The following is a 114,337-nucleotide window of genomic DNA, read 5'->3' on the forward strand; positions in this document are numbered from 1 at the left end:
CCACTCTGGGTATCTGGGGCCGGTACCCTACCCAACTGAGCCACAGGTGCCTCCTGAATCTTTTTTTTTTCAACCTTTTGGAAAAATTTCTCCCAAAGAATATTTCCAGAATAAAAAGTAAATCTCTTTACAAATTTCATTTGCTTTTTCCTTCAATAAACATGTTTTGATTTTCTAATATATTTAAGGCACTGTGTTAAGTCATGTATTAGATAGTCACAGCTCTCAAGGAGATTCCAGTTAGAGAAAATAAGAAGTATATGCAAATATCTTTCATAAAAGGTAAAAATGTATCACAAGAAATCTCTAAATCAAGAGTTAGGGGAAGAAAAATGCCCACAGGGCAATTCACCAAAATGCTAACAGTGTTGTCTCTGGGCAGTGGTATTTTTTTTTTTTTTTGAGACAGTTTTACTTTGTCACCTTAGTTAGAGTGCTGTGGTGTCACAGCTCACAGCAACCTCAAACTCTTGGGCTCAAGCAATTCTCTTGTCTCAGCCTCCCAAGTAGCTGGGACTATAGGTGCCCACCACAATGCCTGGCTATTTTTAGAGATGAGGTCTTGCTGTGGCTCAGTCTAGTCTTGAATTTCTGAGCTCAGGTGATTCACCCACCTAGGCCTCTCAGAGTGAGTAGCATTCTTTTTCTTTTTTAAGTAGAGTGCCATGGCATCACAGCTCATAGCAACCTCCAGCTCCTAGGCTTAGGCGATTCTCTTGGCTCAGCCTCCTCAGTCGCTGGGACTACAGGCACCTGACACAACGCCCAGCTATTTTTTTGTTGCAGTTTGGCCGGGGGCGGGGGCCAGGTTCGAACCCGCCACCCTTGGTATATGGGGCCTGTGCCCTACTCACTGAGCCACAGGCGCCACCACACAGAGTGAGTAGTATTTTTAATAATTGAAATATTTTGTTTTGCTTATTTTACTTTTTCTGAGACAGGGTCTTGCTTTGTTGCCCAGGCTACAGTGCAGTGATGTCAGCATAGCTCACTGCATCCTTGAACTCTGGGGTTCAAGTGATCCTCCTGCTTTAGTCTCGTGAGTAGCTGGGACTACAGGCATACACAACGGTGTGCAGCTGATTTTTTCTATTTTTTTGTAGAGTCTGGGTCTTGGTATGTTCAGACTGGTCTCAATCTCATGGCCTCAAGCGATTCTTTGGCCTCCCCTAAAGGGCTAAGATTATAGGTGTGAGCCATAACATCTAGACTGGTTTCTAAAATAAATATGTGTCACTTACGGAACAAAAAAGGGAAAAATATAATTGATTTTTAAAAGTGCTACAGGAGTTCAAAGGAGAAAAAAGTTACTTCCTATGAGAGTGTGGTGAAGGCATTTAAGCTGAGGTTGAAGGGGTGGTAGGTGGCATAGGGAAGGGATGTATTCCACATGGAGAGAACCACACTGAACTACGTATGAGATGAAGAAGATGCATAATAACCATGGGAAAGAAGACTCATTAGGCTTCAGCGGAGGCTTGTGTGTGGAAGCAAGGCTAGGAAATAAAGCTTGCTGGTTAGGGCCTGGAGCCCCTCACATGCCAACTGATGAGGCCAGCATTTAAGAATTGAGGCGTCACTGGCAGTAGACTAGAATAAACATATCCTGTGGTCTGGGAAGACTTATGGGGCAGTAATTTTCTTTTTCTTTTTTTTTTTGAATTTTTTTTTTATTGTTGGGGATTCATTGAGGGTACAATAAGCCAGGTTACACTGGTTGCATTTGTTAGGTAAAGTCCCTCTTGCAATCATGTCTTGCCCCCAGAAGGTGTGGCACACACCAAGGCCCACCCCCATCCCTCCTTCCCTCTCTCTGCTTTTCCTCCCCCCCCATGACCTTAATTGTCATTAATTGTCCTCATATCAAAATTGAGTACATAGGATTCATGCTTCTCCATTCTTGTGATGCTTTACTAAGAATAATGTCTTCCACTTCCATTCAGGTTAATATGAAGCATGTAAAGTCTCCATTTTTTTTTTAATAGCTGAATAGTATTCCATGGTATACATATACCACAGCTTGTTAATCCATTCCTGGGTTGGTGGGCATTTAGGCTGTTTCCACATTTTGGCGATTGTAAATAACAGTCTAGTACAAGTGTCCTTATGATAAAAGGATTTTTTTCCTTCTGGGTAGATGCCCAGTAATGGGATTGCAGGATCAAATGGGAGGTCTAGCTTGAGTGCTTTGAGGTTTCTCCATACTTCCTTCCAGAAAGGTTGTACTAGTTGGCAGTCCCACCAGCAGTGTAAAAGTGTTCCCTTCTCTCCACATCCATGCCAGCATCTGCAGCTTTGAGATTTTGTGATGTGGGCCATTCTCACTGGGGTTAGATGATATCTCAGGGATGTTTTGATTTGCATTTCTCTAATATGTAGGGACGATGAACATTTTTTCATATATTTGTTAGCCATTCGTCTGTCTTCTTTAGAGAAGGTTCTATTCATGTCTCTTGCCCATTCATATATGGGATTGTTGGCTTTTTTCATGTGGATTAATTTGAGTTCTCTATAGATCCTAGTTATCAAGCTTTTGTCTGATTCAAAATATGCAAATATCCTTTCCCATTGTGCAGGTTGTCTCTTTGCTTTGGTTGTTGTCTCCTTGGCTGTACAGAAACTTTTCAGTTTAATGAAATCCTATTTGTTTATTTTTGTTGTTGTTGCAATTGCCATGGCAGTCTTCTTCATGAAGTCGTTCCCCAGGCCAGTATCTTCCAGTGTTTTTCCTATGCTTTCTTTGAGGATTTTTATTGTTTCATGCCTTAAATTTAAGTCCTTTATCCATCTCGAATCAATTTTTGTGAGTGGGGAAAGTTGTGGGTCAGTTTCAGTCTTTTACATGTGGATATCCAGTTCTCCCAACACCATTTATTGAATAGGGAGTCTTTCCCCCAAGGTATGTTCTTGTTTGGTTTATCAAAGATTAGGTGGTTGTAAGATGTTAGTTTCATTTCTTGGTTTTCTATTTGATTCCAAGTGTCTATGTCTCTATTTTTGTGCCAGTACCATGCTGTCTTGACCACTATGGCTTTGTAGTACAGCCTAAAATCTGGTATGCTGATGCCCCCAGCTTTATTTTTATTACTAAGAACTGCCTTAGCTATACGGGTTTTTTTCTGGTTCCATACAAAACGCAGAATCATTTTTTCCAAATCTTGAAAGTACGATGTTGGTATTTTGATAGGAATGGCATTGAATAGGTAGATTGCTTTGGGAAGTATAGACTTTTTTTTTTTTTTGTGGTTTTTGGACACAGGGCTAGGTTTGAACCCACCACCTCTGGCATATGGGACCGGCACCCTACTCCTTGAGCCACAGGCGCCGCCCGGGAAGTATAGACATTTTAACAATGTTGATTCTGCCCATCCATGAGCATGGTATGTTCTTCCATTTGTTAAAATCCTCTGCTATTTCCTTTCTGAGGATTTCATAATTTTCTTTATAGAGGTCCTTCACCTCCTTCGTTAGGTATATTCCTAGGTATTTCATTTTCTTTGAAACTATGGTGAAGGGAGTTGTGTCCTTCATTAGCTTCTCATCTTGACTGTTATTGGCGTTTACAAAGGCTACTGACTTGTGGACATTGATTTTATATCCTGAAACATGACTATATTTTTTGATGACTTCTAGGAGTCTTGTGGTTGAGTCTTTGGGATTCTCTAAGTATAAGATCATGTCGTCAGCAAAGAGGGAGAGTTTGACCTCCTCTGCTCCCATTTGAATTCCCTTTATTTCCTTATCTTGCCTAATTGTATTGGCTAGAACTTCCAGTACAATGTTGAATAGTAAAAGTGACAGAGGACAACCTTGTCTCGTTCCAATTCTAAGAGGAAAAGCTTTCAGTTTTACTCCATTTAGTAAAATATTAGCTGTGGGTTTGTCATAGATAGCTTCAATCAGTTTTAGAAATGTGCCACCTATGCCTATACTCTTCAGTGTTCTATTTAGAAAAGGATGCTGGATTTTATCAAATGCTTTTTCTGCATCTATTGAGAGGATCATATGATCTTTATTTTTGCCTCTGTTAATATGGTGGATAACGTTTATAGACTTGTGTATGTTAAACCAGCCTTGCATCCCTGGGATGAAACCTACTTGATCATGATGAATGACTTTTTTGATGATAAGCTGTAATCTATTGTCTAGGATTTTGTTGAGAATTTTTCCATCTATATTCATGAGTGAGATTGGTCTGAACTTCTCCTTTTTGTTTGGGTCTTTTCCTGGTTTTGGTATCAGGGTGATGTTTTATTCATAGAATGTGTTGGGGAAGATTCCTTCTTCCTCAATTTTTTGGAATAATTTCTGCAATACAGGAATAAGCTCTTCCTTGAAGGTTTGATAGAATTCTGGTGTGAAGCCATCTGGACCAGGGCATTTTTTTTGTTGGAAGATTTTTTATTGTTTCTTTAATCTCAGTGCTTGAAATCCGTCTATTCAGGAGCTCTATTTCTTCCTGGCTAAGTCTAGGGAGAGGGTGTGATTCCAAATATTGATCCATTTCTTTCACATTGTCAAATTTCTGGGCATAGAGTTTCTGGTATTATTCAGAGATGATCTCTTGTATCTCCGTGGGGTCAGTTGTTATTTCCCCTTTATCATTTCTGATTGAGGTTACTAGAGATTTTACTTTTCTATTTCTCGTTAGTCTGGCCAATGGTTTATCTATTTTATTTATTTTTTCAAAAAACCAACTCCTTGTTTCATTAATTTTCTGAATGATTCTTTTGTTTTCAATTTCATTGATCTCTGATTTGATTTTGAAGATTTCTTTTCTTCTACTGACATTAGGCTTAGATTGTTCTTCTTTTTACAACTTCATAAGATGGCTTGTGAGTTTGTTGATGTGCTCTCTTTCTGTTTTTCGAATGCAGGCATCTAAAGCAATAGATTTTCCTCTCAAAACTGCTTTTGCAGTATCCTACAGGTTTTGGTAGCTTGTGTCTTCATTGTTGTTATGCTGAAGGAAGTTAGTTAATGATTTCCTGTTTTATTTCTTCCTGCACCCATCTGTTATTCAACAGAAGATTGTTTAATTTCCATGTCTTTGTGTGGGGCCCAACGTTTTGGTTAGAGTTGAGTTCCACCCTTAGTGCCTTATGGTCTGAGAAGATGCAAGGTAAAATTTCAATTCTTTTGATTCTGTTGATATTTGTTTTGTGTCCCAGGATATGATCAATTTTGGAGAATGTTCCATGGGGTTAAGAGAAGAATGTGTATTCTTTATCTTTGGGATGGAGTGTTCTATATGCGTCTATCAAGCACAGTTGCTCTAAGGTCTCATTTAAATCTCTTATATCTTTGTTTAATTTCTGTTTAGAGGATCTGTCCAGCTCTGTAAGAGGAGTGTTAAAGTCCCCTGTTATTATGGTATTATCGGATAGCATATTGCTCAGGCTGAGTAAGGTCTGTTTCAAGAATCTGGGAGCATTTAAATTGGGTGCATAAATATTTAGAATTGAAATGTCTTCTTGTTGTAGTTCTCCCTTGACCAATATAAAGTGACCATCTTTGTCTTTTTTGACTTTAGTTGCTTTAAATCCACATGTATCTGAAAATAAGATCGCAACTCCTCTTTTCTTCTGAATTCCATTTGCCTGAAAAGTTGTCTTCCAACCCTTGACTTCGAGCTTTAATTTGTCTTTTGAAGCCAGGTGTGTTTCTTGCAGACAGCAAATGGATGGCTTGTGTTTTTTAATCTAGTCAGCCAATCTATGTCTCTTCAGTGGGGAATTCAAGCCATTAACATTTATTGAGATAATTGATAAGTGTGGTAGTGTTCTATTCATCTTATTTTGTGAGAGTCCATTGCTTAGTTTTATCTTTTGCATCAGTGTGGAGGTTAGGTTCTGTCCTTTAATTTCTGAGTTTTTACTTTGCTGCTGATCCATTGTGATAGTCAGTGTGTAGAACAGGTTGAAGTATTTCCTGTAGAGCTGGTCTTGTTGTGGCGAATTTCCTCAATGTTTGTATATCCATAAATGATTTGATTTCTCTGTCAATTTTAAAGCTTAGCTTAGCAGGATACAAAATTCTGGGCTTGAAATTGTTCTGTTTAAGTAGATTAAAGGTAGATGACCATTGTCTTCTTGCTTGGAAAGTTTCATTAGAGAAGTCTGCGGTCACTCTGATGGATTTGCCCCTGTAGGTCAACTGGCACTTACTCCTGGCAGCTTGCAGAATCTTTTCCTTTGTCCTGACTTTGGACAGGTTCATCACAATGTGTCTTGGAGAAGCTCGGTTAGAGTTGAGGCGACCTGGGGTCTGATATCCCTCTGAAAGCAGTGTGTCAGAATCTTTGGCGGTGTGTCAGAATCTTTGGCGGTATTTGGGAAATTTTCTTTTATAATATTCTCTAGTATGGCTTCCATTCCTTTGGGGAAGTCTTCTTCCCCTTCTGGGATTCCTATAACTTGTATGTTGGAACGCTTCATAAAGTCCCATAATTCTGACAGTGAATGTTCTGCTTTCTCTCTCTTCTTTTCTGCCTCTTTTACTATCTGAGTTATCTCAAGGACTTTGTCTTCTACCTCTGAAATTCTTTCTTCTGCATGGTCTAACCGGTTGCTGATACTTTCCATTGCATCATTAAGTTCCCTAATTGACTGCTTCAGTTCCTTCAGCTCTGCTATATCCTTTCTATATTCTTCATATCATTCATCTCTTATTTGATTCTGTTTTTGGATTTCCTTTTGGTTATTTTCCACTTTATTAGCAGTTTCCTTCATTGTTTCCATCATTTTCTTCATTGTTTTCATCATGTTTATTCTAAATTCCCTTTCTGTCATTCCTAACATTTCTTTATTGGTGGAATCCTCTGCAGTAGCTACCTCATGGTCCCTTGGAGGGGTTGTTCTGGACTGGTTCTTCATGTTGCCTGGAGTTTTCTGCTGATTCTTCCTCATGAGTGATTTCTTTTATCTGTTTCCTTGCCTTAATTTTCCTTTCACTTCCTCTTGCTCTTTAAGTTCCCGTGCCAGTTTTCCACTGTTTTTGTACTCCTCATGGGGTCCAGAAGTCTCTCGCTGACTCCCTATATCCTCAAAGGGATGATTATAGGCAGATCCCACCAGCCAGAGATGCCTGGAGTCTTATCTCCCCAGACTCACAGTGCCCAGATGCAAGGAAGCTGTTACTCGGCTGCCATCTTGCTCTTCCTGCATAAATTCTTACAAGGACTAAATTAGATGGTATATTCATTAACTGGGACTGGTTGTTGACTGGGGGGGGGCAGTAATTTTCTAACAGGAGGACGCCTAAGACAAGATATCCAGGGAGAGCCGGGCGTTGTGGTGGGTGCCTGTAGTCCCAGCTACTTGGGAGGCTGAGTCAAGAGAATTGCCTAAGCCCAAGGATTTGGAGGTTGCTGTGAGCTGTGTGATGCCATGGCACTCTACCGAGGGTGATAAGGTGAGACTCTGTCTCTACAAAAAAAAAAAAAAGATATCCAGGGAGAGCAGAACATTGGCAGGCTGTGGGAGGCACTAGGCAATCAGTACTCAGCGTCAGTGAAGTCTAACTAATACTTTCCTCATGGAAGTCCCTCCAGGAAGACTATGGGTATGAACACAGGAAATAAGTAGTAGTAAACAGGCAAAGTCCAGAGACTACAGTGGCAAGTTTTACAATTAGTTGATGCACTAGCAGTGGGTCTGCCCTGCAAGAGCAGAGGCCATGGTTACAAAGACTAGAGAAAGCAAAGGCAGGAAGGATAAAAGAGCAAGAAATCAGGTACAGGGACTGAGCAATAGTGCACGGGAATAATGGCAAAGACAATTCTGTGTTAATAGCTTTTTTTTTGTTTGAGACAGGGGATTCACTTTTGCTCAGCTGGTCTTGAACTCCTGAATTCAAGCAATCCACTCGTGTTAGCCTCCCAGCGTGCTAGGATTATAGGCATGAGCCACTGGCCTCTGTGTTAATCTTTTGAGGCAGTAATTTGTTACAAGCTATAGAGGTTAAGTTCTGAAAGCATAAACAGAAGGTTAGAACCGTGAGCTGGGCAGCTGTACCTTTTCTAGAAAAATAAAGAAATAATAAATTAATAGTATAAATATATAAGCACAGTGCCTTCCACCTGGAATCCCAGCTACTCAAGAGGCTGAGGTGGAATGATTGCTTGAGGTCAGGAGTTCATGATAGCCTGGGCAATAAAGTGAGACACTACCTCATAAAAAGGAAAGGATAAACATATAAATATACCTATTTATTTTCTTCGCTTTGTGAATATTTGGACTAGATTCTTTACAGAGCAATTTTGAAAAAGGCATAAACCCTAAACTAGTATATGGTACTAGATTGGCATTTTCTTTCACTAACTTTCTGCTTTTATCAAATATTACTTCACAACTCTAGTTTTATCTTTTAGGCTTATCTGGGCCCCAATTTTATTATTTTTTTTCTAGAATCAGTGATATTCCTTCCAGGCCTCGACCCCTTCTGCTGACTTCAGTGGCAGATACGGCTTGATGGTTAGGACTCACTCCAGCAAAACTTTAGTTAGCTTTAGGGAATCTAAATGCTAAGTATTGGCTGAGCCTCCTAATTCTTGCCTTTGTGCAATAAGATGTCTTTTGGAGGTTTTCTTCTCTTTTTTTTCCCCTGCCCACATAGCCCTGTCTCTGCCACTAAGACTGGGACCTTCGGCAAATCTCTAATTTCTCTTAGCCTCAGACTCATCATCTGTATATTAAATGCAGGAATTGAAGTATGATTTAAAATATATGACTGCTGGGCTGCACCTGTGGCTCAAAGGAGTGGGGTGCCAGCCCCATATGCCAGAGGTGGTGGGTTCAAACCCAGCCCTGGCCAAAAACTGAAAAAAAAAAAAAAATATATGACTGATGACTGCCAGTGATGGTAGTTTTTGCCTGTAGTCCCAGCTATTGGTGAGGCTGACTGAGATGAGAGGATTGCTTGAGTCTAGGAGTTCAAGGTTACAAGGAGCTGTGATTGCACCACTGCACTCCAGCTTGGGTAACAGAGTGAGACACTATCTCTTAAAAAGTAACAGATAACAACAACAGAATATATCACAGTGGGCTGGTGGCTTATGCCTGTAATCCTAGCATTCTGGGAGGCTGGGGCAGGTGGATTGCCTGAGCTCACCGGTTTGAGAGCAGCCTGAGCAAGAGTGAGACCCAGTCTCTAAAAATAGCTGGGCGTTGTGGCAGGTGCCTTTAGTCCCAACTACTTGGGAGGCTGAGGCAAGAGAATCACTTGAGCCCAAGAGTTTGAGGTTGCTGTAAGCTACGATGTAACAGCATTTTACTGAGGGTGACAAAGTGAAACTCTGTCTCAAAAAAAAAAAAAAAAATCACAGCTCTAAGTCTATGATCCTAATCCAATAATAAATAAAATTCGTTAATTTTAAAGTTTCAGAATATGGGCTCATGGGGAAAATGTTTTTTATTGATAAAACTTTTGGAAACAATTGGGATAAGGAAGTTAAAATTTCTTTTAATTAAATTTTTTTTTGAGAGAGAGAGTCTCACTGTGTTGCCTTTAGTAGAGTGCTGTAGCGTCCCAGCTCACAGCAACCTCAACCTCTTGGGGTCAAGCGATTCTCTTGCCTTAGCCTCCCAAATAGCTGGGACTACAGGTACCTGCCAAAACGCCCGGCTATTTTTTGTTGTAGTTGTCATTGTTGTTTAGTAGGCCCGGGACAGGTTCAAACCCGCCAGCCTCAGTGTATGTGGCCAGCACCCTAACCACTGAGCTACGGGCATCAAGCTTAAATTAATATTTTAAAATAATATTTCACAAAAATATGGGGTACATGTGGTATTTTGATTCATGCATGAGATGAACAAATCAGGGCAATTGGGCTAATTCATCATCTCAAATAATTATAACTTCTTTGTATTTTAAAAAATTTCTTTGGAATTAAAAAATCTTCAGCCCCAACATTAAACATTTTTTTTTTTTTGAGACAGAGCCTCAAGCTGTAACCCTGGGTAGAGTGCTGTGGCATCACAACTCACAGCAACCTCCAACGCTTGGGCTTAAGCAATTCTCTTGCCTCAGCCTCCCAAGTAGCTGGGACTATAGGCACCTGCCACAGTGCCCAGCTATTTTTTTTTGGTTGCAGCTGTCATTGTTGTTTGGCAGGCCTGGGCTGGATTCGAACCTGCCAGCTCTGGTGTATGTGGCTGGCGTCTTAGCTGCTTGAGCTACAGGCGCCACCCAACTTTAAACATTTAAAAAATTATTTTGATATTTTTATTTTTTCTTTAGAGACAGGGTCTCACTCTGTCACCCATGTTGGAGTGCAGTGGTTCAATCACTGGCTAATTAAAAAATTTTTTTTTGTATAGCTGGGTGTTGTGGTGGGCGCCTATAGTCCCAAATACTTGGGAGGCTAAGGCAAGAAAATCACTTAAGCCCAAGAGTTTGAGGTTGTTGTGAGCTGTGACACTACGGCACTCTACCAAGGGCGATATACTGAGACTGTCTCAAAAATAAATTTTTTTTTTTGTTGTTTGTAGAGACAAGGTCTCACCATATTTCCCAGGCTGGTCTTGAACTCTTAGTCTGAAACAATCTTCCTACCTTGGGCCGCAAAGTGCTGAGAGATTACAGGTATGAGCCAAGATGCCTAGCCACCCCCAACATTGGTGTAGTGATATTACTCTTCAAATTAGGCTTTCTACATTAAAAACATCTTTTTTTTTTTTTTTTGAGACAGGGTCTCACTGTGTCATCCTGGGTAGAGTGCTGTGGCATCACAGCTGACAGCAACCTCCAACTCTTGGACTTAAGCAATTCTCTTACCTCAGCCTCCTAAGTAGCTGGGACTACAGGTGCCCATCATAACACCTGGCTATTTTTTGCTGCAGTCATCATTGTTTGGCAGACCCAGGCTGGATTCAAACCCTACAGCTCTGATGTATGTGGCTGGCGCCCTAGCTGCTGAGCCATAGGTGATGAGCCCTACATTAAAAACATCTTAACACGTGCCACACCTTTTAGGGGCAAGACACGATTGTAAGAGGGACTTTACCTAACAAATGCAATCAGTGTAACCTGGTTTCTTATACCCTCAACGTATCCCCAACAATAAAAAAAAAAAATCTTAACACTTTTAAAAGGCTTACACTAGGGCTTGAGTTAATCAAATTTATTTTGAAAGGAATAATCAAGATTATTCAATCAAGGCTATTCACTGGAGATTTTTGTGAGGCACTCAAGATATGGCTCTAAATTGATGACAAACTCGTGCAACACTGATCATTACTCACTTTGTGATTTGCAGTTAGCTTATTTTATAATTTTTTTTTTTTTTGAGACAGAATTTGACTATGTCACCCTTGGTAGAGTGCCATGGCATCACAGTTTACAGCAACCTTGAACTGTTGGGCTTCATTAAGCAGTTCTCTTGCCTCAGCCTCCCCAGTAGCTGGGACTATAAGTGCCTGCCACAACACCTGGCTATTTTTTGGTTGCGGTTGTCACTGTGGTTTAGCAGGACTGGGCTGGGCTAGAACCCAGCAGTAGCCTTGGTATATGTGGCACCACAGACACCAAGCCAATTTTTTTTTTTTTTTTGAGACAGAGTCTCACTTTGTTGCCCCCAGTAGAGTGTCAAGGCTTCATAGCTCACAGCAACCTCCAACTCTTGGCCTCAAGCGATTCTCTTGCTTCAGTCTCCCAAGTAGCTGGGACTATAGAAGCCTGCCACAACCCTCAGCTATTTTAAGAGACAAGATTGTGCTCTAGCTCGGGTTGGTCTCGAACTTGTGAGCTCAGGCGATCGGCCTGCCTCAGTCTCTCAAGTGCTGGGATTACAGGTGTGAGCCACCGTGCCCGGCCCACAGCTATCTTATTTTAGAATTGTTGGTACCTATTATCATAAGACATTCTGAAGTAGAGAAAGAATAATTCATAGAAGGTTAAAGTGACAATACTAAGAAGAGCTATCAGAGAAACTGAAGAGGAAGATGTATAAGAGAAGACTAGTAACTTCAGTAACAAAGCTTTAAAGGTGGTTGGGAAGTAAGAAGAGTATAAGACAAGTCTGAAGACTGTGAGACTGAAATATGATATTGCAACTGCTTGGATGACTAATTTTAATTACATCTCAAATACACAACATTTTGGTGATGGTGGGGCTGTGGGAATGTAAAAATGTAGCTTCTACATCTCTGTTTCTTGCTTTCCAGTTGGTCCAGGGTTTTCTACTTTATCTGCTGAACCAGCTCACCAGGTTCAAATTACTCTGCCATCATATCCTAGGTGTGCTTGAGGGATGAGCACATTGAGAATGGTAGGCTTGGCTCAGCCCCTGTAGCACAGTGGTTATGGAGCCAGCCACATACAGCGAAGTTGGCGGGTTCAAACTGGGCTGGGGCCAGCTAACCAACAATGACAATTGCAACAAAAAATAGCTGGGCATTGTGGCAGGCACCTGTAGTCCCAGCTACTTGGGAGGCTGAGGCAAGAGAATCACTTGAGCCCAAGAGTTTGAGGTTGCTGTGAGCTGTGATGCCACAGCACTCTACCGAGGGTGACATAGTGAGATTCTGTCTCAAAAAAAAAAAAAAAAAAGAATGGTAGGCCAACAGCAGGAATATTTCAATTATACAAAGGAGAAAAACGGAGGTATAAATAAGAATGATGGGGAGAGAAGGAGGAAAGGAGTAAGGAGAATGAAAAGAAAATGCAAGAGGCCAAGTGGTGATTTACTTCAGTAATTCTAGCTCTCTGGGAGGCTGAGGGAGGAGGATTGCCCCAAGTCAAGAATTTGAAATCAGCCTGAGCAAGATCTCTTCTCTACAAATAATAGAAAAATAAGCAGGATGTGGCAGCACATGCCTATAGCCCCACCTACTAGGTAAGCTGAGACAAGAGGATGGCTGGAGCCCAGGAATTTGAGATTGCAGGGTTGAAGGAGGGAGACCAGGTCTAGTGGGAGGGGGGGAAACAAGGGCGGCGCCTGTGGCTCAAAGGAGTAGGGTGCTGGCCCCATATGCCGGAGGTGGCGGGTTCAAACCCAGCCCCATCCATAAACTGCAAAAAAAGAAAAAAAATAAAAAAGCAAGACGAGGATGCGTTGGATGGGGAGTAGGCTCCACCACCTTTCAATTTTTTTTTTTTTTTTTTTTGCTGTTTTTGGCCGGAGTTGGATTTGAACCCACCACCTCCAGCACATGGGGCTGGCGCCCTATTCCTTTGAGCCACAGGCGCTAACCCCACCTTTCAATTTATTACCCGGTGTTAAGCTTTTGGTAACAGGGAAGGGTTGCCTCCTCTGTATGGCCTTTTAGCGCTTGCGGATTTAAAACATATGGCCAAGGCCTGGAGCAGGTTCTTTGAGCACAGCACTGAAGCTTCCATTTCACTGGGACGTCCTCCTTGCGCCGAGGTGTTCCTCAGTCTTCCTCTTCTAGCTCAGGAAGGCCTATTAATTACATCATTCCAACCAGAGCAGCGTGGCCAGTTTTTTCATTTCAAACTCTTGCTCTTCTGAACTTCGCCCTTGCTCCTTTAGTAAACCGGGATAGAGCTCTGTTTCCACTGTCACGGCTAGCCCAAGTGCGAGGGCGCTCCAGGAAGCGTCTCATTTTAGAAAAGTGGCTACTAAGGGACCCAGGGCGCTGCTTTTTCTCTAGTTTACGAGCTACACCTGTACGGAACACATGCCCACCCCCGCCCGTAGCTGCGCCCAGATCTTCAGCTCCACACACCGGACAAACGCTGCGCAGAGAAACCCCCAGCCCAGTCCGCAAGGCGACCCTAGGAAACAAACCAAAGTGGGGCGGCGATGTCCCCAGCCACTCCACCGTGCTGCGCCTGCGCAGTCACTGGGGCGCCCCTCCTGCGGGGCGTGCTCGTAGCGCTGTGAGCCCTATCAGGCGGCCACAGGGAGCGCGCCCGCGGCCTCGCCCTCTCTCGCCCCGCCCCTCTTGCCTCTCGGTAGGGCCTCAGACAGAGGCTTGGAGACCCGAGCGCTCCACTCTTCACCCCTGCGTGCCCCACGCCCTCTTGCGCGCGTGCGCAGAGGCGGACCGCAGGGTGAGGGCGGGAGGGAAGGGCGGGCATACGTCCTTGCGTGCGTCTCAGGCAGCGCGCACGCCGGCGTGAGAGGGCACGGGGAAAAGGTGGCTAAGGCTGGGGCGGCTCGGCTTCCTGGGGCTATGTAGCTGAGCTCGTTGGCTCCGGGGTCCTTCTTCATTGCCCTAGCCGTGTGCTAGCGCCGGAGTTTCTGTTCCGGAGAGATTCTGCTCTTACGCCCGTCGCGCTCCCTTGACGGCAGAGCTCGCTTGCTCGCCCGTGGGAGCGTCCCGGCCGAGCAGCCCTGAAGGGGGAGGGGAGGCCATTTTGTCCCGACCGACTCCCCGGAACCGGGCGGAGCGGCTGGGAGAGGCTGCGGAGCCGCGGTCGCCGCCCTTGGAGGCACCGGACGCCGCTCCCGTCGGGGCTTCCTCGACGAGGCTGTTCGTAGGTTCCCTGCGCCTTCTTGAGTATTCCTTTTCCCCCCACGCTTCCCTGGTCCTCCGGCCTGAGAACACCCGGGAGAGGAGTTGGCGGTAGTGAGAGGGACCGATCCCTTGGGGCCGCCGGCGGCGAGAGCCTGAGCCGCTCCTCCCAATGGCGAAGAAGACGTACGACCTGCTTTTCAAGCTGCTCCTGATCGGAGACTCGGGAGTGGGGAAGACCTGCGTCCTTTTTCGTTTTTCGGATGATGCTTTCAATACCACCTTCATTTCCACCATAGGTAAGACCTGTGGGAAGATGGTGAATGATCTTTGTAGCTGCAAACCGTTTCTTTTGCTCCAGACATCTTGCTTCCCATAATATATGCCTTTGTTTCAGTGATCCCGATTCCAAACGACAGACCTAAGTTTCTGTTTGAATCGGCATCGAGCTTACTGGGGCGGGGTCTTCCCATGCTTTCCATCCGGTCTTTTGCTTTCAAGTCTCCCACTCTTCTCAGTTCCTGCTGTTACAAAATATGCAGCATTTAACCACGTTCCAGAATTCTAATTCTTTAAGCGAGTGGACTGGGTTTTTCCACATTTGTGTGGAGTTGCTAGATGTGTGATATTTCAAGCGGCGTATTTCAGTGATTGCCATTGAAGCAGTACTACCTATTTGGGAAATGTCTGAATTTATACTTTTGAGGCAAAAAGAAGATTCCATATGGTCATAACTTAGAGTAAACTTGAGGGTTTGTGTGAAGAATAATTACAGCAAATTAGAGGGGAAAAGTGAGGTGCCAGCGTTGACTAATCCATTGATGTGTCAAACAATCGGAGGCTCTTAGCGTTTGGGGTGGGACTCTATGGCATATTTGCTCACAGTCCTTTTGGAGACTATGAGCAGTAATCTATAGAAGCAGTAATCTGAGGGAGTTGATCAGTTTCTGCCCTCAAACCGGACAGTAAGAAGTCAAGTTTTCCCTTCTATTTGACTCTAGAATTTATAGGGAAATATTTTGCCAGTCACATCCATAAAGACTTTTACTGTACTTTCACCACGTTTCAGAATTACTTAGTGTGGAAGAAAAATCTAAAGACTGACCGTTTTAATTGAGTTGCCTCATTAGGAAAAAAAAAAAGGAAGGCTCTAGGAAAGTCCCTTTTGACTCTGGTTAGAAAATTTAATCGCTCTGACACTAATTGTGCTAAATTAATTGTATAGGAAACCTATTCCTTCCCAGTAAATTTCTTATAAGGACACACAAGTGCCTTTGTCACTTGAAGTTGGCATTCACCATTGGGGCAGTGCAATGAAACCTGTTTATAATGTAATTAACTCTGGGAATTGTCAAAATTTAACTGATTTCGAACAATTTATAGCATTATTGAAATCATTGGTTTGGATTTTTTCTGAGAAATACTAGCTACTTCATTTTTATAAAATAAAGTATACCGAAGTTGCACAAGTGACTAAATAGATTTTAATTTCATTTACCTTTGGTGGGAGAATCTTCATTTCCCGCATGGTATTGTTCTCTTGGTGAGGCATAAATTTCTTGAAATTTACAACTTGTCTGCCTTGTGGGCTAGTACTAAGTTTGCTTTTTATATTCCACTTTTACCTGTAGCTGGGTGGGTCAGGTGGTTAGATCAGTCAGCAAATATTTATTGAGCATCTAATGTTAGGCACTGAAGATAAGTGGTGAACACAGTAGACTCCTTGAGGAGCATTCTACTGGGGATAATTATGTAGTATGGAGGGGTGACTTCTAAATTGTGTCAAGTCTGAGTAGGCTTGTATTGAGATGATATCTAAAATGAAGTCTGAAGGACAAATAGGAATTGGGGCAGAGGGGCCAGATAGGGCCTTTTTGGAATCTTTTTGCAAAGGATACATGTTCACAACTAAAATCCGAACTTGTAAGATAGGAGTGTCCAATCTGCCGCCCTTTGCTGATCTGTGGTGTCAGGTATCTTAAAAAGTATGCACAGACCTTTTTTTGCCAATCAGCTTTTGTTAGTGTCTGTGTATTTAATAATTGGCCTAACGCAACTCCTATTCTTTCAATGAAAAAAGAAAAAGATTAGATACCCCTGCGTGAGATAATGGCACAATCTTTTTTTCTAGTCCTTTTACTTGGAAAATGTGTGGTGGTTTGGATGAAGCCTACTGGGTAGGAATCCTGGTTCCACAGGTTACTAAGCTGTGCAACTTTGGCAAGTTACTTAATATCTCTCTGCATCAGATTCTTTTTAAAATAGTGTTAATGATAGTGTCTACCACACTTAGATCAATGACAATAATGTATTTAGCAGGATGCCAAGGCACTTTGTAGGAGCACAGCACATGTTAGCTATGTAGAGAATATGTAACTCTTTTGTTGCTGAAGTGTGGCAAAACTGTTACTTTACAGTAGTCACCCAAATATTTGTTGGTGATGTAAGATTTTGATATTTTCATACTTTAATATAAAAATGTTTGGCATTTTCTTTTTCTTTCTTTTTTTTTTTTTTAGACGGTCTCAAGCTGTCATCCTGGGTAGAGTGCTGGGGTGTCATAGCTCACAGCCACCTGGAACTCAGGTTTAAGTGATCCTCTTGCCTTAGTTTTTCTATTTTTAGTAGAGACGGGGATCTCGCTTTTGATCAGTCTGGTCTCGAACTTGTGAGCTCAAGCAATCCACCTGCCTTGCCCTCCCACAGTGCTAGGTTTACAGGCATGAGCTACTACGCCCGGCCACCTGATATTTTTATGTATAAGATATTGAATAGTGTAAGCTGAGAAAATGAATAAAATTCTGAGTATAGCTCAAACACATTTATGTATTAGTTCTTTTTTTTTTTTTTTTTTTCTTTTTTTGTGAGATAGTCTCACCCTTGGTAGAGTGTTGTGGCCTCACAGCTCACAGCAATCTCAAACTCTTGGGCTTAAGCGATTCTCTTGCCTCAGCCTCCCAAGTAGTTGGGACTAAAGGCACTCACACAATGCCCAGGTATTTTTTTGGTTGTAGTTGTCATTGTTGTTTACCAGGCCCGGGTTGGGTTCATACCCGCCAGCCCGGGTGCATGTGGCTGGCGCCCTAATCACTGAGCTATTGCTTTAAACCAGTACTGTCCAAAAGAAATAATTTCAGCCACATAATAATAATTTAATTTTTTAAAGCAGCACATTTAAAATAGGGAAAGAAAATTATAATATATTTTAGCCTATAGCTGAAATGTTATTTTATTGTGTAATCAAGATTTTAAAATTGTTGGTATATTTTACATTCTTTTTCTCTGGTGTATAAACTATATTTACCGCTTATTTCCTCTCAATTTAGATAAGGCATATTTCAAGTGCTCAGTAGCCACTGTGGGTAGTGGCTACTAGTAGAAATACTTTGTGTGTTTAAGTCTGGGAGTTACAGGTTTAAGTTGCCTTGAATATGGAACTTCTTACTGGAAATACTTGCAATGTATGCTCTTAGGATGTTTAAAAAAAAATTTTTTTTTTTTTTGTAACATACCTGAATTTGGAAAGATAGTTTAAATTTTATCAGGTGACTAGTGTTTTGTTTTTTTTAGTCTAGATCATTTACTTAAGTATAAATGATAGTGAAATTTGTGAGTTGTCACTTGACTGTTAAAACATCTTGGGGGGCGGGGAGTGGATTGTAAGAAGTAGTTATCTTACAGGTGTTTAGAAGGCCCAGCCTGCTAAAATAAGGCAGGCCCTCATATGGTGCTTATAATCTCACAAAAACTACCATATTTATGTTTCTATAAATTTTCAATTTTCACACATTCATATTAGAAACGAGTGATATTTATGGTCAGATTTATTGCAGACAGTTGCAAAAATAAATTACTGGTATGTTCCACTCAACCAATCTCAAGAGTGAAGCCAGGGGTACTAGAATACGAGATCTCTTGTCTTTTTTTTGTTTTTTTTGCTGATATGTGCTAAGCATATAGGAGAGTACCTGCGTTTAATGGGTGTATGATAAATAATAAAGGAAGGCAGGTAGGTAGACAGGTAGTATGATCAGGATCCTTCTCAGTATGGGATTGGGGTTAGTTTATTTTAAAATTTTCCTTTTTATCCACTTTCTGAGCATTATGGGAAGCAAGTTGGAAGCATATTTTACCGAGAGAATATTAGCTGTTTGGCTATTAGAGTAATTTTAGGGCAAGACTGGTCTTGGAAATTCAAAGATTGTTTGAAAAGTAGTTAAGAGTTACTGGTTTTGGATGAGTTGATTTCATTTTTTGTTTGTTTTTTTGCTTTTGGATGAGTAGATTTCAATGGTTAATTAGACCACAACCACCTTGGTAGAATGAGCTCAAGAAAGCATCACCCATTAATGTGATATGGTAGTTACATGGGCTTGTCCCCAAAGCAACTTAAATTTTTAGTCAACTGTTTCTAAGGCTGCATGTAAGAAATTTGGTTGGTATAGGCCTTTGTCTCTTGGAGCGGTATTCATTCATCCATTTTGTTGTTTGAGTGTTTTTGCTAAGCTTTGGAAGAGTAGAATGCTTCCACTAACCTGCATTTAAGAACCAATTGATTAAATTGAACTATGCCCAATTTATATGGAGTAGCTGCTTTTTAGAGAAATAAGCAGAAATGTTTGTCATCGTAAATGTGTCTAGGGTCTGCTGTGATATTCTGGCAGTAAGTAGCTCATGCTGCAAGAATGCCAGCGCACCTAAGGAATTTCTCTAATTTGAACTTGTACTTTTAGGATTGATTAAAAACTATCAAGACATTTCTCTAAAGTAAAGACAAAGCTAGTAAGCACATGGAAGAATACTCAACATCACCACTAATAATTAGGGAAATGCAAGTCAAAACTATAATGAAATGTTACTTTATCCTTTGTTTTATAATCAAAAAAACCACAAAAATAGTGTTCATGAGGATTTAGAGAAATTGGAACCCTGGTGCTTTGCTTGTGGAATGTGTAGTCACATTAGGAAACAATATAGTGATTGCTCAAAATACTAAAAATCGAATTACCACATGAACCAGTACTTCCACTTCAAAGTTATATACCGAACAGAATTTATTTTTTTTTTAATTCTTTTTATCTTTTTTTTGGAGATAGTCTTTCTGTGTTGCCCAGGCCAGAGTGCAGTGGTATGATCATAGCTCACTGCAGCCTCAAACTCCTAGGCTTAGGCGATCTGCTCTTTTCAGCTTCCTGAGCAGTTGGGGACTGTAGGCAAACACCACTATGCCCAGTTAATTAAAAATATTGTTTTTAGAGATGGCCTTGCAATGTTGTCCTTTGCGGGTCTCTTTTGACCTCAAGCAGTCTTCTGCTTCAGACTCCTCAATAGCTGGAATTTCAGGCCAAACCCACTGTACCTGGCCAAAAAGAATGTAAAGCAGGGATTTCATCAAATTTTTGTGTACCAGTTTTCATAGCAGCATTATTCGTGGTAGCCAAAAGGTAGAAACAACTTAAATGGCTATCAGTGGATGAATGGATAAACATGGTGTGGTAAATACACAATGGAATATTATTCAGCCTTAAAAAGGAATAAAATTCTGATACATGCTGCATCATGGATGAACCTTGGAAATGTTATACTAAGTAGATAAGCAAGATGCAAAAGGATAAAAGATGTGTGAGGTACCTGGAATAGACGAATTAATAGATAGAGTGGGTTAGTGGTTACCAAGGTTCCAGAGGCAGGGTAAAGGGGAGTTACTGCTTAATGAGCCCAAGGTTTGGGATGGATAATGGCGATGGTTGTATATGTTGTGAATTTATTTAATGCCACTGAATTATGCTTAATGGTTAAAATACACAAATAGACAAATATTGTATGATTCCACTTAGATGAGGTATCTAAAGTTGTCAAATTCATGGAAACAGTGGAATGGTGATTACCAGGGACTAAGGGAAAGGGAAATGAGGAGTTATGGGTATAAAACATTTCAGTTTTGCAAGATGAAAATGTACAATGTGACCTCTGAACTGTACACTTTAAAATGGTTATGACAGGAAATTTAATATAAATGTGTTTTATACCACAATTTTAAGAACTAGTTTAAATGCTAACTTTTGTTACATATATTTCACCCTCTCCCCCCAGACAAGCACCTGACCCAGCTCTCTAAAAGAGCATTTGATCACAGATGGTCTCTTCCTGTTCTAAGTGTTAACCATTAGTCAGTGAGTCAAGATTTGTTATGTACTTTCTTATGCTGTAAAATCACTGATCTGTACTTTTAAAAGGCTAAAGATTTATATGATCTGAAGAGAAACCAGAGTATTGATCTGTACTTGTATTTTATTTTTTTTGAGACAGAGCCTCAAGGTGCCGCCCTGGATAGAGTGCTGTAGCGTCACAGCTCACAGTAGCCTCCAACTCCTGGGCTTAAGTGATTCTCTTGTCTCAGCCTCCCAAGTAGCTGGGACTATAGGCGCCTGCCACAACACCTGGCATATTTTTTGGTTGTAGTTGTCATTGTTGTTTGGCAGGCCTGGGCTGGATTCAAACCCGCCAACTCTGGTGTATGTGGCTGTCGCCTTAGCCGCTTGAGCTACAGGCGCCAGTATCTAGATAGTGAAAGCAAGTTTGTCTGTTTTGTGTGTCCGCGTTAGACCTTTTTGGAATATTAGAATGTTAGTGTAGGAATAAACCTTAATAGTGAATTTTCTTTTTTTGAGACAGTCTCAAGCTGTGGCCCTTAGTAGAGTGCTATGGCATCATAAGCTCATAGAAACCTCCAACTGGGGCTCAAGCAATCCTCTTGCCTCAGTTTTTCTATTTTTAGTAGAGACAGGGTCTTGCTTTTGCTCAGACTGGTCTCAAACTTGTGAGCTCAAGCAATGCACCCACCTCGGCCTCCCAGAGTGCTAGGATTACAGGCATGAGCCACTGTTCCAGGCCTTAATGGTGAATTTTCATAGTGTAGAAACAGTAGTGATGTGAAGTAGCTTCTAAAACATCACATAGCTAATTAGTGAAGGAGTTTTGATTAGAATTCAGAGCCAGTTCTGTTTATGACCATGTTTTCTTATTCTGAGAATTTCATTGTTGTGTTTAGAAAAAAAAAAAAAAAATCGGGCGGTGCCTGTGGCTCAGTGAGTAGGGCCATATGCCGAGGGTGGCGGGTTCAAACCCAGCCCCGGCCAAACTGCAACAAAAAAATAGCCGGGCATTGTGGCGGGCGCCTGTAGTCCCAGCTGCTCAGGAGGCTGAGGCAAGAGAATCGCGTAAGCCCAAGAGTTAGAGGTTGCTGTGAGCCGTGTGACGCCACGGCACTCTACCCGAGGGCGATACAGTGAGACTCTGTCTCTATAGAAAAAAAAAAAAAAATGAATGCTAGGGCATTTTTCCTGCCTATCAATTTGACTTTGAAAAGTAGAGTTACTGTTTTTTTTTTCTTTTGCAAGAGTAGGGAAGTACAAGTCTCAGTACCAAATATCAAGAATTTTGTTCAGGTTACTTGTCCTTTGCAAACTTAGAGCATAATAGAGCAGAGATGATAATGTTAGAGATAATTATTTTCTTTTCAGGGATTATGGTGTATTGTGGCAAGATGTGATAAAGGAAATACCATTTTTATTTTTTTGTTGTTTGTTTTTTTTTTGGAAAAGGGAAAGAATGATAGAAATGTTGTTAGTCTGTTACGGCTTTTAACAGAAGGTTGCCCAGGCAGTGCAGTGGTTGCAGCTGTGATGAACAGAGAAGTGGTGACTTATTTACTATTGATTTACATATGAGAGACCATTATTTCACATGAAATGTAAATTATGTGATTAGCCGAAGAGATCTATATGGAGAAACTGCTTGTGGAGATGGTTAAATCATAAAAGAGGAGTTTAATTTTTATTATTTTTAGAGAGTGGGTCCCACCATGTTCCCAGACTGGACTTGAATTATTGGTCTCAAGTACACCTCAGCCTCCCAAGTCACTGGAATTATGTGTGCCACTATGTCTACCTTTTTAAATTTTTTTTTTTATTTATAGGAATTACAAAGCATGCTGAAGTTATTGTCTGAGCCCATAAGATTGATAGAAGTCTTATAAAGATTATGGAGTTGGTTTCTTCAAGTAGATGAATAATTGAGGGTTAATGGTATTAGTTTTGTAAATTTGGATCGTAAGAAAAGGGATTTAGGGCGGTGCCCATACCTCAGTGGGTAGGGCGCCGGCCACATATACCCAGGCTGGTAGGTTCGAACCCACCCTGGGCCAGCTAATCAACAATGACAACTGCAATAAAAAAGTAGCCGGGTGTTGTGGCAGGCGCCTGTAGTCTCAGCTACTTCGAAGGCTGAGGCAAGAGAATCGCTTGAGCCCAAGAGTTTGAGGTTGCTGTGAGCTGTGATGCCATGGCACTCTACTGAGGGCGACACAGTGAGACTGTCTCAAAAAAAAAAAAAAAAAGAATTTATAAAATTATATTGAAGAAAACTCAATCTGAAGGGAAATCTGAAATGAGAAAAATGTTTTCTTTGCAGACAATGCCATGTATATTGGGTTGCAAGCATAAGTGATTGCTTGATGTTTATTCTTCTTTCCAGAGATGAAAAATAATATGTTTTTGAGGAAAACAGCAACTGGTGATGGAATGCTACGTTTCCAATATGATCCAGTAACAGAGCATCCAAGGTTGTAAAACATTAGAAAATGGAAAAACCATTATTCTGGAGACCCCAAAAGTACAATATATCAAAATCAGAACAGAGGACAGTGTTAATTTGTTTCTTTAAATATCATTAGCAATGCTTATGCAGACTTTTTAAATTGAAATTTTTATTAAGATAATTGTAGATTTGAATGCCGTTGTAAAAGATAATACAGAGGGATCCCTTGTATACTTTGCCCAGTTTCTCTCAATAGTAAAGTTTTTGAGAAACTATAGTATAATATCACTATCAGGCTATTGACATCTGGTATATAATATACCAATCTTATTAAAACCTATCCAATTTTATTTGTATTCGTTTGTGTATATTAAATTCTGTACAGTTTTAGCATTCATGTTGGTTCAAGTATCTACCACCATAGGCAAAAAAGTTCCAAGAGACAAGGATCCTTTATGTTTTCTATAATCATGCTTCCTCACATCCTCCTTTTCTCCCCTGCAAACCTTGGTAACTATGAATCTGTCTTCCATTTCTAAAATTCTGTCATTTCACAGATGTGGAAATGGAATCATATAGGGTATAACCTTTTGGGATTGGCTTTTTTTCTTTACTCAGCATAATTTCCTGGAGATTCATCCGAGTTACATGAATCAGTTTATTTTTATTGTTGAGTAGTCCTTCATGGTAAGCATGTTCCACACTTTGTTTAATCATTTACTTGTTGGGGAACATCTAAGCTGATTTCGATTTTTGGCTATTAAAAATAGAGCAGCTGTGAATATTTGTATGCAGGTTTTTGTGTGATCATACATTTTCATTTCTCTGGAATAAATACCCAAGACTGCAATTGCTGGGTCACACATGCGTGTTTAATTTTATAAGAAACTACCAAACTGTTTTCAGAGTGGCTGTAGTATTTTATATTTCCCCTAGAAGTGTGTGAATGATCCAGTTTCTCTGCAGCCACACCAGCATTTGGTTTTGTTACTATTTTGTATTTTAGCCATTCTGGTAAGTGTTTAGTGATAATCTCATTGTGGTTTTTAATTTGCATTTCCTTAAACATTTGAAATTCCAGTCCTTTATTGGCTATGTGGTTTGCAAATATTTCGTCCCAGCCTGTGGCTTGTCTTCTCATCCTTTTCTTGTGGGCTTTCACAGACTGAAAATTTTAAATTTTGATTCAGTCCAATTTAATCATACTTTTGGATTTTCTTTTTCTTTTCTTTTCTTTTCTTTTTTTTTTTTTTGGAGAAAAAGCCTCAAGCTGTCGCCCTGGGTGGAATGTCACGGCATTACAGCTCACAGCAACTTCCAACTCCTGGGCTCAAGTGATTCTTCTGCCTCCGCCTCCCAAGTAGCTGGGACCACAGGCACCCACCACACCGCCTGGCTATTTTTTGGTTGCAGCCATCATTGTTGTTTGGTGGGCCCGGGCTGGATTTGAACCTGCCAGCTCAGATGTATGTGGCTGGCGCCTTAGCTGCTTGAGCCACAGGCGCCAAGCCTTTTTGTTGTTGTTGTTGTTGTTGTTATTCTTGTTGTAGTACTTGGCCAGGGCTGCATTTGAACCTGCCAGCTCCTGTGTATGTGGCTGGTGCCCTAGCTGCTGAGCTACAAGGGCCAAGCTGGAATTTCTTTAATTTATTTATTTTTGGAGGCAGTCTGACTCTGTCTGGGTTAGAATGCTGTGGCATTAGCCTAGCTCACAGCAGCCTCAGACTCCTGGGTTCAAGTGATCCTCCTGCTTCAGCCACCTGGGACTACTGGCATCTGCAATGACACCTGGCTAATTTTTCCTGTCTTAGTGGAAATAGGGTCTCTCGGTCAGGCTGGTCTGGAATTCCTGAGCTCAAGTGATGCTCCAGCCTTGGCCTCCCAGACTGCTGGGATTTATAATTTATTTATAGTAGCCTAGTTTGTCGCTGGAAGTTTTTAACTTTTTCAGTTCCTAGTAACAAAATTCATAATCATGTTCTGCACATCTTGAAGTTTTTTTCCATTTTTTTCTCCTATGATTTTTTCCCTTTCTTTTCTGTTTACTTTTTAATTGCATGTTAGACTTTCTGGATTGTCTTATTTACTATTTTATAACTTTGTTAATTTACTTTCTGGAAGATTTCTTTGACTTTATCTTTTAACCTTTCTATTGAAGATTTTTCTTTCACTATCATACTTTTAGTTTTTAGTAGCTTTTTAAATTGTTCCTTAAAATTTATTTTTTAAATTCTATTCTTGTTTTATGAGCATAGTATCTTTGGGGAATAGCTTGTTTGATGTTTTCTTCTGTTTCCTACTGTCTGGTCCATCGAGTTCTCTGTCTTCACCTCCACCCCTCTTGTTTTAATTTGTTTTAGAGTCCATCCTCATTTGATTGGTGATTTCAGTTTGTACATTCTTAATTAAGAATGAATCATGGACTGTGCCTGTGGCTCAGTGAATAGGGCGCTGGCCCCATATACTGAGGGTGGCGGGTTCAAACCTGGCCCCAGCCAAACTGCAACAAAAAAAATAGCTGGGTGTTGTGGTGGGTGCCTGTAGTCCCAGCTACTCGGGAGGCTGAGGCAAGAGAATTGCGTAAGCCCAAGAGCTGGAGGTTGCTGTGAGCTGTGACTCTACGGCCCTCAACCAGGGCAACAAAATGAGACTCTGTCTTTAAAAAAAAGAATGAATCACTAAAATGTATGCAAACTTTGTAAAAATGTATTGGGCTTTTCAGTGGTGGGCTCTGCTGCAGAATGATGTAACAGTGAGCCTATTTTTTTCACTGGGAGAACATCCAAGCACTAATGTCTGTAGGTCTTGTTTCTGGAGCCATTTAGTTTCTCTAGAGAAAGACCCACAGATAACCTGCATGGGGTCTGGGGAGGAGGATATAAATATGACTGCTTCCTTTTTTGAATTTGAGCAGCTGAAGGGACTTGGGAAGGTGGGTATGGTGTTTAGCTTAGTTTGATTATACACATTTATATTTAATCTAGTGGGGGATTCTGGAAAAAGTATGCCAAAATACTACTTTGTCAGCACCTGGAGTTAGACTTTTAATTTTTAGTACCTTTGCTGCTCTCCTAAGATATTCTCTGTTGTGGAATATAAATTTTATGCTTTTCTTTCTTTTTTTTTAAAAGAGACAGAGTCTCACTTTACTGCCCTTGGTAGAGTGCTGTGGTGCCATAACTCACAGCAACCTCCAACTGCTGGGCTTAAGCGATTCTCTTGCCTCAGCTTCCCGAGTAGCTGGGACTATAGACGCCTTCCACAATGCCCGGCTATTTTTATTTTTGTTGCAGTTTGGCCGTGGCTGGGTTTAAACCCGCAACCTTCCATGTATGGGGTTGGTGCCCTACCCACTGAGCCACAGGCACGCCCTCCCCTTTTTTTTTAAAGTGACAGGGTCTTGTTCAGGTGACCAGGCTAGAAGCAGTGGCATAATCCTTGCTGAAGCCTCATACTTCTAGGTTCAGTGATTCTCCTGCCATAGCCTCCTGAGTAGCTGGGATTACAAGTGCCTACTGCCACACCTGGCTAATTTTTAAATTTTTTATAGAGACAGTGTTCTACCATGTTGCCTAAGCTGGTTTTGTTTTTGAGACAGAGTCTCACTCTTGCCCTGGGTAGAGTGCCATGGCATCATAACTTATACCAACCTCTAACTCTTGGGCTTGATCAGTCTTCTTGCCTCAGCCTCTCCAGTAGGTGGGACTTACAGGCAGCTGCCACAATGCCCAGCTAGTTTTTCTATTTTTAGTAGAGATGAGGTCTCGCTCTTGGCTCAAGCTGCTCTTGAACTCCTGAGCTCAGGGGATCTACCTGCTTTGGCTTGCCAGAGTGCTTGGATTACAGGCATGAGCCATGGGGCCCATCCCCAAGTTGGTTTTGAACTCCAGCTGGTTTTGGCCTTAAGTGACCCTTTTGCTTCTGGCTCCCAAGGTGTTGGGATTACTGGCGTGAACCACCACACACAGCCACTTTATGCCTTTTAACTCACCTTATTTTTGTTTTGTTTTTTTCATAGTTATAGTTGTTGTACCTCCAGAAAGATGCAGAACCTTTTTTAAGATAAAGAATTTTAAACACCTGGCTTAGTAAACTTACATTTATCTAGAGATTAGTTTTTTATTAGTCTTTGACTACAATCCAGATTTAGAATAAATAGAATATGTATTCACATATCCTCTGAATTAAAGCCATATACAGTATTGGTGTTTTCTTAGTGCCTTACTGACTGTTAATTTTAACATTTTATTAAGCTCAAAACAATTGAGAAGCATCAGACTTGTTATGTGGGTAATATGTCAGTCCATATACACAGGGTGGAGACCTAAAATGAAGATTAAGATTGTATTTATAGTTAAAGATTTACAAATTGATGATCAATAAGGAAAAAAAATTTTTTTTTTTTTTTGAGACAGAGTTTTACTTTTTTCACCCTCACTAGAGTGCTGTGGCATCACAGCTCATAGCAACCTCAAACTCTTGGGCTTAAGTGATTTTCTTGCCTCAGCATCCTAAGTAGCTGGGACTAAGTAGGTGCCCTCCACAACGCCTGGCTGTTTTTTGTTGCAGTTGTCAGTGTTGATTTTAGCAGCCTAGGCTGGGTTCGAACCCACCAGCCTTGTGTATGTGGCCAACACCCTATCCATTGAGCTACTGGCGCTGCCAGAGAAAAAAATTTTTTTATCTTTAGTAGTCTCTGTAAGGGTAAGAAAGTTTGATACATTTTGGAGACATAATGAAAAATGACTAAGTGTTGGTGCTTTAAGTATAATGAGAGCTTAATTTGTGTGAAATAGTTTTTCTGATTTATTATAAGATAATAAAAATTTCTTACATTCATTCACAAAGATAAATAAAATATCCAAATACATCGGTGGAAAGTGAAGCCCTAAGGTAAATACAATACAAATAAATTTTGAACCTGGATATGGTGAACTTAATACTGTACAATTCTCAAGTGGTAGGATTGTTGAATGGTTATCCTTTGAGATGTTAGTGAACCAGTTTTAGAGATAAGAGGATTTTTCCATATCGAATGATACTTTTAAAGAAGCCATTTCCTTATATTCAGTGAACTAAAAAATGGTCTGCACAAATGTGTGAATGTCAGAGCCATAAATAGCATCTTAGTGAAACTGGCTTATACTTAACCTTTACGATGGACTTCTGGGAGGTCAGCCATGCATTTAATTTAATATGCCTCTCTCAAAAGAATAGTAGGCTTTTTGGACCATAAGTCAGACAGGGTTTGGCAGTTTGTGTTTCTCTGTACAATAAAATATTCTAATAAAAGTATTAAATAGTAATATGTTATATAACACAGGTAACTGTAAATTAAGCAACATGTGGACTATTTAATTTGTGGGGCTGTTTGTGGCAGAAAGTTAATGTATGCTTAGGGGAATGAAATATCTCAATGTCAACCTGATGAAATTCAGTGTAACTAACTTTTAGACTAATATCACGACATCCCCTCTTTAGTTTTTAAGTTTCTCTTCTGAAAAAAAATTTTTTTTCTTTTTTTTGGAGACTCAAAGCTATTGCCCCGTGTAGAGTGCAGTGCTGTCATAGCTCACAGCAACCTCCAACTCTTGGGCTCAAGCGATCATCTTTTCTTTCTTTTTTTTTTTTATCTCTCTGAACTTTTTCTTATGGACATTTTAATTCCCAGAGAGACATTCCGTACACTCACCACCCAGATCCAACAATTGTTACCACTTTGCCATATTCATTTCATTGCTCTGCAATTATTTATTTATGCATATTTTGTATTGTTGTCAAACCACTTAAAAATAAGTCACAGAAATCATAACATTTAACCCTTAAATACCTCAGCATGCATCTCTAAGAATAACGAGCTTTTCCTATACAATTTTATTTTATTTTATTTTATTTTATTTTTTGAGACAGAGTCTCACTCTGTTGCCCTTGGTAGAGTGCCATAGCGTCACAGCTCACAGCAACCTCAAACTCTTGGGCTTAAGCCGTTCTTTTGCCTCAGCCTCCCAAGTAGACTACAGGCGCCCACCACAATGCTTGGCTATTTTTTGTTGCAATTTGGCCAGGGCAGGGTTTGAACCCGCCACCCTCGGTATATGGGTCGGGCACCCTACTCACTGAGCCACAGGCGCCGCCCATTCCTATACAATTTTAATGCCATTAACTTATCGTATAAAGCTAACAGTTCAACAATGTCATCTACTATCTGGTTCTTTTTAAAATTTTTATTAAATCATAGCTGTGTACATTAATGCAATCATGGGGTACAATGTGCTGGTTTTATATATCATTTGAAATATTTTCATCAAACTGGTTAACATAGCCTTCACCACATTTTCTTAGTTATTGTGTTAAGACATTTATATTCTACACTTACTAAATTTAACGTGTACCCTTGTAAAATGCACCGTAGGTGTGGTTCCACCAATTACTCTCCCTCCACCCATCTTTCCCCCTTCTCACTCCTCCCCGCCCTCTCCTCTTTCCCCTTCTACTATCTGGCTCTTATTCAACTTACCCCAGTTGTTCATTGTCCAAAGAATGTGTCTCACATTTGCTATTTTTTTACCCTAACCAGCATGCAATAAAGTTTTATGTATTACTTTTGATTGTTCTATCTCTTTACATACTTTTTTTTATTAAATCATAGCTGCATACAATAATGCATTTATGGGGTGCAACGTGCTGGTTTTATACAAAATTTGAAATACAACAAACTGGTTAACATTGCCTTCACCACACTTTCTTGATTATTGTGTTAAGACATTTATACTCTACACTTAGTAGATTTGACATGTACTCTTGTAAAATGCACCATGGGTGTGGTCCTACCAATTACCTTCCCTCCACCTATCCTTCCCCCCACTCCTCCCCTCCCTTCCTCTTTCCCCTTCATCTTGGGCTGTAGTTGGGTTATAGCTTTCATATGGAAGTGTGGGTGATTATGTATTGGTTTCATAGTAGAGCTGAGTACATTGGATACTTTTGCTTCCATTCTTGGGATACTTTACTAAGAAGAATATGTTCCAGCTCCATCAAGTGATCCTCCTCCCTCAGTTTTTCTATTTTTAGTAGAGACAAGGTCTCTCTTTTGCTCAGGCTGGTCTTGAACTCATGAGCTCAAGTGATCTGCCTGCCTCCGCCTCCCAGAGTGCTAGGATTACAGACATGAGCCACCTCACCTGGAAGAATTTTCTTATTAAAATGTTTTTATGCATAGGTGCCAAAAATTATAGAATTTTCCCTCCACAAATGCTAGGCATCTTAAACTTTATTTTCTTTAGCCCCAAGCACAGACTTTATTGAACTGATTTTATTTTGACTTTATACTAGATAATGATTTTTAGCAGGCACTTTTTTTTTTTGAGACAGAATCTCACTATGTCGCCCTCGGTATAGCAACCTCAAACTCTCAGGCTTACACAGTTTTCTTGCCTCAGCCTCCCAAGTAGCTGGGACAATAGGCTCCTCCCACAATGCCCGACTGCAGGCACTGTCTTAAGTCTCTGGTAATCAGACGATATATGTATGTGTATGAACGTTCTTGCCCTTTGTCCTAGGTTGTGATCTTCCTATTTAGTTATGATTTCCAACTCCAGGAATAATTTTAATTAAGCACACTTTGCCCTTTCAACAAATCAGACTTATGTTCCACCCCTACTCTTGGAATTCTGTTTACACTTAGAATATTGCTTTTAAGCTTCATCAAAATATTCCAACTGAATGAATAAATTTTTTTTTTTTTATTAGAGGCTTAAGCCTCTTTTTTTTTTTTTTTTTTTTTTGTAGAGACAAAGTCTCACTGTACCACCCTCGGTAGAGTGCCGTGGCATCACACAGCTCACAGCAACCTCCAACTCCTGGGCTTACGCGATTCTCTTGCCTCAGCCTCCCGAGCAGCTGGGACTACAGGCGCCCGCCACAACGCCCGGCTATTTTTTTGTTGCCATTTGGCCGGGGCTGGGTCCGAACCCGCCACCCTCGGCATATGGGGCCGGCGCCCTACTCACTGAGCCACAGGCGCTGCCTGAATGAATAAATTTTTTGAATGTTTTGCCCTTTTTTCTCATGTTCTATTGAATTTCAGTAAATTTAGTGGGTTTAAAATTGTCCCGTTGAGGCTCGGTGCCTATAGCATGGTGGTTACAGTGGCAGTCACATACACGGAGGGTGGCAGGTTCGAACCTGACCCGGGCCAGCTAAGCAACAATGACAACTGCAACAACAACAAAAAACAGTGGGGCGTAGTGGTGGGCGCCTATAGTCCCAGCTACTTGGGAGGCTGAGGCAAGAGAATTTCTTGAGGCCAAGAGTTTGATGTTGCCGTGAGCTGTGATGCTACAGCACGCTACTGAGGGCAACATAGTGAGATTCTGTCTCAAAAACAAACAAACAAAAAAAACAGTTGTCCAGTTGAATGAGAATTTTCTTAGGGTACTGTGTTCTCAAATAAAGTTGACCATGTGTTAGTTGAATTTATTTGTTGGTTGATAGGAATGAGTGGCTAGAATGAAAGAATTGGTAAAAAAGAAATTTTGTTAATAGGCTTTGGAAGGCCTAAACGTTAATTTTTAAAAATTTGTTTTTAATTGAAAAATAGCTATGTACATTTGTGAGGTACAGTGTGATGTTTTTATGTATATATTGTAGAAGGAGTTGTTTGAGCTAATTTACATAGCCATCACTGCATCAATTTTTTTTGTGGTGAGAACTTAAAATCTATTCTTGTACCAGTTTTATTTTATTTTGTTTATTTTTATTTTTATTTTTTTGAGACAGAGCCTCAAGCTGTTGCTCTGGGTAGAGCGCTCTGGCATCACAGCTCACAGCAACCTCCAACTCCTAGGTTCAAGCGATTCTCCTGCCTCCACCTCCCAAGTAGCTGGGACTACAGGCGCCTGCCCTAACGCCTGGCTGTTTTTTGGTTGCAGCTGTCATTGTTGTTTGGCAGGCCCAGGCTGGATTTTTAACCTGCCAGTTCTGGTGTATGTGTCTGGTGCCTTAGCTGCTTGAGCCACAGGCACCAAGCCTCTTGTAACAGTTTTAAAATATGTAGTCCATTATTATTAACTGTTCACTATGTGTAGTGCAAATCTCTAAGAATTATTTCTCCCGTCTAACTAGAAGTTAGTACCTTGTGATTAACATCTTCCCTTTGTTTTTATTTTTTGAGACAGAGTCTCACTCTGTTGTCCCAGCCTAGAGTGCTGTGTCATCAGCCTAGCTCACAGCAACCTCACACTCCTGGTTTAAGTGATCCTCCTGATGTAGCTGAGACTATAGGTGCCTGCCATGACACCCAGTTAATTTCTCTATTTTTAGTAAAGAAGGGGATTCAAACTCCTGAGCTCAAGTGATCCTCCTGCCTCAGCCTCTCAGAGTGTTATTAGAGTTAGTGTTATCTCCCTAGTATTATAGGCATGAGCCACCATGCTAGGCCAGCATCTTCCTTTTTTATATCCCTCTTCCCCCATGAGCCTCTGGTATCTATCTTTCTGTTCTGTTTCTCTGAAATCTGTTTTCTTTTTTTTTTTGTAGAGACAGAGTCTCACTGTACCGCCCTTGGGTAGAGTGCCGTGGTGTCACACGGCTCATAGCAACCTCTAACTCTTGGGCTTACGCGATTCTCTTCCCTCAGCCTCCCGAGCAGCTGGGACTACAGGTGTGCGCCACAACGCCCGGCTATTTTTTTGTTGTTGTTGCAGTTTGGCCGGGGCTGGGTTTGAACCCGCCACCCTCGGCATATGGGGCCGGCGCCCTACTCACTGAGCCACAGGCGCCGCCCCTGAAATCTGTTTTCTTTTTAGATTCCCACATAAATGCGGCATTTGTCTTTCTGTGCTTGATTTATTTCACTTAGCATAGTATCTTTTGCTTCTACCCAATTTGTGGGCATGACGGAATTTTCTTCTTTTTTTTTTTTTTTTTTTTGTAGAGACAGAGTCTCACTTTATGGCCCTCGGTAGAGTGCCGTGGCGTCACACAGCTCACAGCAACCTCCAACTCCTGGGCTTAAGCGATTCTCTTGCCTCAGCCTCCCGAGTAGCTGGGACTACAGGCGCCCGCCACAACGCCCGGCTATTTTTTGGTTGCAGTTTGGCCGGGGCTGGGTTTGAACCCGCCACCCTCGGTATATGGGGCCGGCACCTTACCGACTGAGCCACAGGCGCCGCCCTTTTTTTTTTTTTTTTTAGTAGAGACAGAGTCTCACTGTACCGCCCTTGGGTAGAGTGCCGTGGCGTCACATGGCTCACAGCAACCTCTAACTCTTGGGCTTACGCAATTCTCTTGCCTCAGCCTCCCGAGCAGCTGGGACTACAGGTGCCCGCCACAACGCCCGGCTATTTTTTTTTTTTTTTTTGTTGCAGTTTGGCCCGGGCTGGGTTTGAACCCACCACCTTTGGCATATGGGACTGGCGCCCTACTCACTGAGCCATAGGCGCCACCTGGAATTTTCTTCTTTTTAAAGGCTGTATAATACTCCATCGTGTATTTAACCACATTTTCTTTTCTTTTTTTTTTTTTTTGAGACAGAGCCTCAAGCTGTTGCCCTGGGTAGAGTGCCGTGGCATCACAGTTCACAGCAACCTCAAACTCCTGGGCTCAAGCAAGTCTTCTATCTCCGCCTCCCAAGTAGCTGGGGCCACAGGTGCCCACCACAACGCCCGGCCATTTTTTGGTTGCAGCCGTCATTGTTGTTTGGCGGGCCCGGGTTGCACTCGAACCTGCCAGGTCAGGTGTATGTGGCTGGCGCTCTAGCCGCTTGAGCCACAGGTGCTGAGCCTAACCACATTTTCTTTATCCATTCATTTGTTGATGGATACTTAAGTTACTTCCATGTCTTGTCTATTGTGAATAATTCTGAAATGAACGTGAAAGTACAGATACCTCTTTGATGTACCGATTCCAGTTCCTTTGGATATATACCTGCAAGTGGAATTACTGAATCATAAACATTAATTTCTTTCTTTCTTTCTTTTTTTTTTTTTGGAGACAGAGTCTCACTATGTTGCCCTTGGTTGAGTGCTGTAGTGTCATAGCTCACAGCAACCTCAAACTCTTGGGCTTAAGTGATTCTCTTACCTCAGCCTCCCAGTAGCTAGGACTACAGGCACCTGCCACAATGCCCGGCTATTTTTTGGTTATAGTTGTCATTGTTGTTTAGTAGGCCCCGGGCTGGGCTCCAACCCACCAGCGTCGGTGTATATGGCTGGCACCCTACTCACTGAGCTGCGGGCGCCGAGCCAGTTAAACCTCAATTTCAAGGAAATTATTATAGCTAACTTAATTTCAAGAGGAAATCGGGCGGCGCCTGTGGCTCAGTCGGTAGGGCGCTGGCCCCATATACTGAGGGTGACGGGTTCAAACCCGGCCCCGGCCAAACTGCAACCAAAAAATAGCCGGGTGTTGTGGCGGGCGCCTGTAGTCCCAGCTACTTGGGAGGCTGAGGCAAGAGAATTGCTGAAGCCCAGGAGTTGGAGGTTGCTGTGAGCTGTGTGAGGCCACGGCACTCTACCGAGGGCCATAAAGTGAGACTCTGTCTCTACCAAAAAAAAAAAAAAATTTCAAGAGGAAATCATTTAATTTTTTTTTTTTTTATTTTGCAACTCTTCTATAAAACATCTTCCTGAAAACAGTGGTATGGAATGCTTGCTTGACATTTACATGATCATAGGTTGTTTTGTAGATTTTGAAATGGACTGTGGAATAGTATTAAAGCTTGGTTCATCTTCTTGTAGTTTGTCAGTTAAATTTCCTCATGTGACTGCCAAGATCTGTTGCAGTGGATGGTATGCTTTTAGGAAGTATTTGTCCTTCACCGTTGTGTAATTTGGGTCTATGATTCTTAGAGATGATAAAGAATGATCCATTTTTGAAATGTGGAGTGACTGTGAAGACAGTGGTTCCAAAATATGGAACCTTTACCAGCAGCACCTGGAAACTTGTTGGAAGTACAAATTCTTTGGTTTTAACTCTGATCTATTGAATCAAAAACTTTAGCCATATGTTTTGGCAGAGCCCTCCAGATGACTTAATACAAGCTTGAGAACCAAGGTAATATTTTTTTTTTTTGAGGCAGAGTTTTACTGTGTCGCCCTCAGTAGAGTGCTGCAGTGTCACAGCTCACAGCAACCTCCAACTCTTGGGCTTGAGCGATTCTCTTATCTCAGCCTCCCAAGTAGCTGGGACTGCAGGTGCCCACCAAAATGCCCGGCTGTTTTTTTGTTGTAGTTGTCATTGTTTGGCAGGCCCAGGCTGGGTTCGAGAACCTGCCAGGTGTATGTGCCTCGTGCCCTAGTCGCCGAGCTACAGGCACTGAGCCCCAAGGCCATACTATTAAATAAAATATATCACATAAATAGTAAGGAAAACTTGTTGTTGGGTATGTAGTTGTCTTGTAAAAAATAGTTACAAATAATACTGTAGTAAACATCACTACTTAATATTTTAAGCTTAGGTGTCCTGAAAATAAACTAAAAATTGCTTCTTCATCCTTGTTTTTCTTGATCTTTATCACACTTTTTTTTTTGTTTGGACGTGGTTTCTGAGATTTTGTTCTCCTGGAAATGTAAATAGTGCTCACTTCCTTTGGTGTGATTCTTTTTCCTCTGATTGGTCATTAAAAGCCTTTTATTGTCTTTGACTATGCAGTGATTTGATTCAAAATTCAAAAAAATTAAAAATCTCCCTCCCCAGAGGCAACAGAGTTGCTAATTTTTATGTTCTTCCAAAGATATCATATGCATATAAAAGCAAGTAAGCATATAATCATCTTCCTATTTTGTTACATAAATTGTACATATGTTCATATTATTCTATTTTTTGCGTTTTTTTTTATTTAATATGTCTTGGAGGTCCTTTCTTAATAGTATTAAATAGTTTTGTTATTTATATTTTTCTTTTTTTGAGACAGAGTCTCACTGTTTCGTACTTGGTAGAGTGCCATGGCACTACAGCTCACAGCAACCTCAAACTCTTAGGCTTAATAATGATTCTCTTGCCTCAGCTTCCTACAGGCTCCCACTACAACGCCAGGTTATTTTTAGAGAGGAGGTCTTGCTCTGGCCCAGGCTGGTCTTGGAACTTCTGAGTTCCAGTAATCCATCTGCCTTGGCCTTCCAGAGTGCTAGGATTACAGGTGTGAGTCACCGCCCCTGCTCCAGTTTCTTTTTTCCTTTTTTCTTTTCTTATTTTTTTTATTTGAGACAGAGCCTCAAGCTGTTGCCCTGGGTAGAGTGCCGTGGCATCACAACTCACAGCAACCTCAAACTCCTGGGGTCAAGTAATTCTCTTGCCTCAGCCTCCCAAGTAGCTGGGACCACAGGCACCTGCCACAACGACTGGCCATTTTTTGGTTGTACCTGTTGTTGTTTGGCAGGCCCGGGCTGGATTCGAACCTGCCAGCTCTGTGTATGTGGCTGGCGCCTTAGCCGCTTGAGCTACAGGCACCAAGCCACCTAGTCCAGTTTCTTTATTTTTTAAATTACTGTAATATGATAATGTATTCACCCAGTCCCCTGTTCATTGATATCTTAGGTCTGGAGCATCAGGTGTTTAGAAACTGGTGACATCTGTGAAGGCAATATGATCTGGCAATAAGCTTGTACTTCATTGTATAGATGGAATAGTGAGTGTCAGGATAAGATCTGTACCACCTATTTGGTACTTCCACTGACAGGGTCAGTTTTTTGCCATTAATCTGGGGAATATGTGAGCAGGAGCAGATCTTGGAGGCATGATAAAAGTTTTCTAGTTGTGTCACGTTCCTTAGGGAAAACTAGGTTAGCATATCTAGTAGACATTGGTATATTATATCTGGAAGGTAAAGCGTAGAATTTAATCCTGAGAAGTGGCATGAGAAGACTTCCAGAAATTGTAAGAAATACCAACAAGTACAGTGTAGACAGGATGGGAATCCAGCAAGGAAATTAAGAAACAGTGGCTAGAGTGGTAGGAGAGATGGTGTAGAGAAAAAGAATACTTTTTTTTCTTTGAGACAGTCTCACTATGTCACAGTCAGAAGAGCAACCTCAGACTCTTGGGCTTAAGCGATTCTCTTGCCTCAGCCTCCTGAGTAGCTGGGACTACAGGTGCCCAGTTATTATTATTATTATTATTTTCACAGTTTCTGGCCAGGGCTGAGTTTGAACCTGCCACCTCTGGCATATTGGGCTGGCGCTCTACTCCTTTGAGCCACAGGTGCTGTCCTGCCCAGCTATTTTTTAGAGACGGGGTCTTGCTCTGGCTCAGGCAGTACACCAGCCTCAGCCTCCTAAGTGCTGGGATTACAGATGTGAGCTACCAAACCTGACCCAAGAACATGTATTAATTGAAATGTGTTTTGCCACTTGTTTGACTTCGGGCAAATTTTAAAATCTTTCTGAACCTCTAATAACACCTACTTAGAAAATTGATTGGATTAAATGGAATGAAATGATAAGTAGTATAGGACCTGGATCATAGAACTCAGATTTTTTTTTTTTTTTAAGGAGACAAGATTTCACTTTGGTATCTATGCTAGAGTGAAATAGCTTGATCATATGTCACTACAACCTTGAACTCCTGGGCTCAAGTGATCCTCCTGCCTCAACCTCTGAGTAGCTAGGACTATGGGCATGAACCACCATTCCTAGCTAAATTTAAAAAAAATTTTTTTTAAAGATGGGGTTTTGTTGGTTCAGGGTGGCCCTGCGCTTCTGGCCTCAAGTGATTTTCCTGCCTGAGCCTCCCAATTGCTAGGATTATAGGTGTGAGCCACCGAGACCAGACTCTGAAAACATTTTTTAATGCCTTATTCCACCTGTTCTGGTAGTGTATTGCAGAAAGAAAATTGTTCACAACAGAAGAGAAAATAGTTGAGGTACATGTTTCTTAGTAATTCAAATTTTAGAGCTACCAGTTGAAATCTGAATTATGGTATGGCAAAAAATAGACTTTTTAGCCATTGGCACTAAGGAGTTTTGGTTTATTCTGTAAGCTCTTATTAGGCATATGTTGTGTATAAGAGACACAATAGTTTATACAGGGTTAAAAGGAAAAAATATGAAAGTTTCTCTTTTCAAAGAGCTCATAATTTAGTAATTTAGTCATTAAACAACTGTTAATTAAATGTGTGAATGATAGTATAATAAAGATATGTAAGGATGTTGTGTGAGAAGCACAAGAGTGAGACTGGTAGACTGACAGGAAGCATAGGCCTCATAGAAGAGGTTTTATTAAGCTGACTGAGCCTTGAATCGTGGTTAATAAGGTGCAATAGGGGCGGCGCCTGTGGCTCAAGGGGTAGGGCGCCGGTCCCATATGCTGGAGGTGGCGGGTTCAAACCTAGCCCCGGCCAAAAAAAAAAAATAAGGTGCAATAGGTTGGAGAACATCTTCAGGTAGAGGAAACTGCTTAAGAATGGAGTCATTGGCCTGGCACCTGTGGCTCAAGTGGCTAAGGCGCCAGCCACATACACCTGAGCTGGCGGGTTTGAATCCAGCCTGGACCTGCCAAACAACAATAATGGCTGCAACCAAAAAATAGCTGGGCGTTGTGGTAGGCGCCTATAGTCCCAGCTACTTGGGAAGCAGAGGCAGGAGAATTGCTTGAGCCCAGGAGTTGGAGGTTGCTGTGAGCTGTGATTTCACAGCACTCTACCCAGGGCACCAGCTTGAGGCTCTATCTCAAAAAAAAAAAAAAAAAAAAAAAACGAATGGAGTCATTGGTACATGATATGTTTGGAAAATGTAGGTGGTGCAAAGTGGCTAAGAGGTTTTTCAGGAAATAAGTTTGGGGTTATGTTGTAGAAGGCCTTGAAATTCTTATAGAGTGTGGATTTTCTGAGATGTCATCAAGAATTTTGAAGTAGAGGGAACATGATTTCAGAATTAAGATTTGATTTTTTGTTTCAAAAGTATACTTACTATCTTTACATTCATGTGTGTAGAAAAGAACGTGAATAGATACATGTCGTGCCAGATTATTAACATAATAATGGCAGCAGAGAGACAAATTAGCAAAATGCTGGGTGAAGTACAAGAGAGATGAGGATCAGAGCTAGGAAAGTGAGAAATAAGAATAAAGATATTAAAGAAGGGCAGCACCCGTGGCTCAAAGGAATAGGGCGCTGGCCCCATATACTGGAGGTGACGGGCTCAAACCCGACCCATGCCAAAAACTGCAAAAAAAAAAAAAAATTTAAGTAAGTCTGATTTAGTATAATTAGATGTTGGGGGTAAGATTGGTAAGAGCAAGGAAACCGTTAGGTTTCCAACCTGGATAACAAGTACTGGTAACTTTAACTGAAATAGTTGATGGTAGGTCAGAGAAGCAGGATGGAGTGTAGATTCCTTTCCTTATTTGTGAATATGTTATGTGAGGTCTCTGTGCATCTGTATAAACCCTGTTGGAAAGGTTAACGGGATAAGCTGAGCTGCTCATTGGTCAGTGAGCAGACATACTGAATGCTCACTGTGGGAACTGTGCTAGGTCCTGAGAAGAGAAAACAGTGAACAAGACTGAATATGCTTAATGGCTGCAGTGACCATGCAATTTATTGTCCAAGCTGCAACACCCTGGAGAGTGAAAAAGAGTGCTAAAAATGATTGTGTAATTTGTTGAAATATTTTATTATTATTATTATTTTTTATTTTGAGACAGAGTCTCACTTTCTCACCCTGGGTAGAGTGCTGAGGCATCATAGCTCACAGCAACCTCAAACTCCTGTGCTCAAGTGATTCTCTTGCATCAGCCTCCCATGTAGCTGGGACTACAGGCGCCCATCACAGTGCCTGGCTATTTTTAGAGATGGGGTCTCCCTCTTGCTCAGGCTGGTCGCAAACTCCTGAGCTCAGGCAATCCACCTGCCTCAGCCTCCCAGAGAGCTAGGATTATAGGCAGGAACCACCACACCTGACCCAATTTGTTGAAATATTTGATTAGATGTGTTTTTATCTAATAATTTTTAAAAGTAATTATTTCCCTAAAATGAATATCTTTATTCCTTAAAATGAAACTTTTTAAAAAAGTATTGTGTGTTTGTTAAAAACATGCCCCAGGCAAAATTATTCTTCATGCATGTTCATGTGTGTTTAGCTGTCTGTATCTCTAATACTCAGTCCCTTGTATTTTCTGAGGACTTTTTTTCCAGTATGGCTGTATTTATTTAATAGAGTTTTCTATAGTCTTCTCAGTTATATTTTATAGTTGATAAATTAGAAATTACTGACATTTTTATTTGGCACTTCGTTGTTTATAAGCTTTTATTTTCAATAATTGTAATTTGCCAAAGACTTCAAAACCTGAAGTTTTTTTTTTTTTTTTTTTTGACATGGAGTCTCACTGTATCACCCTCAGTAGAATGCTGTGGCATCACAGCTCATAGCAACCTCAAACTCTTTTGGCTTAAGCGATTCTCTTGCCTCAGCCTCCCAAATAACTGGGACTACAGGGACTCACCACAACACCTGGCTATTTTTTTGTTGCAGCTGTCATTGTTTAGCTGGCCTGGGCTAGGTTCGAACCTGCCAACTCAGTGCATGGGGCTGGCACCATAACATTGTACTATGAGTGCCAGGCCAGTTTTTTCTTTTTTTTTGGCACTGGAATTCATTGACTACTTTGAATATTTCCAACTGATTTTTTAAAAAACAAAAGTCAGAAGATTCATTTATAAGAAAAGTTTAATACCACTATAAGACACTTAGGTTGATTTATAAAGTAGTTCTTTAAGGGCTCAAACATTTCCAAACTATGATTGATGACATATAACAGAGAAAGCACACACTGCCACTCATTTCCAGTAGAACCTCCATTGTTGACCACTTCCCTGCACTGACCACTTACTTAAGTTGACCTAATTTTCATAGAGTGGACATGCACCACATGTACATATTGGTACAGTAGGCCAGTTCTTTATGTTGATCAGTTTGTTGCAATCCCTTGGGTGGTCAGTTTATAGAGGTCTACTGTGTGTGTGTGTGTGTGTGTATGTACACACACACATATGTATAAAACCTACAAATATAAATCAGCTTGATTACAGGTTTTATACTTTGTATATTTCTGCATTTTTATATCTATAGTATCATTTGGTAAAATATTGCAGCCTTTTTGCATGTAGTTATGTATAACCTGCATTCCACAATCATCTCTAGTATATATTTTTTGTTCCATAGTTTTACTCCACTGGAATTTATATTTTTATCATTGCTCAAACAAAAGTTTTCTCTTTAGTATTATATATGTAATAGAATTTACAGTGACATTCTCAGTAATATCAGATGTTTTACCTTCAATGGAATGAACCTTCCAAAGCTAAAATAACTATTGTATTACCTTTTTTTTTTTTTAAGGCAGAGGGTGACTTTGTCACCCTTAGTAGAATACCGTGGCATCATAGCTTACAGCAACCTCAAACTCTTGGTCTCAAGCAATTCCCTTGCCTCAGCCTCTCAAGTAGCTGGGATTACAGGCACCTGCCACAACGCTGGCTATTTTTAAAGATGGGGTCTTGCTCTGGCTCTGACTCAGGCTGGTCTTGAACCTGTGAGCTCAGGCATTCCACCTGCCTCAGCCTCCCAGAGTGCTAGGATTATACGTGTGAGCCACCACGCCCAGCCTTGTATTACTTTCTGAATTAAATATTGGTGTTTCAGATTTGCTTCACATTATTGTTATCACTTTGAGTGCATTACTATCTAAAGGGCTTATTGCAAAGTACAGATCAGTTGTAGATAAACACTGTGATAAAAAGATCTGTGATAAACAAAAAGATGATCATTGTAGCAAAAGCATTTATACTATCTCTGTATGCTCTGTGAAGAGATTGCTGGTGCACATTTCACATGTGTATATAATTTTCATTTTTTCCCCACTAATCCCACTGATGGTGGTCTGATAGCTTCTTGTTGACTGAGGCTTTGGCCATCACACAGATGATTGGCAGGGGCAGCAACCTCATACATTGTCCTCCTTTTACAACACTTGTTCTCATACATTGTCCTCCTCTTACTATACTTGTTATCGGCTTGTTTTTTCCATAAGGAAAATGTCACTTACTTCAATTTGTAAAGGGCTGGAAAAGGAAGCAGGCTATCACTGGCTATTTTAATCACATGTTTAAAGTGATAATTGTTTCAATGCACATGAGTATTAGGTAAGACCTTGTCATAAGTTAGAAGTACCAATTTATTGTTTACCAAACCTTCTCCACTTATTTTAGTGCAACTTAGTTAAAAATGTCAAGTCTGAGCTGGGCTTGGTAGGCTCATGCCTCTAATCCTAGTATTCTGGGAAGTTGAGGTGGGAGAATTGCTTGAAACCAACTTGAGAAAGAACAAGACAAATATCTGCAAAATAGAAAAATTGGCCAGATGTGGTGGTATGTGCTTATAGTCACAGCTACTGGAGAGGCTGAAGCAAGAGGATTGCTTGAGCCCAGGAGTTTGAGGTTTCAGTGAGCTATGATGATGCCACCGCACTCTATCCAGGGCTGTCTTCAAAAGAAGAAAGAAAAAGTAAAGTCTGAGACAGATTTTTACAGCATGTTGGGAAACATCAATCCCAAAAGAAGTTCTAGTCAACCTGTGGGTTGCGACCCCTTTGGGGGTTGAATGATCCTTTCACAGGGATCACCTAAATACATCCTGCATATCAGATATTTATATTATGATTCATAAGAGTAGCAAAATTACAGTTATGAAATAGCAACAAAAATAATTTTATGGTTGGGGGTCACCACAACATGAGGAACTGTATTAAAGGCATTTAATACTGTCGAGGCATTAGGAAGGTGGAGAACCACTGTTCTAGTCAAACAGACTTATGGTCACCATACTTGAAGCAGACTTTAGTGGGGATGATATGCACTATATTCATCAAACAGAAACACCAAACCAGAATAATTCTCTAGTTGATAGGTGGTATAAGGGGAAAAAATTGTGAAATCAGAATAAACAAATATTATTATTCTTAACCTATTTCAGGGGATGGAGAGATAGCTCAGGGAATGTTGTTCTGAGGAATAGACACTTGTGGTGCTATTTGAGATATTATTGAAGTTAGGAGAAAAGAGGAAGGAGAAGAGGAAGAACATTCAGGCACAGGAAATAGTGAGGAAAAGGTCCTAAGTCAAGAATCTTACTGAGTTCAGAGAACTGGAAGATAATCTGTTGCTGCAAGTGTGGCTGGAGTGAGGCTGCAGAAGTCATGGGTGTTGGAGCCATAGGTATGGGCCAGATCATGTAGAGCCTGGTAATGGTGCTAAGTATATGAATTCCACAGAAGGTCTGAATGGGTGTTGTGACATGGTTAAATACAGTTGTAAAAAGATGACTAGCCCAGACAGTGTGCTAGATTTGAGTTAGAATTTTCTAATTAAAGACTTTAAAAAACGTGTTTAAACTCTTGTTTTGCCTGGCTAGCTCAATTGGTAAAGCATGAGACTCTTAAACTCCTGTTTGTATATTGAATGATTTAAATCTTAAGGATTATGAATGTTTATATATAAAAATGCTCCTCTGAGACTGACAATGAGCATCTTATTTTTGTTAAAATCTTTTTTCTGCCAGGTACATTAGACAGACTATTGGCAGGACATGGTTAATTTGCTTTGTGAGCTTGAGCAAGTCATTTAACCTTTCTGCCTCTTTGTCTGTAAATTGGGCATGTTTGAGAAACGTGTTTAATTGTGTTAACCTCTTAATTCTAGTTAACATATGGCCTGAGTCTTGCTGAGTCATTTTCTCAGACTATGTGGGTGAAGCTTAATTAAAACCAGCTAAGCAGGGCGGTGCCTGTGGCTCAGTGGGTAAGGCGCTGGCCCCATATACCAAGGGTGGCGGGTTCAAACCCTGCCCCGGCCAAACTGCAACCAAAAATAGCCGGGCGTTGTGGCGGGCGCCTGTAGTCCCAGCTACTCGGGAGGCTGAGGCAAGAGAATCCCTTAAGCCCAGGAGTTGGAGGTTGCTGTGAGCTGTGTGAGGCCATGGCACTCTACCAAGGGCCATAAAGTGAGACTCTGTCTCTACAAAAAAAAAAAACAGCTAAGCAAACTTAATGACACCTCATGCCTCTTCTGGTAGAAGTCAGGAAAGAGTTGTTTCTTTCTTCTTTTCTTTTTAAATAAAAGTATTTCCCCCCCTGAACATCTATTGTATCAGTTCGTGCAAATTATTTGTTCACTGAGGAAAGAGAATATGTAGTACATTATAGCTTTGGATGCACTCCTTCGATTTTAGTGGCAATTTGAATTTAAGAATTTCTGATTGGGGGTGGCACCTGTGGCTCAAAGGGGTAGGGCGCTGGCCCCCTATGCTGGAGGTGGCGGGTTCAAACCCAGCCCTGGCCAAAAACTACAAAAAAAAGAAGAATTTCTGATTGGCCCTGAGCTTCTCTGTAAGCTCGTGTATTTTACAAAATTTTAGCTGATAATACTTTGTTAGTGTCTAATACAGCTTTTTTTGCTATCTAAATAGCATTGATGTGCTTTAAAATTTTTATGCCCCCAAAGTGGACTTTAATGGATGTAGTTCTCATTTCCGTAGAATCATGGTTGAAGCTGGTGGTCTGGTCAGCAGTAGCAGGCCCCTAGCTAGTTGCATCAGTAAAACTGCATCTTTGTTTCTAGTAAGAAAAACTGTCCAGAAATAATGTTGGTTTGTAGTGTTTTTGTGGTTTGCAGATTTTTGTTTTTGTATAATATAAACTTCTTAGACATTTAGAAAACTTGAACCACTCAGATAATTTTAATGATAATAGTCTTGGTTTGGGGGAGCTATACTTCTGTGTGTCAGTCTTAGATTTGTCATCACTCTGTGTTTCTGTTTTTTTTTTTTTTTTTGAGCTATAATATATAGCTATATGATTATTTTTTCTTTTTTTTTTTTTAAAGACACGAGGTCTTGCTATGTTGCCCATGCTGGATTCAACTCTGGGCTTAGGCAGTCCACTTGCTTTAGCCTCCCAAGTAAGAGGCTACAGGCATGTACTACCATGCATGGCTACTACATATTTAATCTAGAGTAATTTGGAACTGAAATTGAAATTATTCATTCTTGGCTTTATCACTGGGTTTGGCTTTTGTGGCCTCAAGTTTCTGATTCTCTGAGTTTAACTTCTTGGATTTCCCCCAAAGATTAAAAGAACTTGCTTTTGGCTTTTCTAGAAAGTTGAGGAATTAGAGCTTGCTAGAGTAGGGTAGGTTTGAGAGCTCAATAGGAAATGATGGGAAAAGACTGGATTAAATCAAATAGTTGTGGGATTTGAGCAAAGTAATATTAAATTTGGTTTTCTCTATTTTTCACCTGCTTTAAAATAGAGGTATATAAATTTTCATAATTACTTAAAATGACTATCTTTTTAAACTTAAGGTTTTTTCTTCTTGGAATTGAGTTTTGTTTGTTTTATAATAATACTTGGTAGGGCTCAGGAGAAATTTTATAGAGTACTTTCTTTCTTATGAGCTTTGCACAATGTTTTGATAAGGGAAGATAGGTAACTGTTACTATTTTACTGATAAGGAAGCAAGAGTATAAAGGCCTGTCCTTGACAAAGATACCAGAGCCAGGGTGATGTAAAGCTTTGTAATTAGAAACATTTGGATTTGTGTGGGTTTTTTTTTTTTTTTTTTTGGCTCCACTTTAATCTGTTTAAAAAATATCTTTTGAGATTATTGCAGAGAGCAAATGAAATACATAATGGAAACACCCAATTGTATGGACATGTAAATTTTCAACAAATGTTAGTATACCTCAGTGGTTTCCAGGACGTTAATCACCACAGACCATCACTTAGGAGATTTTTTTACCAAAGGATGTTTTTTTATTGAGACAGAGCCTCAAGCTGTCGCCCTGGGTAGAGTGCTGTGGCTTCACAGCTCACAGCAACCTCCAACTCCTGGGCTCAAGCGATTCTCCTGCCTCAGCCTCCCAAGTAGATGGGACTACAGGCGCCTGCCACAATGCCCGGCTCTTTTTTATTTATTTACTTATTTTTTTTGGTTGCAACCGTCATTGTTTGGCAGACCTGGGCTGGATTCGAACCTGCCAGCTCAGTTGTATGTGGCTGGCACCTTAGCTGCTTGAGCCACAGGCGCCGAGCCCCAAAGGATGTTTTTGACCAGAAGGTCAAACTTTTTATAATAATTCTCAGACATTATTTACTTTTTTTTTTTTTTAACATGCTGACACTTGCACTGATGGTGCAGAAACAATGGTATATGAAATTGTCATTATTCTGTATACCTGAGCATAAATCAGGACAGCGGAACCAAGCTGGACTGGTCATTGTATTCACCACCATGAACTCATAATGGGAAAAAAATGAAAATATTTCACTTATGAATGTCCTTGAAACAAAAGTTTTATTATATCTTGACCTTTGAGCACGTATCATTTTGCTGTGTGACAAAAGGAGAATTAAATAAAAAACCCTTTTGCTTCATTTTGAGACAGTGATGATTGAAGAAAAAGCACTTGTGAAATTGTTTGAATTGGCCACTATTTTTATGAAACACCATGTATCCTTGGAAGAACAGCAGGCAAACTATTGTTTAAGACTTAGACTTTTCTTGAATGAAGGGACAATATTTGTTGCCAGTGATAAAATTTATGCTTTTAAAATTAGAATTTTGGAAAGTTTATGTCTACCTATGTGTGACAGCTTTCTAGTAATTAAAGATTATCCTGATGAAGTCTGTGGTAATAATGAGTATGACTTTTTTCATATTGTGTAATGAAATATGTCAACATTTGGAAGAACTGTGTAACTTAATGAACCATTACTTTTTAAATGACTGATACATGATACAAAATTGTGCACAGGTAAAAAGACTCATTCAAAGTGTACAATTGATGGATTTTAATTTAATAGAATGTGAGAAGTTCATTGATGACAGTTTGAAATTCCACATTGCAATTAACCTTTGAGAAAATACCATTTGTTGACTTTGTAGTGTCAAAGAAGATTATTTTCTCTTAAAACACTCCATTTTTCTAGCTGCTTATCTCTGTACAACTAGATATTTTCCTTCATCAGCCAAAGTAGCATATTATAATAAACTAAATGTAGAAGCATATATAATCCAAGGATCATTTGTAAAACTGTAAAATCATGCCACTCGTTTCACTAAGGTTTGCTTTTGTGAAAATACAATTATCTTTTTTATAAAAATATATTATTTATGTTAACCTGTTGTGAGTTTATTATTGTAAAAATGCCTTAATAAACACTTACGTTTTTCTTAGCTTTAATTTCTTTCTTTTTTTTTTTTTTGGAGACAGTCTTACTATGTCGCTCTCTGTAGAGTGCTGTTGCGTTACAGCTCACAGCAACCTCCAACTCTTGGGCTTAAGCCATTCTCTTGCCTCAGCCTCCCAAGTAGCTGGGACTATAGGCGCCCGCCCCAATGCCTGGCTATTTTTTGTTGCAGTTGTCATTGCTGTTTAGCTGGCCTGGGCTGGGTTCGAACCTGCCACCCTTGTTGTATGTGGCTGGTGCTGTAACCACTGTGCTACGAGCACTGAGCCAGCTTTAATTTCTAATATGGTAAATATTATTAATAGAACCAACATCAGCAAAAGCTCGTTGGGATCTTGGGTAATTTTAGGTGTATAAAGGAGTCCTCTGGTGTCAGATGGCTTTTCTTTTTCTTTCTTTTTTTTTTGAGACAGAGCCTCAAGCTGTCGCACCGGGTAGAGTGCTGTGGCATTACAGCTCACAGCACCCTCCAACTTCTGGGCCCAAGTGATTCTCCTGCCTCCGCCTCCCAAGTAGCTGGGACTACAGGCGCCTGCCACAACACCTGGCTATTTTTTATTTATTTACTTATTTTTTTTTGGTTGGGGCTGGATTCGAACCTACCAGCTCAGGTGTATGTGGCTGGCACCTTAGCCACTTGAGCCACAGGCACGGAGCCCAGATGGCTTTTCTTTTCTTCCTGCTTTTTTATTTCTTGCCATTGCCTTCTGTTTGCAGAACCTAGCCACTACCCAGATTGCAAGAGAGACTGGGATCTGTAGTTTGTAGGCTTTCAGACCTGGCAGTAATAGCATAATGACTTAGAATAGTTCACCAGAGAAGGCAGTAAACAAGATAGACACTTGCCTTACTAACTCGGTTTATAGTCCAGTAGGAGAGACTAACACAAAATGAAAAGTGAAATAATAGAGTAATAAATGATATAATGGTACCAAAAAAAAGTCACTTAAAGGGAATCTGTTCAAAACAGTAAATAAATTTTTCTAGCAAACAAAAGATAAAAATCCTGGGAACCTGTTGAGAGATAAAACTAAAACTTAGAAAAATAATTTTTTTTTGTCTTGTGTAAGACCAAATTTAAGTTATAATTCTAATTCTTCATTATTATTTATCACTAAGAGAAAGAATCTGGAAGATTGGCCTACCTTTTCTTACAAAATTATATGAATACAATTGTTTGATCTAACTTTTGATTTTTATGGTATGAACAGAGAGAGTTATTAAAAATATATTTAAGGCTGGGCGCGGTGGTTCATGCCTGTAATCCTAGCACTTGGGAGACCAAGGTGGGTGGATTGCCTGAGCTCATAGATTTGAGAACAGCCTGAGCCACAGTGAGACCTCACCTCTAAAAAATAGCTGGGTGTTGTGGCGGGCGCCTGTAGTCCCAGCTACTTGGGTAGCTGAGGCAAGAGGATCACTTGAATTCAAGAATTTGAGGTTGCTGTGAGCGAAGATGCCACAGCACTCTACCAAGGGTGACCAAGTGAGACTCTGTCTCAAAAAAAAAAATAAATAATAAAACTATACTTAACTATACTTAAAAACTGTGTCTATTTCTTCAGTGGATCCTTTGTTCATGTAATTTTAAGCCCTCTGGGCCATTATCCTTATCTATTTCTGTTCTGTTAGCTGTGCAGACTCCATTTGTCAGTTCTCCATCATTTTTCTTCTTTTCTTTTTTTTAGAGACAGAGTCTCACTTTATTGCCCTCAGTTGAGTGCTGTAGCGTCATAGGTCACAGCAACCTCCATCTTCTGGGCTTAGGCAATTCTCTTGGCTCAGCCTCCCAAGTATCTGGGACTACAGGTGCCCGCCACAATGCCCAGCTATTTTTTTGTTGCAGTTTGGCCAGGGCTGGGTTTGAACTTGCCACCCTTGGAATATGAGGCCGGCGCCCTACCCACTGAGCTACAGGCTCTGCCCTCTCCATTTTTTCACTACATCTTTTACAGGATTTTCAATCTCTTTGTAGTTAAATTTATGATGTGTTATTGTAACATTTGGTAAGAAACGTATCAACAATGTCCATGTAATGGGTGTGGGGAATAGATGCTTGTTGGTTATCTATTAATATTTTCATGTTATAACTTTTCCTTCATTATTCAAGGCTGTATAACCTTGTGACTCAGTCTAGATAAGGAATACTTCCTGTAGGGGTTCTATGGAATCACTAAGCAGAAGCATTTAGTGCAATGTGGTGTGAAGATTGCAAGTGGAATATTTCAGGAAATAGAAAGGACACTCCTTTGAGGCTGTCTGAAATGCTATATATATATATGTGTGTGTGTGTGTGTATGTATATAAATATACATACATTTATATATATATATATATATATTTTTTTTTTTTTTTTTTTTGAGACAGGGTCTTGCCCTGTTGCCAGGTGTGGAGTGTAGTGGTGTTGTCATAGCTCACTGCAATGATAGCAGAACTAGTCTCAAGTTCTTGGGTGCCGCAAGTGATCTTCCTGCCCTCAGTCTCATGAAGTACCTGGGACTCCAAGTGTATACCTCTGTGCCTGGCTGATTTTTAACATTGTTTGTAGGGATGAGGTTTCTCTGTATTGCCTAGGCTGGTCTTGAACTTGTAGCCTCAAATGATTCTTTTGCCTCTGTGTCTCAAAGTGCTGGGATTATAGGCATGAGCCACTGTGCCCATCTATATTGTCACTTTAATTATTAATTTCTGTTTGATTAGAAAGAGTTAATTTTAAAAGTTTATAAATAGAATGCTTTTTAAATTTTTATTATTATTTTGTAGAGACAGAGTCTTACTTTATCGCCTGTGGTAGAGCGCTATGGCATTACACAGCTCACAGCAACCTCCAACTCCTGGGCTTAAGTGATTTTCTTGCCTCGGCCTCCCTAGTAGCTGGGACCACAGGTGCCCGGCTATTTTTTGTTGCAGATTGGCTGGGGCCAGGTTTGAACCCACCATCCTCGGATATGGGGCCAGCGCCCTCCCACTGAGCCACAGGTGCCACCCAATTTTTTTTTTATTTTTATTATTGATACAGTCTCACTTTGTCACCCTCGGTAGTGTGGGGTGACACCATAGCTCATAGCAATCTCAAATTCTTGGGTTTTAACGATTGTCTTGCCTCAGTCTCCCAAGTAGCTGGGAGTAGGCTTGCCACAATGCCTATTTTTATTGTTTGTTTGGCAGGCCTGGGCCAGGTTCGAACCCACCAGCCCTGGTGCATGTGGCTGGTGCCCTAACTACTGACTTAACAGGCACCAGGCCAGAATGTTTTGTTTTTTAAAAGCAATGTAGGGCTTCTCAAATGTAAGCATTTCTTTATCCTAATTTTCGGTGAAAAATAACCAGGGTAACTAAAGGGAAATTAATATATAAACGATTATGAGTTGGAAATAGTCCTGGACTTCTCAGATTTGGACTTCTGTCATCATGTGTTACAGAGAGTAGTTGGAGATAAGGCAAGTTACTGGTAAAAGTTATGGGATGGAGAGATTGAGAATAGGGTGACTAAATTAATTGTTGGGCTTTTAAACTAATCCCAGAAGATACTTAACTGGAATACTTCTGTAGTGATGTTTTGGTAGTGTAACTATAGATGGAACCTTGGATTAGAGACTGAAATTTAAGTTAACAGTAAGTTTGTTTTTTTTTTTAAATGGACTAATGACTTCATCTCCTGTGTTTTCATTTCCTATCTATAATAAATGTAACATAGGTTGAACATCCCAAAACTGAAAATCTGAAATCGAAATACTCCAAAATCTGAAACTTTTCGAGTATTGACATGACACTCAAAGGAAATGGTTACTGGATCATTTTGGATTTTGTATTTGGGATGTTCAGCTGGTAAGTATAATGCAAGTGTTTTAAAATCTGAAACACCTTTTCTGCTCCCAAGCATTTTGAATAAGGGATACCAAGCCTGTAATATCTAACACTTACTATACTAAGTGGTTTATATGGATTGTCTTTGTAGTTCTTATAATAGTAGAGTGCTTGAAGTAAAGGCCTTTGGGAAGAGAATAAAGCAACATTCATTTAGAAGAAAAGTGACTTAAGAAATGATAGGCAGTTTGGGAGCTTTAGAAAGGTGCAGTAAAGTGAAAGGCTCTGGGAGCATTGTAGTAGTGCAGGTATCCTGATGACTCCTTAGCTTCTTCCTTTAAACCTTTCCACTTTTTCTTATCCATCTTCTGCAAATATAACCTAAGGTTGGTTCCATAAGGGAGGAGAGATATTTGATCTAATTTCTCGTATGGGAATTTTGTAAGTTACAGACTTTTTTTAAGGTTGAAAAAAGAGGATGTAACAGTCATATGTAAGAATATGGGGTTTGGAATATGGAGTTAACATGCTTGTCTTCTCACTTACTGCCCTTGGATAAGTTATTTAACTTCCTTGTATCTTAGTTTTTTTTGGCCATAAAATCTGTTTTTGGTTTTTTTTTTTTAATTTCAAATTAATGTTAGGGTACAAATAAATAGGTTACAATGTTTGCATTTGTTAGGGAGAGTTCTTGTTGTAGTTGTGTCCTACACCCAGAAGCTGTGCCATATACCCTTATATTGCGCCCATTAAGTGGGAGCGCACCCATCCCTCTCCCTCTTCCCCTCCTCCTCCTCCTCCTACTTCTCCTTCCCCCAAGTTGAATTGAATTGAATTAGAGTTTTTCTCTTCTGTGGGTGTGTATTAAGATTGTCTGCTGACTTCATATTAGTATTTAGTACATTGGATACTTGCTTTTCCATTCTTATGATACTTTACTAGGAACAATGTGTTTCACTTGTATTCAGATCAATACAAAAGATGTAAAGTTCCTGTCTTTTTTTTTTTTTATTGTTGGGGATTCATTGAGGGTACAATAAGCCAGGTTACACTGATTGCAATTGTTAGGTAAAGTCCCTCTTGCAATCATGTCTTGCCCCCATAAAGTGTGACACACCCCAAGGCCCCACCCACCTCCCTCCTTCCCTCTTTCTGTTTCTCCCCCCATAACCATAATTGTCATTAATTGTCCTCATATCAAAATTGAGTACATAGGATTCATGCTTCTCCATTCTTAGTATTCCATGGCATAGCATACATATACCACAGTTTATTAATCCGTTCCTGGGGATGATGGACGTTTAGGTTGTTGCCACATTTCGGCAATTGTAAATTGAGCTGCAATAAACTAGTGCACATGTCCTTATGCTAAGATGATTTTTTTTTTTTTTTTTTTACTTCTGTATAGATGCCTCATAATGGGATTGCAGGATCAAATGGGAGGTCTCATTTGAGTTCTTTGAGGATTCTCCATACTTCTTTCCAAAGTGGCTGCAGTCCCATAAAATCTTTTTCTTTCTTTCTTTCTTTTCTTTTTTTTTCAAACAGAGTCTCACTTTATTGCCCTTGGTAGAGTGCTATGGCGTCATAGCTCACAGCAACCTCCAGCTCCTGGGCTTAGGTGATTCTTTTGCCTCAGCCTCCTGAGAAGCTGGGACTATAGGCACCTGCCACAATGCCCGGTTATTTTTTTTGTCGTTGCAGTTTGGCCAGGGCTGGGTTTGAACCCACCACCCTCAGTATTATGAGGCTGGCACCCTACCCATTGAGCCATAGGCGCTGCCCCCTTAAAAATCTTAAGAACGGTTATGAAGATTGAATGAATTAATCTTTGTAAAATACTTGGAAGATGTCTGACATACAGAAAGCACTATATAAATGTTAATAAAACAAAAGAGTAATATAAAAGTCAACATTTCTTGGAAATAAAATGTGAAATTAATTTGGCGCTCTTGGAGAGACAGAGCTGGTTCTAACTTTTGGAGCAGCCAGGTATAGTATCAGAGTCCAGGCTTCCTGGAGAGCAGAAGAAAAAGATGCCTAAATGAAATAAATTGAAAATGGAATATTGGTAAGGAATTAAGAGAACATTATGTTCTTTTTTTTTAGACAACCTCAAGCTGTCATCCTGGGTAGGGTGCCGTGGCATCACAGCTCATAGCAACCTCCAACTCCTGGGCTCAAGTGATTCTCCTGCCTCCGCCTCCCAAGTAGCTGGGACCACAGGCGCCCTCCACAATGCCTGCCTATTTTTTGGTTGCAGCCATCATTGTTGTTTGGCGGACCTGGGCTGGATTTGAACCCGGTGCACAGGTGTATGTGGCTGGTGCCTTAGCCGCTTGAGCCACAAGCACCGAGCCATGTTCATTTTTTTATTAGTTCCAATTCTGTTTTTCCCACATCAGACAGCTTAACAAACCATTGTCCTCTAACTCCTTACTACCAGTAGATCTGTTATTCATTCTCCAGTAAAGAGAACAGCCCCCATTTCTTCTATTAAGTCAGTTACCACCTGATGCCACTTGAAGATTCTTCCCACCACCCTCCTCCTCTTCTCTGTTGGAATGAAATGTTTTTGTGCTTTGGTTGATCATGCCCTGAATGGATAAGTGCAGGTTTAACTTGTTAAGCAGATGTTTTTTCTTTCTGATAAACAAGCTCAAGAATAGGTTGCTTGAAAAGGCTTTAAATTTCTTTTTAAAGGACGACATGAAACAAAACTGTGTTGGAAGCTGGAGGGAAGGAGGAGGCTAATGGATTTGGGAAGTCAAGTAAATTAGTGGGAATTTAAAGTGGTTACATTTTCTCTAATACAGAATAAACAAATGCTATTACAAAGTATTAGTATGATATAAAAGTCTCCTGATCAAATGACAAGTTGTCATGACATTATGTGGGACATAAACATTATGCAATAATAAATTTGAAACAGTTACTCAACAAGTCTTAAATTCTGAAGATTTGGTAAACTTTATCTCTCTGAACTTATTTTTTAATGATTTAGAAAAATGTAAAAAGTTGTAAATGTCCTTATAAGTTGGGGTTGGGGGTGGAAAAAACATAAGCAAAAGATTAAGATATAAGCAAGTTCTGAGAGAATGAAGAACAGAATTGCTGATCTGAGAGTAATGTTACTGTCTGAAATACAGTTTTTGCTGGATCAGGAGGTATATCAGGAAATGATAAAGACAGACCAGAAAGAAGAGAGATAGACATTTGAATCACTAGTGGCCAGGGACTGGATTGGGAGAAGGTTGATACTGAGTAGCTAGAGTAGTATCTAGGACCAAGAGGAATTATAATAACTTTTTATGCCCTATCCTAGGCTTCTTCCACATGATCTTTCTTAATATTTGCAACATTACTGGAGACAGGAATTATTAGTCCCATTGTAGGTGGGGGAAACAGAGGCCAAGAGAGGTTAAAATTTCACCCAGTGCCACATAGCAAGGATATGGCATAGTCAGAGACCATGTTTAAATTGTCTTAATCACTACACTCTGTACTGCCTTTCTTAATTTCTAAGGTGAATTTACTGTCAACATTACATTTCTATTTGCTTATTGATGTGTAGTTTACAAACGAACAGATTATCAAATTTTGATTGCTGTAGCTTTGTAGGAATCAAAATATTTATTTGAGGCAGGGCTATTTTTATTGTTAAATCATAGCTGTGTACATTAGGGCAATCAAGGGGTGCAATGTGCTGGTTTCATATACAATCTGAAATAATCTCATCAAACTGTTCAACATAGCCTTCATGGCATTTTCTTAGTTATTATATGTAGACATTTGTATTCTGCCTTTAATAAGTTTCACCTGTACCCATTCTAAGATGCACCATAGGTGTGGCCCCACCCATTACCCTCCCTTCCCCTCCCTTGGCCCTTTCCTCCTCCTCCCTTCGCCTCCCTTGGCCCTTTCCTCATAGTCTTGTGCTATAGTTGGGTTATAGCCTTCATGTGAAAGCTATAATTTAGCTTCATAGCAGGTCTGAGTACATTGGATACTTTTTCTTCCATTCCTGAGATACTTTGCTAAGAAGAATATGTTCCAGCTCCATCCATGTAAACATGAAAGAAGTAAAGTCTCCATCTTTCTTTAAGGCTGCGTAATATTCCATGGTACACATGTACCACAATTTGCTAATCCATTTGTGGGTCGATGGGCACTTGGGCTTCTTTCATGACTTAGCAATTATGAATTGGGCTGCAATAAACATTCTGGTACAGATGTCTTTGTTATATTGTGATTTTTGGTCTTCTGGGTATAAACCTAGAAGAGGAATTATAGGATCGAATGGCAGGTCTATGTTTAGGTCTCTAAGTATTCTCCAAACATCCTTCCAAAAGGAACGTATTAGTGTGCATTCCCACCAGCAGTGTAGAAGTGTGCCCTTTTCTCCACATCCACGCCAGCATCTCTGGTTTTGGGATTTTGTTATGTGGGCTACTCTTACTGGGGTTAGGTGATATCTCGAAGTAGTTTTGATTTGCATTTCTCTGATGATTAAGGATGATGAGCTTTTTTTCATGTGTTTGTAGATCGTGCGTCTATCTTCTTTAGAGAAGTTTCTCTTCAAGTCCCTTGCCCACCCTGAGATGGGATCATGTGTTCTTTTGCTAATATGTTTGAGTTCTCTGTGGATTCTGTTTATTAGACCTTTATTGGAGGTGTAACTTGCAAATATTTTCTCCCATTCTGAGGGCTGTCTGCTTGCTTTACTTAACTATGTTCTTGGCTGTGCAGAAGCTTTTTAGTTTGAGGCAGGGCTATTCTTGATGCTGTTCTTCCAGTAAGGACAAAGGTAGTGCCATGTTCTAGAGAACACTAGGTCTGTAATGAAATAAATCTTACGACTTTTGTGAAGTAAAGCTACAGTAATTTCTGCTACACTGATTTTGGATTCAAAATAATTCATACATATTAAGTTGATAGTGTTTTACTTTTTCGGCGTTCTTGATTTTTCAAAAATTCTGTGAAATCAAATGTAAATATGTTTTTTTTTTTACCAGACTCTGTAGGTGATAAAAGGCAAATGCCAAATAATATTTTATATGTATATATTATAATAGATATTAAAGGAAATCTAAAATATTCTGTAGAGATGAGGTCTCTCTTTGTTGCCCAGACTGATCTCCAACTCCTGGGCTTAGCAGTTCTCTTGCCTTGGGCTCCCAAAGTCCTGGGATTACAGGTGTGAGCCACTGTGCCTGACTTGAATTGTCTTTTCTTCTCTTTTTTTTGATACAGTCTCAAGCTGTCTCTCTGGGTAGAGTGTTGTGGCGTCATAGCTCACAGTAACCTCCAATTTGGGCTCAAGTGATCCTCTTGCCTTAGTTTTTTTATTTTTAGTAGAGACAGGGTCTTGCTTTTTGTTCGGGCTAGTCTCAAACTCTTGAACTCAAGCAATCCACCCTCCTTGACCTCCCAGAGTGCTAGGTTTTACAGGAGTGAGCCACCGTGTCCGGCCCTGATTTGAATTTCCAAGGGTGAGAAAGATAGCACATCTTTTGTGCATAGAGAAAAAAAAAATTTTTTTTTTTTTTTTTTTTGAGACAGAGTCTTTGTTGCCCTCGGTAGAGTGCCGTGGCGTCACAACTCATAGCAACCTCAAATTCTTGTGCTTGAGTCTCTTGCCTCAGCCTCTCAAGTAGCTGGGACTACAGGCACATACCACAACGCACAGCTATTTTTAGAGACAGGGTCTTGCACTCTTGAGTGCTGGGATTTCAGGTGTGAGCCACCACGCTTGGCCTATAGAGAAAATCTTAACTTTCTTCTTTTGTGGAATTGTCAGATTTCTCAGCTCATTTCCCAGACTATCTTCTCTAACCATATTACTTCTGAGAATCTTAATGACCTTATGAATAAGGCAGTCTTTCTAAAATTTAGTTTGTAACAGATAAGACTTTATTTTGGCTTATACCTATGGTTCAGCAGTTTTTGGGCATTTAGACTTTATGATATATTACTGTCTAATATCAGCTTCTTTTGTTCGACAAAATCTTTTACTATTAATAGAATATACATTTTTTTTTGGAGACAGAGCCTCAAGCTGTCACCCTGAGTAGAGTGATGTGGCATCACCGTTCACAGCAACCTTTCAACTCCTGGGCTTAAGTGATTCTCTTGCCTCAGCTCCCAAGTAGCTGGGACTACAGGTGCCCATCACAACACCTGGCTATTTTTTGGTTGTAGTTGTCATAGTTGTTTGGCAGGCTCAGGTCGGATTCGAACCCACCAGATCTGGTGTATGTGGCTGGCGCCTTAGCCACTTGAGCTATAGGCGCTGAGCCAATAGAATATACTTTTGCTATAATTTGTAATGTAATTTTAATGCCAAATAATGTTCAGGTACTTCAGAATAGAATAGCTCTTTTGCTTTTAAAAATTCTATAGATGAGATACAAGACCAATATACAAAAATTAATTGTGTTCCTAAACACTAGCAACAAACCATCCAAAAATGAAATCAGATGATTCTGTTTACAGTAGCATTGAAAAGAATTAATACTTAGGAATCAATTTAATAAAAGAACTTTAAGACTTGTATGATGAAAACTAGAAAACATTACTAGAAGAATTTTTTTTTTTAAGAGAGACAGAGTCTCACTTTATCGCCCTTGGTAAAGGGCTGTGATGTCACAGCTCACAGCAACCTCCAACTCCTGGGCTTAGGCGATTCTCTTGCCTCAGCCTCCTGAGTAGTCGGACTACAGGCACCCACCATAATGCCTATTTTTTTTGTTGCAGTTTGGCCAGGGCCGGTTCGAACCCACTACCAAGCCACAGATACTGCCCAATTGGAAGAAATCTTAAAAGATCTAAGTAAACAGAAAGACATTCAATGTTTGTGGATCAGAAGGTTTTATAGTATTAAGGTGTCAATACTACCTAAATGGATCTTTAGATTCAGTATAATCATTAACAAAATCCTAGCAGGCTTATTTGCAAAAAATGACATGTGGCTCCTAAAATTCACGTGGAAATGCAGAGAACCCATAATAGTGAAAACAATCTGAAAAAAAAAGGTTGGAAGGCTCAGATTTCGTGATTTCAAAATTTGTAAAGGAGCTACAGTAATTAAGACAGTGTGGTACTAGCTAAGAATAGATAGATGGAACAGAATTGAGAAACCATTTTAAAAAACCTGTACACTTCTGGTCAGTTGATTTTTTTTTTTTTTTTGAATCATTAATTATCAAATACTTTATAATGTTATCCTTTTTATATTTATCCTTTCTGTCTCTACCTTCTCAACGTCCTTTACTTATAAATCAGTAGGTATTTGTCATTTATAGGTAGGACCAGGATGATTTCTGAGGTGATACACACCTCTGGCTTGTCAGAACTGTCTTATGCTGGAAGGATTAGTAATTTTTAGGAAGTGACAGTAGTTTTTGTTTGTTTCATGACAACACCCAGGTAGTTAGCTGTGTCACCCAGGCTAGAGTTCAGTGATGTCATCATAGCTCACTTCAACCTCAAATTCCTGGGCTCAAGCAATCCTCTTGCTACAGTTTCTCAAGTAGCTCAGACTACAGATGCACACCACCGAGTCTTTGTATTTATAGCAGAGATGGTGTCTCACTTTTTTTCTCAGACTAGTCTCAAACTCCTGCCCTCCAGCAGTCCTCCCACCCTGGCCTCCCAAAGTGCTAGAATTACAGGCATGAATAATTATGTCCAACCAGGAAGTGCCAGGTTTTAACAGTGGTTAGAGAAACGTAACAATGGAAGGTAAAATCAGTGAATCCAAGTATGATGACATACCTATTTGCGTAGTCTAAAAATACCTTCAGTATGCCATGGATGCTGGTTTGAGAAGACAGATATGTTGAAGCATTTAAAGATGTATAAGAAAGAGAAAAGAAAAAAAGGGCCCAGTGGAATTCTAGAACTGAAAATTCCAGTATCTGAAATGAAAAATTCAGTCTACTACTCGGGAGGCTGAGGCAGGAGAATCGCGTAAGCCCAGGAGTTGGAGGTTGCTGTGAGCCGTGTGATGCCACGGCACTCTACCCGAGGGCGGTACAGTGAGACTCTGTCTCTACAAAAAAAAAAAAAAAAAAAGAAAAATTCAGTCTAACAGTTGATAGCCTCAGTGATAATGTTGGACAAATATCACGGTCTGATGTGCATGTAATTGAAGTCTTGGAAAAGGAATAAGGGTTGCAGCAAAAGAATTTGAAGAAATAATGGCTGAAAATTTTCCACATAAGATGAAAGCTATAAGCTCACAGACCTAATGAACCTCGGTAGGATTGATACAAAGGAAATCACACTGAAGAACATCATAATCAAATTAATGGAAGCTAGAGTAAAAAAAGATCTTGTTATATATACCTTTTTTGTTGTTGTTGTTGCAGTTTGGCCAGGGCCGGGTTTGAACCCACCACCCTTGGCATATGGAGCCGGCGCCCTACTCACCGAGCCACAGGCGCTGCCCAGACCTTGTTATATATAGAGAGACAAAGATAAATGTTGACTTTTCATCAGTAACAGTATAAGTCAACAAATGAACCTAACTGTGTTGCAAACAAACAATATAACCACACTAAGAGGAAAAGAATAATTCAAGCAACTTTGGAAAACAGTATATTGACCAGATACTATAAGGCTAAAGATTAAAAGGAGCTGCTTGTAAATACAGTAGAACCTCCATAGCTGGCCACCCTGTTCAGTTGACCTAATTTTCATAGATGAGATATGCACCACATATACATATCAATTAGTACAATGTAGATGTGTGTACAGGCATGGGTTAGTATATAGGTACTCAAGTACATGCATATGTATGTGCATATTCATAGCACAACTAGTCACAAAAGGTGGGACAGTCCAGGTGTCCGTAAGAAGATAATTTGTTACATAAATATACAGTGGAAATACTATTCAGTCATAAAAAGAAATGGAATATTAATACATGCTACATAATGTGGATGGACCTTGAAAACATGCTAAGTGAAACAGGCCAGACACAAAATTCACATGTATGCATCTCTTTTTTATGAAATATCCAGAATAGGTAAATTCATAGAAACAGAATACAGATCCGGTGGTTCCAGGGACTAGAGGGACGAGAGTGGGAAGCTATTGCTTTATGAGTATGGGATCCTTTTGAGGTGATGAAAGCATTTTGGAACTAGATAGAGGTGATAGTTATACAATCTTGTGAATTGTTCGCTTTAAAATGGTCAATTTTATATGACTTTCAGCCCCCCCAAATAGAACTGAATGGAATTTAATGTAGGTCTTTAAGAGTATACCTATTATGAATCAAACAGACACAGAATTGAATCCTGGTTCTGCCACCTGTTAACCTGTGAGTAAATTACCTCAAATTTTCTTTTTTGTAAAATAGATACACTACTATTATCCCAGAGGGGTTTTAAGACTATTAAGTGAGATCCTATATAGGAAATGCTTAACACACCTTGTAATTATCTAATAAACATTAGTGTTTCTGCTGTTAGTGTGGCTGCTATTGATTTATTTTATTCTTCATTTGTAGAATGGAAATAATACCCTGTTTTCCCCGAAAATAAGACATCCTCCGAAAATAAGACCTACAGGAAAGATAAGACGTCCCCTGAAAATAAGACCTAGCGCATCTTTGGGAGCACACCTTAAAATAAGACAATGTCTTATTTTCGGGGAAACAGGCTAGTATGGACTAGGACTGTTCTGAGGATTTAATGATGACTTAATCCAGGCAAAGAGTTTATAACAGCGGCAGACACATTGTAAAGTGTTTAATTAAGCTATTATATGAAAGGATCTTTAACAGGAACTTTTTCCCATACATACATACATATTGGAACCTTACGTTGTCAAAATTTGTGTTGTTAATGACAGAGTAAAGACTATTAAAACCTGGTGTCAGATTTTAGACTAAGGGTGATTCAAGGGATATAGGTTTTGTGATTCTTATTTCCTGAGCAGGCACACATTGATTTTCACTTGTTAAAAACCATAGATATCTAGCCCGGCGTTGTGGCGGGTGCCTGTAGTCCCAGCTGCTTGGGAGGCTGAGGCAAGAGAATCGCTTAGGCCCAGGAGTTGGAGGTTGCTGTGAGCTGTGTGATGCCATGGCACTCTACCCAGGGCCATAAAGTGAAACTCTGTCTCTACAAAAGAAAAAAAAAAAAAAACCATAGATATGGATCTTTTAGCTATAAACTTAAACTTTTCTCATCTGGAGTTCATTATATAGGTTGTTTCTGCCTGCATTAATTGCTCTTGTTCATTGATGTGTTGTCTGAAGCCAAGCTCTGAAAAACTGGTATTTTTAAAATGGCTAGAGGCTGCACTTACTCCTCTTGCCACAGGGTGGTGCCTCTGTAACATCATCGAGGCAAAAATGTTGGTTGAACAGCTGAAAATTGGTAAACAAGTTGTCTGCAATAAATTGGTAAATAAGTTGACTGGTAAATTGAAATACTCTTTTGAGTTGTGTTCCAGGAATCTGTAAAAAGTGGGAATTTGCTTTAGTGTGTTTTTACATAAGCAGAACCTTAAAAAGAGTTGCCAATTGGATCAAACCCTAAGATTGTGGTAATTTAGCAAATAATAGTGTTTCCAGAGAATCTGATTATTCCGCCTGGTAGACTCTTAAAGGGTGATAAGGTTTTCCTAGCTTATCTCGGCAGCAGAGCTATTGATTTTGCTCTCACCTCCAAATTTTTCTTTTCTGTTTTTTTTTTTTTTTTGAGACAGAGTCCCGTGGGGTCATAACTCACAGCAACCTCAAACTCCTGGGCTTAAGTAATTCTCTTGCCTCAGCCTCCCAAATAGCTGGGACTCCTGGCGCCTGCCACAACACCCGGCTATTTTTAGAGATGAAGTCTTGCTCTGGCTCAGGCTGGTCTCAAACCTGTGAGCTCAGGCAGTCTACCTGCCTGGGTCTCCCAAGTGCTGGGATTACAGGCGTGAGCTACCGTGCCCGGCTTCTAAATTTTCTTGTAAACTTTTCTACTCTGCTTATCTTAACTAAACATTTTTTCATACTTACTGGTGTATGGGGAGAATGTGGACAATACATGCTGGTGTAACAAAGATAGTGACTTGGAAAAAGTGCAGAGCTATAAAAGTTGTGTTTGAATGTGACTACAAGAGGAAGAAGACAAGAAGTAAGATTGGAGAGGTGGCTTGGGGCCATGCTAAGAAATGAAAGTATCTTTATTCATGAGAATGGTTGTTGAGTTGAGCTATTTAAGTAGTGGAGAGACTGTGTTTGTAAATATACCTCTTTCTCTGTTAATCCAATTTTTATTTCTATTAATGTAATAGATACCTATTTTTAGAAGTCAGATAGTATTTCAGGGCTGTGATAATAGCAGTACCTGCTGCAACATCAAATCCTTGCCCCATGCCCACTTGTATCCTACCTTTTCACAGACATCTTTTTGCCTTTTCTTTTTCTTCTACATTTTTTTTGGGGGGGAGGAGGAGATAGTCTCACTTTGTCCTCCTTGGTAGAGCACTGTGCATCATAGCTCACAGCAACTTCAAACACTTGGGCTCAAATGATCCTCTTGCCTCAACCTCCCCAGTAGCTGGGACTATTGTGCCTGCCATGATGCCTGGCTATTTTTAGAAATGAGGTCTTCCTCTTGCTCAGGCTGGTCTCAAACTCCTGAGCTCAATCTACCAGCCTTGGCCTCCTAAAGTGCTAGGATTACAGATGTGAGCCATTGTGCCAGGGCCCTGCCTTTTCTTCTTATTCAACTCCATATTCCTTAGTCATATACTTCTAAGTTTTGAAAAACCCTATCTTAGAAATCCTTTCTTGTTATGGAAGATGAGAATTTAATACTATTATTCAATTCCTGGCACTTCTCCTTTCATCTTCTCAAATGACAATAAATGTTTGGTTAACTGCTAAACCCAAGTAGTATATATACAGTAGCATTTCCTTTCTTGGACAACTTTTAGTTTTTACTATAGTTAACAGTTCCTTTATTGTTTCATTTTCCTAGATCTTAAGACACTACTTTATTCCAAATAAAATTGTCAGACCCTTTTGAATTATTTTTCATATAGATTCTATTACTATTTCTTCCCATACCCAAGAGGCGTCTCTCGAACTTTTCATTCTTTTTTTTTTTTTTTCTTTGAGACAGACTCACTATGTCGCCCTAGGTAGAGTGCTGTGGTGTCATAGCTCACAGCAACTTTATACTCCTGGGCTTAAGTGATTCTCTTGCTTCAGCCTCCTCAGTAGCTGGGACTACAGGTGCCTGCCACAGCGCCCAGCTATATTTTTGCTGCAGTTGTCATTGTTGTTTAGCTGGCCTAGCCTGGGTGTATGTGTTTGTGGCCGGTGCCCTACCCACTGAGCTAAGGGTGCCCCGCCCTTTCTTTTCATTCTCTTCTCAACTGATTACTTCAATGTGGCTTCCCTTTACACTTCACTCTGATAGATTTTATTTCTTCCACTCTCTTGTTTTGGTAAAGCAATCTTCTAGTAGCTATGTTAGAAAGGGTGTGTGGAAGCTAAGTATTTTGAGATCTTCGATGTGTGGGAATTCCTTTCATGTTGGTTTTTGTTTGGCTTGATTTTTTTTGAGACAGAGCCTCAAGCTATCACCCCGGGTAGAGTGCTGTGGCATCACAGCTCATAGCAACCTCCACAACCTCCAACTCCTGGGCTCAAGCGATTCTCCTACTTCAGCCTCCCTAGTAGTTGGTATTACAGGCACCCACCACATGTCTGGCTGTTTTTTGGTTGCAGCTGTCTTTGTTGTTAGGCAGGCCCGGGTGCGGAGCCTGATTCTTATCTTTTTAAAAGATACAAGGTCTTTTTGTCTTCTGTGTTGGCTATTGAAAAGTTGAGAGTTTTTGTTCTTGATCTTTTAATGTGCCCTAGTTTATTTCTCTGCATGCTTTTATTAAGTCTATTTCTGATGTTTTGAAATGTCACTATGATGTACCTTGGTACAGGTTTTATTTTGTTCATTATGCTAGGTACTTGGTCTTGGTTTAAAACTAAATTCTTTGGGTTCTGTATTCTCGCATTTCTTTTTATTTTCCGTGTGTCTTTTTCTCTGTTCTTTGTCAAACTTACATCAAACCTCCTGATTTGATCTTCTGATTTGTTGTATCTCACTTATATTCTTTTCATTGTCATTTAATCATGTTTTCTAGGACAACTCAATTTTCTCTTCCAGCGTTTCCATTTAATATATTATTTCTTCACCTTTTGCTTTTATTTTTTATTTTTTAATTTCCAGGAGTTTTTTTTGGTTCAGCCTCTTCCTCCCTCCCTCCCTTTTAAAATTTTTTTCCCAGTGTATCATCTTGTTCTGAGATGAGAAATGATCTGGTAGTTTTTGCTCTACATTGTCTCTGTTCTCTTATTTCTTTTTTTTCTTAACTGTTTTGATATCTCATTGGCTTCTTTAGCCTGAAGCTCTAAGAAGCTGATTGGAAGCAGAATTGATAAGGGAACCTTTTACTTTGTCCAAAACATGTTATTTATCTGTTTATTTAACACATTGTTCTGAGTGCTGGGAATTTAACCTAATTAAACAGATAAAAATCCTTATCCTTATAGGTCTTGTATTTGGCAAAGGGAGATTGATGGATAATAATAGAAATAAATATTAAAGATGAAAAGTAAGGAAGAAGGATAGGGAATGTTAACAGATAATGTGTGAAAGACATGGAGAAATCTTGTAACTTAGGATAGGGTAGCTGGGCAAAGAGCCATGGTGGAGGTATTCTAGGTTAGGGGTACAGTATAAGAAAGGGAGAGGTCTGGGCTATGATACAAAAAGTCAGTAGTGTGTATGTGGGATTTAAAGCTGTAAGACTAGAGAAAATCAATGCTAGGAAACTAGGGAATGAGTAAAGATAGAAAAGAGTGCACTTCAATTTTTAGATATCAGAGAGATAAAGTGGCAGAGAAGACTGATCAGTGGACAACAAAGTAGGAAAACCAGGAGAGTTTTCATGCAGGAGAGAATGAAGAACCGCTTCAACTACTGCTAGCTTGGTCAAATGAGGACTTAGACGTGGCCATTGAATTTAGGAACACGAAGATAATTGAGCTCAGAGATAGTTGAGAAGTTTTGGTGAAAGAGTGTATGCGTTGGTAGAGGAAGGAGTGTTAACAATAACAAAACCTAATCTGAAAGTATTCAGAAGATGGGAGGAGAAAAAAAATCTAGTGACAGGCTTGGCGCCCGTAGCACAATAGTTACAGCCCACATACACCTAAGGCTGGCAGGTTCGAACCCAGATTGGGCCAGCTAAGCAACAATGACCAAAAAAAAAAAAAAAAAAAAATAGCCAGGTATTGTGGTAGGTGCCTGTAGTCCCAGCTACTTGGGAGGCTGAGGCAAGAGAATGGCTTAAGCCCAAGAGTTTGAGGTTGCTGTGAGCTGTGACTTAACGACACTCTACCGAGGGCCACAAAGTGAAACTCTGTCTCTACAACAACAAAAATCTAGTGACAATTGTATAGGTATCTTTGAAGGGATTTTGCTTTTACAAAGATATAGAGAAATGGGAAGAACAATGATAGGAAAGATCCTTAATCTCCAGAACAAATTTAAGAGGGTTAGATGAGATTGTGAGGAAAAGTTAGGGAGTCCAGAATAAGGCTTCTAGCATGACCAGTTAAATTAAGTAGGTGGCTGGGAGATGAGGCAGGTGGATTGCCTGAGCTCACAGATTTAAGACTGTCCTAAGACAGAGCAAGACCATGTCTCTAAAAAATACAGCCTGGTGTTGTGGCGGGGTCCTGTAGTACCAGCTGCTTGGGAGGCTGAGGCAAGAGAATTGCTTGAGCCCAAGAGTTTGAGGTTGCTCTGAGCTGTGACACTGCGGTACTGTACCAAGGGTGACAAAGTGAGACTTTGTCCCTAGGGAAAAAAAATTAAGTAGGTGGCTTAAAACAGCCTAAATTCTTAGATGTTTTCCAGTGATACATAGTTTCAGTGCCAGGGGGGTTAGAGCTTTTAGGCTGTGACCTAATTTCATTTTTTTTCAGGCAAGTTTCCTGAAATAGTATCAGTTGTCAGATTTGTCATTATGATGAATTAATACGTGTATGCCTACCTGGAATTATTAATCCTGTTCAGAGTAAGTCTTGATGACCAGGTCATTTTAGTTTTTATTTATTATTCATTCATTCATTTTTCTGAGAAGGGGGTCTTGCTCTGTTGACCAGACACTAGAATGTTGTGGCACCATCATTTCTCACTGCATCCTCCAACTCATGGCACAAGCAATCCTGCCTCCTGACTAGTAGTAGCTGGGACTATAGGCATGCATGCCACAGTGCCCCACTAATTTTTTTTTCTTTTTTTTTAAGAGATGGTGTCTCACCTTTCTCAGGCTTTTCTTTGAACTCTGTCCTCAAGCATTTTTCTGTCCCAAATTGTTATGATTACAATTGTGAGCCACCATGCCTGGCCTTTAGAATGATTTTCTGAGAAATTTCTAAACAAATAAAAATATAGACTGTAGACACAGGGTAGGTGAGTGAGTGGCCCCTTTTGATAGGGTGTGGTAAACGTAATGGGACAAGCTGAAAGATTTTGGCTGATAAAGAAGCAGATAGGCGGACAGCGCCTGTGGCTCAGTGAGTAGGGCGCCGGCCCCATATACCGAGGGTGGCGGGTTTGAACCCTGCCTCAGCCGAACTGCAACAAAAAAATAGCCGGGCGTTGTGGTGGGTGCCTGTAGTCCAGCTGCTTGGGAGGTTGAGGCAGGAGAATCGCCTAAGCCCAGGAGTTGGAGGTTGCTGTGAGCTGTGATGCTACGGCACTCTACCGAGGGCGATAAAGTGAGACACTGACTCTTAAAAAAAAAGCAGCAGCAGATAGGCTCAAAGTAAGAGAGAAGCAATAGGGTAAACCTGAGTTTGAAGGGGTAGGGGCAGTGTAGATTATGGGGGCCAAGAAGTGGTAGCTAACATGTATTGAGGATTGCTTTTAGACCATTACTTGATGAGAGGTTAGTTATAAAAAATGAGATACAGAGTTGGGACCATATGAGTTGGGAAAAGGTATGGGTAGGAAAACTATTGAATAACTCCGTTTCTTCTTCTTCTTCTTCTTCTATTTTTTTTTTTTTTTGAGACAGAGTCTCAAGCTGTCGCCCTGAGTAGAGTGCTGTAGCATCCCTGCTCACAGCAACCTCCAGCTCTTGGGATCAAGCGATTCTCTTGCCTCAGCCTCCCAAGTAGCTGGGACTACGGGTGCCCACCACATCAACTATTTTGTTGTTGTTGCAGTTGTCATTGTTGTTTTTAGCTGGCCTGGGCCGGGTTTGAACCTGCCAGCCTAGGTGTATGTGGCCGATGCCATAACCACTGTGCTACGGGTGCCAAGCCTTGATTTACTTTTTGATCTCTTTATTTGCTATAAATAGTTTGCTTCATTAAATGTTCTCCAGAGGAGGGAGATTGAGTCTGAGAGATAATTTTTCCAGGAAAAGAAAATTGAGATGAGGAGAGGTTGTAGGAAGTAGCATACACTAAGAGAGACATAAGAAAACTTGGCGAGCAGGGATATTCAGGTAGGCTAAAGACCCATACTAAAGGGCTTTTTTTTTTTTTTTTGAGACATAGTCTCACTTTGTTGCCCCCACCCCCAGTGGAGTGCCATGATGTCACAGCTCTCAGACTCCTGGGCTCAAGCGATTCTCTTGACTCCTGGGCTCAAGTGATTCTCTTGCCTCAGCCTCCTGACTAGCTGGGACTGCAAGTGTGTACCACCACACCAGGTTAAATTTTCTATTTTTAGTCTTGCTGTTGCTCAGGCTGGTCTCAAATTCCTAACTTCAAATGATCCTCCCACCTCAGCTTCCAGCAGCTTGTTAGGAGTACAAGCATGAGTCATCACACCTGGGGTAGGATAGCTTTTTAAATTAAGCTTTATAAAAAATTTACCACCTTGGTTTCTTTTTCGCCTTTCATTATACTAGTAAAAATGTCATTCCAGAGTCTTGATCATTGACTGATAATGCATGTTTTTTTTCTCATTGAAAAGAATCCTCCCTTAGTAATTTTAATCATGTCAAGTAATTATCTGAAAATTTAGAAGTTCAGTTTGGTTTTGTGTTTGTTGACTCTTAAGGCAGATAATTTTCGTGTATGTTTATTTAATGTTTCTTAATTTTGTATTATTAGCTAGTATTCAGTAAGGCCTTATTTTTGGGAATCCTGTAAGATCTGGTGAAAGGAATTATACCTTCAGACAGGTATTAACATTTGCTTTTTTTTTTTTGAGACAGAGTCTTACTCTGTTGCCTTGGATAGAGTGCCACAGCATCATAGCTCACAGCAACCTCAAACTCTTGGGCTCAAATGATCCTCTTGCCTCAGCCCCCCAAGTAGCTGGGACTACAGGTTCCCACCACAACACCTGGCTAGTTTTTCTGTTTCTAGTAGAGACTGGCTCTTGCTCTTGCTCTTGCTCAGGCTGGTCTCAAACTCGTGAGCTGAAGCAGTTCACTCATCTTGGCCTCACAGAATGCTAGGATTACAGATAAGAGCCACTGCTTGGCCAACATTTGCTATTTACAGCCCAGGACTGTTTTTTATGTAAATTTGGATCTTCAAACCTGAATGAAGCATAAGGCCTGGATATCAGAAAGTTCCTTAGGACCTGATCTCTCTTTGCCAGTAAGCAGATTTTTTTCCACATAAGTGACTCTCACTAAGGATGAAGTCCCTTCTAGGTTTCAAGGAAAGATCTTAGTTTTAGTGTTCTATTGTCTAACAGCTAGAGACCTTTCTTTCATTGTGACTCCAATATGGCTGATAAATGCAACAAGCTCTTTGGTTTTGTCCCCCAACCATACCACCTTCCAAATGCATCTAAAGCCTGCTTACCTGCTCTGGTTATTTGCTGCTTCTTTGTTTCTGGCCCACAGGAATTTATATTAGAGAAAGAAATTTCTTGAAAATTTGCTTATATACAAAACCTGTCCAGATACTTTGTAGGGGAATAAGTTACATTTTATTGGGACTGCTGTATAGCTGCAATAATGTTTTGAATCTTCTAGTAATGTTTGGTTGGTAGCTTATGCCTTTATCTGGATTGACCTTTTGTTTTGAAAGGTACTTCTTTATTCCTCTAGTTTCCTTTGTTTCACTCCATCAAGGAAGCCCTACGGGGATTACTTTATTTATTTATTTTTTTCAAGACAGAGTCTCACTTTGTCGTCCTCAATAGAGTGCTGTAGCGTCACAGCTCACGGCAACCTCCAGCTCTTGGGCTAGGGCGATTCTCTTGCCTCAGCCTCCCGAGCAGGTGGGACTACAGGTGCCCGCCACAACACCCAGCTATTTTTGTTGCACTTGCCACTGCTGTTTTAGCTGACCAGGGCCAGATTCAAACCCTCTGTATATGGGGCCAGCGCCCTACCCACTGAGCCACAGGTGCCACTTGGGGATTACTTATTAAAATTCGGCAGTTCTAATCTTTGGAACATACTTTAGGAATTACTAATGTTCTCTAAATTCTGTGTTAGCTGCATTCCACAGATTACGATGTTACATTTTTAATACATTTCAAGAGTTTTCTTAATTTTCATTGTAATTTCTTCTTTGACCTGCGAATTTCCAAATATTTAGGACTTCTCCCAGGTATCTTTCTGTTACTGATTTTCAGTGTAATTTTGTTGTGTTCAGCAGACATACTTTGTATGATTTCAGTAGTCTTAGATGTGCTAAAATGTTTATCTTTTATAATCCTTACGTTTTATTGTGGTACATGTTCTATGTGTATTTGAAAAGAGTCGTGTGTGTTCTGTTGTTGGATGGAGATTTACGTGTCAGTCGAGTCAAAGTGGTTAATATTGTGCTCTTCAGGTATTCTATATCATTGCTGGTTTTCCTGACTAAAAAAATACTCAGTTATTGAAAAGAGGTGTTGAAATCTCTTGTCACTGTAGGTTTGTTTATTTTTCTTTGCAGTTTTATTAATTTTTGCTTTATATTTATTTGAAGCTCTGTGTTATTAGGTGGTAAACTTTTTTGTTGGGGGAGGGGGAGACAGAGTCTCACTTTGTTGCCCTCAGTGGAGTGCTGTGGCATCACAGCAGCCTTAAACTCCTGGGCTCAAGCAATTCTCCTACCTCAGCCTCCTGAGCAGCTGGGTCTACAGGCACTCACCACAATACCTGACTTTTTTAAGAGATGGGGTCTTGCACTTGTTCAGGCTGGTCTCTAACCTGTGAGCTCAGGCTATCCATGCACCTCGGCCTCCTGGAGTGCTAGGGTTACAGGTGTGAGCCACTGTGATGGCCATCATATGCATTTTTATGCTTTTCTAAACAATTGACTGCTTTGTCATGAAATGGCCCTCTATTCCTGATAGTTTTTGTTGTCGTTGTTCTGCAAACTAATAAAGGTTATATATTTTTTAAATATCTTTTATTTAAATAAAAGAATAAAACATTGACTATTTTAAAATTTAGTTTATTTCCTAATTTGTTAAACTCACTCTTTCTATAGCTATTTCTCCGCCATTCTGGATCCTTATATTCATTCAGGTTTAAAATTGGACACATACACTCAGAATTGTATACTTAGTGAATATCCAGAGCTAAACAAATACAGGTTTAAAAAGTGTTCCTTTTTAATTTTTTTATTCCAGTTAATTTTAGTATAGCCAAGCACAAAGCCACAGTTACAATTTACCTTTTTTTCTGTTGTAGGAATAGACTTTAAGATCAAAACAGTTGAATTACAAGGAAAGAAGATCAAGCTACAGATATGGTAAGTGATTTACTTATTTTTTTTAATTTAATTTAATTTTTTTTTTATTTACTTATTTTATATAGCAGAATGCCAGGTTTCTTAAAGTTTGGCAGTGGGATTCCTCCTTATCGCCAGTTGAGAGTCTGTGGAACTTCCTTTTTTTTTTTTTTTGGAGACAGAGCCTCAAGCTATTGCCCTGGGTAGAGTGCCCTGGTGTCACATCTCACAGCAACCTCCAACTCCTGGGCTTAAACAATTCTCTTGTCTCAGCCTCCCGAGAAGCTGGGACTACAGGTGCCCGCCACCACGCCTGGCTATTTTTTGGTTGTAGTTGTCATTGTTTGGCAGGCCCCGGCCGGATTCGAACCTACCAGCTCTGGTGTATGTGACTGGCCCCTTAGCTGCTTGAGCTACAGGCACCACCGGAACTGGAACTTCCATTTCTGAAGCAAGTTCTCCTGTTAGTGACATAAAAAATTAATTGCCCTGAATTTCGAGTCCATGAGATACTGTACGAACTCCAGTAACTTGTGTACTGAGTGTTAGGCTCTTAAATCTTCAGATGTAAAATGGAGATAATATTGTCTATCTCAAAGAATTGTTATAAGAATTACATGAAACAATATGTGAAGCTTTTAGCACAGTGCTTTGCTAAAATATTGATTTTCTTTAATGTGTTTTATGTTTTGTTGTTGTTGGAGCAGAGTGCAGTGGTGTCGGAGCTCGCTGCAACCTCAGCCTCTGGTTAGGCATTATTATTATTATCAGTTTGTATACGGTTTTGCCCACAGAAGTAAAATAAAATACTTGGAATTTTCATTCAAGTCTGAATCATAGACTTTGAAATTACAGTAGCAAGGCTGGGCGCGGTGGCTCATGCCTGTGATCCTAGCACTCTGGGGCCAAGGTGAGTGGATTGCCTGAGCTCACAGGTGAGTGGCCAGCCTGAGCAAGTGGGAGACCCCCTCTCTCTAAAAAATAGCCAGGTATTGTGGCAGGCACCTATAGTACCAGCTACTTGGGAGGCTGAGGCAAGAGAATCACTTGAGCCCAAGAGTTTGAGGTTGCTGTGAGCTATGACACTGTGGTACTCTACTGAGGGTGACAAAGTGAGACTTTGTCTGAAAAATGAATAAATAAATAAAATTACAGTAGCAAGATTTTTCAGTGACTATTACGAGTTTTATGAGCTTATGTGTATTAATCATTAATTACTAACAAGGACCCTATGAGATATTCCTTTAAAAAAAAAAACTTTGTTGAGGTATAATTGATATACAGTAAACTGCACATACTTAAGGTGTACAGTTTGATAAGTTTTGACTTATGCATAAACCTGTAAAACTACCAAAACAGCCCTTACTTTGTTTCCTCAAGCTTCCTCATAACCCAGGAAGTCACTATTCTGTTTCCTGTATTTATAGACTAGTTTCCATTTTCTAATACTGTATAAAATGGAATCATATAGTGTTCTCTTTTTTCTTTGGCTTTTTGGGGGGCAGGCTCTTTTTCTTCACTCAGCATAATTATTTTGTAAATTATCAATAATTTCATTATGTTTTATTGCCCAGTACCAGTCCATTGTTAAGATGTATAACGTCTTGTGAGTATAAAGCTGATACAAGTCTTTATATAGGTATATACTTTCTTTCCTCTTGGATCACTTCTCTTTTACAGATAATGAAACAGAAGCACTTGAAATGTTTTAACCAAGATCTTAGAGCCTGTAGGGCAGAGCTGGGATGCATGCATGCTCACAATGCAAGGTCCAGAGTGGTGTTCTTCATTACCGTTCTGCCTCCCCATTATGCTTTTGCTGCTCTTTCCAGTTATTATAATTTTTCATTCTTGATTACCAGTCAATAGTTGTGCTGGGTGGCCTGTTTTCTTAGCCCTGCCACATTAATTGGCTCTATTTTCAATTGCATCCCCTTCTGTGTGTATATATGTTGTATGCCAATAATTTTCAAACTTTTTGAAAGTAAAGAGATACTACACTGTGGCTTTGTATACATACACATGTGTATGTGAATGTGTGTGTAACAGAGCCAAAGTACACAAAACAAATAATTTTCAAAGATATATTTTGCTTTATGTAATACATCAAACCTTTACCCTGCTAAATTTGTCCTATTCTTCCATCTACTCTCTCGGGCTTTTCGACAAACTTTTCTCTTCCTGACCTTGTAGATTTATGTATTTTCCCCCCTTATTATTTTCATAGCTTTTAGAAGTAAACAGTAACGAACAATTAACATGGTTTTTAAAAAGAGAGCTTTCCTTAAAAAATACTCTTTTGGAACAGTAAGTCCTCTGGTATAGCCTTAAAGATTAATCTATAAAAGATTTCTACTGTACCTGTTATGAAACTCAAGTATAGCACAGACATGGTAATATTTCTGATTTAGAGTTGTTTAATTTTTAGACATTTTCAATAGAACTGTTCTGAAATTAAACACTTCTACATGCTAACATTCCAGGGAGAAAAAAGCCATGTAGTTTCTTAATGAGTATGATGTGTATTATTAACCCATTAATTAAGAGATCTGAGCTATCCATAGTAATTTAAGAAGGCTTTTACTGTGAAGAGGCCTATTGCTTATTATGATACACTGAAATTCAAAACTTTATCCTCCCACTGCACTCTAGCCTGGGTGACAGGAAGATTCCAACTTAAAACAAAACAAAACAAAACATTGTCTTTAATTTTAATGCTTTGCCTGTAGTGACTACCAAGAAGCACAGTGATTTTTCTATCTCTCTAGTTCAAATAAATATATCCAGATACTTGTGATAGCATTAAAATTTCTCTTCTATAATTCGATATTAGTCTTGGAAACTATTTTCAGTCTGTGCTAAAACTTTGGGGTTTTTTTTGTTTTTGTTTTTCGAGACAGAGTCTCCCTCTGTTGTCTAGGTGATAGTGTGGTGTGGTCTTCATAGCTCACTGCAACTTGGAACTCCTCCTGGGCTCAAGTGATTCTCCTGCCTCAGTCTCCCAGTGTACCAGGATTTGCCGTGTTTATGGACTTGAAAGAAAACTATACACCAGAGAGAGAGAGAGAGAGAACAGTACCAGATGAGATGCCCTGAGTAGCTGGGACTATAGACATGAGCTACCACACTTAGCTAATTTTTTAAAATTTTATAAAGATGGGATCTCACTGTTGCCCAGGCTGATCTCAATTCCTAGCTTTAAGTGATCCTCCCACCTCAGCCTCCCAGAGTGCCAGGATTATAGGCGTTGAGCCTGTCCTGTAGCAGTAGTCTCCTAAGATCCTAATTAGTCCTTACTTCCTCTTTGACCTTCTTCAAGTACTTTTTCTACATTATTAGCCAAAGTAACCTTTTACAGATATAAATCTAGTCATGATTATCATTCCTTATCGTCTTTATAGTCCCTTTGACTTTCCATTGCTTTTCAAATGAAGATTGAAACTGTAAATCCAAATTCCTTACCTCATTTTACATAGGTGGCCCCTGTGAACCTTTCTGATCTCATTTGGTACTGTTAACTCTCTGTCTCTCGTGTATAGTTTTCTTTCAAGTCCATAAACACTGCAAATTCTTTTCTAAGTTAAGGCCTTTGTACATGCCCTGTAGACACCCTCCCCACTTTTTACTGCACCCCCCATCTCCTTTTCTTTTTTTTTTTTTTTGTTTTTTTTTTGGCCGGGGCTGGGTTTGAACCCACCACCTCCAGCATATGGGACTGGCGCCCTACTCCTTGAGCCACAGGCGCTGCCCTGCACTCCCCATCTCACTGAGCATTGAAAAGGTACCCTTTATTTCAGAGGCTTCCCATTTCACCAGAAATTAAATTTGAAAACTCCAGGTTCTGGCTACTGTCCCTCATCACTCACTTGCTTTGCTCCAGCCGCTATGTCATTTTTTTCCTTCCCTTTAGCATGCCAAGCATGTTCCCCATCGCAAAGGCCTTTGTACTTTTACTAGTCTTTCTGCTTGGAATGCTTCTCATCAGATCTTTGCCCTGCTGCCTTCTCTTATTCAGATCCCAATTCAGGGTTGTCTGAGAGGCCTTGTAACTGCCTAAAGCAGCCCAGTATCTCTAGGTACTATCAAATTGTTCCTGTTTATCTTTGTCATACTTTTCAATATCTGTACTTAACTTATTTTAAAAAATATATGTTCAGTATTGTTATCCTGCTAAACTATGGTTTTTTAGGTAGGGGTCCCATCTGTCTGATCTATGCTTATATCCGCATCACCAATACCTGGCAATTAGATGTTCAGAAGATCTTTGACTGAATAACTGGTTGATTACTATTCATACCTCCCTCATCATTCTATTAAGATTACTTCTTCTCGGGTGGTGCCTGTGGCTCAAGGAGTAGGGCGCCAGTCCCACATGCCGGAGGTGGTGGGTTCAAACCCAGCCCCGGCCAAAAAAAACCACACACACAAAAAAAAGATTACTTCTTCTTGGTGGCGCCTGTGGCTCAGTGGGTCGGGCGCTGGCCCCATATACCGAGGGTGGTGGGTTCAAACCCAGCCCCGGCTGAACTGCAACCAAAAAATAGCCAGGTGTTGTGGCGGCGCCTGTAGTCCCAGCTGCTCGGGAGGCTGAGGCAGGAGAATCACGGAAGCCCAAGAGCTGGAGGTTGCTATGAGTCCTGTGACATCATGGCACTCTACCCAAAAAAAAAAAAAAAAAGATTACTTCTTCTCTCTTCCTTATTCCATTGTCCATCACTTCACTCTGTTTACCCTGCTAGCATTTATCACATTTCATGATTATATATTAATTTGCTTATTCACTCCTGTTCCCACTGCTGTAAGCTCTGAGAGGACAGGTATCAGGCTTTTCACTTTTTTTGTTTATTTGTTTGTTTTTTGTTTAGCAGGCCCTGGCTGTATTAGATCCTGCCACTCCCAGTGCGGGGTCCGGCGCTCTAACCACTGAGCTATGGGCACCCAGCCTGACTTTTCTTTTCTTTTCTTTTTTTTTTTTGAGACAGAAAAGGGTCACTATGTCACCCTTGGTAGAGTGCTGTGGAGTCACAGCAACCTCAAACTCTTGGGCGTAAGCAATTCTCTTGCCTCAACCTCCCAAGTAGCTGGGATTACAGGCACCTGCCACAATGCTCAGCTTTTTTTTTGTTGTAGTTGTCATTGTTGTGTAGCAGGCCCAGGCTAGGCTCAAACCCACCAGCCCTGGTGTATGTAGCTGGTGCCCTAACCATTGAGCTACAGCCGCCAAGCCTGGCTTTTCACTTTTGAAAAAGTTTTTGGATGTAGATAATTTAAACTTACGGTATTTTGGGTATAGAGAAATTATATATCTATAAGGAAATCCAGCTCTTTTTAAAATAAAACTCTGCAGGTAAAATTTGACATTTATAAAGTGAAGAATAACTTCATTATGTTAACAAAACACATAAAATTGGGGTCGCCCTGAAGAGCAGATTGATGTTGCCTCTGGTCTATTCCAGTGCTATCTAGAGCCCACACCAAAAAATAACTGTTGTAATAGGAGCCAGAGTACAGCTTTCCTAACCATGAGTGTGGTACCAACAATTGAGGAAATAAACTATTTCATCTCTTGGGTACATGCCACTCCTTTTGTGTTATGCCAGTGGGAAAAGGAGGATTTCCCAATGTTTCTTAGCTATGTATTATTTTATGTAAGGAAAATTCTGTTGCTATTAGGTTGTAATTTCAGAAACTTGATCATACTAAGTAAACTTAGTATGTGTTTTTAATAGGAGAGGAAAACAGTGGTTTTGCAGACAGGGTAGAGGCCAGGTATGGTGGCATACACCTGTAATCTCAGCACTCTGGAAGAGAATCACTTGAGCCCAGGAGTTTGAGGTTGCGGTGAGCTGTGATGATGCCATTGCACTCTAGTACAGGCAACAGAGCAAGACCCTATCTCTAAAAAAAAGACAGAGAGAGAGAAGAGAGGAAGGGGGGAGGGGAAGGAAGAAAAGAGGCTTTCTTTTATGGTGGCATGAGAAGATATTATGAACATGTACAGTGTTTAATTGTGCTTCGGACATTTAACATCTCCTTTTGCATTTTGGATTCAACTTGCTAGATTGGCTTAGATTTGGGGGTGTCTGTGCCTGCAACCTAAAAATAATTTGACCAGTGAATAAATAGCTATGGTTATTTTAAGCCCAGAGCAAAGGGTCCTCAGCCTAGAATCAAGGACCCTGTTTTCTAGTTTGAAATATTACTGATTGTCTAAATATTTGTTAGCAGCTAGTACACATATAATGCGAACACAGATAGGACCCAGGAAAAGGATAATTTGAGATCAAGAAGCCAGGTCATTTTGTGGGGTAGAAGCAATCATGTTTAAAAGTATAACTGTGTAAAAAATATAAATGCAAATGGGATATAGAATGCTTTAAAAATTCATGGACAGATTACATAAAAAGACAGAAAATAATTGAATATTAAAGATTATTGAAGATGGAGACAAAAAGAACAGGAGTGAGTGAACTGTCAAGGGTCAAAACTAACTGTGAAGATAAATAGTGATTATCTTTCCTTCAGAGGGCCGTTAATATTTTGGTATCTTTGGTGTTTCATAACTAATGACATCATATTAAGCCCTTTATCAAGGTGTTCTTGATGTAGATTTAGCTAAGTAGCTTCTTCTGCAATACATTCTTTCTTGGTGGAGAATTAGTCATAGATTTGACATTGAAGTGTGTATATAATTTGCTAATTGTATAATGTAAATGAATGGGGAAGAAGGAAGCATGATGGCAATTGTTGGGGGTGGCATTTATAGTGGAATACTGTGGAAGATCTTCTCTCTCTACTATGACAAAATTGAAAGGGAAGTTTCCTTTGCCTCCTACAAAGGCACTATCTGAAGCCCAGGACTTTTTTTTATTTTTATTTTTTCTGAGACAGAGTCTCACTATGTTGCCCTCAGTAGAGTGTTGTGTTGTCATAGCTCACAGCAACCTCACACTCTTGCGCTTAAGTGATTCTTTTGTCTCATTCTCCCAAGTAGCTGGGACTAACAGGCGCCCACCACAGCGCCTGGCTATTGAATGAAGCCCAGGTCTTATACACTCTTTGTCTTAGATAAGTATATTTCCAGGTGGATTTTTTTTTTTTTTTTTGAGACAGAGTCTTACTATGTTGCCCCTGGTAGAGTGCCGTGGCGCCAACAGCTCACAGCAACCTCAAACTCTTGGCCTTAAGTGATTCTCTTGCCTCAGCCTTCCAAGTAGCTGGGACTACAGGTGCCTACCACAATACCTGCCTTTTTTTTTTTTTTTTGTCATTGTTGCTGCAGTTGTCATTGTTGTTTAGCTGGCCCAATCTGAGTTCGAACCTGCCAGCCTAGGTGTATGTGGCTGGCGCCCTACCCACTGAACTACAGACACCGCCCAGTCTTAGGTTTCTTGATGGTCACAGAGACGTGCAAGATCTTCCCCAGGGACTTGATCTTCCTGTCTTTAACCAGCTGTCACAGCTTGGTGACAGGGAGTGACTCTTTGTTATTATTCTTGGCCTTCCTGAGCTTTGAAGCCATGGGTGCAACCCAGCCCAGTTGCTGCTGCTGAAACCTGCATTCCAGGGACCCCGGAGCCTTTAGGCCCTGCCATACCACTAGTAGTACTCACCATTTGCTATTTTCTTAGTGAAGGCTTAATTTCTTTCTTGTTTTATTTTTTGTCTCCTTGGCACTTACCTCTGACTTTCTACGTTTTATTTATTTGTCGTCTACCCTTATATGACAAATAAGTAAACTTTGTTGAGGCAGGCATTTTTGTTTGCTTGCAGCTTTACCTTTAGTTCCTAAAATAGTATTAATGTAATAGTATTTGTTCAATAAATACTTGTAGAATGAGAAAATGGGATTTTTACCTTGTTTTAAAGGGCAGATCCATATACTTTGAGATGAAATGAACAAGTGATAGGGCTGATATTTCTCTTAAAAAAATTGAGAAGTTCAGCCAAGTCTTTAACTTAACTAAATGAAAAACTGTTTTATTTTCCATTACAAAAATAGAGTGCAGGCAAAGCTAAGTTTTTCCTTGTAAAGCAGTTTTAAGTACTGCTTAATTAAGCACAGATAAATATTAACTTGAGGCCAGATGCAGTGGCTCATGCCTGTGATCCCAGCACTTTGAGAGGCTGACACAGGAGGATCACTTGAACCCAGGAATTTGAGAGTCTTGAGTTATGATCGTGTCACTGCACTGTAGCCTGGGTGACAGAGAGAGAGACTCTGTCTCTTAAAAAATGAATAAATTAACTTGAGAGAGCTCTTAATACCATAGAGTATCTATAAATCTACAAAGATGGTTTTGACGATTTTAGAGCATTAGAACATCATAAAAACAGGGCAGTGCCTGTGGCTCAGTGGGTAGGGCGCCGGCCCCATATATCGAGGGTGGCAGGTTCAAACCTGGCCCCGGCCTAACTGCAACAAAAAAATAGCCAGGCGTTGTTCCAGGCGCCTGTTGTCCCAGCTACTTGGGAGGCTGAGGCAAGAGAATCGCCTGAGCCCAGGAGTTGGAGGTTGCTGTGAACTATGTGACGCCACGGCACTCTACTGAGGGCGATAAAGTGAGACTCTGTCTCTACAAAAACAAACAAACATAGAATTAAACTTTGGGTTTCATATAGTGACATTACTGCATCTTTGCATATTTTATGGAATATATTCCCCTTCATTGTTAGTTAACCCTTCTAGTTTGTAAATGAAAAAACTAAGGTCCAAGAAGGTTAAGGTACCTCCAAGGTCAACCAGCTAGAAGAGGTAGAACCCAAGGATAAACTTGAGTTTAACTTCAAACCCATGTTCTCTTTGTGTTCTTACATAATGCCTAGGACATAGTAGATATTCATTAAATATTCAAATTGATGGCTAGATGGCAGATGTATGAACATGTTAAAGCTCACTCAAAATAATGAAAAAATATTAGGAGCCGGTTGTGTACAGGCAGTTGGACAAGCTTATAAATTTAGGGACATAAAAATGTGGCTCTTAGTGGTTAGGGGAAAGAATGCCTCAGAATGATAGGTGCTGGAAAAAATATAAATCCTGTAAGGCTTTGTAAACCCCAGGATAAAGAGTTTGGAATGGATTCTGGTTATAATGAGTTGTTGTTGGAAGTTGTTGTTGTTGTTTTAAAGTCTCATCATGTTTTAGTCTATTTTGTAATAGCTTTACTGGGAATGTAATTCACATATTGCATAATCTACTCATTTAAAGTGTACAATTGAATGATTTTCAGTATATTCTCAAGGTTGTACAATCATCACAATTGTAGAACATTTTTATCTTCCCTAAAAAGAAACCCCATATCCTTTACTCTCCTAACCTCCTGACCACTAATCTAATTTCTGTCTCTATGGTTTTTCCTATTCTGGACATTTCATATACATGGAATCATTCATATGGTCGTTTCTGACTAGTTTCTTTCACTTAGCATAATGTTATCAGGTTTGTCCTGTTGTACATGTATCAGTATTCCATTTCTTTTTACAGTTGAATAATTTTCCACTCTATGGCTGTGCTACATTTTATTTATCTGTTCACCAATTGATGAATATTTGGGTTGTTTCCACCTTTTGGCTCTTATAAATAATGTTGCTGTGAACATTTGTGTTTAAATTTTTGTGTGTTGCTGTGAACATTTGTGTTTAAATTTTTGTGTGGACATGTTTTCATTTCTTTTATTTTCCCAGAAGTAGAATTGCTGGATTGTGTTTAACATTTTGAACCCGTCACCCTTGGCATATGGGGCCGGCACTCTACCGACTGAGCCACAGGCACCGCCCAGTGTTTAACATTTTGAAAAACTACCAGACTGGTTTCCAAAATGACTGTATCATACTACATTGCCACCAACATTTTGTGAGGGTTCCAATTTCTCTATATCCTCACCTGGATATGTGAGGATATCCAACATATGTTTACTGTCTTTTTGACTGTAGCCATGTTACCTGGGGGTGGATGATTTGCATTACATTAATTACTAATGATGCTGAACTGTTTTGTAATGTGCTTATTGGTGATTTGTGTACCTTTTTTTTGAGAGGTGTTCAGATTCTTTGCTCATTTTTAAGTTTGGTCATTTTTCTTTTTGTTGTTGAGTTGTAAGGGTTGTTTCTATATTCTGCATACTCAAGTCCCCTATCAAATACATGATTTGCAAATAGTTTCTTCTTATCTTCTTATCAATTGAAATACAGGTTTTTAAATTATTTAATTATTTATTTATTTATTTGCAGTTTTTGGCCAGGACTGGGTTTGAATTCGGCACCTCCAGCTTATGGGACCGTCGCCCTACTCCTTTGAACCACAGGCTCTGCCCCACCCCCACCTTTTTTTTTTTGAGCTGTAGTCTCACTCTGTTGCCCTGGGTAGAGTGCTATGGTGTTACAGCTCATAGCAACCTCAAACTATTGGGCTCAAGTAATCCCCTTACCTCAGCCTCTTGAGTAGCTGGGCCTAAGGCGTGCACCACAATGCCTGGCTAGATTTTTCCATTTTTAATAGAGACAGGGTCTCACTCTTGCTCAGGCTGGTCTCAGACTCCTAAGCTCAAGTGATTCACACTTTGGCTTCCTAGAGTGCTAGGATTACAGAGGGGAGCCACTGTGCCCGGCCAAGTCCAGTTTACCTATTTTTTCTTTCATTTCTTATAGTTTGGTGACATGTTAAATTGGACACTTGTTAAATTGAAGACTTTGAAGGTGTTCCCCTATATTTTCTTACAAGAATTTTTATAGTTTTAGCTCTTACATTTAGGTCTTAGATCTGTTTTGACTTAATTTTTATATATGGAATGGGGTAGGGTTCCAGTGTCATTCTTTTACATGGGGATACCAGTTGTTACAGCACCATTTATTGAAAAGCCTATTTTTCCCCATTGTAAAACTGTTGAAATTTTAAGGAGAAAAATATAATCAAACAAATGTTTAAAGAAGATCACTCTGACTACGGTGTAGACAATGGCAGCCCATCATCTCTGAATCTTAGAATACCAACAAAAGGTACTATGAGTGAGTAGCCAATGACCTAGAACAAAAAACAGAAACACATAGTATCTAAAGTCATGGGAATAAAGTGTTTCAAGAAGAGAATGTGGTCAACTGTGTGGAATTTTGCTTAATGATTTAAGATACAGTCTTGTGTACCACATAATGATGTGTTGGTCAGCAACCTACTAAATAGGTGATGGTGGTCCCATAAGATACTGTACCTTTTTTTTCTGTGTTCTGATATGGTTAGGTATGTAAATACTTACTGTTGTGTTTCATTTGCCTGTTACATGCTGTTAAGGTTTGTAGCTTGGGTGTGTAGTAGGCTATACCAGCTAGATTTGTTTTAAGAACACTATAGTGTTTGTATAAGGATCAAATTGCCTAATGATATATTTCTCAGAACATATCCCTGTTGTTAAGCAATGCATGACTATTTTAAAAAGGAAGTAACTATTGGATTTGACATCCAGAAGGTTATTGGAGACCTTTTGAAAAGGAGTTTTGGCAGAGTATTTAATTAGGTCAGTCTGATTAGAATCAGTTGAGGAATGAATGTGGGGAAATGGCAAATAGGCACAGCTCTTTAAAGATATTTGCTGGGAAGATTTTTTTTTTGGTAAATGTATATAGGTTTTTTTAAAAAAAATTTAATGTGGAAAGGTTAGGAAATCTAAAACAATTTTGACAAAGTAAAATAAGTGGGAAGAATTCGTTTTTCTGGTTTTGAGACTTTATTTAGCTACAGTAAACCAGTAAAGCTGGAGCAATTTGACATCCATATGCAAAACTACGAATGCCTACGTAAATTTTATACTTTGTACCAAAATTAACTCAAAATGTAACATCAAATAAAACTAAAGGCTTTTAGAAAAAAAAATAGGAGAACATCTTTGGGACCTTAGACTGGATAAAGAGTTGTTAGACATGACACTAAAAACATGATCCATAAAAGAAAAAATTAATTAATTGAGCATCAGCAAAATTAAAAGCTTTCACTGTACAAAAATACTCTCTGCGGGGTGGCTCAGGGAGTAGGGCACCGGTGCCATATACTGAGGGGGGGTGGCTCAGGGAGTAGGGCACCGGTGCCATATACTGAGGGTGGCAGGTTCATACCAAGCCCTGGCCAAAACTGCAAAAAAAAAAAAAAAAACAAAACTCTCTGCAAGGGAATGAAAAGGCTAGTTACAGACTTGGAGAAAATATTTGCAAACCAACACATCTGACAAAGGACTTACATATGAAAAGAACTCTCAAAAGTCTATGGGAAAAGAAAGTGAATAATCTAATTAGTAAATGGGCAAAAGACATAAACAGATATTTCACCAGAAAGGATGTATGGGGGGCAAACAATCACAAGAAAAAATGTTCGGTAGTTTAGCTGCAGGGAAATACAAATTAAAATGATAATACAGGAGTAAAATATTAACCTTTGGCTCAATGATATTAAAATAATAATGACAATACTATTATTTAAATACATCTTTTTTTACTTATTAATGAAGTTATCTTTATAACTTTTCATAAATGTAAATATGGTGATACTGTGGTGTAGTTCTTTAGTATTCTAAAATTCTATGTGCTTTGATACTACATTATGGAACTATAAACCACTAAATACAATGAAACCCAGTGACCCAGTGAGTTTTATGGCGCTTGCTGTTGTTTATTAAGTAACTTCAAGAGTTTTATGTGTTACTTTTCTACTGTTTTCCTTTCCACATTTTCATCCAGTATGGGTAGGTCATTAATTTCCTTCAGCTAAACAGTTTTTATATTTATTTGTAAAAAACCATAATTGTTTTATGTTGGTTCTGTTTTGCTTTGTGGTAGATAGTGGGTTTTAATCTCTATTTATTCTATTGTTTTGTTCTTTATGTAGAATGGAGTAATATCAAAATGCTTAATAGAAATTATTGGCTGTTTATTTCAGGGATACAGCAGGCCAGGAGCGATTTCACACCATCACAACCTCCTATTACAGAGGAGCAATGGGTATCATGCTAGTATATGACATCACCAATGGTAAAAGTTTTGAAAACATCAGCAAATGGCTTAGAAACATAGATGAGGTAAGACCTAGAAGTTGCATAAGCCCTTCATGAACAAACATTTGTGTGCTTGCTTAGGAAGAATTAATATTCCAGTTGATCTTCCAGATATGTACTATTATTATTGAAGTTACTATTATTGAGATGCTTCCACTTTTTAAAAGGTAATATTATTATTTGTCTACCTTTAAAAAAAAAAAACTATGGAGCAGTCTATTTAGAACTCCATCAAAGACAATCACTAAATTACCCAAAATTCTATATAGCCATCTTATACGATGGCCCCAAATGAAAGCTATCAGTGGTTTTATGTTGCCTTCCTTCAGTGAATCTTTATTGAATGAATGAACTTTCCAACAGTAGTTTTTAAAACTTATTTTTATAAGTCATATAAAAATTATATTGCTTATAGACATTTTTGGAATGTATGGAATACTAATATAATAATAATCTAAGAAAATAGCACCATATCATTGTATGTGAAGATGTCAGTTTTTATAAGGTAAAGTTGTGTTATCAAAGCATGTCTTTCTCTGTGCTATAGCATACATAGGTGGTTTCTTGTTAGAATTATTTTTAATGCTACGTTGCTTTCTTTTAGGCTTTAAATGTCATTAAGGCTAACTCTTTAAACTAAGTTTTGGCTGGGTACATGAAGATCAAGTCTTAAACCAAGATAAGACTCAAGATAATACTTTTTTTTTTTTTTTTTTTTTCAAGATAATACTTTTAATGGTAGCAATCCTAAGGGCACATTACTATTTTTTCACCGGTAGAATAAATCCCAAGGAGAAGCTTGTAATTATTTAGTAACTACTAAAAGATACACAGATATTGAAACAAAAAAAAGGCTTCATTTTTTATTTCCTTATCCTTCATCTTCTAGTCTGATCAAATCGTCTGTGTAATAAGAGCAGTTTATTTGTGGTGCCTTTCCAGCCATAGTTTCTCTGGTTCTACAGCATCAACTGGTATCCTATAGTGGAATCCTGCTCTGACACCAAACACCCAGAGTCAGTCTCAGACACTATTCACAAGTCCTAGTTCCCCAGGCTACCCATGCTTCTACCCAAGCTGGCTATTCTTTTTTGGGTTCCCACAACCCCACTTCATATTTGATAGTTTGCAAGAATGACTTATAGGACTCAGGAAAGTACTGTACTGATGACTATAATTTTATTATAAAGGACATAGCTCAGGAACAGATAAATGGAAGAGATGCATATGCAAGGTGTAGGTGGTGGGGTGAGGTTGTAGAGATTCCATGTCCTTTCTACATGCATCATCCTAGTACTTTGATGTGTTCACCAATTTGGAAGCTTCTCTATCCCTGTTGTTTCAGAGTTTTAATTGAAGTTTCATTACTTAGGCATGTTAATTAAGTCACTGCTCTCTGATAATTGAGCTTAATTTCTAGTACCCTACCCTTCCTTAGAGGTCAGAAAGTGGGGCTAAAAGTTCCTGCTTTCTAGAGACGTGGGGGTTGGTTCCTTTGGGGACCAGCCCCCCATGGAGCTAGATAAGAGCCCTGCCCTGAGTCATCTGTTAGCATAAAGGGCTAGTTTGAGTACCAAAAGACACTCCTATCACTGGAGAAATTAGGAAGGGGCTCAGTGCCAGGGTCTGGGGACAAAGACCCAGTATATGTTTTTATTATACCACAGACTCTGTATACTTGACATAGTAGACTAGATGACTTATTATTTCCCAGCATAAACTAGGATACAAAAAGTTAATTCATTTTAAAAAAGAAAGTCATCTATAATCTCAGCTACTCTAGAAGCCTGAGGTGGGAGGATCCCTTGAGCCCAGGAGTTCAAGGCCAACAGTTATGAGCTTGCCTATGAATAGTCATTGTGCTCCAGCCTCAGGAATAAAGAGAGACTCAACCAGAAAATCGGCCAGGCATGGTGGCTTACACCTGTAATTCTAGCACTCTGGAGGCTGAGACTGGTGGATTGCTTGAGCTCAGGAGTTCAAGACGAGCCTGACTCCGAGTGAGACTCTAAAAATAGCTGGGCATTGTAGTGGGTGCCTGTAGTCCCAGCTCCTTAATGAAATGAGAGGATCACTTGAGCCCGAGAGTTTGAGGTTGCTGTGAGTTCTGACACCACAGTACTCTAACAAGGGTGACAAGCTAAGACGGTCTCAAAGACAAAAAACAAATCCAGAAAATCCTATTTCTCTGATACATAAGATGTTTGCTATGCCAATTTTTCTCTTTTTTATAAAAATTAAACTTTAAATGAAAAGCTGGATCAATTCAGCAACATTTTTTAAAGGATTATATGACAGAATCAAGAGAAATATATCCCAGGAATGCAAGAGTGATTTATTTCTTTTTTTTTTTTTTTTGTAGAGACAGAGTCTCACATACCACCCTCAGGTAGAGTGCCATGGCATCACACAGCTCACAGCAACCTCTAACTCTTGGGCTTATGCGATTCTCTTGCCTCAGCCTCCCAAGCAGCTGGGACTACAGGCGCCTGCCACAACGCCCGGCTATTTTTTTGTTGCAATTTGGCCAGGGCTGGGTTTGAACCCGCCACCCTCGGCATATGGGGCCGGCGCCCTACTCACTGAGCCACAGGTGCCGCCCCAAGAGTGATTTCAATATACAAAATCAGTATAATATGCCATATTTTAAAAGGACAAAAAGTATATGATCATTTCAGTAAATACAGAAAAATGTGACAAAATCCAACACCATCTTATGATTGAAACAATCATCACCAGCCTGAACAACGTGGTTCAGGAGTTTGAAGTTACAATGATCTATTGATGATAACACTGCACTCTAGCCAGGGTGACAGAGCAAGACTTTGTCTTAAAAAAAAAAAAGAAGACAACAAGGCAGTGCCTGTAGCTCAGTGGGTAGGGCGCCAGCTGTATACACTTGAGGGTGGCGGGTTCAAACCTGGCCCAGGCCAGCTAAACCAACAGTGACAACTGTAACAATGAAAAAAAAGAAATAGCCAGGGCGGCACCTCTGGCTCAGTGAGTAGGGTACCAACCCCATATACCGAGGGTGGTGGGTTCAAACCCAGCCCGGCCAAACTGTAACAAAAAATAGCTGGGCATTGTGGTGGGCGCCTGTGGTCCCAGCTACTGGGGAGGCTGAGGCAAGAGAATCGCCTAAGCCCAGGAGCTGGAGGTTGCTGTGAGTTGTGATGGCATAGCACTCTACCAAGGGCAATAAAGTGAGACTCTGTCTCTACAAAAAAAAAAAAAAAAAAAAAAGCCAGGCATTGTGTGGCTGGTGCCTCTAGTCCCAGCTACTTGGGAGTCTGAGGCAAGAGAATTACTTAAGCCCAAGAGTTTGAGGTTGCTGTGAGCTGTGACAACATGGCACTCTACTGAGGGCGACAGTGAGAGTCTGTCTCAAAAAAAAAAAGAAAAGAAAAGTTTTCTGTGCCTTGAAATAATAGAGATAAGAAATCATAATATTTAGAATCCTAGTCCTGATGGCTTTTAAGTAACATGACCTTATATACTTTTACTGCTGTATTTTCTTTTTTTTTTTTTTTTTTTTTTTTTTTTGTAGAGACAGAGTCTCACTGTACCGCCCTCTGGTAGAGTGCCGTGGCGTCACACGGCTCACAGCAACCTCTAACTCTTGGGCTTACGTGATTCTCTTGCCTCAGCCTCCCGAGCAGCTGAGACTACAGGCGCCCGCCACAACGCCCGGCTATTTTTTTGTTGCAGTTTGGCCGGGGCTGGGTTTGAACCCGCCACCCTCGGCATATGGGGCCGGCGCCCTACTCACTGAGCCACAGGCGCCGCCCTACTGCTGTATTTTCTAACACATTTTAGTGGTATTACTTGACAAAGTGTTCTGTAGACAAGTAATTTAAATAGGTCTTTTTATTTTGTGATTTCTGATCCTTTTGTGTGCTTTGATGTATTGTGAACATCCAAGAGGAGAGTTGTACTATGTAGTGTTTTTAACTTGTTGACTTGTTCTACCAGGAAACACTTGGGATCAGTGTTTTAGGAAGTATGGAATATTTTGTTATATATAATATGTGTAAATGAAAGACATATATTAAAACAACTTGGAGGCTCATGCTTATGACTCCATGGTTTTGTGGTCAATTATTGAATTAAAAAAGTTCTTTATGTTAGAGTCTCTAATGCTGAACAGTGATCTTTATCTAAACCAATGGACTTCAATCAGGGGTAATTCTTACTAATCCCTAGGGAACAATTGGCAGTGTGTAGAGATATTTTTGATTGTTAGAACTAGGGGACAAAGAGAATGCTGGCACAAATTATCTGTAGGTTTGAAGTTGAGAAATTGATCTGGACTTTAATATCTTTTTATATTAGAAATCAGCCAATTTTAAAGCTAGTTACAGTGTAGGTATATTAATTTATATGGATAGAAATGTGTGTTCTTCTGTATAAATATGTCTTTCATATGTCTGTGTCATGCATCTACTAGTCTTTATGTTTTTTTATCTGATGTGATACACAAGTACTATGTATCTGAATGAAAAAGATTAATATGCATGTTGGCATAAGAAAATGTAAGAAGTTCTCTACATTCTGACTACAGTTTAGTGGTCCCATGGTTCAGGAGCAAAGGAAGCCTTCTTTAACCTCATTATGCTTCATTCTTACTGTTATTATTGCCAGCTAAGGATGATCTTGACTGTAAAGATTTGTATAATACTATTTTGACTTTTTTTTTTTTTTAAGTTTTTGTGCAGAGAAGCATATCATAGATGTTTTTCAGGTCTTAGCTTTGGTGCTATCCTTTTAGCACTATGCAAGAGGGATACTATAATTAGAAACAGAGAAAATCTGAGCAAAGAAAGTATTCACTCAGAACGTTTCCCAGACTGATAGGAATGTGTTATTACATAACAAAACCAGAAAGGTGTTCTTGCTGGATATATAATAGTTGGTAATTTCCATATCTGAGACCTAGACTTTTAAAAACAGATGGGACATTTTTAAAGAGAATTAACAATAAATATGTGATATTCTACCTTGGGTCAATCCAAATGCAATTCCAAATTTTCTCTCAAAGATAAAAAGTGCATAGATACCACTTCTAAATAGGAAGGAATTTTACAAATAGAAGCCTTCCTGATCAATAATACTAGGATTTTTTTGTTTGTTTTAAGAGACAGGGTCTCATGCCCAACTTGGTGGCTCACACCTGTAATCCTTGCACTCTGGGAGGCAAAGGTGGGTAGATCACTTGAGCTCAGGAGTTCAAGACCAGACTCGGAAAGAGCAAGACCACATCTCCAAAAAATTAGCCAGGCATTGTGACGGGCTCCTGTAGTCCCAATTATTCAGGAAGCTGAGGCAAGAGGATCACTTAGCCCAGGAGTTTGAGGTTGCAGTGAGAAATGATACCATAGCACTCTACCACGGCCTACAAAGTGAGACTATCTCCAAAATAAAAAAAGACAGAGTCTCACTTTGTTTCCTAGGCTGAAATACATGGCAAGCTCACAGCTCACTGCAACCTCAAACTCCTAGGCTCAAGCAGTCCTCACACCTTATCCTCCTGTATCCTAGCTATAGGTGTGGACTACCACACCTGGCTAATTTAAAGAATTTTTGTGTAGAGATGATCTTGCTCAGGCTGGTCTTGAAACTCCTGGGCTCGAGTGATCTTTCAGTCTCAGCCTCCTAAAGAGTTCATAGACATGAGCCACCAAACCCAGCCAGTACTAATGGTTTTCTTCTCTTTCTTTTTTTCTTAGACACTTATGGCAAGTGGACAATACTAATAGTTTTAATGACACCAGACCTGCTATTATAATAGTTTTCCCTGTCCCCTTTTCGCTGTTGGAAAGCAAGGCTGAGTCAGGAGAATTGAAGGAAGGAGCTTGTATTGAGAGTCTGGGCATAATCTAGTCAATTTAATTTGCACAGGACCTGAAGGCACTGGGTGTAATGGCCATCGTCTTATATTCTATGTTGCTGCTCTAGGACTGATGTTTCAGCTCTAGCAGGAGTGTCCAACCTGCAACCCACAGGCCACCTGCAGATTTGATTATGTGAGGACCTTTTGGATTATCTGTAGTGGCAGATAGCACAAAAATTATACATGGACCTTTTTTTTTTTTTTTCTTGCTCGTCAGCTTTCATTAGTGTTTGTGTATTTAATGTGTGGCCCAAGGATAATTCTTCTTCCAGTCTGGTGCAGAAAAGCCAAAGGTTGCCCACCCTTGCGTCTGAGGTCTTCTCTCTCCCCCCACCCCTCCCTTCAGGCTTACTTTCAAATCTATTTTTGAGGTGGATTTAGGTTTATTCCCTAAAATGTTAAACATGTGTAAGGAATTTTACCTATTTGTGGAGAGCTAGACGCCTATAAATAGGTGGTCAAATTGCTAAAGCTTTATGAAATTATTTATTTAGAGACAGAGTCTCCAGCTATTGCCATGGGTAGAGTGCCCTGGCATGAGAGCTCACAGCAACCTCTTAACTCTTGAGCTCAAGTGACCCTCTTGTCTCAGTTTTTCTTTTCTTTTTTTTTTTTTTTTTTGAGACAGAGTCTCAAGCTGTAACCCTGGCACCCTGGGTAGAGTGCTGTGGCGTCATAGCTCACAGCAAACTTAAACTCTTGGGTTTAAGTGATTCTCTTACCTCAGCCTCCCAAGTAGCTGGGACTATAGGTGCCCGCTACAACGCCCGGCTATTTTTTATTTTATTTTATTTTTTTGAGACAGAGCCTCAAACTGTCGTCCTGCAGCTGTTTTTTGTTGTTGTTGTTGCAGTTGTCATTGTTGTTTTAGCTGCCCCAGGCCAGGTTCAAACCCAACAATCTCAGTGTGTGTGGCCAGCACCCTACCAACTGAGCTGCGGGTGCCACCCAGTTTTCTATTTTTACCCTGTTTCCCCGAAAATAAGACATCCTCCGAAAATAAGACCTAGCATATCTTTGGGAACACACTTTAAAATAAGACACTGTCTTATTTTTGGGGAAGCAGGGTAGTAGAGACAGGGTCTCGCTTTTTGCTCAGGCTGGTCTGGAACTGTGAGCTCAAGCAATCCACTGCTTTGGCCTCCCAGAGTGCTAGGATTACAGGGATGGGCCACCATACCTGGCCTCATTTTTTCATTTTTAGTAGAGACAAGGTCTCACTCTTGCTCAGGCTGGTCTCGAACTTGTGAGCTAAAATGATCCATCCAACTTTGCCTCACAGAATGCTAGGATTACAGGCATGAGCCACCTCATCCATCCTCTTTGCCAATTTTTTGATTTTTTTTGTTTGAGTTTTAGTAGTGCTTTATGTATTCTGAACCATATATATGACTTGCAAATATTTTCTTTTTGGGGGGTTGCATTTTCATTCTCTCACTAGTGTCCTTTGTTGCACAATACTTTTTCATTTTTATGAAATATAACTTATTTCATTGTCCATGTTTTTAATATTATATCCAAGAAATCATTGCTAAATCTTGTGTCCTGAAGCTTTAGAGTTTTGTAGTTTTAAGTCATCTTAAATTTAAGTCTTTGATCCATTTTGAGTTAGTTTTTGTATATGATGTAAAATAAGGTTCCACCTTCATTCTTTTCATGTGTATGTCTGGTTTTCCCAGTGCCTTTTTCCTCATTGACTGATTTTGGCACCCTTGTTGAAAATCATTCGTCTATATATAAGAGGGTTTATTTCTGGACTGTCTTTTCTATTCCATCTTATATGTCTGTCTTTTGGGGGAGGTGGAGACACATTCTCATTCTTGTCCAGGCTAGAGTGCCATGGTGGTGTCAGCCTAGCTTATAGCAACCTCAAGTTTCCTGGGTTCAAGTGGTCTTCCTGCCTCAGCCTCCTGAGTAGCTGGGACTACAGGTGCCCACCACAACGCCCAGCTAATTTTTTATATTTAAAGTAGAGATGGGTTCTTAGCCTGGTCTCGAGCTCCTAATTTCAAGCAATCATTCGCCTGCCTCAGCCTCCCAGAGTGCTAGGATTATAGGCATGAGCCACTGTGCCTGGCCTGTATGTCTATGCCAGTACCATGCTGTCTTATTCTACAGGAAGTAGTGTGAATTCTCAACTTTATACTTTTTCGAGCTTGTTTGGCTACTCAGGATCCCTTTAGATTCCATGTGAATTTTAGGGTGGATCTTTCTGTTTTTGCAAAAATTGTCATTGGGATTTTAATGGGGCAAGCATTTGTTTTTAAGTGATTCTAATGTATAGATCTCCTTATGCCATAGCACTGTAGCTATTTAAGACTTTAAGGGATATGTACATTTTTAAATTAAGTCTTCTGAAGGTTGGTGTACATTATAAATCTGAAATCAAGATCCGGCTTGGATTGATGATGCATAAGAGATCCCAATGTCACATCTTTTGCTTTTATCTTGATCTCTTTTGGTAAGAACATATCTACAAAATTTAGACAGCTACTCTATGGGAAATAATACTTGACATGGACATATCTTAGGAATTATGTGTCTTTTCTGGATAATGTAAGAATTTGTAATGGATTTTAAGGCAAGGTGGTTTTAGGGTGACTAAAACTTTCATGCTATCAAGTGATAAAGATTAAAAAAACAAACAAAAAAAACTTTCATGCTATCAAAATGACACTCTAAATTGAAAATCAGTTTTAACACATTAACTACCGTGTGAGTTGTATTTAACTCATGCTAATTTTGAGCCTGGGGCCTATGAAGCATGAAATCTCTGCTAATTGGTTTCCTTGTCAAGACATGTGTCCCCCATCTCCCGTTACCATGTTCCAGCTGATTTTCCCAAGTATACCACAAACACTGGACCCTATTCTACAATTGCCATAACTTCTGACTATGCATTTTGCCTGGAATATTTGCCTGGCAGCTCTTTGAATGATATCCATGGGATAGTGTGTGGTGACATGACATTGTTGCACATACTTAGGGAATATGATTCAGAGGTTGCCATCCAGGACCACCCAAGGTCCACTCTAGACACAACTAAATACTTGGGGAATGACAAAAGATTCAGTTCTCAGAAACAAATTCAGTAAGGCATGAGTTGCATATAATGCACCACAGAAAATAAAAAATAGGGCGGCGCCTGTGGCTCAAGGAATAGGGCGCCGGTCCCATATGCCGGAGCTGGTGGGTTCAAACCTAACCCCAGCCAAAAAGCACACAAAAAAAAAAGAAAATAAAAAATAATACATCTTTTATTAAATTAGAAAGGATCATTTTATTTACAAAGTTAGTTTTTATTCTATTTTTGTAATGAAACACTGTGGCCCCAAGGGAAAATTTGTTTTTTCCTAGTGTGGCAATCAATGTGTTAAAGAATATTAAAGCCAGGCCTGGTGACTCATGCTCATTATTGCAGCATTTTGGGAGGTTTTAGTGGGAGATTGCTTGAGCCCAGGACTTTGAGACCAGTCTGGGCAGCATAGCAAGACCCCATTTCTACTAGAAAATAAAAAAATTAACCAGCTGTGGGCGGCGCCTGTGGCTCAGTCGGTAAGGCGCCGGCCCCATATACCGAGGGTGGCGGGTTCAAGCCCGGCCCCGGCCAAACTGCAACCAAAAAAATAGCCGGGCGTTGTGGCGGGCGCCTGTAGTCCCAGCCACTCGGGAGGCTGAGGCAAGAGAATCGCTTAAGCCCGGGAGTTGGAGGTTGCTGTGAGCTGTGTGAGGCCACGGCACTCTACCAAGGGCCATAAAGTGAGACTCTGTCTCTACAAAAAAAAAAAAAAAAAAAAAATTAACCAGCTGTGATGGCACAAGCTTATAGTCCCAGCCACTTGGGAGGCTGAGGTGGAAGGATCATTTGAGCTGTGGAGTGTGAGTCTGCAGTGAGCCATGATCATGCCACTGTATTCCAGCCAGGGCAACAGAAAAACCCTATCTCAGATAAAATTTTAAAAAGAGAATATTGGTTTGGCACCTGTGGCTCAAGCGGCTAAGGCGCCAGCCACATACACCTGAGCTGGCGGGTTTGAATCCAGCCCAGGCCCTCCAAACAACAATGACAGCTGCAACCAAAAAATAGCCGGGTGTTGTGGCAGGCACCTGTAGTCCCAGCTACTTGGGAGGTGGAGGCCGGAGAATCGCTTGAGCCTAGGAGTTGGAGGTTGCTGTGAGCTGTGATGTCATAGCACTCTACCCAGGACGACAGCTTGAGGCTCTGTTTCAAAAAAAATAAAATAAAAAGAATATTAAGGTATAATTCATGATAGTGTATAAAAGTAAAAAATTTTCTTACCTTTTAGCATGCCAATGAAGATGTGGAAAGAATGTTACTAGGAAACAAGTGTGATATGGATGATAAAAGAGTTGTACCTAAAGGAAAAGGAGAACAGGTAAAAATTTCTGAATAAAACTGATATGCTGCCCTTTTTTACTAAAGATAATGTTGCTTTATAATAATTTTGATAGTAGTGCTGATAAAGTGCACTGAGCTAGTTTTATTTTTTAAATGCTTGTTGGAAACAATCGTTTATAATTTGAGTGAATTTTTTTAGTGCATATTCCTCATGTATTTGAGAATCAAAATCTGTGACCTTATTTTTATTTTTAGCCTTAAAAATAAAGGAAAAAATAGGAGGAAAAAAATAAAAATGTGTGATTCTTGGTTATTTAACTTCGACTTTAAAGAAATATATCAATTAGTATGATTCCAGAATTTGACCATTAGGAGCCTGTGATGAGCAGAAATTAGATCCTGATAAGTCACATTGAGCTTCTCTTAAGTTTGCCCCCAAAGTGAATATCTGATTTAGAATATCTGAAACAAACCCCCAGGGTAAAGAGATTATTTTAATTACTTTCCTTTTGTTTGATTTTTTTTTTTTTTTGAAAGAGCTTGAAATAATCTGTTTAATATATTCTAGTTGGGATCACTGCCTCTAAAATATCAATATTTAGTCTAAGATGTTACAGTTGGCAACACATACTTGATCAATTTATGATGATATTTTGCTTCTGTTTTAGATTGCAAGGGAGCATGGTATTAGGTTTTTTGAGACTAGTGCAAAAGCAAATATAAACATCGAAAAGGCGTTCCTCACATTAGCTGAAGATATCCTTCGAAAGGTAAGTTCCTATTTTTACTTTCTGCTGAGGTACCCGAGTTATCTCAGTTGAATATTTTGTCAGTGGTAACTATCAGTATTCTGACCTCCTATGGTCAAACCATCTGTAGTCCCCAGTTCTGTACCCTTTCAAACTTTTTAATCTTACTCCAGCTTTTTAAATCTTGGGTTCATGTCTTTCATATTTTAAAAAAAGCCTCTCCTTTATTTCTAATTGGACTCATTTATTTTATTTGGTTTATTGGATTCTTTTAGATAATTTAAGAAGTGAATGTAGGCTAGGTGGGATGACTCAACATCTGTAATCCCAGCACTTTGTGAGGCCAAAGGGAAGAAGATCACTTGAGACCTGGAGTTTGAGACTCAGCCTGGGCAATGTAGTGAGACCCTGTCTCTATAATAAATATAGAAAAATTAGCTGGGCATGGAGGTGTGCTCTTGTAGTCCTAGCTACTTGGGAAGCTAAGGCAGGATAATCACTTGAGCCCAGGAGTTCAAGACTGTAGTAAGCTATGATTGTGCCATTGCACTCCAGCTTGGGCCACAGGACAGGGACTTGTTTATAGAAATAAAAAGGTGCATCTCTTAAGTAGTTATTGCAGAATCACAGTTCTGCTATATAGTTGCTTCTAAAGCAAATAAAGAGCATGTATAGATTCTCTGTGTACTGGTGATGAAACATTATTCCAGTACTCACAGTCCTGGTAAGACCAGGATATGCAGGAGTTTCACAGAAATTACTGAAACACCTTTGTCTCTGTATTCTTTGTTTTTCTGGGCCTTTTGGTCTTCTCCATGCTTTCTGCTTGATTTCTGTCTATATTGTGTCCTTTGGTGATCTTCTCACCAGTCTTGGTGATTTTTTTTTTAAATAGTACCATACAGTCATTATATAATTTGTGCTCCACTGAAGTAGAGCTTCCTTATTATCACATTAAAGGTTAAAGTATGAATACAACAATAAATAAAGATCTGCCTGTAAGCAGGCCCACTTTTTTTTTTTAAGAGACAGAGAGTCTGGCGGTGCCTGTGGCTCCAAGGGGTAGGGCACTGGTCCCATATGCCAGAGGTGGTGGGTTCAAACCCAGCCCTGGCCAAAAATCACCAAAAAAAAAAAAAGAGAGAGACAGAGAGTCTCACTTTATCACCGTTGGCACAGCAACCTCCAACTCCTGGGCTTAGGACATTCTCTTGTCTCAGCCTCCCAAGTAGCTGGGACTACAGGCGCCTGCCACAACACCTGGCTATTTTTTTGTTGCAGTTTGGCCAGGGCCAGGTTCCAATTTGCCACCTTCGGTATATGGGGCTAGCGCCCTACCCACTGAGCCACAGGTGCTGCCCCAGACCCAAGTATAGACCCAAGTATTTAAATTTTTTTTTTCTTTTTGAGACCGTCTCACTACATCAACCTGGGTAGAGTGCCGTGGCATCACGGGTCATAGCAACCTCAAACTCTTGGGTGTAAGCGATTCTCTTGCCTCAGTCCCCTGAGTAGCTGGGACTAAACGTGCCTGCCACACACCTGGCTATTTTTTTTTTTTCAGTTGTCATTATTTAGCTGGCCAGGGCCGGGTTCGAACCTGCCACCCTTGGTGTATGTGGACAGCGCTGTAACCACTGTGTTGTGTGTGCTGAGCCAAAGATAGCACTTTTTAAAATGCACATATTCTCACTTTGATATTGTAAACTTAGGAGATACATAAACATAAACTTGCTGCACATTAGAATTAACTTAAGAGTTAAAGTAATTTAAAACATTTTTTTAACTTAGGTATTTGGATAGGTAATTTATTCCAATGGTTCAAAGATTTAAAATAAAAGGAGGAAAAAGTACAGAGAAGTCTCCACCCTGTTCCCTAATGCCCTCAGTTGCCAGTTCGCATCCCTCCCCTACAGGTAACCCGTGTGATTCATTTCCTATTTTATAGCTATGAGTAAATTTGAATATATATTCTTATTCTCTCCCACTCTCTTTTTAACAGATTTAGCCACCTTTTTTCACTTACTATAAGTAAAACAATTCTACTTTTTAAGTAACTGCATGATATTCCTTTAAAGGATTGTATCATAATTGAACAAGTCTCCTAGTGAGGAAAATTTAAATTATTTTCCACTTTATGTGTTCATAAACTATTTGTAGTGCCTTTAAAAGAGAGATTTATAGGATCTTGCTCTGTCACCCAGGCTGGAGTATAGTGGTGTGATCATGTCTCAACATAACCTCAAACTCCTGGGCTTAAATCATCCACCTGCCTCAGCCTCCCAAATAGCTAGAACTATAGGCATGCACCACCATGGCTAGCTCATTTTTAAAAATTATTTTGTAGAGATGGGATCTGGCTCTGTTGCCAGACTGGTCTTGAATTCCCAGCCTCACGTGATCCTCCAATTTTTGGCATCCCAAAGTGCTAGTATTACAGGTGTGAGCCACCACGCCCAGCCCATAATTTTATATTTAAATTGTTTTGCATGTGTAAATATATTTGAAGGACAAATTCCCAGAATTTGGTCAAAGAGCATATATGTACATTTGGAATTTTGATACATGCTGCCAAATTCTGTCATGGTGGTTATACTCCCTCATGATTCCCACTAGCAGCATCTGAGAATATCTGTTTATTCACACCCTAGCCAGAATAGTGGATTTGCAAGATCACATCTTTCCCAGTCTGCCGACAAGTTAAAAAAAAAAAAAGATTTAATAGCTCTCTTAAGAGTAAGGCTGAGCTCTCTTAAGAGTGAGGCTGAGCATTAAAAAAAGTGTTTAGGGCAGCACCTATAGTTCACTGGGTAGGGCGCAGGCTCCTTACACCAAGGCTGGTGGGTTCAAACCAAGCCCTAGCCTAGGCCAGCTAAAACAACAATGACAACTGCAGCAACGACAAAACACAGCCAGGCATTGTGGTGGATGTCTGTAGTCCCAGCTACTTGGGAGGCTGGAGCAAGAGAATCATTTAAGCCCAAGAGGAGGAGGTTACTGTGAGCTATGATGCTATGGCACTCTACCAAGGGCGACAGCTTGAGACTCTGTCTCTAAATAAATAAGTTTAGAGATGGGTCAGTGGCAGGCACCTGTAGTCCCACCTGTTCAGGAGGCTCAAGCAGAAGAATCGCTTGAGCCTGGAAGTTCGAGACCAGCCTTGGCAATATAGGGAGCCTCTGTTTATTAATAAATGAATGAATGTTTATAGAAAAGGAAATGCAAAATGATTCTTAAACTTTTTTGTTTATTTCTTTGCCCAGTTTTTTTTTTTTTTTTTTAGAGACAGAGTCTCACTTTATCACCCGCGTAGAATGCCGTGGCATCACAGCTCACAATAACCAGTAACCTCCAACTCCTGGGCTTAGTCGATTCTCTTGCCTCAGCCTCCTGAGTAGCTGCGACTACAGAACCTGCCACAATGCCCAGCTATTTTTTGTTTGCAGTTTGGCCGAGGCTGGGTTTGAACCCTCCAGCCTCGGTATATGGGGCCGGAGCCCTACCCACTGAGCCACAGGTGCCGTCCTCTTTGCCCAGTTTTTATATTTGGTTGTTGGCCTTTTCTTATTCTTCTCTAGGGACATTAACATTATATTAATACTTAGGCTCTAAAATGTTTTGCCCTGCAAGAGATATCACCCCTTCACCCACCTTTTCAAAGAGTCTATTTTAAGAATCAAAGTTAATGTGGCGGGCGCCTGTAGTCCCAGCTACTCGGGAGGCTGAGGCAAGAAAATCGCTTAAGCCCAGGAGTTGGAGGTTGCTGTGAGCTGTGTGAGGCCACGGCACTCTACCGAGGGCCATAAAGTGAGACTCTGTCTCTATAAAAAAAAAAGAAGAATCAAAGTTAAATTCTGAAAGATAGACTGTGAGGCCGGATATAATACGGTGGCTTATTCATGCTTATAATCCTCGCACTCTGTGAATCTGAGACAGGAGGATCACTTGAGCCCAGGAGTTTGAGGTTGCTATGAGCTGAGCTAATACCATGGCATTCTAGCCTGGGCAGGAGAGTGAGACTCTGTCTCACCTAAAGGAAAAAAAAAATACTGTGAATGAGATGGGAAGTAAAGGTTAAGCACCCATATGTCTTAAACCTGATCCATACCTGAAAGTTCCCAGTATTTCCCCTGCAGCGATATTATTTTCTTGCTAGGTGCTAAGCTGCTTCTTTCTCTTCATTGTTTTTTTTGTTTTAAGAGACAGAGTCTCACTTTGTCACCCTCAGTAGAGTGCCGTAGTGTCACAGCTCACAGCAACCTTCCGCTCTTGGGCTTAAACGATTCTCCTGCCTCAGCCTCCAGAGTAGCTGGGACTACAGGCACCCACCACAACACGGGGCTAGTTTTTGTTGCAGTTTGACCGGGGCCGGGTTCAAACCCCCCCCCTCCTCCGTATATGGGGCTGGTACCCTACTCATTGAGCCACAGGCGCCGCCCATTTCTCTTCATTTTTTTCTCAGAAGATTTTTATTAGCAAAGTTGCTTGTATAGGGAAACCTACAAAGGTCTTTTTCATGTATAACTTGCCACTTTAATGTACAGGGAGGAGAAGAATCCCTTCAGGCAGTGATAGTAGGCAGGTAAGCTCTAAGGGTAAGCGGAAATTTCACCTCCTGATTCAGTAAGTAGGTTACTTGAGTTTTTAAAATAGTTTAATTTGGGCGGCGCCTGTGGCTCAGTGAGTAGGGCGCCTGCCCCATAGGCCGAGGGTGGCGGGTTCAAACCCAGCCCCGGCCAAACTGCAACAAAAAAATAGCCGGGCGTTGTGGCGGGCGCCTGTAGTCCCAGCTGCTCGGGAGGCTGAGGCAAGAGAATCGCGTAAGCCCAAGAGTTAGAGGTTGCTGTGAGCCGTGTGACGCCACGGCACTCTACTGAGGGCGGTACAGTGAGACTCCGTCTCTACAAAAAAAAGAAATAGTTTAATTTTTTCCCCTAAGACCATAATTTTATTGTTTCCATGAGATAGTAAGTTCTCTCAGGTGCTTCCTAGCTTTTAAAATTCCATTCATGATGAACTACTGTTACATACAGCAGCATGGATAAATCTCAGGTTGATGATACTGGGTAAAGAAGTTAGATTCAAACATTATTTTAAACTATATATAGTTCCATGTATATGAAGGTTGAGGCCAAGCATGGTGACTTGTGCCTGTAACATAGTACTCTGGGAGGCCAACGAGGGTGGATTGCTGGAGTTTGAGAACAGCCTGAACAATAGCAAAACCCCATCTCTACTAAAAACAAAGAAAACTAAAGCAAGAGGATTACTTGAACAAAGAACTTGAGGTTGCTATGAGCTATAATGCCATGGCACTTTAGTCAGTCCAGACTGAGATTATTGTCTGAAACAGTGGTTCTCAACCTTCCTAATGCAGCAGTGTATTTTCATTGTTACAAAGGGGTCGCGACCCACAGATTGAGAACCGCTGGTCTAAAACAAAAAAAGGTTAAGAACAACAACAACAACAACAAAAATCTACAATAATAGAAACGAGAATATTGATTAAGAGAGTAGTCCTGACTGGAAAGGGGCAGGAGGGAGCCTTCTTGAGGGCATTATGTTTTATATCTTGATCTGGTGGTTTCACAGTATATAGTTAAAAATGCATCAGGATGTACATTTAAGATTGTGTGCTTTTTCTTTTCTGCACATAACTTGTCTCTCAAAAACTTTTTTCAGGCTTGGCGCCCACAGCACAATTATTACAGCACAAGCCACATACACCAAAGGTGGCGAATTCGAATCCAGCCTGGGCCAGCTAAACAACTGCAACAAAAAAAAATAGCCAGGCATTGTGGCAGGCGCCTGTGGTCCTAGGTACTTGGGAGGCTGAGGCAAGAGAATCGCTTAAACCTAAGAGTTTGAGGTTGCTGTGAGCTGTGACACTGTGGCACTCTACTGAGGTAGACCTAGTGAGAGTCTGTCTCAATAAATAAAATAACTTTTTTCATATATAAAGTCTGATGCCTGTTTAAAGTAGTGTGTTCTTATGATTTTTTATTTAATTTTTTATTTTTTTTTTATTTTTTGAGACAGACTATGTCGCCCTTGGTAGAGTGCAGTGGCATCACAGCTCACAGGAACCTCAAACTCTTGGGCTTAAGCAATTCTCTTGCCTCAGCATCCCAAGAAGCTGAGACTGCAGGCACTTGTCACAACGCCTAGCTATTTTTTTGTTGCAGTTGTTGTTTAGCAGGCCGGGGCCAGGTTCGAACCCACCTGCCTCAGTGTATGTGGCTGGCGCCCTAACCACTGAACTACAGGTGCTGAGCCTATTCTTCTGATTTTAATAGTAATATTTAATGTTGGGAAGATACAGGATTATACAAAGACATTGAAATTACTCATAAACTTAAGGGTTGCTGCTGTAATTTAGCATTTTGGTATATATTCTTTTGTTTTTTCTGTATCGATCGTCAACATGAATTATATAACTTTGCAGTTTGCTCTATCCCTTTTCACTTAGTCATAGTTAGATTGCCTTTTTGACACTGTGGTACAATTGGACTGGCACAGTGGCTCCCGCCTATAATCCTAGTACTTTGGGATTACTTGAAGCCAGGAGTTGGAAACTAGCCTGAGCAACAGTGAGATTCTAAGAGAAAAATTAGCCAGGCATGGTGGCGCTTTATAGCTCAGTGGTTAGGGCACCGGCCACATGCTCCAGGGCTGATGGGTTCAAACCTGGCCCAGGCCTGCTAAACAAAAACAAACAAAAAATAGGTGGGTGTTGTGGAGGGCACCTGTAGTCCCAGCTACCTAGGGAGGCTGAGGCAAGAGACTCGCTTGAGCCCAAGAGTTTGATGTTGCCGTGAGCTATGATGCCACAGCACTCTACCCAGGGTGACAAAGTGAGACTCTGTCTCAAAAAAGTAATAATACTGTGGTACAATAATAAAAGCTTTTTTGCTTCTCTAATATGAAGACATATGAAACTCTGGTTTCATTGGTAATGCCTTGTGCTAAACAGACTCAGAGGTCAGAACTGTGAGATAACAAAATCTATTCAAAAGAGGGCAGAGAAGATTGCAGAAGCTTTACAAAGGGACGCCAGCAAATGTCTCCAACATTTCACAGCTTGGAGGAAGCTCATGGAGGAAGCAAACAACATGAAGATCAAAAACAAAACTCTTATGTCTTTATTTTGCACGTGGGGGGAAAAACCTATATGACTGTAACTGCATTTTGTTGCATAAGTTGACATTTATGATAATATTTTTGTTGAATCTTCATTTTTCTGTGGCAGTGTTTTTTCATGGGTTATTTTCCTTGTGTTTATTCCAGACCCCAGTAAAAGAGCCCAACAGTGAAAATGTAGATATCAGCAGTGGAGGAGGTGTGACAGGCTGGAAGAGCAAATGTTGCTGAGCGTTCTCCTGGTCCATCAGTTGCCATCCCCGTTTTCTCTTCTTGCTGCAAAATAAACCACTCTGTCCATTTTTAACTCTAAACAGATATTTTTGTTCCTCACCTTAACTATCTAGTCCACCTATTTTATTTGTTCTTTCATCTGTGACTGCTTGCCTACTCTTATCATAATTTTCTTCAAACAAAAAACTGTATAGAAAAATCATGTCTGTGACTTCATTTCTAAATGTACTTGCTCAGCTCACCTCTGCATTTCAGTTGTATTATAGTCCAGTTCTTATCAGCATTAAAACTTACAGCGATCATTTCAAATCTATTCTGCAAATTGTATAAGAATAAAAATTAGAATTAACAATTTTATTTCGCACAACAGTGGAATTTTCTGTCATGGATAATGTGCTTGAGTCCCTATAATCTATAGACATGTGATAACAGAAGAAAAGCCAGGAAAACACTCATTCTCGCCTTGACTATGTAAATGGATTAATTTTGTCCTGTGCCTTATGTGGAAAGGAATTTCTTTGGTTTTCCTTTTTTGTTATGGTGGAAGCATGTGCAGGAGACGTATCATCCAAACATACACCATTAAAATGTTTGTGGTTTGCTTGGCTGTAATTTTCAAAGTAGTTAATTGAGGACAAAGGGTAATGCAGAAATGATAGCTTTGGTTTGCTGAGTCTTGTTTTAAGTGGCCTTGATATTTAAGACGATTCCTGCTGCCATTTCTTCTCCTTGGCCACATTTCCTTGCATCTCATCTTCCTGCATGCTGGTTTTTTTGCTTCTCTCCCGCACCACCTCATGGTATGAGTTATTTAAGAACGAAAGGGGCAAACTAGTAGACTATGTCAAGTTTAACATAAAGCACTGATTTAACTTGCTAAGTAAACTGAAAGATAATCTCTAACTGCCTACTATCCAATGTCAATTGGTGTCTTCCCCTCATTTGTTCCCTCTCCAATACTACCTATATTCCAGATTCCTTCATTTGCTGTTTTACTTGTATGTTCCTTTTCTCCTTCTTGGTTCCCTTCCTGTCTTACTCATTGAGTTTATGAAATGGAAGAATTAACTTGCATGCACTAGTGTTTGGAGGGTGTTGTGGTTTGTCTTTCTAATTAGGTGTACGGCCTATTCACTTTCCCAAGAATAAATCTCTTAACCTAAATTTGAGTAGTCTCCATTTTGGCAACTCCTCTAGCAGTTTGGTAGCCCAGTAAAGGTGGTGGTTTCTCAGTAAAAAAAAAATATGGGATGGAGGAGCGAATTTTATAAACATGTTTGCCAAATGTATTTGAGATTTGGCCTCTGAAGAACACTTCAGTGTTAAGTTGTCTTTACCTTAAGATTTAGAAGTACTTTAGAATATTATTAATTTTAAGTCCCATCTTCGCATCCTTTTGGAAAACTTGTGGATTTGGGAAAAGGACAAGAAAAGGCTTTTCATGCAAAGATAAGATCTCTAGCTTTCTCTAACCCTGTCCATTTTTCACTTTATTTTTCTAGTTTTGCTTCATTGCTTATCATTAGGATAGGGTAAGTTAAGTTCACTATGCTGCTAGCATCCTAAGATGATACCTTTGTTGAAATAATTGTGAATAGCATGATTCATTTCTAGCAGAGGCTGAGTTTAGGACAGCAGCTTCCATTGAAAAGTCTCTCTGTGTTGTGAATAGCATTTTAATGACCTCTTGGCTCACATAAACAAACAACATAGGGACTTATCTGCTATGAAAATACATGAGTTTTTCAGATAGAGCCCTAAAAACAATTTTATATGCCTCACTGATTGTTGTTCTTAGCGTTTTCCCTCACTTGACTTTATCATTGTTTACTACTAGTAAAAAGCAGCATTGCCAAATAATACCTAATTTTCCAGTAAAATAAAATAATGAGATATTAAGCTTTTCAAAAAGTTTTAGATTAAACTGTGTTAATGTATTTGTTGTTTCCCTTTATCTGGAATGTGGCATTAGCTCTTTATTTTTAACCTTCCTTAATTCTTACTCAATTTAATGACTTAAGGTTTGAGAGCTAAACACTGGGATTTTTGGGTAACAGACTGACAGTTTTGTTTGCATAATTATAATCGGCATTGTACATAGAAAGGACATGGCTACCTTTTGTTAAATCTGCACTTTCTAAATATCAAAAAAGGGAAATGGAGTGTAAATCAATTTTTGTATAATCTGTTTGAAACGTGAGTTTTATTTGCTTAATATTTAGGGCTTTGCCCCTTTTCTGTAAGTCTCTGGGGATCCTGTGTAGAAGCTGTTATCATTAAACACCAAACAGTTAAGTCCATTCTCTGGTACTAGCTACAAATTCGGTTTCATATTCTACTTAACAATTTAAATAAACTGAAATATTTCTAGATGGTCTACTTATGTTCATATAAAAACAAAACTTGATTTCCAACTGTGTGGTTTGGTTTTCATTTATTTATGGAGTTGGAGGATTACTTATGAAAACGATGCAAAATAGCAAACTAAATATTAAAGAATGGCATAAATAGAGGAGAAATAACTTTCTCAACAATGGAATACTGGGAAGGCAACTCCAAGAACTATCTTTGATAAGAAACTACATAAAAAATAGAATCATCTATAGAACATTAAAGCAGAATCATCCTGTTTCCAAAAGAGGAGATGCCATGATCCTAGATCCTTTAATAAAGGTGTATTTCCTGCTTGTGTGAACCATACCAGCAGCTTTGGCTTTATGTAAAGTATTGGCAAAAGAAATGTTTGATCCTATATTAAGACCTTATTGATAATTGTTGGCAAGATTTAGCTCTGCTGAGAGGATGCCTTATAGAGGTTTTCTCAAAGGCAGTGCCCAAAAGAATCACTGGGGAAAAGTCATTGGAGTTCTTTTAATGCTATCTTTTTCCTGCCCCACCCCACGTACTTCTGTGTCTAGAATGGGGCCTAGAACTCTACCTTTGAGTTAGGGATATAGGATATGGCCTCTGCCCTTAAATTACGATCTAGTTTGGAAAGCAGCAGTAATCACCTAACATACAAAAGCCAGATAGTTGCGATCCATATTTTAAGTGCTATATTAATAGAGGAACAAGTCCAATTGGTAAGAATAGGGATGGATTTTTGAGGGAGGAGTTGATTCTTAGATGTGTAGTTCCTTTGGCTAAGGCAGAGGGGGAGGTGGTTGGAAGAAGAGACCACAGAGGCTTGGCTTTTGTGACAGGTCTGGCTAGGATAATGTGATAGGTAAATGGGAGTCATGGGAATCTCTTGTGAGTGATGAGAGCAGGTGTGTTTTAGGAAAACAAGTCTAGATTAGGTTTTATTCTAGGTTTGAATAGGACCTGGCTAAGGTGATGGCAGAGGGAGATACACGGTTAAAGAGAAAAAGGAACGTGGGAGCTGGCTAGGTGTGGTGGCACCGTTCTCCGTGTCTTCCGTGTCCTGATGAAGTAGCACGCATCTTACAAATTGAGAAACTGTCTTAGATTACATAATTTAAGGTTGCACAACCAGATAGTGCTGGAGTTGGATTTTGAAACCAAGCCTGACACCAATTTTTGTATTTTCACTTTTCCTTAACGCCATTGCTCAGGAGGAGATCCTGAGATTTGGTCATAATGATTGTTATGGGATAATAGGTGCCAGAACTGAAAGAAAACTAGAACCCTAAGTGCAGTCTTATGTGGTTAATGTACCCATTTAGGCTGACCTTGTTACCTCCTAACAAGTAGTAATACCTTGAAAAGTATTTAACTTGAGTTCATTACTGTTTTTGTTTAAAATCTATATTACCCTCACCACTTTGCTAATTTAAAATTGTTTCATCCCAGTCAGAACCATCTTTTGGCTGAAAGTAAATAAGGCAGTGGCTTTTTGCAAATCTTTTAGTTGGCTTTATGAGGATGAGAATTTTGTCACTTCATGTCTATGACAGTGGTAGTTAAATAACTCAAAATAGAGGTCAGGGGAAAGAAGGCAGAAGGACATAGTTTATGCCAGCTTCCTAGGTGGGTTTGCAAAGACTGGTATAGTGGCTCAAGTGGCTAGGGTGCCAGCCACATACACCTGAGCTGGCGGGTTCAATACAGCCCGGGCCCACCAAACAATGACGGCTGTAACCAAAAAATAGCTGGGCGTTTGTGGCAAACGCCTGTAGTCCCAGCTACTTTGGAGGTGGATATGGGAGACTCGCTTGAGCCCAGGAATTCGAGGTTGCTGTTAGCTGTGATGCTACGGCTCTCTACCCACGGTGATAGCTTGGGGCTCTGTCTCAAAAAAAAAAAAAAAAGACTGGTGTAGTATGGCCTGAAAAGAGGATCAGAAGCCATGCATGGGAGGTGAAGGTGCCAACAAAAAAGTTCTTTGCCGGTACGTTGAGTTTGGGTCTGAGATTGCCAGCACCATGCTAAGAAGGAAGGACATGTATTCCTATTGCGTCCAGTTATCAGCTGGCAAAGAGAGAAAATCTCTAAACACAAAGTCAGAAAGTCTAATCATTGAAGCTGGTGCAGTGGTACCTACCAATGTAGCCAGGTGGGACACTGAGGCAGGAGGATTGCCAGGAATTCAAGCCCAGCCTGATGGGCAACATAGCTAGTGAGTCTCTTTTTTTACCCCTTTTTGAGACTTAACTCTGTAAGAGATTAAAGAGATCACAGCAGTGTGATCATAGCTCTACTGCAACCTCCTGGGCTTAAGCAAGCCTCCAGACTCAGCCTTCTGAGTAGCTGAGACTACAGGTGCATGCCTCCACACCCAGCTAATTTTTTAAAATTGTACTACAAAGTGAAAATGTCCAGTGCAAGCTTATCAAATGCAAAAATTTGCCTATATACCTGTAGTCCCAGCTACTTGGGAGGCTGAGGCAAGAGAATCACTTAAGCCCAAGAGTTGGAGGTTGCTGTGAGCTGTGACACCACAGCACTCTACCAAGGATGACATAGTAAAACTCTGTCTCAAAAAAAAAAATTAAAAAAATAAATCTGCCTATATGATTCTATCATTTATTGAATGCAAGTGACACACAAGAGTAGTAAATCAAGGATGTCATTTGTTCAAGGAGCTGAAGTAATAAAATCTGTTAAGTTTGTAGCTTTATGAGCATCTGACTTAAATTGCAGGCACAATTTATTGCTTCTTAAAGGGTAATTGACATTTTCATTAGATTCTAAAATAGTCTCCATTGGTCTTTCGACTGGAGCTAAAGAGTAGTCAGTTCAAGATTAAGCCCTCTAGTGAGAGCTTGAAGTGCAGATTTTTAGTGTTAAATGAAAAAGATCTCTTTGCTGTGACACAAGATGTGCAGATAGCAGTGTAGGTGTGGCTTTGAAAATGGGGGGACTCCAAGGAGAGGCCATTTTAAGTGTACCTCTTGACAGCACCTGAAGTATTCTAGTAAAGCCTCGAAAGTTTCTCATTGTAAATTGTGTAAGCGATGGAAGACTGGAATATTGTTGACAGATGAAGACGCTAATGGAGCAGCACTTCTTTCCAGTGGAGCATCCTGGGATGAGTTATAAATCTAAAGTAGACAGGTACAGCAGCTCACACCTGCCATTCCAGCTTTCTGGGAGGCCAAGGTAGGGAGATAAGTTGAGGTCAGAAGTTTGAGACCAGCCTGAGTAAGAGCAAGATCCAGTCTCTGAAAAAAATTAGCTGGATGTGGTAGCACAAACCTGTAGTTACAGATACTCTGGAGGCTGAGCCAGAAGATCATGTGAGCCCAGGAGTATAAGGTTGCAGTGAGCTATGAGGCCACCACTGAACTCTGGCCCAGGTGACAGAGCTAGACTCTATCTCAAAAACCCCAGCAACTAGGATAGCAAAACCCACGAACAACACGTACAACAAAAGTATTAATAGTTGACAAGGTATTCCCACAAATCCCCAAATACAAGCAGGTAGGGCCAAACCTCTTGACAGAAATGAGCTGCATGATGGCATTTGTACGGTCAGGCGTCTGATGGATCTAGGAATTCCATATAGCAGGTACTCGAAGACTCTGCAAGCCAGTTTGGGAGCAGTGGCTGGAACTAGAAGAATCAACAGCAAGTGAGCACAAGGGATCCACGATAAACTCTATGAAGAGAAAAGAAATTCCCCCCTTTCCCCCAGAAAGAAAACAGGGCGCTTAAAATAGCAGATTGCAAGTTTGTGTTGGAAAATGTGTAAGATGAGCCTGAAATAACGTGTCACGTGAGACAACAGAGAAATGCAATCTTCTCTCTCTCTTTTTTTTTTTTTACCTTTTTAAGTTTTTTGGGGTTTTTTTGCAGTTTTTTTTGGCGGGGGCTGGGTTTAAACCCACCACCTCTGGCATATGGGGCCAGCGCCCTACCCCTTTGGGTCACAGGCGCCGCCCTTACCTTTAAGTTTTTTATAGTTGGGGATTCATTGAGGGTACAAGAAACCCGGTTACACTGATTGCATTTGTTAGGTAAAATCCCTCTTACAATCACGTCTTGCCCCCAAAAGGTGTAGCACACACCAAGGCCCCACCCCCTCCCTGCTTCCCTCTCTCTGTTCTTCCTTTCCCCACAAGAAACACAAATCTTAAGTACAAGTTAATATGCATGGGAGTCAACTTGGAGATGCTCACTCTGGCCAAAACTGGGACAGTTAAAACCCATTGAGTATGTTAGAGGTTGCTGTGAGCCGTGTGACGCCACGGCACTCTATCCAAGGGCGGTACAGTGAGACTCTGTCTCTACAAAAAAAAAAAAAGAATTAATCTTGTTTTCCCTATACGAATTATACCACCAAGTTAGTAAATAGTAAATAAAATGCAGTTTCTCTGTAAGAAGTGCTCCAATGAAGAAATGATAGAACTGGCATCTTCCTGCAACCTGTGAAGAATTAATGGATCTAGGTTCCTCATCACAAAGAAAGAGCCAACAAAAGACATTTATATATCTTCTGACCAAGAACAATACTTCTTAAGGATAAGGCCATGCCAAAAGAAATGAAATCCAGGGCAGTGCCTGTGGCTCAGCGGGTAGGGCGCCGGTCCCATATGCCGGAGGTGGCGGGTTCAAACCCAGCCCCGGCCAAATTAAAAAAAAAAAAAAAAAAAAAGAAATGAAATCCATAGTCTAGATCCAGCTGCCAATGTGTAGGCAATCTGAGGGCAGAGGGTAGATTGGTGTACTCACAGCTAATGGGCACAGCATAAGGGTGGCACTCCTGAGTTTGGGACACAAGTACAACAGGGACTTTACCTAACAAATGCAGCATTGTAATCGAATCATTTGTACCCTCATATTAATCTGAAATTTTAAAAAATCTGAGGATACAGAAACAAGTGACATCAACCAACAAATTCTGGACTGGTAAGCTTTATAGGACAATTGATCCAGCCTCTTCAACAAATTTCAATCAGGAGAGAAAGAAAAGCAGGCAAAACTAAACCATCGTGTGTTTAGGAAAGTATGGAGGTATGATACTGTAAGGAAAATGAAGGGAATGATTTCTGAAAAGTCAGGATAGGGATATTCTCAGCAGAGAGGGGGGTCTATGATTGGTAGGGAACATGAGCTCCCTAGGATAACAAAATCCTGTCTTCTGGCATGGATATTGGTTACAAGGGTGTTTCTTACGGCAATTCATTAATCTATAAATCTGTTTTATGTAGGTTTTAAAATTTGGAGCTTATTAAAAATGCATAAGTTCTAATTAAAAATACTCCTTATAATAAAAAAAAAAAGAAAAGAAATGCAGACGTGGGCGGCGCCTGTGGCTCAGTGAGTAGGGCACCAGCCCCATATACCAAGGGTGGCGGGTTCGAACCCAGCCCGGCGTTCTGGAGGGCACCTGTAGTCCCAGCTACTCGGGAGGCTGAGGCAAGAGAATCGCCTAAGCCCAAGAGCTGGAAGTTGCTGTGAGCTGTGACGCTATAGCACTCTACCGAGGGCGACAAAGTAAGAATCTGTCTCTAAAAAAAAAGAAATGCAGAAGTTCAGCTCAATTAGTTTCTTCATACAACGCGAGAGCCCACTCCTGAGAAGGGCGGTGGCCTCTCCCTCCATCTTAGTGGGTGGAGCACTTTAGGCCTGCATTTCTGCTGCGGATTTATTGCATACTTTCTTTGTAGGATGACTTACCTCCTTGTAAGTGTGTGGTGCGCAGGGACTCTGTCTAGTCCTTTTTTGCGTCTTCGCAGATCTTAGTGCGTTTCTGAGCAGGTGCTCAGGCCGGTGGTGAGTCAACTAGGGACGTTCCTTAAGTTCCTTCTCCCCATCACATTCAGCAGGGGATGCTTCGGCTTCCTTTCCCCCACCCTCACGTTCATACATTCACATTTGTATTTTTATTTAAAGGCAACGTCAATAGAAGTTTAAAGTTCAAGCCCCAGTCTACTCTTACTACTTCCGGATATTGGGCAAATTGGTTGACTCCCGCGGATTTCAGTGTTCTTTTCTTTGTGGATTACAAAGCCAAACTCTAGGCTTATTCTACAATTTTGTGGTTCGCCTTGCAGGGTTAACCAAGACTCTGAAGAACAATCCAGTTTCCCAGAGGTTGGCGGAGGGGCGTGTGAAGAGGAACTAGAAATTAAATGTAGGGTTACTGCGCCACCTTGTGACCATTCCTGGGAACGGTATCCCGCGTGCCAAGAGAGGCTTCTGTAAACCCACCAAGATGACGAATCCCAAAAGTTCCATTTTACAGGCACTGGTACCATGGAAAAAGCCAGGCAAATGAAACAAATGAGCTAAAAATGTGGACTCATCAAAAGTTTGTACAAAAAATCATGGATTCCAAGTTTCCTTCCCACCCCTTGCAGCCAAGAATTGCTGCCACCTTTCAAGGTCTATTGTTTTGTTTTTTTTTTTTTTTTTTTTTTTTTGGTTTTTGGCCGGGGCTGAGTTTGAACCGCCACCTCCGGCATATGGGACCGGTGCCCTACTCCTTGAGCCACAGGTGCCGCCCGTCTATTGTTGGCAGAAACAGAAACATACAGGCTCCAGAATGGAGGAAACCAAGGGTGGGGAGAGGGGAAGGTGAGGCACAAGATCTAAAACAAGGAATGATGGGCCCTTCAGCTTCTTTCCTTCATGCTTCCCTCCCTTTCCAAACTTATATACCAGGTAGAAGATTAGGAAATTCTCCAGAAAACCTGGCCCAAGAGTTGACTGTAAGTACTTCATGTCACATTGAAGTTTACCAACTAAAAGGCCAGCTTGGGCCGTGCCTGTGGCTCAAAGGAGTAGTGCACTGGCCCCATGTACCTGAGGTGGTGGGTTCAAACCCAGCCCCAGCCAAAAAAAACTGCAAAAAAAAATTTAAAAGGCCAGCTTATTGCAAATTACTTTGAAGGCCTCCAATCATGAGGACATGTGAACACACATAAAATTTCCAGTCTATCAAAATGAATTTGAATCATTCAAACATAAAGGAATTTATAAGAAAATTAATAAAAATCCATGTACCTGCCACCCAGATATTTGCTTTCAATCAGATATAAAGTTATTCATGTTAACATAAAAGAGAGAGAGAGAGGGCGGCACCTGTGGCTCAAGGAGTAGGGCGCCAGTCCCATATGCTGGAGGTGGCGGGTTCAAACCCAGCCCCAGCCCAAAACCACAAAAAAAAAAAAAAAAAGAGAGAGAGAGAGAAACAACTAATAATCAGAAAAAGGAAACTTAAAGGAAAAACAGTGCAGAAAACCAAAGAGAAACTCCAACTCACTTTAAGTAATATTAGATATGAGATGATATTGAATCCATAAATTAATACTAAAATGCTATTTTAAAAGAATTATGTATAAAAGAGTCTCTAACATAAAAACTGTCCACTGAAAGAAAAGATTAAAAAGAGAATTAGAAGATACAAGTTAAGGAAATAGACTAGAAAGTAGTCACACAAGTCAAAAAGAAAAAAGAGAAGAGCTAGAAGAGATGCAAAAGGGGGGCAAATAGTAAGAAATATGCAGCCCCAACCCAAAGGCCACAATTGATTAATTGGAAGAGAAGAAAATATGAAAGGAAGAGGAGAGTGTCATAGTTTGAATGAGTCCCCCAAATTTCATGTGTTGGAAACCTGATCCTTAATGTGACAATATTAAGAGGTGGGGCTTTTATTAGGTGATTAAGTCATGAGAATAGAGCCCCTGTGAATGAGATGAGGGCCCTTATCAGAGGGCTCAAGGTTGAAAGGGAGCTTTCTCTTGCTCTCTCCTGCCCTTCTGCCTTCCTCCTTGTGAGCAGGAGGGCCTTGTAAGATCCCAGCACCTTGATCTTGTCAGCCTTCAGAACTGTGAGGAGATAAGTTTCTGTTTACAAATTACTCTGGCTGGGGTATTCTGTTATAGCAGCACAAAACAGACTAAAACATAAAGTAATTATCAGAGACAGAGCACAAGAAAACTTGCCAGAACTGAGGGACATTAGTCTCAAGATTGAAAGAGCCAAGCACAAACCACCTCCCCAAATTCCCTGCACCAAGAAACACCTTCATGGCATATTAGAACTCCAAGAGTAGGGCGGCTCCTGTGGCTCAGCGGGTAGGGCGCTGGTCCCATATGCTGGAGGTGGCAGGTTCAAACCCAGCCCCAGCCAAAAAAAAAAAAAAGAACTCCAAGAGTAAAAGAAAAGATTTTTTTTTTTTTTGGTAGAGACAGAGTTTCACTTTATTGCCCTCGGTAGAGTGCCATGGCATCACACAGCTCACAGCAACCTCCAACTCCTGGGCTTAAGTGATTCTCTTGCCTCAGCCTCCCAAGTAGCTGGGACTACAGGTGCCCACCACAACGCCCGGCTAAGGAAAAGATTTTTTTAGAAAAGCATCCAAGGAGAAAAAATAGAATCCGTAATTTGAATGATATAGTTTTCTATACTCATTCAAATTACCTGTCAAAAGTGAACATAAAATAAGTTACATATTCAGATCGGCAAATATCCATTTCGCCCCCTTCCTCCCCTTCTAAGGAATCTACTCTAGTGAAATGAAAGAGCACATCGAGAAAGAGGGAGGCCTGAGACTCAGACACACGTGCCCGCCCTGGAGGGCTGTGGAGCAACCTATCCAGAGTGAAACAGGAGGACATGGGCTCCAGGAAAACCACTGGGAGAAATAATATTAAGAGGTGTGTGACATAGCTGATGCCCATGTAAAAATAGGGATAAGAAACAGAAAACCAGGTGTTTATGTCAGCTGGGGATCAAGCTCTCTGAGAGCCAGAATAAAAATCCCCTGTGTCTAATTGTTCCCGGCACATGGTAGGTGCCAAATAAATATCGTTAAATGAACAAATGAAAGAAAGCACGAGTGAGATTTGATCAAGCTTCAAACTCGTGCTTTAAGCCAGGTGATGCCACAGAGCAGCTAACCCGAGCTCCGCTCCTCTACCTCAGGCAGGCAGAATCGCAGCATCAGTACAATTTTGAATATATAGCTCAGCTCTCGGGAAGGCAAAGGCAATCTGAGGGACAAATAGGTCACTTAGACATCATTTTTGTTTTGTTTTGTTCTTATTTTTGATGTACAAAGAGCCATACCTATGTGTATACATCTTCGTGTGTATAACAGGTCTGCCTCCTGCCTTGCCCCCAGCTCCTCTCAACACAGCAGACTCGAAGCTTCTATCTCATTTGGAAGAACGAGATAGAAATGGAAGTCCTTCAAGTGTAACCTATTGCTTCTGTTCCCACCCTGACTCGAACAGGCCAGGCATGCTCTGCCTCAGGAGCTTTGTACTTGCTGTCCTTCTGTTTGAGACACTCATCCTCCATGAAGCAGAATGGCTCACCCTCTCACTTCCTTCTGCTCTCTGCTCAAATGTCTTTTTTTTTTATTATTTTGGAAACATGTCACTCTGGTGCTCCAGGCTAGAGTGCCATGGCCATCAGCCTACCTCACAGCAACCTCAAACTGCTGGGCTCAAACGATCTGATCTGAATGTCTCTTATCATGCAGGCCTACCTAGGCCATGCTACACCAGACAGCCCTGAATTCTCTATCCTTTTCACCTGGCTTTTTTTCCTTGTCCATACTGCGCACCACCATCACACATATTAAAATATGCTTATTTGGCTCGGCGCCTGTGGCTCAAGCGGCTAAGGCGCCAGCCACATACACCTGAGCTGGAGGGTTCGAATCCAGCCCAGGCCCGCCAAACAACAATGACAGCTGCAGGGCGGCGCCTGTGGCTCAGTGAGTAGG

General features: G+C 40.3%; 1 protein-coding gene across 1 annotated transcript; it reads left to right on the forward strand.

The window, feature by feature from the left end:
- The first annotated feature begins 13,928 nt into the window (after positions 1 to 13,928).
- Positions 13,929 to 104,565, forward strand: RAB10 (RAB10, member RAS oncogene family). Its single transcript, XM_053588178.1, has 6 exons — positions 13,929 to 14,719; positions 70,746 to 70,806; positions 83,708 to 83,846; positions 94,020 to 94,109; positions 94,741 to 94,842; positions 102,109 to 104,565. The coding sequence occupies exons 1-6, from the start codon at positions 14,593 to 14,595 to the stop codon at positions 102,190 to 102,192; spliced, it is 603 nt and encodes a 200-aa protein (XP_053444153.1). The 5' UTR covers positions 13,929 to 14,592; the 3' UTR covers positions 102,193 to 104,565.
- The last annotated feature ends 9,772 nt before the right edge of the window (positions 104,566 to 114,337 follow it).

Source organism: Nycticebus coucang, chromosome 4, assembly GCF_027406575.1.
Source record: "Nycticebus coucang isolate mNycCou1 chromosome 4, mNycCou1.pri, whole genome shotgun sequence".
Lineage (NCBI taxonomy): Eukaryota > Metazoa > Chordata > Mammalia > Primates > Lorisidae > Nycticebus > Nycticebus coucang.

Excerpts from the sequence above, each read along its gene's own strand:
- RAB10 (XM_053588178.1), top strand. The coding sequence starts at position 14,593 with ATGGCGAAGAAGACGTACGACCTGCTTTTCAAGCTGCTCCTGATCGGA. Across the intron at positions 70,807-83,707 it reads AAGATCAAGCTACAGATATG|GGATACAGCAGGCCAGGAGC; the intron begins GTAAGTGATTTA and ends TGTTTATTTCAG. Across the intron at positions 94,110-94,740 it reads CTAAAGGAAAAGGAGAACAG|ATTGCAAGGGAGCATGGTAT; the intron begins GTAAAAATTTCT and ends CTTCTGTTTTAG.